Below are 114,496 nucleotides of genomic sequence, written 5' to 3' on the forward strand. Positions count from 1 at the left end.
TGACGGACTGTTTCCATCGGGAAGGAAGTAGGACGTAACCCGGAAGTCCTGGAACAGGCGATCGATTCGATCTGAGTCGATTACTTCAGACTTCAGACAATACAAACCTTTATTGAACAGCAACAAATAAACAACACAGGAATGTAAAACAGAGGCGCTGTAGACCTGTTTGAAGGGTTTAAAATGACTAAAAACTAAATGTAAATTTTTTCCTCTGTATTATGACTAAGATGTGGTCTTTTAACAGTGCTGTAAGTGTTATAGCGCTACATAGAGCAGCTTTGCTGGTTATAGACCTATTTGAAGAGTGAAAAAATAGATTTGAACTTTTTTTTTTCTAAACTAAGAGCTGTAGTATGATCGGTATGATCGCATTGCAGCTAGAAGGTTCTGGGTTCGATTCCCAGCCCGGGGTCTTTCTACAGGGAGTCTGCATGTTCTCCCAGAGCATGTATGGGTTCTCTCCGGGTACTCCAGCTTCCTCTCACAGTCCAAAAACATGACTGTTAGGTTAATTGGCTTCTCTAGATTCTCCCTGGGTGTGAGTGTGAATGGTTGTTTGTCCCGTTTGTCTCTGTGTTTCCCTGCGATGGACTGAAGACCTGTCCAGGGTGGACCCCGCCTCTCATCAAGAAACAGCTGGAGATAGACACCAGCACCCCTCACCATCCCACCAGGGTTAAGGCCCATTCATACCTCACGTAAAAGACGGATACGGATACGTGTGGAGTGTTTCATACGTTCTAACCGTCGATTTCGCCCGTACTTTGACACGAAAATTGGGAGCTTACGCTTACGGACGAAACGGATCAATACGGAGCAATACTACCGGAAACGGTGGGGGCGCTATTGAGTTTTTAGTACAAAATGTCAACAAAATCACAAAGAAGGTTAGAATGCAACAGAATCAGGTCTTGGACCATCGCCATGTTTTGATCAATGACGAATCATTGGCGCCCAGCACTGCCACCTAGAGGAAATACGGGTTATTGCGCACCTCAACGGACGGAGGTATGAAGGAGTCAACGGATAGAACGTACGGACAGAAATACGGACGTGCAGGCCAAACGTGAGGTATGTATAGGCCTATAGTGGTGAAGGAGATGGATGGATGGATGGATGGATGGGGTGTTTTAACTGTGGTGTAATTTTCATGGTTCTTTATTGCTATTTTAATACTTTTTTCATTGATATAAAATATTAGTTTAGGCATTATCGATTTATTGATATTTAATTGATGAGCAGCCAATTTATTTAAAAACCAACATTTCTCATGCGTCAAGAGGATCTTTTAAAGGTGAAGTCCATTCATATTCAGAATTCAACCTTCTGAAAGTATTTTAAATATGGAATGATTCCATCCTATTCAATACATGATCTGTGTTTTTAATTCAGATTAATTTTCATGTGAATGTGCTTTACTGGAGGCATCCATGTTTGTCAAAGAACACTACTGCCACCTACTGGTTAGTGACGTCACGGTGCGGTATCGGCTGTTGATCAAGTCCCAGTGCTGTATCTGGTGTTTGCCACAACGCGCTATTATCCAAGTCATCTTGAAAACATTCTTCTTCCAAATGTTGGCTACATATTACGGGTTTTTTCTCTGGCCAGAAGCTCGATGGCAAATCCTCCCTCTTCAAGTTGGCGATCCAACGACCAACCCGTCCGTGGAGGATCAGGAATCAGAAAGGTGGAATAACTCTTTATTTTCACTTTTCCCCGATGTATTCCAGCATCCAGCTGCCATGCACGTGGGCATTGTCAGTTTCACTATAGCTCTGGTGAATTTCAATGGTGAAGTCCTCTGGAAATCTTCAATAATTGTTGTTGATTGCAGATGTGTCTAGTAGTTCCCATTGATTTAGCTTGGAAAGCGGGGAGAATGGCGCTAGGCTTACCGCACCGTGATGTCACTGCTGGAAGATGGCAGGAGGGGTTACTATGTTTGGGCAAAAATGGCCGCACCCAGACTCAGTGATCGCGACAAAAAATATTCTTATTTTTTTACTGATTAAAGCTTAATTCATTAAATCACTGCAAACATATTAGTTTTAGATATAAATAATGATTAATTATTCCTCGCTGACCAGACTTTTCCTTTAAAAAAAGGGTTTAGCAAATTGTACTTGGGTTGTCCTCAGATGAAAGAAGGAAATTCTAGAAACCTCTTTGATCTGGGATTTAAATGACAGGTCCTGATCAAAAACAACACCAAGATTTTTTACTTTATTATCTGAAATCCGTTTAATCCCATCCAAATGAAGTGACTGACTAATCAGCTTCTTTTTCAGAGACTCTGGTCCAGAGACTATAACTTCTGTTTTGTCTGCATTCAGAAGCAGAAAGTTAAGAGTCATCCAGGTTTTTATGTCTTCAAGACATGCCTGTAATCTATGTAATGGGTTAGCTTCATCTGGATTTATAGACAGATATAGCTGGGTATCATCAGCATAACAGTGGAAATTAATATAAGTGGTGGGCATAGATACATTTTTTTCTATACAGATTTATCCACACATTTGTTTCTTATAGATACAACAGTTTAAAAACACTCTGGTAAAAGTTGAAGTATCAGCTGGACCTCTTTACTCAAATAAAAGTGAAAAAGTATGTGCTCCAAAAACTACTTAAAATATAAAGTATAAAATAACCTTTAAAAAAACAGCCAGATGCCACTGGATGACGACTATTTCTAAAACTTCTCTGAGATAGGGCCAAGGATGAGGGAGGTCTTGCTGGTCTCCATCTCCCGATACGCTCTCGCCTGTGTCCGACCTTTCAGACATTTCAACATCTTTTTCTGAATCCCACATTGTAGCATGGCATAGACAATTCACGTTTGCAGTTTGAAGAACACCTGCTTGCTTCTGATGATTTCCTTTAGCTAACCAATGAGTGTTTGCGTTATATGACTCATCCAATCACACTAGTTTCACTAGATGTGGATGGAGCCAATGATCTGCATTGGATGGAGCACATGACGGGAAATAAATATTTATAAACATTAAACCAGGGGTAACCAATTAACAATCAGCAGGGCCTGAATAAAGAAAACCAACCAGTAAAGGTCTGGAGACATTTTTAATGATCTGTTATTTAACACTGAAATAAAATGAGGTGTTTATGCGTCTATGTTGTACATTGAATTTTTAAATAATTAAAAAAATAGAAAAAGGTAATAGAATTTTTTTCCAAATTTTTCATTTAAAAATTTCCCGATTCCCATATTTTATAAAACACCTGAACTGAACTTTTTTCTCTTTCTTTTTCCTGTCTTAATGTTGGCAGTGGGCTTTAGGCTGCCCTGCAAGGCTTTAAACCTGGGTTTGAATGGAGACTAAGCCATTCTAAAGCACATACACTATATTGCCAAAAGTATTTGCTCACCCATCCAAATTATTGGAATCAGGTGTTCCAATCACTTCCATGGCCACAGGTGTATAAATTCAAGCACCTAGGCATGCAGACTGTTTTTACAAACATTTGTGAAAGAATGGGTCGCTCTCAGGAGCTCAGTGAATTCCAGCGTGGAACTGTGATAGGATGCCACCTGTGCAACAAATCCAGTCGTGAAATTTCCTCGCTCCTAAATATTCCACAGTCAACTGTCAGCTGTATTATAAGAAAATGGAAGTGTTTGGGAACGACAGCAACTCAGCCACGAAGTGGTAGGCCACGTAAACTGACGGAGCGGGGTCAGCGGATGCTGACGCGCATAGTGCGAAGAGGTCGCCAACTTTCTGCAGAGTCAATCACTACAGACCTCCAAACTTCATGTGGCCTTCAGATTAGCTCAAGAACAGTGCGCAGAGAGCTTCATGGAATGGGTTTCCATGGTCGAGCAGCTGCATCCAAGCCATACATCACCAAGTGCAATGCAAAGCGTCGGATGCGGTGGTGTAAAGCACGCCGCCACTGGACTCTAGAGCAGTGGAGACGCGTTCTCTGGAGTGACGAATCGCGCTTCTCCATCTGGCAATCTGATGGACGGGTCTGGGTTTGGCGGTTGCCAGGAGAACGGTACTTGTCTGACTGCATTGTGCCAAGTGTAAAGTTTGGTGGAGGGGGGATTATGGTGTGGGGTTGTTTTTCAGGAGCTGGGCTTGGCCCCTTAGTTCCAGTGAAAGGAACTCTGAATGCTTCAGCATACCAAGACATTTTGGACAATTCCATGCTCCCAACTTTGTGGGAACAGTTTGGAGCTGGCCCCTTCCTCTTCCAACATGACTGTGCACCAGTGCACAAAGCAAGGTCCATAAAGACATGGATGACAGAGTCTGGTGTGGATGAACTTGACTGGCCTGCACAGAGTCCTGACCTCAACCCGATAGAACACCTTTGGGATGAATTAGAGCGGAGACTGAGAGCCAGGCCTTCTCGTCCAACATCAGTGTGCGACCTCACAAATGCGCTTCTGGAAGAATGGTCAAAAATTCCCATAAACACACTCCTAAACCTTGTGGACAGCCTTCCCAGAAGAGTTGAAGCTGTTCTAGCTGCAAAGGGTGGACCGACGTCATATTGAACCCTATGGATTAGGAACGGGATGTCACTTAAGCTCATATGTGAGTCAAGGCAGGTGAGCAAATACTTTTGGCAATATAGTGTATCAAGGAGCTCATTTTGAGCCTGGATCCAGATTTATTGTTGATTCTGTTCATGGTGGAGAATCCTGCTTCACAGCAGCAGGTTGAGCCAAACATCCTCTAAATGTTCAGGCTCCGCTCAGGTCCGGTCAGGTCAAGATCTACTATTTCAATCGCACCAAACAGGAGACCCTGACCAGGAAGCTGATTTCTCATCTCCATCAGAAACCACACATATGCTGGATGCTGATGAGTTTTTTTTACATGTCATAATAAATTAAGCATTAATTTCTGAATGCTTTGCTCCTACATTTTTAATGATAATATTGCGCATGCTCTTCTCAAGCTCCAAGGATAAGTCAGAACGCAACAATACAGCAGGAACAGCGGAGGCTGTAGGGTTTGCTTTGCACAGGATGTCTGGAGCGCCGCAGGGCGGAGTGGAGACGGAGGATGAAGGATTTCAGTGGTAACAGGAGAAGCGATGCAAGTGAAGTTAGACACTGTTGTCAGACAACATGTGGTCATTTATAAATGTTTTAAATTAGGTTGGGTTCAGATCAGCCAGCAGGGCTAATCCGCTAAGGGGCCCTTGCTCAGGGACTACCCCGCTAAGGGGCCCTGGCTCAGGGACTGACCCGCTAAAGGGCCCTTGCTCAGGGACTGGCTTGCTAATGGGGCCCTGTCTCAGGGACTGGCCCGCTAAGGGGCCCTGGCTCGGAATCTGGCCCGCTAAGGGGCCCTGGCTCAGGATCTGGCCCACTGAGTGGCTGTGGTTCAGGATCTGGCCCAGTAAGGGACTCTGGCTCAGGATCTGGCCCGCTAAGGGGCCCTGGCTCAGGGACTGGCCCACTAAGGGGCCCTGGCTCAGGATCTGGCCCGCTAAGGGGCCCTTGCTCGAGATCTGGCCTACTAAGGGGCCCTGGCTCAGGGACTGGCCCACTAAGGGGCCCTGGCTCGGGATCTGGCCCGCTAAGGGGCCCTTGCTCGAGATCTGGCTCGCTAAGGGGCCCTGGCTCACGATCTGGCCTACTAAGGGGCCCTTGCTCAGGGACTGGCCCACTAAGGGGCCCTGGCTCGGGATCTGGCCCGCTAAGGGGCCCTTGCTCGAGATCTGGCTCGCTAAGGGGCCCTGGCTCAGGCACTGGCCCGCTAACGGGCCCTTGCTCAGGTTCCACCCCGCTAAGGGGCCCTGGCTCAGGGACTGACCCGCTAAGGGGCCCTTGCTCAGGGACTACCCCGCTAAGGGGCCCTGGCTCAGGGACCTCCCCGCTAAGGGGCTCTTGCTCAGGGACTATCCTGCTAAGGGGCCCTTGCTCAGGGACTGGCTCGCTAATGGGGCCCTGGCTCAGGGACTACCCCATTAAGGGGCCCTGGCTCAGGGACTACCCCATTAAGGGACCCTGGCTCAGGGACTGGCCTGCTAAGGGGCCCTTGCTCAGGTTCTACCCTGCTAAGGGGCCCTGGCTAAGGGACTGACCCGCATAGGGGCCCTTGCTCAGGGACTACCCCACTAAGGGGACCTGGCTCAGGGACTGACCCGCTAAAGGGCCCTTGCTCAGGGACTGGTTTGCTAATGGGGCCCTGTCTCAGGGACTGGCCCGCTAAGGGGCCCTGGCTCGGAATCTGGCCCGCTAAGGGGCCCTGGCTCAGGATCTGGCCCACTGAGTGGCTGTGGTTCAGGATCTGGCCCAGTAAGGGACTCTGGCTCAGGATCTGGCCCGCTAAGGGGCCGTTGCTCGAGATCTGGCCCACTAAGGGGCCCTGGCTCAGGATCTGGCCCAGTAAGGGGCTCTGGCTCAGGATCTGGCCAAATAAGGGTCCCGGCTCGGGATCTGGCCCGCTAGGGGGCCCTTGCTCGAGATCTGGCCTACTAAGGGGCCCTGGCTCAGGGACTGGCCCACTAAGGGGCCCTGGCTCGGGATCTCGCCCGCTAAGGGGCCCTTGCTCGAGATCTGGTCTACTAAGGGGCCCTGGCTCAGGGACTGGCCCACTAAGGGGCCCTGGCTCGGGATCTGGCCCGCTAAGGGGCCCTTGCTCGAGATCTGGCCTACTAAGGGGCCCTTGCTCAGGGACTGGCCCACTAAGGGGCCCTGGCTCGGGATCTGGCCCGCTAAGGGGCCCTTGCTCGAGATCTGGCTCGCTAAGGGGCCCTGGCTCAGGCACTGGCCCGCTAACGGGCCCTTGCTCAGGTTCCACCCCGCTAAGGGGCCCTGGCTCAGGGACTGACCCGCTAAGGGGCCCTTGCTCAGGGACTACCCCGCTAAGGGGCCCTGGCTCAGGGACCTCCCCGCTAAGGGGCTCTTGCTCAGGGACTATCCTGCTAAGGGGCCCTTGCTCAGGGACTGGCTCGCTAATGGGGCCCTGGCTCAGGGACTACCCCATTAAGGGGCCCTGGCTCAGGGACTACCCCATTAAGGGACCCTGGCTCAGGGACTGGCCTGCTAAGGGGCCCTTGCTCAGGTTCTACCCTGCTAAGGGGCCCTGGCTAAGGGACTGACCCGCATAGGGGCCCTTGCTCAGGGACTACCCCACTAAGGGGACCTGGCTCAGGGACTGACCCGCTAAAGGGCCCTTGCTCAGGGACTGGCTTGCTAATGGGGCCCTGTCTCAGGGACTGGCCCGCTAAGGGGCCCTGGCTCGGAATCTGGCCCGCTAAGGGGCCCTGGCTCAGGATCTGGCCCACTGAGTGGCTGTGGTTCAGGATCTGGCCCAGTAAGGGGCTCTGGCTCAGGATCTGGCCCGCTAAGGGGCCGTTGCTCGAGATCTGGCCCACTAAGGGGCCCTGGCTCAGGATCTGGCCCAGTAAGGGGCTCTGGCTCAGGATCTGGCCCACTAAGGGGCCCTTGCTCGAGATCTGGCCCACTAAGGGGTCCTGGCTCAGGATCTGGCCCAGTAAGGGGCCCTGGCTCAGGATCTGGCCCAGTAAGGGCTCTGGCTCAGGATCTGGCCCGCTAAGGGGCCCTTGCTCGAGATCTGGCCCGCTAAGGGGCACTTGCTCGAGATCTGGCCCACTAAGGGGCCCTGGCTCAGGATCTGGCCCAGTAAGGGGCTCTGGCTCAGGATCTGGCCCACTAAGGGGCCCTTGCTCGAGATCTGGCCCACTAAGGGGTCCTGGCTCAGGATCTGGCCCAGTAAGGGGCCCTGGCTCAGGATCTGGCCCAGTAAGGGGCTCTGGCTCAGGATCTGGCCAAATAAGGGTCCTGGCTCGGGATCTGGCCCGCTAAGGGGCCCTTGGTCGAGATCTAGCCCACTAAGGGGCCCTGGCTCAGGGACTGGCCCACTAAGGGGCCCTTGCTCGAGATCTGGCCCACTAAGGGGTCCTGGCTCAGGATCTGGCCCAGTAAGGGGCTCTGGCTCAGGATCTGGCCAAATAAGGGTCCCGGCTCGGGATCTGGCCCGCTAGGGGGCCCTTGCTCGAGATCTGGCCTACTAAGGGGCCCTGGCTCAGGGACTGGCCCACTAAGGGGCCCTGGCTCGAGATCTCGCCCGCTAAGGGGCCCTTGCTCGAGATCTGGTCTACTAAGGGGCCCTGGCTCAGGGACTGGCCCACTAAGGGGCCCTGGCTCGGGATCTGGCCCGCTAAGGGGCCCTTGCTCGAGATCTGGCCTACTAAGGGGCCCTTGCTCAGGGACTGGCCCACTAAGGGGCCCTGGCTCGGGATCTGGCCCGCTAAGGGGCCCTTGCTCGAGATCTGGCTCGCTAAGGGGCCCTGGCTCAGGGACTGGCCCACTAAGGGGCCCTGGCTCGGGATCTGGCCCGCTAAGGGGCCCTGGCTCAGGGACTACCCCGCTAAGGGGCCCTGGCTCAGGGACTGGCCCACTAAGGGGCCCTGGCTCAGGATCTGGCCCGCTAAGGGGCCCTTGCTCGAGATCTGGCCCACTAAGGGACTGGTTTAAATCATACTTACCTCATACTACAGGTTTACCTCTGGAGCACCACAGGGATCAGTGCTAGGATCAATTGTATTTACCATATATATATATATATATATATATATATATATATATATATATATATATATATATATATATTAGTGTTTGGCCGTTGTTGAGCGATAAAAAAAAGTATTGGAATTAATCAATTCTCACAGTTGTGTAGGGAGCGGGTCTATACTGATAATGACTTTCACCTCGATATGTTGGCACAGACGTATATCTGGTGCAAGCGTGTATCTGGGGGCTAGAGCAATCATACTTTCAACCGGTGTAGGCGTACTGTAAAATTACCACATATGAACAAACGTGAATGCAGCTATAAGCACAGCTCTATCAGGCAAGCGAATCAATCTCCTCGCACAATGGATTGCCACAGGCTGCTAACGTTCTTCAGTTGGCCACAGATGGGTCACCGCCTAATCACAGACACTCTGGTTTAACAGTTCAGTCATCTCCATAGAAAAAGGTGCGATGGTCTAATAACTGACAAGGCACGTCACCCAGAGTGTCCCCGCTGCTGCGGCCCCGGAGGACTTGAAGGAAACCAATCAGAGTCAGGGGAAGACATATCAGACAGGAACACTCAGATCAGACAGGGTCCAGGCTTGCAGGCATCCTAAGAGCTCCCAGGCAGGTTCAGAGTCTGACGGAGTCCAGAAGCGTGACCAGGTGGACATGGACAGAAGCAGATAAGCTCAGGTGCAGACGGGCTGGTTCAGTGGTTCAGGGTCACAGAGACAGGACGTTGAACTAGAACTTCCATCTTATATCAGAGATCTGATTGTTCCTTATGTCCCTAACAGAGCACTTCGCTCTCAATCTGCAGGTTTACTAGTGGTTCCTAGAATTTCTAAAAGTAGAATGGGAGGCAGATCTTTTAGTTATCAGGCTCCTCTCCTGTGGAACCAACTACCGGTTTTAGTCCGTGAGGCAGACACCCTGTCTACTTTTAAGGCTAGGCTTAAAACTTTCCTTTTTGATAAAGCTTATAGTTAGAGTGGCTCAGGTTATCCTGAACTATCTCTATAGTTATGCTGCTATAGGCTTAGACTGCTGGAGGACATAGGGACCCCTTTTTCATCATTCTGCTTCATTCTATCTCTATTCTTCCACTCTGCAGAATCTGTTAGTTCAATCTCTAACGTTCTGCTCTCTCTGCTTTTTCTCATAGTAGCTTCATCTGGTCTGTTCCTGTTTGGCTGTGACGCCATCCTGGAAAGAAACATCAGCTGTGCGGCTTCCATCAACACCCTTGTTTATAGATGTTGGAGATCTGCCTGTTTTTCAGTGTAGTCCTGTTTCTCTGACGGTGACTAACTGGATGTGCTCTCTTCATCCTCTGGCATGGGAGCTGGTTTGGAGCTCGTCTGCCTGGCTGTGTGTTTCCTGGATGGGGCCGCCTTTTACAGCTGCTTTTTGTGTCTCTGCTTCTGTCTCTTTGAACTCCAGTCGGCCTCAGCAGATGGCCGCTCACACTGAGCCTGTTTCTGCTGGAGGTTTCTTCCTGTTAAAAGGGAGTTTTTCCTCTCCACTGATGCTACAAGCATGCTTAGTGTGAGGGATTGTATTTGAGTCAATGAGTCGATGCAATCAACTGGTTTTCCTTAGATAGAAAACTTTGAATCAATTTGACCGGATGATCTGGTTGAACTGTAAAGTGCGTTGAGATGACATATGTTGTGAATTTGGCGCTATATAAATAAACTGAATTGAAATTGAATTGAATTGAACTTAATGCCGGAAACTTTAAACTGGTCTCCTCCTTGGAGCCAGGCTTACAGGAATAAAATCTGATCCCCACGTTCAGAGCCCTGAGGATGCCGGAGGGGAGGAAAAGTTGACGATCAAGAGAGGAAGCAGACACAAAACCCTCTTTCGGTGGCCCTGATGGGCCAGAACCGAATATAAGGCAAAGGAAACGGGTGAATGAATAAATGATAATTACAGCAGGGAGGGAAACGCCAGGTGAATGAAATAAACAATTAAAGGGGAACGCCATTGTTTTTTTACATTGGGCCCTTGATTTTACGTTATTCCATCATGTTCTACTCACCCATATGAGTTTTGTGTCATTTGGAGCTGTTCTGAAGATATTCTGTTAGGTTATGTTCATGTAACATCTTCCTATGGGCAACGACTTGAAGGCACAAATTAAACTGTTCATCATTTATTCTTTATGGTACACCAGCATTCATGACATGTAGGCCAATCACTGTCCCCCAGACATCCGCCGTTATATTTTTAGTATTTATATATTTTTAAACAAAGCAGAGTGTGTGTGAGGTCATCAGCGCGCCGGACTGGAGTTGTGACAGGCAGCCCAGGCCACAGGTGGCTACGCTCTACCCCTTCTATTCATTCTAGCTAATCTGAATCGTTCAATTCCATTTGTAGAGCGAGATCATCAGTGGTAGCAGCACTAGACATCTTCCAGGCATGTGAGGAAAACTAGCAGCAGTTCGGCGGACAGGATGAAGGAACGGTAGCCGGCGCGCAGCTCCTTCACAAGCAGCAAAATGTCAGGAACCGAGACAGATGGACCCAGTATTCAAGGCGAGACAGTCAGTAGGAAAGTTCAAACGTTTATTAAATAAAACAAAACAAAAGCGGAGCTGTGGCTCGCAGACACTGCAGGCGGGGGGGCGGGGCACCGCCCAATCTCAGACACTCTAGGGAGGAAACACAGGTAAGTGACCACGATAAACTGATATAAGATAATCTGTGTTGGTCACTTACCTGGTTTAACAGTCCAGACCACGAGTGTCCCCAGGGCTGCAGTCCCAGAGGTGATGCTGGAAGCCAATCCTGGTGAGGGATCCAGAACAGACAGAAACAGGCAGGATCCAGATCAGGCAGGAACAGAGACAGGTGGCAGGATCCAGACTTCCAGGCACCCACAGGCTTCCAGGAGGGTTCAGAGTCTGACTGGGACCAGAAGCATGACCAGGTGGTCACGCACAGGAGCAGACAGGACCAGGTGCAGACAGGCAGGCTAAGTGGAAGAGGGTAGCCGAGACAGGACGTAGGAACTGGAACTTGAAGCAGGACTTTAAACTGGTCTCCTCCCTGGAGCCAGGCTTACTGAGATAAAAACTGACCCCCCCCCCCCCCCATAATGAGCCAAAAACCCAGAGGACTCCGTGGGGGAGGAACAGTGGACGATCAGGAGACGAGACAAACACTAGTGATGTTATGAGATGGGCCGAGGCTTCGAGGCGTGTGACGAGTAATGGAGGGGGCGTTTCCCCGAATCGCGTGTCGAGGCGTGATTCATTTAGAGGAGGGGCCAAAATTGATGACGTCCGAGGCCTCGCTACTGTGAAACCACGTGACCGCTTCGGTAAGTGGTTCGGGAAGAATTTTGACAGGCATCTAAACAGCCTCAGTGTTCAGTCAAGATGTGGGAGATTAGAGGAGAGCTGCTGTCAGCTGGATAAAGTTTGGATAGATTCTAAGAATAGATTGGTTGTTTTTCCAACCAATCTAGTTGCTTAAAGCTAATTTGGTTTAAATAAACAATGTAATGATCAAAATCTGAGCAAACCACCAGACAAAGCCAGTTTTAATACATCAGTGTTAACAAGTATTTTCTCCCAGATCAGATCATCTACATGAGTGGCGTCCTCTGTAAGGGACAGACTCACATGCTAGAGGTTGATGGTTCAAGACCTGTCTCTCTCTTTTGAAAGTTGCGATTAAACTTAATTATTTTGGCTGATGAGACTAATTTGCATTATTTTGCCCGAGTAAAAATATAGATTGGGAAAATTAGGTCGGTTTAGTCAAAAGATTGGTTAAACACAACTTCCAACCTGATTAAAACCAAAAAAACATGGAAAAATATCATGTTTGAATAAAAATGACTAACACCTTTCATTTTGCTCATCATTGCCCAATTTGCACAAACACTTTCACTGTCTGCTTGAGTTTATTTCACTAAAATGGCAGAAAAACTGTGCATCTTAAATGATTGTTCTAAGAAATTTTACACTTTAAAAAAACATTTTATTATACACACCAACCATTAACAATTTCAAGGGAACTTAAAAGGGGGGAAAAAGAAAAACAATTGCAAAAGAAATCACAGATTTTATTACAAACTGTAGTTCTGCTGTCCACCAGTAGGTGGTGACATGTTCACATAAAGCCTCATGAACTGTGGGGATCGTTGAAGCAATTTGGCCAAATGGTTCAATGCCTCATGAGGCTTCATCTCACCATCACTAACAAACACTAAAACCCTCTTTCCACTGGCTGCTAGGATCCAGGACATGAACCAAATAAAACTGAACAGAAAGACAAGCAATGATCTGGCACTGAATGCTCAGGCTGAACTGAATATAAACCAGAGGAAACAGGTGAGAGGAATAAATGATAATTGAGGCAGGGAAGGAAAAGGGCAGGTGAGAGGAATTACTAATTAGGGAGGAGCAAACAGGCCAGATCATGACACAAAATCGAATTTAGAAATTTGTCCCATATGTTGTTGAAAGCCAAAGTCTATTATTGAACCTTGTATTTCAAAAAGCATTTATACACTGATTTTTATTATTTGTGCTTTAATTCTTGTAGGTTTCTTATACTTTCATTTTAAGTCTGTGTCCTGTGAGTCTGGTTGTCTCTGGGTTGCTGCACAGCTATTTCTCAGTCTCGTTGAACTACAAAAGACAAAATTATATGTTGAATTTTATTATAGCATTGCATATGTTTTCTTGTAAACTTGGAGATATATTTTATTGCATGTTGCATTTCCCAGTAAATCTGTTTCACCTTTAAATCTGCAGCTGTCCCTAATAGTGTCTCTGCTCTGCTTAAAAACAGATTTACGTACCTATAATGATGCCTGAGAAAATTATTTTCAGGATCTCTAGAAGCTCTGCAGTCTGATTCTCTGTTCAGTAAGAAAACAACAGATGGTTCAATTTTGAATTTAGAAAAATTTGTTATTTTCAAGGAAAATCTATCTCACATTCTGTTTTACTGAATAAGTAATTATGTAACTTTGCTGTGAGTACATTTGTTTTCTTATCTGGGGGTTTTAATGTATCACAATACAAAGAGCTCCTCCTTCAGTAAAAATACTAAACTGATATGACCATGTAGATATGAGAAATCTAAATCTTTCCTTATGATGTTATTGAACATTTGGTCTGCACCTCTTCTTCCTGAACATTATGTATTTTAAGATTGATTGACTTGATCCATCTAATAGCTTTCTTTGCAGTCTTCACTCGACGTAAACTAATAATGAGTCCTCCGAAGCCCAGATTTGTTGCCCAATTAGGTCATAGGTCTGTTTGGATTGCAAGACTCCTGGGGCCTGTTTCAATAAGGAAGTTCAACCAACTCTGAGTTAAAACTTGAACTCTGAGTTGACTTATCCTGAGATTGGAAACTCAGAGTTTTGGGTTTCAGAACAGCTGAAATGAGTTAGTTCAATCAACTCTAAATTGACTGACTCTGAGTTAAGCGCGTGCGCCACAACTATAAAAAGCCATTATCAATGGAGCACAGATATTACGAGTCACCATGGCAACAGCGTCAGACAAAAAATGGTGTGCATATTTCTCACCAGCAGAACTGGATGTGCTTATGCAAGCATATGCAGAATTTGAACATGTATTTTTTTTAAAAGCAACACGGCTGCAGCGGCGAAGGAGAGAGAGTTAGCTTGGGTGAAAATAGCTGCTCGATTCAATGTGTAAGTTTACATTTTAATTACTTTTATACAGTGTTGGGTGTAATGAATTAAGTTACTTAAGTCATATAAATACTGTAATTAAATTAAAGACTATAAAAAAATAGTGGATTTAATATCAAATTTTAAAAGGTATATTTTGATTTGAACTTCTTCCCTCTAGTTACACACTTTGGTCAATTTAAGATTAATTCATGCAATTGAATATTGTTTATTTGAAAGCATTAGACGTGCAGTTTCTTGTCTCTCATTGTATTGTTCAAGTGGTTGAGGTTGATTTGGGATTTAGAAAGTAATTAATAAGTAAGTAAAACAAATTAGTAAGTAGACCAATACTTTCTAGAGACAGTAATTATTACATTAATCTAATTAGACTTGTTGAAGATAAAATTTGTAGTTAGTAATTAAGAACTATTTTAGAGTAACTTACCCAACTGTTATAATATCAGAGGTGAAACTGGAAGAACAGTATTTTATTAAACCTAATTTAGTTTTCATGGATAGGTGCAATCCTGCAGGCATCAAAAGAACATGGCAGCAGCTGAAAATGAAATATAAAAACATACTTCAAGCAGGTAAGCCTTGAGCACATCATGGGAGTAGAGTAGCTACCTGGCTTTACAAACAGGATCATCCATAAAAGGACATGCCATTTCATTCCCTTTGATGCGCTCTACGTGACTGAAATGTGTGCAATGAATACTGTATGTCCCCAAAGAATCAATGAGGTGTTTAAACACCACTTCCTCTTTAAAAAAGGGGAGGAGACCAAAATAAACTCTGGATTTTCTGAAGAAAACCTGCTCCCGACCAGGTTAGGTTCACAGAGTAAATTGCCATGGTAACTGACTCTGAGTATAAGTTACCTCTCTTTCAGAAACGGGCTTGACTTACTCAGCTTTCTCAGGTTTAACTTACCTCCCTTTCTGAAACAGAAAACCCAGAGTTTCCCTCATTTCAGGGTTAACAAACACAGAGTTTTCACTTAACCTCCTTTCTGAAACAGGCCCCTGGTTATGCAGCCAACAAATGTGTCCTTCTTTTTGCCTGATTGGGATGGGTCCGCTGTAACCTCCGTGGCCTTGGGTATCCCATGACTCCGTCAGAATGATGGCGTAGCGGTTACATATCTTCTTCAAATCTCCACCACGTGCATATCTTCCTCTGTTATCTTCCACTGTTGTCATGTTGACATCTGTCCGTAGAACTCTGCAGCTTTTTAAACGGTCAAAAATGTCAGTATTTAAATCATTTTGTGAGCGTAGCTCCAGCAGGCGTTAGCCATCATAGGTGTGGGTTTGATGTCTCGTTTGTATCGTTTTAAGCTGCATATTCTGTGAAATTGTCGAGAGGAGCCGCTGGGTAACGCTGTGGAGCGCCACCATGGCAACGCTAAATGTTTTTAATCTGTTACTTTGTAAATGGGTTTTGCTTTAGTTTAAGGACAGATTCTAATACATCTGCAGTGTGGGGACTATAAATCTGATAGCATACTGCATTTGAAGCTCCTCCAAAATGTTATTAGCACCCAGAACAGCAGTGAGAAGTGATGGAGAGTTATTGTCACTGGAGGATTTAAATAATAAATATAATTCCTAATTCTCATCCCAGGAATATGGATTAATGATAAATTATATCTCAAAAACATGAATCAATCTATTGCAAGGTTGCCTCAGTAATATTCTAGTTCCTAAACTTAAAAATACATTTACTGAAGGAATCAATATAATAGACGAAAAATTAAAAAAAGAAAGGTGTCAACAGATATCTTACATCCTAATGCAAGATATAAAAGAATACAAAGAAAGATGTCTGTGCATTGAAAACCAAATATCTTAAATTGGATATTTCGCCCAAACATAAGGAGGTTAATTTTAAAACTTTAAATGACATTTATCCTTCCAACCAAATCACATGCTCCAAATCTAAATTCACTGTAGACAAATGTCATCTATGTGAACAAGAAATGGAATGAAATGAACACCTTTAGTAAAACCAAAACATTTTTATTCTCAGTTCATAACTGGTTACTCTCTAAATCCTTAAACTTAAATTTTCTCTCCCCCCTGAAAGAAATTGATAGAATTTATAATTCATATTTTTTTCATACACAAATGTCGTCTTACGAAAACCCTCTGTACAGATAACATTCAAAAAGAAAATAAATATAAACTTATTTACCTCATATATATATATATTATATCCAATCTTCCTTTCTTATCCAAAATTCTTGAGAAAGTAGTTGCCAAACAAGTTTGCGATCACTTACACCATAATGAACTTTTTGAAGAGTTTCAGTCTGGCTTTAGAGCTCATCATAGCACTGAAACAGCTCTGGTGAAAGTCACTAATGATATTCTCATGGCCTCAGATAATGGACTTGTATCTGTGCTCGTCCTGTTGGATCTTAGTGCTGCATTTGATACAGTTGATCATAATATTCTTTTAGAAAGACTTGAATATTTTGTTGGAATTAAAGGAACAGCACTAGACTGGTTTAAATCTGATCTATCTGATTGAATTCAGTTTGTTCATGTTAATGATAGATCTTCAACACGCTCAAAGGTTACCTGTGGAGTACCACAGGGATCAGTGCTAGGACCAATTCTCTTTACTTTATACATGCTCCCAATTGGTAGAATTATTAGACAGCATGGGATTAATTTCCACTGTTATGCTGATGATACCCAGCTATATCTGTCTATAATCCAGATGAAGCTAACCCATTACATAGATTACAGGCATGTCTGAAGACATAAAAACCTGGATGACTCTTAACTTTCTCCTTCTGAATGCAGACAGAACAGAAGTTATAGTCTTTGGATCAGAGTCTCTGAAAAATAAGCTGATTAGTCAGTCACTTCATTTGGATGGGATTAAACTGATTTCAGATAATAAAGTAAAAAATCTTGGTGTTATTTTTGATCTGGACCTGTCATTTAAATCCCATATCAAAGAGGTTTCTAGAATTTCCTTCTTTCATCTGAGGAATATTGCTTAAATGATAAATCTCCTGTCCAGGGGTGATGCTGAGAAACTAGTCCATGCATTTGTTACTTCAAGGCTGGACTATTGTAATTCTTTACTATCAGGAAGTCCACAAACTGTAGTTAAAAGCCTTCAGCTGATCCAAAATGCTGCAGCCAGAGTTCTGATGAAAATGAAAAAGAGAGATCATATCTCTCCTATCCTGGCTTCTCTCCATTGGCTTCCTGTTAAATCCAGAATAGAATTTAAAATTCTCCTTCTCACATATAAAGCCTTAAATGGCCAAGCTCCATCTGATATCAGAGATCTGATTGTTCCTTATGTTCCTAACAGAGCACTTCGCTCTCAATCTGAAGGTTCACTAGTGGTTCTTAGAATTTCTAAAAGTAGAATGGGAGGCAGATCTTTTAGTTATCAGGCTCCTCTCCTGTGGAACCAACTACCAGTTTTAGTCCGTGAGGCAGACACCCTGTCTACTTTTAAGGCTAGGCTTAAAACTTTCCTTTTTGATAAAGCTTCTAGTTAGAGTGGCTCAGGTTATCCTGAGCTATCTCTATAGTTATGCTGCTATAGGCTTAGACTGCTGGAGGACATAGGGACCCCATTTCATCATTCTGCTTCATTCTATCTCTATTCTCCTATTCTGCAGAATCTGTTAGTTCAATCTCTAACGTTCTGCTCTCTCTGCTTTTTCTCATAGTAGCTTCATCTGGTCTGTTCCTGTTTGGCTGTGACTCCATCCTGGAAAGAAACATCAGCTGTGCTGCTGCCATCCACACCCTTGTTTATAGATGTTGGAGATCGGCCTTTTTTCCAGTGTAGTCCTGTGACTGGGTGGATGTGCTCTCTTCATCCTCTGACATGGGAGCTGGCTCAGAGCTCGTCTGCCTGGCTGTGTGTTTCCTGGACGGGGCCGCCTTTTACAGCTGCTTTTTGTGTCTCTGCTTCTGTCTCCTTGAACCCCAGTCGGCCTCGGCAGATGGCCGCTCACACTGAGCCTGGTTCTGCTGGAGGTTTCTTCCTGTTTAAAGGGAGTTTTTCCTCTCCACTGTCGCTACAAGCATGCTTAGTGTGAGGGATTGTATTTGAGTCAATGAGTCGATGCAATTAACTGGTTTTCCTTAGATAGAAAACTTTGTATCAATTTGACTGTATGATCTGGTTGAACTGTAAAGTGCCTTGAGATGACATGTGTTGTGAATTTGGCGCTATATAAATAAACTGAATTGAATTGAATTATATATATATATGTATATATATATATATATATATATATATATATATATATATATATATATATATGTATATATATATGTATATGTATATATATATACTCAATGTGTAAGTTTACATTTTAATTACTTTTATACAGTGTTGGGTGTAATGAATTAAGTTACTTAAGTCATATAAATACTGCAATTAAATTAAAGACTATAAAACAATAGTGGATTTAATATCAAATTTTAAAAGGTATATTTTGATTTGAACTTCCTCCCTCTAGTTACACACTTTGGTCAATTTAAGATTAATTCATGCAATTGAATATTGGTTATTTGAAAGCATTAGACGTGCAGTTTCTTGTCTCTCCTTGTATTGTTCAAGTGGTTGAGGTTGATTTGGGATTTAGAAAGTAATTAATAAGTAAGTAAAACAAATTAGTAAGTAGACCAATACTTTGGGAGGAAGCAGGGTACTCCAGCTTCCTCCCACAGTGCAGAAACATGACTGCTATGTTAATTGGCTTCTCTAAATTCTCCTTAGGTGTGATTGTGTGTGAATGGTTGTTTGTCTCTGTGTCTCACCCCCCTGAATCCAACCATAATCACCCATAGGCTGCTGGCACCAGCACCCCTTGTAACCCCACTTGGGACAAGTGTGTTTGATGATGGATGGATAATCGTATAATATATTAAGAAAAAACTTTGTCAAAACAAAGTGAAATTAATATTTATTTCCAAAATGTGCAAATATCTCATCCAGTTTGATGAGATATGAAAAAAAGATGTTTACCCCAGAAATTTTGTCCACTACCTTTTATTTAGACAGCATGGATGTTTAAATATTTGCATCTATTTGTTAGCCAAGGCTGTAGGAAAGTATAGTTAGTCTTTATTTAGAAAATATGTTAGAACAGCGTAGATTAACCCTGAGGTTCTGGTTTCTATCCGCTTTCGGCCGCCCCTCAGTGTACATTGCTTATTGACTGGCCGCCCCTATAGAAATGTTCTGGCTATGCCTCTGAAGATACAGCACTGGGACTTGATCAACAGCCGATACTGCACCGTGACGTCACAAACAAGTAGGTGGCAGTAGTGTTCTTTGACAAACATGGATGCCTCCAGTAAAGCACATTCAAATGAAAATTACTCTGAATTAAAAACATTTATTATTTTTGTATTTAAAGTACTTTCACAAGTTTGAATTCTGAATATAACGGGACTTCTCCTTTAAACCTATGCATGGATTTACGTCTAGTTGAGCTGTGACGCAGTCACGTCGCGTTCGTAATGACGCACGGGTTGTACGCGCTGAAGTAGTGGGTGAAGATGGCGGACGAGGAGGCCGAGCAGGATTGTGGGCTTGTGAACAACACAATTAAAACTATCGAGGAACTCAGAACATTGCTGGAAGGATTACACGATGCTGTGGTCAGAGAAAGCGCCAAGTCAGCGAAGCAGGCGTCCTCTGACTACTGTCGGGGCTTCTGTAGGGTGAGTTTGCGCTGCACTGCCTGCTAAACAGGCCACAGAAACACGGAGCCTGCAGGAACGACGCTGGCTCCCTCCACTGTTAGCGCTTTAACGGCTCCTTTTACTCACGCTTTGTTTGCCTTATAGCCATTTATCATTTAGAACGTTGTGTTTACCTGCCAAACCTCATCTGTCTTCATGTGAGTTTGTAAGGATGACTGTTAGCATCGGCTAGCACAGAGCTCACTGGAAGGAGAAACGAAGAGCAATGAAGCAGACTTTCTAGAAGAGGCTTTTCCTTCCCGCTGTTTGCTGATGGCACCGCAGATCGCCTCTCTACCCGCTGCTTTAAGTCTCGCTGGTAAAGGTGTGCAGCTTGATTGTGATTCGGTGTTAGCCTGCTGCTAGCTCAGCGTTAGCTTCATCTGGAGCTGCAGGGTCGCGTGCAGGATGTGGATCTAGCTGCCTGTTTCCATCGGACTCTAGTTCCTTCATTATCTGCTGTTGATGCATTTTATGGAAATGTTGGCTGATTTAGGCCTGTCGAGGGGAAACGGGGGATCTGCTAGTTTTTGTCCTGAGTTTATGTGCCGGATAAAGAGAAAATAAGCAGTTTTATTTGTAGTTTTCCTTTCATTCTAGCGGATTATCTCCGCTGTGTGTTGGATGGAGGAGGTCAGCTGAACAGAAACACCGTTCACACACATATGGGGATAGATAATATCACACAAACTCTTTGGTCTTTTTTTGCTCCAAGCTCGATTATTACCCAGTAAACCGGAATTAAAAACATTTTGTTGGACCTAAACTCCGAGTAGAATCTCCGTTCAATTCACTGCATTTAAAAACAGATATAAATGTTTCAGCATAGGTATAATTCTATTAAGTTTATTTCTATAGCGCCAATTCACATCATGTCATCTCAAGGCTCTTTCCAGTTCACCAGATCATCCAGTCACATTGATTCAAAGTTTTCTATCTAAGGAAAACCAGTTGATTGCATCGACTCATTGACTCTTCAGCAATCCCTCAAACTAAGCATGCTTGTAGCGACAGTGGAGAGGAAAACTCCCTTTGAACAGGAAGAAACCTCCAGCAGAACCAGGCTCAGTGTGAGCGGCCATCTGCTGAGGCCCACTGGGGTTCAAGGAGACAGAAGAAGACATAGAAAAAGAACCATAGATACAAAAGGCAACTGTAATAGGCAGCCCGTCCAGGAAACACACAGCCAGGCAGACGAGCTCCAAGCCAGCTCCCATGTCAGGATGAAGAGAGCACATCCAGTTAATCACAGTCAGAGAAACAGGACTACACTGGAGAAAAAGGCCGATCTCCAACATCTAGAAACAAAGGTGTTGATGGCAGCAGCACAGCTGATATTTCTCTCCAGGATGGAGTTGCAGCCAAACAGGAACAGACCAGATTTTAAGAGTCTTAATTTCGGTCCATGCAGTGTATATATCCAGGGTTTTTGCAAGTCATTAAAAATCATTTAAAGTCATTAAATTATAATTTTTTTAAATAAGGCCTTAATTGGCATTAAAATTAATTAAATTTGATAATCGTGGAATTAAAATGTTTTGGAAGAGAAGCTTAAGGCAGAGAAAAGGCTAGAGAATGGGGGGAAAAATGCAAATTTGTACCAAAGTGGCAGGGAACCGAGGAACTCGTCATGGGTACTTGTTGATGGCATTAAGAACATTTCTAAGAGCATTAAAAAAGAGTTACTCATTCATGTATAAACCCTTATATCAATCTTGATTATGGGTGGATTCAGGCCAAATGTTTAGAATTTAGACAAAATATTTCAGAATCCCCAGGATACATTATTTATTGTACACAACAAAATGCAGAACATTGTTACAAGAGTGATTAATCTGACCAATAATGCCAGTAAGGGTAGTGGATGTTTTTCATATTTAAAAATATTTTTCTTGTTTCAAATAGTGTTTTAATTGTGCCTTTTTAAGGTAGTAATTTTTATATCTATTTTTATTGTTCTTTTTATTGTTTATTATGTTTTTAATATGGACCCCAGGAAGACTAGCTGTTTGTCATGGCAACAGCTTATGAGGATCTCTAATGAAAATTACAAAAATGATCAATTATGTCTTTATATCTTAACTATAAATAACCTAAAATATCTAGTTATTTACGTATTTATAGGCACGTATCTTACTTTAAGCCAGCTTTAAAAGTGCCAACTTTATCATAGTTCTTTTTGTCTTATAACTGACTTTTTTTCGCTTTACGTCCTGTTGCACTAAACACTAGTGAAAACCTGGATTGACAAGGACATAAAAAAGATCAACTTTATTGACATCATTGTAATATACTGGCATTGTCTGTTCAGTTATTTATCCATGATGCCATCAAACCATTTTAGGTTAAATCTGCTGCTTTGGTGTTTAGGATCACAGCTCTCTTTCAGATAATTTGACAATTGCTAGCAGGTCTTTACCAGTTTTCACTTTTAACATAACAAATTGGCTCAAATTTCATGAATGGATGGATGAATGAAAGTCGTGGTGGTTAAAAGTTTTTGGCTATTTGCAGATTCAGAATAAGGAACTGATCAATGAGATCTGGGAACCATCCACTCTGTTGCTTGTCTATCGCTGCCATGCCTTTAGATTGATGAGTAGCTTATCCATACCGAGAACAATCTCATTTGAACATTTTAAATAGTCATCAGTGCCCTTGTCTTCAGTTACTGCAATGATTAATGAATGAGACCAGTCAGGGGTCGGAATTTAGCCTGGTTTATGCTCACAAACCAGGTCATCCGTTTGTCGCAGTCGTTTTGCTGCATCTCCCCAAACTTGTAGGTGATCTCAGAAAGGAGGCCTCTGATTGGTCAAATCTACATCCCCTCTATACCATGCATATTTCCTGTTACCGGCGTGCACTAGCTCAGGCCAATTTAGCATGGGTGCACTTTCTCTTGTTTAACCCTTTATAAGGCAATTTAGCATTATTGATCACTTGCATACCCCTTACAAATGATGCCCCCCAGTCAGGTCTAGAAGCACTAAATCTATATCCAGCCTTTCAGCAAAGATACTGCTAGATGGCGGTTAGAGGTGTAAATCACATCCATCATGGCGAATCGATTCGGTATCGGTTTCCTGACCCAATGATTCCATTATTTTCGTTACTCAAGAATGCACCACGATACGATTCGATTAATTGGTTCATTTTATTTTTCTTTTACCTTACAGGCTAGACAATGTTTCAAATTTGAAATAAATCAATGAAAGCTGTCATATCGTTCTGCATTTTTTTTTTTTTTAGAAACAACAGCAAATAACAGAAGTAGAAAAGTTGTACTCCACCTATTCCTATTAAAACCTCATTCACTGAAAAATAATAATACCGCTGCGTTATAGATTCTGAAAGGTCTTGCATCAAAAAATACTTCACATAATCAGTGCAATGATTGCAATGCAATACCTCGGCTCCAGACGTCCCCGCCCCCTCCACAGACGCTCCGCTACACCTCTCTCAAATTGTAGCTGAGCGCAGACAGGAGGCCGGCTTGTTTTGTTTTTATGACTGAAATTGCGGAAAACAACTCGTGAAGTTTGACCCGCTAGAAGAGTGAGGTGTGCGAGAACAATGGGAGCCTTTTTCCACCTGGATCTCCGCTCTTTTTGGCCCTCATGTCCCTCCGTCGTCGGACTAAACTCGCCCCACTTCCTCGCCGCCTCGGCCGTATCTAGACCCACAGCGTGTAGCTCAGACCACGCTTCAATATTGAGCATAAATCGAAAATGTCTGTGTCAAGCTCGCTGCAACACACTGCTGTAAGAGTATAACCAGGAAGCGAGGTAGGAGGGCAAAATAGGTTTAGCGCCACCGCAGCACGGGAGGGAGAATTACGCCTAGGAGCAAATGGATAAAAATACACCGGAGGGAGAAAAAAGAATCAATTATCTTGCGGACGTATCGATGCATCGGATCGTCGGCTGTTAGATCGATGCATCGATACAAAACAATTATTATTTACACCCTTAATGGCTGTACATCTTATTTTGGCATCTAACTGATTAGATTAGCCCTTGAAAGATATATTACCTACTGTAAATTAAGTTGAAAAAAGTTAACAAGTCAATTTCCCACAGGATTTTAGGAGACTGTGGAGGGAGAGTCTCTGACCTCGGATTTGCATGTGTGCACATTTTTAAGTGTGGTGTATCCCACTTAAAGGGGAACGTCTTTTTTTCTTTTTTTTTTACTTTGGGCCCTTGATTTTATGTTATTACATCATGTTCTACTCACCCATATGAGTTTAGTGTCATTTGGAGCCGTTCTGAAGATATTCCGTTAGGTTATGTTCGTGTAACATCTTCCTATGGGCAACGAGTTGAAGGCACAAATTAAACTGTTTATAATTCATTCTTTATGGTACGCCAGCATTCAGAACATGTAGGCCAATCACTGCCCCCCAGACATCCGCGGTTATATTTTTTATATTTATATCTTTTAAAAACAAAGCAGAGCGTGTATGACGCCTTGTCCTGGATTCCAATAATATTATTTGCTTGAAATGTTGATTTTCAAAGTCTTTCTCCGAGTGCCCTATAAAGGGTTAAGGGTGCGATATGTTCTATGTTGACTGTAGTGTTGAGAATGGGAAGCTCGTCAGGTGAAGGTGTAGAAATGTATTTTTGAAATATACAATTGAAAAAACATCTGCATAGAAAAACGCAGACCTCTACAGGAACAAAGCAAAGCTACAGGTGGATTCTAGCACATTACATCCGTTAGGTTGGGATGTCTGGATCAGATACTTGGTATCAGCATCCATCGCTGATGAAGCTAATTTTAGAACATTGGAAATTATCAGGAATTCATCATAAGATGCAGTTTTATGCATCATCAAGCTTTACAGATGCTGTAAATCAGGGAGCAACATTATGCAAAGATGTCTCATGTGTTGCAATACTTTTACTTTGGAAGCAACTTAGGATCTGACACAATGTCTTAAATGTATTACATTTCCATATTTAAATTTAATACTATAAGTCTATAAAAGTATGGAATTTGATCCCATGGGTTTAAACGCTTAGTTTCCCTCAGCGTGTTTAAAGGAATAGTACACCCAAAACATGATTAGCCTTCATTTTCTACTCACCCCCATGCTGAACAACACCGTGGAGTACTTTTTTGATATCTCAAATGCATCTGGAGATCTGGGAGGCTTCTTGCTGTCTGACATTCAAATAATGGAGGTCTATGGCGCCCGAGGCAGAAAGGTCCATAAAAGTCCACAAAAAACGTGTCAATATTCCTCCATACTGCTCTTCCAATGTATTCCAAGTGTCCTGAGTGGGTAGCATCCAGAATTTACTCGAAACGAAGTCATTTAGAATGTTTTTAGAGCATAAACAGTAGTGTATAGGATTTCCTGAAAGCGTGCACATGCGCGATCACGACGCTACAGAAGCCGGCAGACAAACCAGATGAAAGTGCGCATTCAGCGTCTGCTCTTCCAATAATGCAAGCGTAGAACAAGAAATGCGCCGTTTACCTGTGCAAAGAAAGAAACAACGAAAGAAAAATGTCTGAGGACTTCAGTATTGAGGAAGAGCATGAGTTCTTTGCCGAGCTGAATGCGCTGGTTTGGTCTGCCGGCTTCCGTAGCGTCGTGATCGCGCAAGTGCACGCTTTCAGGAAATCCTATACACTACTGTTTATGCTCTAAAAACCTTCTAAATGACTTCGTTTCGAGTAAATTCTGGATGCTACCCACTCAGGACACTTGGAATACATTGGAAGAGCAGTATGGAGGAATATTGACACGTTTTTTGTGGACTTTTATGGACCTTTCTGTCTCGGGCGCCATAGACCTCCATTATTTGAATGTCAGCAGACAGCAAGAAGCCTCCCAGATCTCCAGATGCATTTGAGATATCAAAAAAGTACTCCAGAGTGTTGTTCAGCATGGGGGTGAGTAGAAAATAAAGGCTAATCATGTTTTGGGTGTACTATTCCTTTAAGTCTAGCGAACCGACAGGCTAAGTTCTGGGTTGTTTATTTGAAAGGAATCGCTTTAGCAGTGGTATCAAAGTATTATTTTATTTATTATTTTGGTTTTTTGGCGAACAACAAGTTGGAACAGCACCGAGTCCAACCACCAATAAATTGATTTAATTGAAATGAAAAACGGTAAAGAGTAGAAAGTAGTTAGAGCTGCAAAAATAATGTAAGGATTAGAAGTAAAAAGTTTCATAACAAATAATTACGCCCGTTAAGTATAGACGGCCTAAATTTCTACTAAAAGATATTGTGGATGATTTTAGTTTTTTTTTTTTTTTTTAAAGACCCATCCTCTCCGTTGAAGAAAGAAGAAAATGCACATGTACTACCCTGTACCCGCTCCAGAGAGGGAACGCCTGTGAAATGCCTGCAAGAGCGTGCATGAGCCCACTTCTCCTCGTGCACGCTCTGTTTAAAAGTTGCTGTTCCCATAGCTCATCCAAGCTTATATTAGTGAGCTCAGCTAACTGACCGTTCAGACGGATGATCACTTCCCTGTCGGTCCATTGTTATTAGTTGCTGCTGTTGGGTAGAGCTAGCCTTTTTTATTGTTGAGCTTTTTAAGCCAATTGTTCTGAATCTGCTACCCCAGCAGATGATGGAGGAAAGAGACCATACTCTCTACAACAGACTGATGGAGGATCTGAAGCATCTGGCTGCAAACACTGAAGGACCTAAGCTTCCTTAGGAAGTAAAATCTGCTTTGTCCTTCTCATAGACAGCTTCACAGTTTCCACGTCTCCAGTCTAGATCAAGTACAGCTGTATATATTCATCTAGTTAAAAACAATACATTTTTTGATTGCCGGTGTGCTAGGGGAAGGAGAGGAGCAAGGTGTGTGCAATGTCAGGAAAAACATGTAGGAAGAAAATAAACGGATGGTTGCAACTCAATCAGCAGTAATTAAGCTGACAAGGAAAAAAGCGTCCATTCAGTTTATATGTCTATATTATCAAAGTTATGGAATAGCTCCATGTAATATGCTTTCCAGAAGCACATATACGCTTAACAGATCAGGGGACTTCTGTTTAAACAAGATCTATTTTTAGCTTTTCCTAGTTCTATGCATGCGTTACTACTGGCTTTATTTCACAATACAAGGAGGAGAAGTAGAGAGAGGAGACACACAGCGCCACCAAACCAAAGGACATCGATCTGTCTTTAGACCACTGCTCTTATTCAGTCAAAGCTGTTCTAGTTCCCACTCAGTGTGGCTAACAAAGAGCCGTTAATTAACAATGGTTCAAAAGCTTTACATGTTTGGAATATTCTTCTAAAAATGCTGCTTTCTGCTTCGCTTCTCAGGTCTTTGGCTAAAGTCACAGAAATGAAGCATTAGTTGATGATGGAATCAGTAATTAGCAAGTTTAAAAAATGTAGAAAATGTATATAGAAAACAGTGAAATTAATCATGCATAGCCAGACAGCTCTGTGGGTGCTCAGCACCCCTAAACCTCCCATTCTAGAATCACCCCTCACTTCACTCTGCACAGATCTGTACACATAGCAAAGCTAAGGACTGTAGGACCAGAAAAGATGAAGTTACTATAAGGAAAAAAAATCAGAGAATTTTAAACATTTAGATCAGGGGTCTTCCCAAACTGATGGTAAGATGGAGCGGGGACCCCCTAATTATATATATACTGTATGCAATAGTGTTTTATCAAACTGGTCCTATAGTCACTTTAATAATCCCAGGGCCAAATTACTGTAGTTACATTACGCCATCTGTAATAAAGTATTTCTGATTCCTGGTTGATGGGACAGGTGTTGTGAATGAAACGGTGTCCAGCTTAAAAGAGCTCCTGTGTGTCGCTGAATGTGAGCATTGATGACTGGAAGACATCTTCTGCCTCCTTTATCTGTTTACTACAGTCTGTTGAATTCATGTTAATGTGGATTTAAAGACATTTCAATTAGTGGGGAAAAAACCTTCGTAACCCCCATGCAGTACCTCTGTGGAGCCCCTAGGGGTCGCAGACCCCCTGTTGAAGAGCTCTTGATTTAGACAGTTGTTTTTCTCCTAGATATTGTTGGAGTCCGTGGGCCGCTGGAAGACGGATGAAGAGCCTTTACCTCTTGTTCAAATGTACTTGGTCGCCCTGCTGAGTTTTGCCAAGGCGTCCTCATACCTCTCTCTGCAGTGTGAAAATGTTCCTCTTGTGATCGAGAGACTTTCGCTGTAAGTAACATTTAAAATGTTTCCATATAAAAAAAACTCCTGATCAAAATCTTACGACCTTATTAAAATAATAAATAAATGTTTAGATTATGGGTGGTGTGAATCATGGTTGAATAGCTGTTATTTTTATTCTGATATATTCTTAAAGATTGGAGAATTTCTCCTATTTCTGTATTTTTGTGCTGTGCTGCATTATTTACCTCATTTAAGCTTTCTAAGCTATAGACATGACTCTAGTAATCTAAAATGAGTAAGTTCCCCATCTGTCAACAGATAAAAAACCCTCTGAAAGTTAAATTGTTTTATTTAATAAATTGCCTCATCAAAGAATATGTCTCCTGCTTCCAAATGTTTTAAAGCAAAGGAAGCTCTACTTAGAACTCTCTCTAGATCTAATTGATCAAAATGCAAATTCTTTTCATTCTTTGGCTGGTTTTTAAAATGCCCGCCTGGCGTGCACAATGTAAAATGTGCACGGTTTTTGTTTTATTTTTTGTTTGTTTTTATTAGATCAGTCTTGTGATGTCTTATGCCCCTGTCACACCCTGCTGATTTATCCAGCGTATGCCTGACGTCCCACAATCTCCTAAAACGCTTCTTTCTGTTTTTCTAGGTAGGATTTATACATGGATTATTGATAACGAGTCCAGAGCTTATGTCAAATAACAACCTAACGTATCCATAACACACGGCAGCGTAATGACCATGAAATGATGCACAAGCATCATTTCATGGTCAGCAATGCTTCCAGCTACTGTATAACAGTAGCTGGAAGTTAGAAACACGTTCAGCCCTCGTCTGGAACACGTCAGATACCTTGATATGCTTGGAGAGAAGTTCTGGATAAGTTATGCAGAAGTTACTCAAAGGTTTAGGATAAGCTAGACGACACGACTGATGAGGAACTGACACTGAACGGATGACAACCATCAGATAACCGACCTGGAACGGATGGCAGACGCTGGAATACAACGTACTCGACATGTGGATGTGTTTCAGCGTGCTTCATCATGTTTCAGCGTGCTTCATCATGTTTCAGCATGCTCATGACTTAAACTAAACGTGCCCATAACTTATCTGACGTATGCCAGGGTTGTTGCCAGATTTTTTGTACGTCGGGCATACGCTGGTCTAACTGGTCATACGCAGGGCTTTACCAGTTAAAATGACATCAGATATGTTTGTTAATTTGTGCTTGTGTTTTGACAGGAGCTTTTTGGAGCACCTGCTCTCTCTGAAGAACATTCCACATGATGTATGGCAGTGTTTCAAGTCTTCTGTGCAGGTAATGTTGGAAAGAGAATGATAGTATTTTCAGAAAGGGCTATTTGTTAAACCTAAAATAATAATGCAGGAACAGAAACCACAATAAAAATCCCGTATGGCACATGTTTATAATTAATAGTATACCCTACCAAATGTATAATAATTATAATATTATATAATGATAACTATAATTTATAATAAAAAACTTTCAACACCCAACATGACCAAAGGGCCATATACAAACTGCATGAATGGTGTTGATATTCTTTGAGGAAGGAATTTTAAAAACATTTCCAGTTCCTCCTTGTCATCAGTACCACAGCTTTAACACAAAACCTACTGAAAAAACAGTTGTGATTATATATAATGAATTCAGCAACTGTCAGTATTGATAGTAGCCTCAGCATCTGTGGTCATATCAGAAACCTCCACTGTCAGAGCTACGTAGGGCATCCCTATTAGGTGGAAGCACCGCTAGAGATTTGTTTTCCTTTTAAAACATAAAAAGCTTGAACCTTTTTGGTAAAATTGTGATAATAAAAAGCATGTGATTCTAAAAATTACAAATCCCATAACCAGAAAACATTTAATTGTCAGTATTGTTTCAATTTCTGTTTTGTATGTTTAGTATTGATATATTTACAGCAGGGATTAGTTTTGCTCTGAAAGTTCAACTGGATGTAAACAGTCCAAACCCAGAGACAGTGCTGTCAGATTAAGGAGTTTGCCCTGCAATTGAAGGGTTGACGGTTCAAGCCCCTGCCCCGGCTTTCAGTGTCATTGTGTTCTTAGGCGAGACACTTCACCCGCATTGCCTACTGCTGGGGTCAGAGTGTGTACAGTAGCCTCGCTTTTGTCAGTGAGCCCCTGGGCAGCTATTGCTACAATGTAGCTCGCCACCATCATTATGTGAGCGTGTGAATGACTGATTGTAGTGTAAAATGCTTTTAACAAGTCTCCTGACTTAAAAAAAAGTGCTACAGGCCATTTACCGTTAAACCTGGTTCAGGCTACCTCAAATGCTGCCTCACCTTCCAGAGATAAACCAATCGTAGGTAGAGTAGTGCTAATAATCTTATCTTTAATTAGATCAGTCTTATTTACAAAAAAAACATTTCTGCTAAGAGTAGGTGGAATGGATGGTTCAACAGAGCTATGGATGAGTTTGGCAACTGGATTAAAAATCTATCTAGGATTATTATTATTCTCCTCTATTAATGAGGAGAAATATGCTGCTCTTGCTTTACAGAGGCTCCGCCTATACAGCAGTAAACTATTTTTCCAGACTAGGTAGGATTCCTGTAGGCCCATGGAGTGCGATTTTCTCTCAAGTTTCCTAGAATTTTGCTTCAAAGTGCGCAGCTCTGCTTTAAACCTGGGAGGCAGCTTTCTATTTTTAAAGTTTTTCTTTTTCAAAGGAGCCGCATTGTCTAAGGCGGTACACAGAGCGGAACTAACAACCTAATCAACAAAATCATCAACCTGTGAAGGGGAATAAACTAAGCTTTTGTCCTCTACAGCACTGCTTAGCCACAAGAGAAAGTGAAACAGATTCTTGAAGATATACTGTTATTTCTTCACATTCTATGCCATATGTCTGCACAAGGTCCAATGTATGAAGATGAGAACGTGTGGGACATTCACATTTTGAACAAAGCCAATAGTCTGCAATTAAGCGAATTACCTTCAATAACACATAAGACACTAATTTCTGTTTTGTCTAAAATCAGAAACAGAAAGTTTAAAACTCAGTAAAAAAAAAAAAAAAAAACATTTGTTGGTTTTATTTTTACATGACATTATCTAAATGTTGTGTGTTTTGTTTTTTTTACTTAATGAAGCAGAAACATGATGGGGTTACTGTCTGCAGGTTTAGACTGTTTTGTGTGTGCATGTTAAAATATGTTTTCCGTTGTCTTTAGATTGCACAACAGAAACTCCAGAAGAATGGAACCTCCGAGCTGTCGCTGCTGTGTGTCCTGAGCCAGTATGGAGGCATTTGGAGCAACAAAGTTCTGCAAAGTATTCTGGCTAATGACAACGTTGCACCAGAACATGGTAAATCTTAGGGCTGCAAGACAATGGGGGTAGAAATGCAGTATTCTGTAATATTTAATCTTTTAGTAATAATAAGATCAACAAAACATCAAGTCTACATATTTTATAGAATATTTTAATTTTATTTGAAGGAGTCACTGTAGCATGTGATTGCAATGAGCAGAAGAATCTTGTGTTTAGGTGTGTTTTACAGTGAATCTGGATGCAGTAAATCATTTTCCATGTTGTTGAGATAGTTGGTTAATAAGATTTTTTTTCAAAATGTCCAAAAAGTTGACTTCTTTAGAGGGGAGACGCGGCCTAGTGGTTAGAGCTTGGAATCCTGAGGTTCTCGTTTCGAGTCCCACTCCCACAGACTACCACTCTGGGTCCATAAACCCCACACTGCTCCCCGGGCGCCGCACAATGGCAGCCAACCGCTCCCCAAAGGGATGGGTTAAAAGCAGAAAGGGAATTCCGTTGCTCTGTACTTGTGGCAGTGTAATGACAATAAAAAGCTAGAAAAAACTTCTACACGCACACAACCACTGGTGTAGACGCTTCAGGGTCCTTTCAGCTTCATCTTCCATCAAACCAAACCTTTGAAATGTTTTATGGTTGTGATTTATTGCCGATATATGCAATATATTCAATTGCTAGCTGAAGCACTGACTTAACATCACCGTTTAGAGTACTGCAACAAGGCAGCACCCTTACCAAAAAAATATAAAACAAACCTTTGGGCGGTTTTTTCTGTTATGTTTAGACTTTTAATTTCTTTTTTAAATATAAATATTGAAAATGGTAAGACACAAACTGCTGAATTGCTTTAGTTTGGTTGAATGTTTTGTTTCTGACATGACAGCTCTGGTTAGTCTAGGATGGGCCAGATGTTTGACTGGGAGAAAGAAGCTACAGGAACTTTTTAATAAACTGTATCTGTGGAAGAAAGGTTTTAAAGACTTTGCTTCCTTCCTCTCTCTGCTAGATGAGTTTTTTTAATCCCATAGAGAGAGACCAGTAAAGAACATTTCACCGTAGCATGGACTGGATTTCACCATCTGCTGTGGACAGCTACTTCTAACCCATCTCATTTCCTTTTTCTCAAATCTCTGTCTTCTCCCTGTCTTCTCTTTGACACATTTATATAAAAACATGTTTATGTATAATGTTTGTCGAAAAATAAAATATTAGAAACAAAATACTGTTCAGTTGCACAACAAAAACAAGAATACATTTTTATATACATTTCAACCAGAAAATAATTATTTTTAGAAATTAGCTGCAAGGCCAATTCTGCACCTATGAAATCATATACCAGTGGAAAAATCACCATTAGTCCTATAATAACCGTTAAACTGACTTTATTCCAGTCGGCTTCTGTGACTCCAGCTTACATGTAGCTCGGTTTGGATTCTGGCTGTAGCACATTTAATCAAAGGCCAGAGATTTGACTTTCCAAAGACTTTGTAATCTTGCATGGAGAGTAAAATGAAAACTCCTTTGATTTCTTTTTCAGTTGAAGAGTTCCTGCAGTTTGAAGGCCCTGTCTTGCTGCAGATGCGAGTAAAGCAGCTGATAAAGGAAAAGCAGTTAGAAAAGGCCGCACATCTGGCGAAGGTCTGTGCTGAACGCTCAGCCTTCCAAGCAAAGGGACATTTCAAGCAGATGCATCTCGTCTGCCTCTGTGGCATTTTAGAAAAAGATGAACTCATGGAGGAGGTAAGGTTTTACCAAGTAATAAGAATAATTGACCTTATATTACATGTTGTGTACTTGTTCATTTTATCAAGTTCTTCCATAAAGCATAAAAGAGAGCCCTTCAATAGTCATTTAAGAAATGACCGTCACAATAGACTAAAAGCACAAACTTTGAAGACCCGAACACAGCGGATGGTACGACTTGTTAACCTCAGATCCGATTTCTTTCCCCAGACGTACAGGTGCTGGTCATAAAATTAGAATATCATGAAAAAATAGATTGATTTCAGTAATTCCATTTAAAAAGTGAAACTTGTATATTATATTCATACATTACATACAAACTCATATATTTCAGATGTTTATTTTGTTTAATTTTGATGATTACAAATGACAACAAATGAAAATCTCAAATTCATCATATCAGAAAATTAGAATATTACTGAAGACCAATAAAAACAAAGGATTTATAGAAATGTTGGCCAACTGAAAAGTATGAACATGAAAAGTATGAGCATGTACAGCACTCAGTATTTAGTTGGGCCTCCTTTGGCCTGTATTACTGCAGCAATGCGGCGTGGCATGGAGTCGATCAGTCTGTGGCACTGCTCAGGTGTTATGATAGCCCAGGTTGCTCTAATAGTGGCTTTTAGCTCTCCTGAGTTGTTGGGTCTGGTGTATTGCATCTTCTTCTTCACAATACCCCATAGATTTTCTATGGGGTTAAGGTCAGGAGAGTTTGCTGGCCAATTAAGAACAGGGATACCATGGTCCTTCAACCAGGTACTGGTAGCTTTGGCACTGTGTGCAGGTGCCAAGTCCTGTTGGAAAATGAAATCTGCATCTCCAAAAAGTTGGTCAGCTGCAGGAAGCATGAAGTGCTCTAAAACTTCCTGGTATGTGGCTGCGTTGACCCTGGACCTCAGAAAACAAAATGGACCAACACCAGCAGATGACATGGCACCCCAAACCATCACTGACTGTGGAAACTTTACACTGGACTTCAAGCAACGTGGATGAAGTGCCTCTCTTCTTTTCCTCCAGACTCTGGGACCTTGATTTCCAAGGAAATGCAAAATTTACTTTCATCAGAGAACATGACTTTGGACCACTCACCAGCAGTCCAGTCCTGTTTCTCTTTAGCCCAGGCAAGACGCTTCTGACGCTGTCTGTGGTTCAAGAGTGGCTTGACACAAGGAATGCGACAGCAGAAACCCATGTCTTTCATACGTCTGTGTGTGGTGGTTCTTGAAGCACTCACTCCAGCTGCAGTCCACTCTTTGTGAATCTCCCCCACATTTTTGAATGGGTTTTGTTTCACAATCCTCTCCAGGGTGCGGTTATCTCTCTTGCTTGTACACTTTTTTCGACCACATCTTTTCCTTCCCTTCGCCTCTCTATTAATGTGCTTGGACACTGAGCTCTGTGAACAGCCAGCCTCTTTAGCGATGACCTTTTGTGTCTTGCCCTCCTTGTGCAAGGTGTCGATGGTCGTCTTTTGGACAACTGTCAAGTCAGCAGTCTTCCCCATGATTGTGTAGCCTATAGAACTAGACTGAAAGACCATTTAAAGGCTTTTGCAGGTGGTTTGAGTTAATTAGCTGATTAGAGTGTGGCACCAGGGGCCATCAATTTTGAACCTTTTCACAATATTCTAATTTTCTGATATGATGAATTTGAGATTTTCATTTGTTGTCATTTGTAATCATCAAAATTAAACAAAATAAACATCTGAAATATATGAGTTTGTATGTAATGTATGAATATAATATACAAGTTTCACTTTTTAAATGGAATTACTGAAATCAATCTACTTTTTCATGATATTCTAATTTTATGACCAGCACCTGTAAAAGCAAGCACAGCGTTCATTTATTTTTCACATCGGCTGTGAGATGGGCACGCATGGAGTCACAGATTGACAGTGATGGTGATGAGTGGGGAAAAAAACCACCTGGTCTCCTTACATTCACCTCCCTCAGCCACTCTTTCATCATCTCCTCAATGAGGTGGTCTGAAAAGTCCACAGTAACAACACACATAACGCACCAAAGAGCACGCCGCATATTTTGAGGGGAAAAAAAGACGTTTATATGCGCCTTATAGTCGTGAAAATATGGTATATATATTTCTGTGTGTGTGTGTGTGTGTGTGTATATATATATATTCTATTAAATTGTGAATGAATGTATAGTTAAGCTTGGATTATAAATCTGATCCTTTCCTCAGCTTTCAAAGGAGGATTGCCAGGAAGCTTTAGAGATGATTTGCAATCTGGAATCAGATGGAGAAGATGCTGCAGCCTTCACTTTATGTTCAGCCTTTCTAAACCATCAGCTCCTCAAAGGAGACACGTACTGCTCTTGGTAAGAATCAACCTCCTTATTATGGGCCTTGATCTAAAGATGCTTAGCAGGAGTTAGTGTTTATCTTTCTTTATTTATGCTGTTTCCTTTCTTCAAACAGGGAGCTCACCCTGTTTTGGAGCAAGCTGCTGAAGCGCCTGGATCCATCGGACCAGGCCTTTCTTGATAAATGCCGTCAAATGTCAGTCTTATGCAAATCCGTGTACCACATCCTGTTCCTCATCAAGGTCATACAGTCAGAGGTCAGTGGTTGGCCCTAAAGATTAGGGCCAAAATATTTTATTTATTCTGCTTTGTTAATCATGGAACAGCCTGATGTTGATCAATGTTGGTGAAGGAGCTTTTTCTTCCTTTCTAGATCAGCAACGCAGGCCTCCCAGTGTGCATTGAGCTGTGCATAAGGGCTCTACGGATTGCATCAGAGGATGACAAAGGAAAGGCTGCAGTGTGTAAAACCATTTTCTGTTTGCTTCCCACTGATCTGGAAGTCAAGAGAGCGTGTCAGCTAACAGAGTTCCTCCTGGAGCCCACGGCGGATTCATACTACGTCGTGGAGACGCTTTATAATGAACCAGATCAAAAACTAGAGGAGGAAAGTATGCCTATTCCTAACTCTCTACGTTGTGAGCTGCTCCTTGTTTTAAAGACCCAGTGGCCTTTTGACCCAGAGTTCTGGGACTGGAAAACTCTGAAACGTCACTGTCTGTCACTGATGGGTAAGGAGGCTTCCATCATTTTATCCATCGAATCTCTAAATAACTCTGAGAATGAAGAGGAAGAGTATGCAAGCCTAAAGGAGTTAAACAATATCCCAGACGACACAGTCAGCGGCACATTCGATCTTCAGGAGGGCACAGACAGAAAACAGAAAAACCGAGAGATGAAGAAACTGAGGGAGAAGGGCTTTGTATCGACTCGCTTCAGAAACTGGCAGGCCTACATGCAGTACTGTGTGCTCTGCGACAAAGAGTTCCTGGGTCACCGAATTGTGAGACACGCTCAGACTCATATCAGTAGTGGAGTATATACTTGCCCCATATGTGCTCAAACATTCCCATCAAAAGAGACATTGCTTCCTCATGTAACATCACATGTTAAACTTTCTTGCAAGGAAAGGCTGAGTGCGATGAACCCCAACAAAGCAGTAGTTCGTTCAAAAATCCCTGCCCCTCCCATCGCAGTATTAAAAACCAAAGCACACAATGAGCTGCAGAAACTCAACCGTTCCCTTCAACAGAATATGGCTGCAGTTCAAAGGGCTCAGCCGCAGGGGGAGCAGAATGCAGAAGTTAACGAAGACAACATGTGTCCCGTCGGAAAATGCAAGAAGAGCTTTAAGTTTTTCAAAAACCTAATAGCACACGTTAAAGGTCACGGCGACAATGAAGAAGCAAAAACGTTTCTGGAACTCCAGAACAACAAGGTGGTTTGCCACTACTGTCGACGACACTTCATTAGCGTCAACCATCTGAATGATCATCTACAGGTCCACTGTGGTGCTAAACCTTATATATGTATACAGTTGAACTGCAAGGCAAGTTTCCTGACCAACACTAAACTTCTCACACATAAGAAATTACACAGCGTTTTTAAGGCTAGATGCATGTTTCCAAATTGTGGGAAAATTTTCAACGCCCCTTTTAAACTCTATGACCATGAGGCACATCATTACAAAACTTTTACTTGTAAAGCCGCCGACTGTGGAAAGATATTTCATACTCAGCAACAGCTAGATTTGCATCTAGAAAACCATGCTATCCAGGATCAGGAAGCTGTAGCTTGTCCACAGTCCGCCGACAGCACACAGCCGGGTCCTTCACTCCATGAGCAAACGCTTTCCTCTCCGTCTCCTGTGAAACAAGAAGATTCCCTAAAAAAAATCAACTCTGAGGCTTCTGGTTTTACAAACCCTGAGAAACTTAGGAACATCCAGAGTTTGTTAGAAACTTCAGCAGAACATGTGAATGCCAAGGTTGGAGGCCAAATGAACCCAGAGGCTGCAGAATCGGTGGCTCCTCCCAGCAACTCGTACAGTTCTAATAATTCTCCCATTCGATCGGTGCATTCACATTCACATGATTCCAGCAAAAGTAGATACATGGTTTGTGACCAGCCGCTTGATTGTAACAGTCTGCCTCATAATTATCCAGCCCAGCAGTTTGAAAGTGGTGTAGGGCAACTTTTACCATGTCTGCCTAAATCGACTACCAGCAAAGTCATTTCAGATATACTGAGTAGCCAATCAGGCCATACCTTTATGTCACAAAGCATGCAAAAGCCAGTGTCTTCTAGGAATAATTTAGCAGAATCATTGCCCCACATTTTCCCAGATCCACCTATGTCACAACCACTTCCACCGAAAGTCAACCTCCAGCAACCGACTGAGAGCAACCGAGAACATTTAGCCACTTCCTCAAATACCCCAGGTCCCCTCCCAGAACCCAGAGAGAGGTTCCACTGTGCTTTTGGACCGTGTACAAAGAACTACAGTTCTTATCGAAGTGTTTCCAAGCACATGAAAGCAATTCACCCAGATTTCTACGAGCAATGGAAAGTTGCCCGATCTGAAATCCGAACGAGCTACATCCCAGCACAGAACACCTTGCTGGGGGCTTTGAGTTCTGGCTCTGCACTGCTGAAGAAACAGGCCAGTCGTCGAGTTCAGAGAAAAAATATTATTCAGCCCAATCCTTGCCTGAACATGAGTTCCAGCTCTCAGTACGCTGCTCCACATAACGTCCCTCCTTTCCCTCACAGCTCCACCAGTTCGCTGCTAATGGCCAATGTTTTAAACTCTATTGTGCTGTCTCAGTTGGAGAGCGGTCAAAACTCAGTAACGGCACACTCTCAGGTCCCAAGGGGTCAAAACCCTGACGGCGAGTTTGCTGCCAACTGTAATTCTTCCCAACTATTCTCCTGCGCCCAGCAAGTGATGCCAGACATGGATACTACTGCTGCCGCTTTCCCAGCTTGTAGTTCTTTGTGCTCTGCAATGGAATCAAAAATGAGCCAACCAAATCCCCTGCAGTCTCAGCTTGATAACAGTAGATGTGCTCAAAGATCGATGGAGGTGTCACAACAAATGACAGCCTCTCCATCCTGTACTTCACAGATGCAGAGCAGTTTAGTCTCATGTCCCAATAATCAAGACCAAACACAGCCAAGAGCGAATCAAGAGCTGCCGGAGCTTTCCCCTGCAGAGGACAAGCTGAATAGTGGAAGCCTCCAGCTCGCCATCTCTGGAAATGTTTCTGAGACTCTAACGCAACCCAGAAAGCACACCAGAACCAAGTGGCCCGCGATAATCAAGGATGGGAAATTTGTTTGTCGAAGATGTTTCAGACAATTTGATAATCCCAGATCTCTCGGCGGTCATTTATCCAAGCGAGCAGTTTGCAAACCGTACCAAGAGTCTGAAATCAACACAGATTTACCACAATCGTTTCTCGATCTTCTAAATTCAGATCAAACTGTCGCCACTTCTGAATTACAACCATTTTATAATGGTTCTGCCGGCTATCAGAAGCATGACAATACTTTGACTGGTTGCTCTTCAGCTATAAATCATTATCCTACTCCTCAATATCCTAAAGATAACCTGCAAACATTTGATAATAATCAGTCCAATAATGATATTCTCAAGCAGCTCATTCCAGAATCCAGTATGTTTGATCCGTTTGCCCCTCCCCCTCACTCTCATGCTTCTCATGCAGACAGTGAGCCCCTGCTCGGTACCTCAGTTATCCAGCATACAGAGACGGTTCAGCTGAAGCAGGGAGCCAATGCATACGGTCCAACACATTCTCTGGAGCCTAATGTCAAAAGGTTTCCTAGGAGTGAACTGTGTGACCCGCTTCTGTCAGAGATCCTCACAGAGACGACTTCTTCAGGTCTACTAGGCAATGCTTCCAAAATAACAAGAACTCCAGAGTTAATTTTCCATGAAAGTTTCCCGTCTAAGAGAAGCGTCTTGGTTCCAGGTCCAGCTTTAAACTCCATCAAGCCTGATTTTCACCTCGGTCAGGGAACTTCAGGTGATATTAAAACCTCGACTCCAGTAAAGAGTGCTGATCAGGAGATCAAAAAGCGGCTGCGTGAGCAGATTCTGGCGGGTGACTTTCACCGCAGAAACGTGTGTCCTCCTGGAAATGGGAGTCCAAAACCTTTAGGCTCAGTCTGTAATCCCTCCATTAATTCTGGGTTTCAGAACTTCTCTCACAATGCCACAAGTCATTTAGCAGCTCCAGGCCCCGTTCTGGAAAGAAACCCTCTGGCTGTTCCAGAATCTTCTGGTGAAATTGAAAGCCCCCTAAATACCAAAAGCTTCATTGGTTTTAGAGAGATGCCCAGAATGCACATGGAGCTACCGAGCCCCCCAGTTACTGCAGCCAATGACTTGGATTCTGGAACTTCAGAGTTAACACCGAGCCAACAGCAGTGGATGACAGACATTCAGAGTGCTTTAGAAAGGCTGGACTTGGTCAGAGAAATGTCTGATCAGTCAACCACTACTTTAAATCATCAGAATGCAAACAGAACGCCATTATCCTCTAAGGTCATTTCCAAAACTTCACTTCCATCCACTTTTCGCAGCATTAAACCGTTTTCTTGTGATGAACTAAATTGCCCATTTAGTTCCTTCTCCGGCGAGTCACTGTGGAAACATCTCTCCAAAGTGCACAACTATAACCTTGAAATGGTGAATGCGGTGAAAAGGAGGTTGGGGCAGTACGCTCCTTTTAAGTGTCAGAAATGTCCAAAATCGTTCACTCGTAACTCAAACCTTCGCGTTCATTATCGGACAGGTCACAAATTATCCAATAAAGAAATTGAAGAGCTGGATGAACGGCGAAGGCAGGCGAAAGCTGAAGCATCTACCTCTAGTCGTAAGAAGTGTCCCAATGCAGGTCTGGTTCCAGTGGTTCCTATACCCACTGATAGCCGTGTAGTTTCAGACAGCGGCTCCCCTATGGCTCCTCTCCAAGGTTCAGCCCAACAGCAAACACAGGTTCCTTCAGGTGACAAAAGTATCACTAATCATACATTTCAAGGTGACAATCACTGCTCAGTTATTCATAAAACTGCTCCCATACACAATCTGGAAGCAACCCTGCCTTCGATGGCTCAGATTTTCGCTAGTTTGCAGTCAGCACAAGCGGTGATATCTCCTGAACATGGCTCCAAAAGGCAAACACTCCTTCCTGATGTAGATAGTCAGCTTTTTCCTGTCAAATCTGAAGGTCTACCTCTAACTGAAAGCAATCCTGTCAGGATACCAACGGAGGCTAAACCCAATAAAAACGTTTTCCGAAGATCTAAAGGGAAGAAACAAAAATATGACGATGCAATGAGTCCATATAGGCCGTATCGCTGTGTGCATCAAGGCTGTGAGGCAGCCTTCACCATCCAGCACAATCTGATCCTCCACTACAAGGCTGTGCACCAGTCGGCTTTATCAGCTCTGCAAGACACTGAGGAGGAGGAGGACCAAACCGAGGAAGCAGGGGATCCAACAGACCCCGATAAAGATGAGCCTGAGGCCGAGTCGCCGCAGACCACCGAATTCAGATGTCAGGCCAAAGATTGCTGCTGCGTTTTTCAAGAAATTCCCAACCTCATCCAACATTATCTTACCTTACACGAATTCACAGACGATAAGGTGGATTCGCTGCTATCTGGTGTCGGCAGGTTTACTTGTGGTCACCAGGGCTGCACAGAAACTTTTACCACTTACAGAAAATATAAAAGTCACATAAAAGAACAACACAAAGACCTAAACTTTGTCAAAACGGAACAACTGCAAGTTTTATTCAAGTGTGAGATCGAAGGCTGCGATCGCTCATATGCCACAAAGTCTAACATGCTCAGGCACATGATGAAAAAACATCAGGAGCTTTACGAGCTCAAACTGCAAAACAAGCCGGTTAAAGAGGAAGAGGAGATGAAGAAAAACTCAACGTCTTCACAATATCAAATTACCAAAACTAGCAATGGGAAAGAAAACATTGAGAGCAATAAAAAGCTTCCCCTGAGAGTTCATGACAGGAAAAAAGTGGACAAGTCGAAGAGCAAACATTGGCTTAAATATGGAAAACCTTCCCTGAAGTCTAAGGTGGATGCAGCCGCACTGTGCACTTTGAAGTTTCCACTACAGTATCCTTGCATGATCAAAGGCTGCACATCAGTCATGAAATCTGAGAAGAGCATACTTAAGCATTATATTGTACACGGACTGTCGGAGAAGTACTTGGAACAGCACAGGAGTCATTTTATTTTCTGCAAAAAGTTCTCCAGGCATAAATGTCGTTCCGTCAGGAGCGACGACTCCAAATCTGAAAACACCTCTGAGCAGTCAGACGCCGAGAAGGCAACGGAGTCCATGACAGAGGAAGGGAGGTATGATTATTCAAAGCCGGTCCTACGCAGGAGGAGCCCGGCAGAAAGGCCCATTTCTAGGTTCAATTCAAAGTTAGCGAAAAAAAAGAAAAGTTCCGACGGACCTTTGGTACTTAAACGCAAACGAGGACGGCCGAAAAAACTGGCAGAGAATGTTGGTAAACCCAATAAAGTCATCCAGACGGCAAAGGCTGATGTGGCTCCCTGCAGAGAAGAAAAGCAGACCCCCCCAACGCTGGCAAAGATCCCAGAGGAGGCGGAGCAGTGCGCCCCCCTGTCCTCCTTCAAACCCATGGGATTTGAAATGTCTTTCCTAAAATTCCTGGAGCAGACTAACAAATCAGAGCCGGAGAGGTCAGCGAAGGCATCAGAGAGGGAGGAGGGCAAAAAGAGCAGCATCTGGTTCAGCAACCGTCAGAAGGTGAAGTCCCTCAGCAAGGTGAAGATCAAACTAGATCCAGCCTTTGCAGGATTCACCCAGCCCATGTTGAAACAGCTGCAGGACATGGACCCAGCTGTAGTGTTAGAAAAAATGTGACTGATTTTTTTTCTATTTTTTAATCTTAGAAATAGTCTGAGTTGATGGACTAAAGCCGTCAGTCTGTCCCACAGTTTGATCTCTACAGGTCTTTTTTTCATATTGTAAAATGTAAAGCATGTTGAAATGACAGCAGCCTGTGGTGTCTATGAATTATCCCTGTGGGAATCTGAGACAATAAGCTCTCCTCAGTGTGTAGTCTGTGAAGAAGTGGATCATTGTGTGCTGTATATATAGATTTAAATCACCCGCTGCCATCTTCAGCCTTTAAACTGTTTGTTTTTATTTTGCTTAGTAGATTTTGTTTTGTCTTTTATAAGATAACACAGCCCCTGAATATAATGTTGGAAGGTAAACACTTTAGAGCTGTTTTATGTTGACCTATATAATGAATTTGTTACATTTTTCTCAATTAAACTTCTTAAAATATGCAATGGTTTTCTTTCACTATGTTGTAAAGTAATCAAAGCTAGAGGTACAGGACGATATCATTGTATGGGTAATGAAGGTTGGCTAAGACATTTGATCTGATGGCGTTTTTATATTTTTATCTTAACTCTTATTATAGAGGTGATCTCATTGAGATTAGATCTATTATACAAGAGACTAATGACTCAATAAGCAGCAAAAAAAACAACTAAATATTCAACTTTGATAAGAGTTAACATGAATGTGAAGAGTTCAACAATTTTCTTGTGGGAGCATTACAATACAGAGGTAGTTACTTTCAGGGAACGCACAATGTTACTACCGCCACTCACAATTTTTGTACATAACTTTGAACAAACAGGGAAAGACAAAAAGCAGGAATAAATCATATACCAGGCGGTTTTGAAATAAAGTATGAGAGATATATTAATCCTTAGACGCCACAGAGCATAGATTAAATAACGGCATTGCATGGTCATCCAGTACTTCTGTTTGTTAAAGACCAGCATATTTAACCCGCTTGGCCCACCTCTTGGTGAATTTTTCTTTTTTAAGTCTGAGAAGGTGACCCTTTCCATCAGGTAAATGTCATTTCCGATGCTTATCCACTCTTGTACTGTGGGTGGGTCTGGGACCAGCCAACGTCATGCTTTCATAAACTAAATCAGAATTTCCTAAAATAATGTTGAAAACTGTAGAGGTAGATTAGTTTTAAACAAACCATTTAGTACCTTATGAAGCCCCTCCCAGAAGGGTGAAACCACTGAGCATTCCCTAAAGATATTCCACTGATGGGCTTCCTGGTGTCCACACTGCCTCCAACACACAGCCTCACCTCCAGTAAAATGTGTCTTTTATTTTGGTGATAAAGAAACGGATCAAAGCCTTCCAACCAAACTGTCGCCATGAATGAGAGCTGGTGCGTTTCCACTGGGATTAGCAAATGTGCATCCTATCCTCAGTTATCATCAGATTGCCCCCCCCCCCCCCCCACTTTTTCTGAGTCTATATTGTGGGACTTTGCAGATAACAGGCCTTTATAAGTTTTAGAGATGACACCCTTGTTAGATTTTCCTTGATAAGCATCAGTAAAGATTTTGGGGTCAAAGCGACGCACACCTGGAAGAATGTAAAATATGCAGTGCAGACCAGGTTCTAGTCTTCCTTCAACCTATCAAAGCTTTTAAGTTGTCCTTTTTCTGTAAGAATGTAAGTATGTCGTTATTCCTTTCAAAATCCACGATTTAAATCCTTTATCTGTTACATTAACCCTAAACTCAGGATTATAAGCACACCATTGGATTATTTGTAATCTGTCATTTAATTTGTATTCATCTTTTATCATGTTCCAAATTTTTAATTACGTTTTGATCCATGGATTCTGTACCTTATCTATGAGTCCTCCTAGATACTGGTGAGCTAGAACTGCTTGTATTGGGGGATCAGTTTGAGTTCTATATTTTTCCATCTAGCTTGGATCGGTTACACAGAGGGGTCTAATCTGAGCGGCACAAAAGTAATCTTTAAAATGAGGTAATGACATTCCTCCTTTCTCTTTAGGGAGTTGTAAAGTCTTAAGTCTAAGTTTTTTACCTGGCCAAATAAACCGTGAAATAATCTTATTTAGTTCAGAAAACTGTTTTTTGGGGAATTTCTACTGGGAGTGCCTGAAATGGGAGAATATTGATTCTCACAGAATCGATTCTTTGACCAAGACTAAGAAAAGAAATAGAATTCCACCTGTGTATATCGTCTTTAATATTCACCAGGAGGGGCCATCATTTATCTCTAATATTGAAATTATTTTTGGCAAGTTTATTACAAGATATTTGAATGACTTTAATCCCAATTAAAATTGAATTTCTCTCTAAGTTGCTTTGTGGGTTTATACAGGTGCTGGTCATAAAATTAGAATATCATGAAAAAGTAGATTGATTTCAGTAATTCCATTTAAAAAGTGAAACTTGTATATTATATTCATACATTACATACAAACTCATATATTTCAGATGTTTATTTTGTTTAATTTTGATGATTACAAATGACAACAAATGAAAATCTCAAATTCATCATATCAGAAAATTAGAATATTACTGAAGACCAATAAAAACAAAGGATTTATAGAAATGTTGGCCAACTGAAAAGTATGAACATGAAAAGTATGAGCATGTACAGCACTCAGTATTTAGTTGGGCCTCCTTTGGCCTGTATTACTGCAGCAATGCGGCGTGGCATGGAGTCGATCAGTCTGTGGCACTGCTCAGGTGTTATGATAGCCCAGGTTGCTCTAATAGTGGCTTTTAGCTCTTCTGAATTGTTGGGTCTGGTGTATTGCATCTTCTTCTTCACAATACCCCATAGATTTTCTATGGGGTTAAGGTCAGGAGAGTTTGCTGGCCAATTAAGAACAGGGATATCATGGTCCTTCAACCAGGTACTGGTAGCTTTGGCACTGTGTGCAGGTGCCAAGTCCTGTTGGAAAATGAAATCTGCATCTCCAAAAAGTTGGTCAGCTGCAGGAAGCATGAAGTGCTCTAAAACTTCCTGGTATGTGGCTGCGTTGACCCTGGACCTCAGAAAACACAATGGACCAACACCAGCAGATGACATGGCACCCCAAACCATCACTGACTGTGGAAACTTTACACTGGACTTCAAGCAACGTGGATGAAGTGCCTCTCTTCTTTTCCTCCAGACTCTGGGACCTTGATTTCCAAAGGAAATGCAAAATTTACTTTCATCAGAGAACATGACTTTGGACCACTCACCAGCAGTCCAGTCCTGTTTCTCTTTAGCCCAGGCAAGACGCTTCTGACGCTGTCTGTGGTTCAAGAGTGGCTTGACACAAGGAATGCGACAGCAGAAACCCATGTCTTTCATACGTCTGTGTGTGGTGGTTCTTGAAGCACTCACTCCAGCTGCAGTCCACTCTTTGTGAATCTCCCCCACATTTTTGAATGGGTTTTGTTTCACAATCCTCTCCAGGGTGCGGTTATCTCTCTTGCTTGTACACTTTTTTCGACCACATCTTTTCCTTCCCTTCGCCTCTCTATTAATGTGCTTGGACACTGAGCTCTGTGAACAGCCAGCCTCTTTAGCGATGACCTTTTGTGTCTTGCCCTCCTTGTGCAAGGTGTCGATGGTCGTCTTTTGGACAACTGTCAAGTCAGCAGTCTTCCCCATGATTGTGTAGCCTATAGAACTAGACTGAAAGACCATTTAAAGGCTTTTGCAGGTGGTTTGAGTTAATTAGCTGATTAGAGTGTGGCACCAGGGGCCATCAATTTTGAACCTTTTCACAATATTCTAATTTTCTGATATGATGAATTTGAGATTTTCATTTGTTGTCATTTGTAATCATCAAAATTAAACAAAATAAACATCTGAAATATATGAGTTTGTATGTAATGTATGAATATAATATACAAGTTTCACTTTTTAAATGGAATTACTGAAATCAATCTACTTTTTCATGATATTCTAATTTTATGACCAGCACCTGTAGTTAATGGTGAGAATTTGTCTTTTGTATGTTCAATTTATATCCAGAATAATTACCAAAGTTTTCTAAGGCGGTCAATAATTTGGGGAGCAATTCAGGGGGATTGCTTAAATGAACCAGCACGTCATCAGCATATAGCACCACCTTATGGTCCTCTCCATTAATGGAGATGCCTTTAATATTCTGAGTCTGTCTTGTCATTATGGCTAGGGGCTCTATATAGTGCAAACCATTCAGCCCTGTTAAACAATGGTTTGTTATATAATGTACCGACCTTTAATAAAATTACTATCCAGGCCAAATTTCTTCATGACTTTATATAAGAAAGGCCAACTTACCGAATCAAAGGCCTTCTCTGCATCTATAACTAAACAGGCTTGAATATTATTGTTTTGGATATGATGTAATCTATGTAAAGATGCCTAAAGTTGTGGTGAGTCTGTCTTTGTGAGATAAATCCAGCCCGATCGTTGTGTATAATCTGAGGGAGAACTTTGTCCAGTCTTCTTCTGGGGAGGATGGTTGCATAAAGTTTGTAGTCAACATTCGGCACCGAGATAGACCTGTAGGAACTACACTTTTATTTATATTTCCTTCTTTGGGGATGACAGAGATCACCGCCTCACTCCAAGAGGGAGGTATTTTAGCATCTGTTAATGTCGTATTACAGGCTCAGAGGAGGGTTGGCACTAGCTCGGCTTTAAATGTCTTGTACCTCTCTGAACAGAAGCCGTCTGGGCCTGGTGATTTGTTTCCTTTTAGGTTGGAAATGGCCTTGGATAGCTCTATCTCAGTAATAGGGGCTGTTAATATGTTGTTTTGTTATAGATGGTACATAGAGAGATTTAACAAATTATTCCATTTGCTGATCATCTTCCAATTAGGGTTGTGTATACAGGCGCTTGTAGTATTTTCTAAAGGTTCTTTGTATTTCATGTTGTTTGAACTGTATAGTTTTAGAGTCCATATTCCTTATTTTGTATATTGTGTTGTCTGTTCGTTGCTTTTGCACTTTTCTTGCCAGGATTTTAAGTGATTTTGTTCCAGACTCATAAGTTTGTCTTGTGAATATCATCTTTTTTTCAATTTCCTATATTAGATTTATCTCCTGTTTTTATTTTATTAAATATTTCTGGATTTTGTTCTTTTTTATGTTCCGTTTGAGGATTTTTTCAGTTCTTGATTAAGATCTATCAGTCTTAATAGTTTTTGTTTCTTTTCATGGGCAGAGAATTATATTTTTCTCCCTCTGAAAACTGCTTTTAAAGTATCCCATACTGTAGCTGAATCGCCTCGCTGTTGTTGTTTTCTTCGAGGAACCTTTTTATTTCCTCTTTCATTTGGGTCATGAATCTTGGATTATTTAAAATACCTGTATTTAACTTCCATAAAGTTCTACCTGGGTTATCAATAATATCTACAGTGCAGGAGAGGGGGGGCATGATCCGATAGATCAATGCTTCTAATATCACAGCCATGAATTTGATGGCAGTCTCTCTTCAATATAAAAAAGGTAATCTATCCTGGAATAAACATCATGTGGGTGTGAATAAAAAGTATCGTCAAGGCTGGATGGGTAGAAATCTCTCTACAAATCTAGAATAGCAAGTTCTGTCACTAAGGCATTAATTTTCTTATGCAATAGCGTAGTAACTAGGCTTTTGGATGAATCTGTCATGATGGGTTTACTGAGAGGCCCACGATGCAGAACACAACGGACTCAGGGGAAAAGTTAACAAGTTTATTGTTACACAAGCACGTAGTAAATGTACAATTTGCTGGTTCAGGCCTGGCGACTGGTTCACTGGAGTCTGTGAGGGAGACAGTTCAGTTAGCGTTGGCTTGGTTGGAATTGATCTTGAGAGTTTCTGGTTTGTACCTTGAGATGCGTAGAAGAGACTTTGGGAGAGGAACTGTTGGGTCCGGAGATGGTTTGGTTCAGCAGAGTCCGATAACTGTTTCAGCGTCTTACTTCTAGTGAGGGTGTTGACCTTGGTTTGAGTTCCCAGCTCTAAATCCAGAGCTACTTGGAAATCCAGAAGAGAGTCTTCAGGTTTGGCTCAGAGGGCAGGCTCGGCAGGTTAAGCTCTTCCAGAGCTTCACAGGAGAAAAACAAGTAACCTGGAAGCAGAGACAAAAGGTTAGAATCCAAACTGGACTCAGAGATAGCAAAGTTCTCAGGAGGTTCTAGGCTTAGGTGCTAACCAAACTGATTAAACACTGCGGCGTCGAGGCAAGGTCTGAAGACAGCTTAAGTACTGTGGTCCTCCTGATGAGATGATCAGTCACAGGTTTTGTTAATATCTGTCTCCTTTTAGCTGGATTTAATTACCCCATTCACGTTAATTGAAATTACTTTAAGTGTTTGCCTGTTCATGTTATATTACTGTAGTTTACACTTATCATTACACACCCAGGACTATCTCCTGGGAAACCTGGACCTAGTATATTAAATCTATCTTTCCCGATGAACACAAACAGAGAACTATATAGAACCGTCAAAAACAGAACATCATCAGAGCAGCTCAGAACCGTTGCTTCCGATGCGGGGGCTCTCCTCTCCTCCTGGTGAGTTCGATTTACATGGATAAACCAGATTGGAATCACCCGGTTCAGTGGCTGGGTAGAACAAAAACATGACATAGAAGTGACTTGTTGACTCCAGATCCTCCAACTCTGGTGTGAGGGACTCCCTTCCAGTAAATGAGTCGATGCAATTAGCTGGTTTTCCTTAGATAGAAAACTTTGAATCAATCTGACTGGATGATCTGGTGAACTGGAAAGTGCCTTGAGATGAAGTGATGTGAATTGGAAATAAATTTAACTGAATTGAATTTATGTGACAAGCTAAAATAATTAAATAATAATTGAAAAATAATAAATTCAGGGCCCCGCTTTAATGAGCTCACTGCCTTTGAGGTTTATATAATGATGTACTGAATTCATATCTAAACCTAAAGAAATCCTTGTAATTCTCCTTTGGTAGATCGCGGTCAATGCCACTCAGATCCTGCAGGTGGCGGCATGGCGTTAGTCTGCATCAGGGCAGTCCGCAGAAGAAGAAGGAGGCAGCCATTCCCAAGTAAACAAATGTCATTCAGACCGCCGTCTGATAGCTGAGCGGCCCTTCTGTCGTTGTTATGGCTCATGTGGATGGGCTGTAAGGAGTTTTAAAGCGAAAAGATGGAAAAAGAAGAAAATAAGAAGATTTCCGAGGAGCGAGGCTTCCGGACGCCCGGCCTGAGAGGAGCCCAGACCACCACCCTGTTCAGGGCTGTTAACCCTGAACTGTTCATTAAACCTGTGAGATTTAACACTATTTATACTAAGGCAGCATGACATGGCAGACAGCTTACAGTAGATTAGACAGGACATAGTACTAGAGCGCCAGTTCACAACACATGTCAAACTAGTTCACCCGATCATCCAGTCAGATTGATTCAAAGTTTTCTATCTAAGGAAAACCAGCTGATTGCATCGACTCATTGACTCTTCAGCAATCCCTCACACTAAGCATGCTTGTAGCGACAGTGGAGAGGAAAAACTCCCTTTGAACAGGAAGAAACCTCCAGCAGAACCAGGCTCAGTGTGAGCGGCCATCTGCTGAGGCCCACTGGGGTTCAAGGAGACAGAAGCAGACATAGAAAAAGAAGCATAGATACAAAAAGCAGCTGTAAAAGGCGGCCCGTCCAGGAAACACACAGCCAGGCAGACCTCGGTGAGGTCTAGAAGCACTAGATCTATATCCAGCCATTCAGCAAAGATACATGGCTGTACATCTTATTTTGGCATTTGACCAATTAGATAAGCCCTGAATGATATATTAACTACTGTATATTAGGTTGGGGGGAAAAGTTAAGTCAAGAAAAAAAGGTAAAAAGCTGATTGAAAAGTTAAAAAGTAGATTTAAAAAGTTACTAAATTACATTGATATTCATTTTTCTTCCACTCTGAAACGATCCAGCCTAAGGTTGTAAACCGAGTTTTCAGTTTGATAAAAGCTGCTTCCACTCAGAATGTGAAAAGCCATCATCAGTGGAGCACAGATACATGAGTCACCATGGCAACAGGAAGTGCCTATTTCACCCCACTGGAACTAGAGATTTTAATGCAGAAATAAAATAAAAATACATAAATGGAGAATGTGTTTAAAGGACAGAGAAACAAAGCAACAGCTGCAAAAGGAGAGGAAGATGGTGACAGAGAAGACTGTTGCTCAAGATAATGTGTTTATATGTAGTCCTGTATGGCAGGCCGTTTTTATTAACTGCAGTCTCTATGATGTTCCATTTGTAGATCACTAAAGCATAAAAAATATCTATTCCTAGTTAGAATCAGATTGATTATGTATTAATAATATAGAAAATATGTTTCTTTCTGATCAAAATAATACAAATTACAAACAGTAACAATTTGGAGACCTAAAATTAATCCAGAAAGTTTATTCTAGATGTGAAGAATGTCATCTTGTTAGAAATGTTTTTTTTTTCCCAGATATGTGAAAATATCTCTCAAACTAATGCATAGAAATAAAAAGGACATAAAACACCTATATTTTGATGTTTTTTTTCTGTTCAGTCCTCTAACATAGCTGTGTTGTTTTCCAGAATAAACCAGTGATGCTATTTGGACTGGCGGCCATCACTCTGTGCGTGGGTTACCTGGGCTATCTGCACGCTGTGAAAGAAAATGACCAGCAGCTTTATGAAGCCATAGACAGCGAAGGAGAGCGATACATGAAGAGGAAGACTTCTAAATGGGACTGACAGCAATGCACCATCTGACTGAGAATAAATCATGTTCTTTTAGACTAAAACAACAAAATAAAATAAAGACACATCCAACCAGTCTAAGGTCTAATGGCGTTCCAACTAAAGATGAACAGGGAAGCACCTGTATCAAGAAGAATTAAGTCTTTTTTCAATCACAATAATGAGGTTTGGCTGGAAGACCAGCTCAAAATGCACATATGTTTTTCCGTAAAAGTTAAAAAAAATATCCACTGGACTTGGTTTCCAAGATTTGAAGACATTTCGCCACCTCTCCAGGAAGCTTTCTGAATTCAAATATATATATATATATATATATATATGTTTATACAGATTCAAAAGTCAATTTTTAATCCTAAAGGGGGATTAAATGTTGCAGTAACTAATTTTTTATCCAGGTGTTGATGCTGTAGGCAGGAAGGATCTCCTGTAGAGGTCTGACTTCCACCGGATCTGTAGAACCCTCTGACTGAAGACACTCTGTGGTCATTGTTCTCCATAATCTTCTTCACTTTATGCAGAATTCTTTTCTGTGAAATCATCTGCAGAGGTTCTAGAGGAGTTTCTAGAGCAGAGCCGTCCTTCTTTCTCAGCTGGTTGAGCTTCTTTCAGTCATTACTTCTGATGCTGTTACCCCAGCAGATGATGGAGGAAGAGATCAGAATCTCCATAACAGACTGATAGAAGATCTGCAGCATCTTGCTGCAAACAGAAAGACCTATGCTTCCTCTATTAGTCCAGTCTGTTCTGTCCTTCCTGTAGACGGCTTCCAGTTGTGTCTCCAGTCCAGTCTGTTGTCCAGGTGAACACTAAGGGATTTCTACTCCTCCACTTCTTCTCCCAGGATGTTAACAGGATTCAACTTGTTCCTGTTTCTTCTGAAATCTCCAATCATCATCTTGTTTTGTTGACCTTCAGGATCAAATGATTGTTTCCACAGCATGCCACAAAGCGCTACATCAGCTCTCAGCTTCTGCTCCATCTTTGATGCTCCACACGGCTGCAGAGTATTTAACCTTTCCTGTTGATTATTTAACTGGCTTGTAGCAGAGCCTGGAGCAGCTTTATGTTCATCCATAGTCTCAACAGATAGATGCGTACCAAATGGTTATTAATCTGAACCGTAAAGAGCTTTCAGAGTGCGGTGAATTCCTCACCAGTATTGGTATTTAAAGTTGGGCATTAAAAGAGTGCATGACATGGTCAGCCTCTAATGATCCACAGTTTCTCCAACATCCAGTGTTAAGATTTTTGCATTTACTTGAAGGGGTGTTTATCATGTTTTCCAGCAATCCCCCACTTCCAGTTATAAATATCCTATTTCATCTGATAATATTCTGACTACTGGCTGTTCGTTAGCAACAAATGAAAGAGTGATTCGAGCAGTAATCACAGTCAAACAGATAATTCTGCACATATATGGAATAAATTCACCACAACTTCTGTTCAAAATATAAGAGTTTATTAACAAAATCATTCAGCTTCAAGTCAAACATATTTCAGTTAAAACTCTTTACTACTTTTAAGGTTTGTTGCAGCCAGTGACGTCTTTGAGAGGAAACTGGACATGATTTATATTCTACGTCTTTCCATTTAGGGTTCATATCTGGGTTCTGCCATTGTTACAAAGGAATAACCTGCGTAATAATGTTCTAAACATGGGATCATTGCACCTCCTTTTCCTTAAGTACAGAGTGTCGATTCTGGGATCAGATTTTAATAGCAGTGCAGGTGGGTCATTATTATGGGATGGAGATGTTGTTAGTGACAGTTATAGTATTTTAAGGAGTCTGATTTCCAGTTAAGTTGGAACTATGTGTTCTGTGTTTCAGGGGAATCACTTGTGTTTCTGTTTAGTTTATAGCCAGATCATTTCCCCACATCAATGAAGAGAGACATTAGCTTCCCAAATGATTCCTCTGGTTCTCTAGTGATGTTAATGAGGCATCTGGAAGCCAAACTATTGATACTGTCTCACAGAATACTGACACCTGCTGGACATTTAAAGCCACTACAGGCAGCTGATTGGAATAAACTGAATGGATTTGATGACCTAGAACAATTATATCATTGAAATTATTAGAGGTTATATTGTATTATTTTATATCTATGTTAAAATTGAAAATGTCTTTGATATTTTTAGATGCAGCCAATAAATAATGTAAACATATAAGGTGAAATTTAGGGAGAAATGTGAATGAGGATGCTTGTGGATTTTAAATCATATTTCTAAAACATAACTACAGTGAAAACAGTAAATTAATTAAGAGTCAGTTTGAAATTAACTTAAATTGAGATAGTTGAGTGAAAACTGAGAGGAAAAGGATGACACAATGAGGAAATTAAACTTGAAACGTTACTATTCCTTTTAGGCTCCAAAATTCTGGATCATTTAAACGATAAATCGCAAAAGATGAGACATTTTTTTTAGCAGATGCATCACTGTTACAGATTGTTTTGGTTCCTATGGGCTCCATGCATGCAGCGACACATCAGGGTTAAAGGACACATCACTAGTTCCCTTAGAGACCAGAAGGTCATCCACTAACAGTGCCAGCTGTAGTTCCTCTCTACCCACCACAATACCTTCAGTCTCTTTAGTCTGTCTTAATATTTGGAAAGAGTGAATACCAGGGGAGAGATCAGAACACCAGGGTCTACTAAAGCAGAACTTTGTAGAGGATAAGCCATCTAACACTCAAAGGCCTCATCAAGTCCAACCAGTAGAGCCTTTGTCCTGTTAGGATTATTATTATGAATGAAGTGCGAGTCTGTTAAACCTAATAATCCCTGCCTGTTGCATGTCAGACCTAATGTCCAAACTAGTTGATCTAATTAGGACAGTTCCTCTGTTAGGATGAAACGTCATCTCATTATGTATGCAGCAAAGATTAGATGCGGCAGACTGGAGATGTATAAAATACTTTTCTAACTGTGACTCACGTCCACTTCCTGAGAAGTGAGCCCGGAGGGAAAGCAGCTGCCTTCTGTAACTCTAAGCAACCTCTCTGATCTGACTAAGATTATAATTTCTATCAGAATCTGTTGTCATGTCTCCTGGTTATTTAATACATACACATTATGAAGTGTTATTCAAAGAGTGTGTCCTGAGTGATCTGTTCTTAGGAAAAAGAACCGGAGAGAGAGAGTTTCAAGGTGGAAACACAGTTTCCTTAAACAGTCCCATTCCTGTTCTAATCCATGGAGTGATTGTCTGATGTGATCTAGGTTCTCCACATCAGAGCTGGTAGATAGATATGGAGTCTGCATGCTATTACTGCTGTGTAATAGTAATCTAAGTTTAGTACGCTGATTGGTGTGGAACTGCCAGGTTATTCTGTTCCTGCCCTTCCAGAGGAGTCTTCACCAGCAGGATCAGGCACCCCATCTTTACATGGGGGGGGGGGGTATTTAGCAATTTCTCATAATCCAGTTAAATGTGTTTGCAAAGATCAGAGACAATTCTTTAAAATCTTGTAGCATTCTGGCATACAGCCCTCAGGCCCATGGGTTTCCCTGTTTTGAGTTTGGAATTTGCCAAGTGGATTTCTTTGTTATTGGCTGCATTCATTTTTGCAGCCCCGTCATTTTTGATAGGTTCAAAGATGAAAGAAACTTATCAATTTTGACTCAGCTTTTTATTGTGATTATACTGTCAGAAGTACAGAGCAACAAAATGAACTCTGTGTTTAACCCATCCCTTGGAGAGCAGTGGGCTAACATTGTGCAGCACCCAGGGAGCAGAACTCAGGATTCCAAGCTCTATGCCCAAACCACCAGGACGCCACTCTACATGTTGGTAGTTGAGAGTAGAAGTTTCAATAGAATTCTTGCTGCCATCATTTTCCTCTCTGGCAAAAGAGCTGAGAGAAAAGCAGCCGACTTTGTTAATGTATCGAAGAAGGGATGATATTAAATTGTAAAGTGTTAAAGAATCTCTGCTTCTTTTTCTATGTCTGCTTCTGTCTCCTTGAACCCCAGTGGGCCTCAGCAGATGGCCGCTCACACTGAGCCTGGTTCTGCTGGAGGTTTCTTCCTGTTCAAAGGGAGTTTTCCTCTCCACTGTCGCTACAAGCATGCTTAGTGTGAGGGATTGCTGAAGAGTCAATGAGTCGATGCAATCAGCTGGTTTTCCTTAAATAGAAACCTTTGAATCAATCTGACTGGATGATCTGGTAAACTGGAAAGTGCCTTGAGATGACATGATGTGAATTGTTGCTATAGAAATAAACTGAATAGAACACTGTAGGCAGTTCTGTGCAGAATAGCAACATGTTTTTAAAGTAAGCAGTGTTTTTAGATGCCAGGGAAGAAAGAGGAAAACACAGACAGTATTTCTATGAGCTTTTATTCTGTTAGCTAAAAGCTAAGTATCCTTTATCTCCACTCAGTAACTTAAACTGCTGAATCATCATATCTGGAAAAGCATAAGAAAAAACGGTTCCGAGGATGGTATTCCAACTGAAGTTCCCTGAGCAGAAAAGTAGACGCTTCAACGTCTTGATTTCTCCTCCTGCAGAAAGGAAGAAAAACAAAAGATGTTAAAACCAGAAAGGTTGCAGCAGCGTCTGGCTAGCGGGGCCATCGTGACTCATTTCACCTTGATGACATCAGCCAGCTCCTGCAGGATCTCCTCATAGCGGGCTTCCATCCCCTTTAGACTCTCCGGTTTAATGATCTGCTTCTGGATCCCGGGACTTCCTGCATCCTTCACCATCTGAAGGAAAATGGTTTCCTGAGGGTGGGAGCAGAAATCCAGGTGGGTTTGGTTCTTTCTTTGAGGCGTTTATTAGAAAGGAGACAATAACTAAAACGCTCCTTCAAACTAAAACAATCAAAGCACTGATGCTAGATTGGTATTTAATGAAAAAAAACACAAGTTGCTTTTTCACTAAAAAGTTTCCACTTCTAAACTGGTTCTTCCATAAAATAACAGGTTTTCTTTTTTCATCTGGAGTCACTTTTTACCTTCACCTTGCTTTATTCTGTTTAAGGGAAACACATTCATCTTATTTATCCTAGTTTTATCAAAACTAGACGTGATAATGTCCAGATGTGAGTAAAGTTTGTCCTTAAGAACAGAATTACCTGAACACCTTTACTGAAGTCAGTGCAGAAGGAAGCAGTTTAAAGTCATTCCTAACCTTGTAAAATAAAAATGAGTGTTTAATACCGGCTAAAGGCTTTTCAGAGCACAGCGTTTAGCGGATATTTAACCCACAGCACAGGGCCCAACTCACACCTGCTCATGTTTATCTATTTATAGAAATGGGCGAAGCACAGTCACATGGTGTTTCATCCACACGCCTTTCAAATGGGGCTTTAACATTTCTTAAACAGGTTTCAAAATATTTCTTTCACAAATACTTTGTGTTTTATAGCTGTGTAAACAAATAAAATTAGATTTAACAAAATTTAAATAAAATGTGACTCTGTGGGAGTAATGCAACAGCAGGTATTCATTTTAGCACCGCCCCCTAATGGCCGCCATCATTGGCAACTAGAGGCTCAGACCTTTCCAAGGAGGGGTCAGAGGTCATTGTGCGACCGTTTCAGGTGATGTAACCGGCACGCGTTACATAAGCTTGCATCTATTCTATATTTCTATTCAGTTTGGTTTTATTATTGGTCAATTTCAATGAACTAACGGCTATATCTAAGGAGCAAAGACTTTGTCTCATGCAGAATGTCTCCAATATTGGAAATCAGCATATTTGTCTGAACAGATTCCCTTTTATGAGTGGAAAATATGCATTTTTGCACTTTTTGCACCACTGTGCCAAAATCCCATTTCTGGAACAAACATGCTTCAACTCATTCAGTCCAAATTAGCTTGAGTTATAGTCAAGATGTAGATCTATAAAGTCTATAAAGTCTGAGGGTTCATCCACAGTTTAAAATGGAAACAAAATTTGGCTAGGCTAAAAAATTTTTCATTCTTTAATCCCCTATAAATCAGACATGGTGACATTTAAAATAATGCTTCCACCTGAAAAATATTCCTCAACGCCTTCTGTTACACAGATACAAACTTGTATTTCCAGTTTATAGTTTGGGAGCTGAACTTGCTCTAATTCACAGATGTATTTCAGGTGGAATTTGCTCCCTGTGGGCTTAAAGGAATAATACCAGATGGCCCAGAGCTTCAGCTCATGGAGAAAATGAGGCTCCAGAACATAAAGTGAACATGTGAGGCTGGAGAACTGCAGGTTAAAACATGTTTCTATCTTCATTCAGTCTGCTGAGCCTTTAAAACCGTACAGAAGTAAAATTATCAAACTAACTAGTTAAAACTCACCCTGCATAATAAACACCTTAAATGAATAAGGAAGATGCAGCATGGGTAACCACTAGTGATGGCTCCATTAACAGCGATGCGCGGAGCCCATAGAGCTAAACTCTGCATCGGTGAGCGTGTCGTTTCCAGAAGGTCATGTGATCGATCCAGGAGTTGTTTCTAACTGACTGACTCAATAAACTGCATCTGAAAATATCAAAGATATTTTGTACAATCACAGAAACCTGATGTTTGCCATTTTCCATAAATGACTTCATGTTCCAGTGGTACAGTAAATGGTAAATGTGCAATAACAAAGCTGTCAGCTGCACATCTATGGTTTTTCACGTCTTTAGCGACATGCTGGAAAGCTGATAACCGATTTTAAAAACGTTTTTCTACTTGTTTGGTCATAAACCATGATAATAGTAATGTTTATGTTTTATCTTAATGGTCACTGGGGTAGAGGGAGCTCTGGAGCTCCTTTCAAAAATGGAATGGAATTGAAATTTCCCAGCATGCCCTGTGGGGGACACTGTAAACGCTCTCTGTGATCATAGTTCAGAGTTGGCCTGTGGGCAAAGTGGAGCAGAAACCATTTTCATTAGCGGTCACTGGAGACATGCTAGTCAGCTTGAAAGCCTTCACCATCATCAGAAAATGGTCCACAGAGTACCTGGAGAGAACCCGCACATGCTCAGGGAGAACATGCACCATGGACCACTGAGCATGTTATAAAAATAAAAGAAACAGCGCAGCTACAGAGCAAAGCCCCACCTAACGAGTCTGTGCAACATCTCTTAAACCAGAACAGAGAATTTTTTAAAACCCATCCATAAACGGCGTGGGGCGGTTTCCATGGTGACAGAGGCAGAGGGGTCATTCTCAGAGAGAGATCTGGGAGGTTTATCTGAGTTTTTTTTGTTTTTTATTTCATTAAGAGGTGAGAGAGATGAGCTGCTTTGCTGCTCCATCCGCCCCTCACTGGTTGGTTTCTGTGAGGCTCAAAGAGGATCACTACTGCATCCATTTCCTGTCCTCCTGAGCTCCTATTATAGGTCCACTATTCTGCTTTTTAAAATCTTTCATTGATTGTTTCTGTCCAGTCTGTCCTTCCTGCTATATTCGCTCTGTGTGACTCCAAACTGATTAACAGATTTGATTTAGTATTTTCCCCAAAGTGTTTTACTTTGTAACGGCGTCTCTCTTCCTGTCAGACCCAGGGAATTGCTGCTGAATGGTTGCATAGTCTGACTACAATAGACCTGGACTCTATCTCAGTCAGAGCTAACCAAGCCTCCTGGAGTAAATCCTGTCAGGTCCGACTCAATCTCAGAATCGATGTTTATTTTCTGACCAGTGAACTTACCTGAACTCTCAGCAGAAAGGTGAAGGCCAGTCCAGACTTTCCAGCCCTCGCTGTCCTTCCAACCCTACATGATGAACCATGGAAACCATGAAATCATGTTACTAATAGAGAAAATGGAGAGATTTCTAATTTAGAGACTGCACTGCTAACCTGTGTACGTAGGTCCTTATGTACTGCGGGGCGTCATAATTGAGAACACATTTGACCCCGTTTATATCGATCCCTCTGGCAGCTGCATCTGTGCTGATCAACCTGAAGTAGATCAGGAGAAAAACATCAGATCAGACTTTTAGAGAGCGACATGCAGCTGGATAGAATAACAGGAGCTTTAGCTAATGGCTCAGGATGAACATCAGCGCTTTGAATGAAGGTCAGGGAGAATGAATGAGGAGAATCAGGTGCAGGAAGAGACTCACAGCTGGATCTTCCCCTGTTCAAAGTCCTTCAGGGTGCTTTTCCTCTCACCAGGAGAGAGTCGTGAGGAGAACTCGGCTACATGAACTCCACCAAACAGCTGCACCAAGCGGTGGAGTCTGAACACAGAGGGATGCAGAGGAGTCAGACAGCACACATCAACAGGCCTGAAGGGAGAGTTAGACCTTCAAACCTGTTCCTTATGTTCCTAACAGAGCACTTCACCCTCCATCTAGACTGGTTCCTAGAAATTCTAAAAGTAGAATGGGAGGCAGATCTTTTAGTTATCAGGCTCCTCTCCTGTGGAACCAACTACCAGTTTTAGTCCGTGAGGCAGACACCCTGTCTACTTTTAAGGCTAGGCTTAAAACTTTCCTTTTTGATAAAGCTTATAGTTAGAGTGGCTCAGGTTATCCTGAGCTATCTCTATAGTTATGCTGCTATAGGCTTAGACTGCTGGAGGACATAGGGACCCCTTTTTCATCATTCTATCTCTATTCTCCCACTCTGCAGAATCTGTTAGTTCAATCTCTAACGTTCTGCTCTCTCTGCTTTTTCTCATAGTAGCTTCATCTGGTCTGTTCCTGTTTGGCTGTGACTCCATCCTGGAGAGAAATATCAGGTGTGATGCTTCCATCAACACCTTTGTTTATAGATGTTGGAGATCGGCCTGTTTTTCAGTGTAGTCCTGTTTCTCTGACCGTGACTAACTGGGTGTGCTCTCTTTACATATCCTGGAGCTGGTTGACAGTTGCCTTTTGTATCTATGCTTCTTTTTCTATGTCTGCTTCTGTCTCCTTGAACCCCAGTGGGCCTCAGCAGATGGCCGCTCACACTGAGCCTGGTTCTGCTGGAGGTTTCTTCCTGTTCAAAGGGAGTTTTTCCTCTCCACTGTCGCTATAAGCATGCTTAGTGTGAGGGATTGCTGAAGAGTCAATGAGTCGATGCAATCAGCTGGTTTTCCTTAGAAAGAAAACTTTGAATCAATCTAACTGGATGATCTGGTGAACTGTTAAGTTCCTTAAGATTACATGTTGTGAATTGGCGCTATAGAAATAAACTGAATAGAATTCAAACCTGTGAGCCGTCTCTCTGGAGTTGGTGAAACAGAGGATGGGGAAAAGCTTTAAATACAGGATGAAGTGAAGGACGAGCAGAGGCTTCCTGTTCATGGTACAGGGAACATAATACTCCTGCAGATAAAAGGGACCAGAGCGTCAGGCTGTTTTCATCAACTTCCAGTTTGTTGTGAAGAGCAAGACGTCCACCTACCGTCAGGCCCTGGGGGAAGTCAAAGCCGTCGGCTCTCTGGGTGGGGTCTGATGTGATGCTGGAGGGGCTGTGAGCAGAGCTGAAGAGCTGGGGCTGGTGGAGGCCCAGCTGCTGGAGCTTCTCTGGGTTCTGGGTGAGTGTGGCAGAAAAAAGCAGCTTCTGAAGCGGGATCTGAGCAGGAGACAGGCTGAGACAGGGACAAAGGCAGGGGGGAGGTTACTATTAGGCAATACCAGGCAGTTTCAGGGCCCTAAGTTCCTGGGGAAAACTCTGTTTACATGTATGGTTAATACAACTATTCCTTATTTGTGCACATTATGTTTTTGATAATCGCTAAAATGCCATCAGAATGCTTCTTATACAGTGATTATAGAAAAAAAATAAATTCTGAGCCTGAACTTTTGACACAGGCAAGAAACTATATACTGTATATATATATATATATATATATATATATATATATATATACATATAAATATGCGTTTGTGTGTATTTTCAAGCCATGGGGAGTGTGGGGGCATGGGATCAGAGATTGCATTAATGATTGAAGACTAAATATGACTTTTGACCAAAAATGGCCAGAAGAAGGCCAAAGTACATCTATATCTGCTACTTGCATGAACCACATTTCTTTTGATATCCGGTTTTGCTGCTAAGCGTTGTGTTTGGGAAGTAAAACACACCTTTATTTCTACCTCGCATACACGGTCAGTTATTGACTCTGGTAAATCAGCTGTTGCCGTAGCTCCAAGCAAACATGTTACGTGCGGGAACAGCAGCTGGATGAGCAGGGTCTAACTCATGGGTGTGTAGCAGCTTTTTGCTGCTGGATGCCTAAATGATCGCTCCTGGAGCACAGCGTGCAGAAGCAAGCGCCTGGTTCATCTAATGTCCTGCAGCGGCTCCTAAATATCTCGCCATCTCACCCCGTCTCCTCCAGCCATGCCCAGCGCCTTTTATGTTTGACACCTTTATCTATGGTGGTGACATCTTCCCCGGAGTTCATGTTCTGCATTGTTCTGTTCTCTCCATCGTCCTTCTCTCCAAACTCAAAGTTTGAATTTATTTATTTTTTGACTTTTTTACATGTCATATTTCTCTAAAACGCCATCAGAACACTTATAATATTAAGTGGTTACCCACTGAGAGAGAGCAGCTTCACTGATCTAAGATAAATCAGATATCTGAGCGTTTATCTGATCACCCAGTGATCAGGCTCACTTTTAATCACAACAGTTTTTAATCGATGCTCTGCTATTACTCTTTTTTTCTTATTAAATAATTCTCATTGTTGGTTATTATGATGTAGGGAACAGAGATCATTAGATCACTGACACACAGCAAAGGCTTAATATCAGTCTGTCCTTCACTGAAGGACATAAATACTTTCAGAAAACAAATGTAAACTGATGAACATTAAATCATGTGTCTCTGCAATCACTCCTGGCTGTATGGATCGGTAAACTTTATTGGATTCCCTGCAGAAAAGCAGCCATCAGTGAGGGACCCACCTGGCTGCTGTGATGCAGGCTGGGTTTGTTCTCCTGAAGATGGCTCTGCCTTGGCTTCCAGGTGGCGAGCGGTGCACCGCGCTCACCACCTGGCTGAGCCACGACTGGTGCATGCTGTCCATCATCCTGTCCGCCTCGTCGATTATCTGACAGGAAAACGTGAATGTCAGATAAAGGAGTGCTGCCTTTTCACATCGATGGTAACAGCTTTAGTGGCTTACCAGAAAGCGTAGATGATCCAAACATAATCCTGAGCTTTTGTTGATGAGATCGACCAGTCTACCAGGAGTAGCAACAACTATGTCTGCCGTAGCGCGCCTGACACTCCCTCTGAAACATAACATGGATCCATCACTGCAGGGAATCCAGCTAAAGCCATTCCTACAACTCTTATTAAAAGCAACCTGACTGATCACACATAACCATTTTTAAAACGTCAAAATGGTCGTTATATGAAAGCAGTGGAGAGTCTGAGCTCTGCCTCCGTCATCTGATGGGGTAAGAGCATCGGAGCGAATGACTGAAAGAAGCTCAACCAGCTGATAAAGAAGGAACTCCTCTAGATGGAGGTGATTTCACAGAGAAGAATTCTGCATAAAGTGAATTAGATGATGGGCAACAGTGATCAACCTCATTACCAGACTGGCAAACAACAAAACGATCTAGAAATAAGCAGAAATGTCTTAAATTTAGTGTATTTACCCTTCATTTCAGTAGATTAATTAGATGATCTGACAATGGAATGAGTGTTTTTTCTCTTAAAATATGACAATTAAATAATATTCATTTGAAAAAAGACAATTAAATTATTTATAATTACTTATAATTATAAGTGTCTCATTTTTTTGCTCAATTCAAGAACAAATGACTTTTGCCCCGCCTCTCATCTATAGACTGCTGGAGAAACGGCCCCTAAGGACTAAATGGGAGCTAGGTGGATGGATGATGGATGGATGGATGGATGGATGGATGGATGGATGGATGGATGGATGGATGGATGGATGGATGGATGGATGGATGGATGGATGGATGGATGGATGGATGGATGGATGGAGTGTGGAAGGCTTCTCCAAAGATAGAGCCCTATAGATCCTTCTCCTTAATATCTATGATCTATAGCAGTACATTGGGAAGTGAATGAAATGAGCTTCACAGCTTAGAGATGGTTTCTTTTCTCTGAGCTGCTGCCTTTGTTCTTCCTCACCTTTGCTCTGACAGTGATGCGCTCTCTGCAGCCAGTGACCTCTGACCCACCAGCAGCGCCACCCTGAGGGGCGTTCCTTCAGCATACGATGCAAACACTCTGTAAACCTGAAGCAGACAATAATAATTACAGGAATCTTTTGTCCCTGAGGTTGAATCTTCTGCACTGAACTCCTCCCTGCAGGATCCAGGGAAGCACACAGTCCTGTTCTGACCTGCTGGGCCAGCTCTTTGGTTGGAAGCACCGCCAGAGCCCGGATTTCACACACCACCCGCTCCATCAGCGCCTGTCAGAGAACAAACATGTCACTGGCAGAGCTGCAGCGGGTGAGGAAGACTTCCTCAGAGCATCACTCAGATGTCCGCTGCTCACCTGGATCACAGGTATGACAAATGAGAGCGTCTTGCCGCTGCCTGTGGGAGCGGACACACAGATATCCCTGGGTCTGTGACCTCCTCTACCCATCAGTAGGCCATGCTTAGCTCCGTCCAAGATGGCCGGGATCACCTCTGCCTGCACTGACATGGGAACAAAGCACCTATTTCACTTCAGGTGTATTCACCGCTTCATTTCACCCTCCTCTGTTACAGTATTTCAGATAATAGATCATCAAAGACTGCGCTGGCGAATTTAAATAAGATTATGATGTATTAGATAAACCAGTTAATGAATCCTTAAAGTCGCAGGCATCTTTTATTGATTCCAAAGAGTAAATTCTCCTGATTCCTGTCGCACTGGTAACATCATCAATGCTAACCGAGTGTGATGATGTCACCAGACACACAGTGGCGGGGGGCAGAGGCCATGCAGCAGCCAGCGAGGGGTTAGACCAGCTTTTATGATCCTGTTAGAAGGGAGCTAAATGCTGGTTGAAAGCGGATGGAGCCATATTTGAAACACATGTTAACCTGCTATGTTCAGTGGGAAAGAGGCTGCAGCTCGGTTCATTGATCTGTAATCATTTGGGCTTCATCCACACCAAGCTGTGGAGCTCTATCCCATAACCTAACATCTGTTACCATCTGCCTTTCTGGTAGTTCTGTGGTACTGCCAGCAGATGGCACTGTTTATGTCTGCTTATGTCGCCTGATGCTGGAATTCTGTTTCTATAAAACACGTGTTAACCTGCTATGTTCAGGTGGAAAGCAGCTTTAATAAAGCTGGGCTTTGAGTATGAATGATCCCTGCTCCCTGGGCCATGCTGCCCTGCAGGTCTTGGATGTTTCCCAGCTTTCACACACCTGATATTGATTTATAGCAGATGAACAGCTTGGTTGAACTGCTATCATCTAAATCAGGTGTGTTGAAGCAGAGAAACATCTAAAACAGCACGGGGTTAAAAAACACTGGTCAGGACGTGTCCCGTGTCCCTGTGCTCTGACGCCAAGCAGCAGCACAGAGCTCTAAAAACATCCTTTAGACCCTTTAGCAGGAAGTTTGAAGCCCTCTGAAGCTAAGGCTACGTTCGCACCACAGGCCTGATGCTCAATTCTGAATTTAGTAAAATCCAATTTTATTGCGTTGCCGTTCACCTTTTCAAATATACGTGGCTTGTTTGTGATCTGCTGTGTGAACCACATTCATACAACCTAAGTGTCCCGCAGGCGCGTTACTACCATCCATGTTTACTGACGTAAGCATGGTTGGTAGCGCTGGAGAGCATATAGCGATCTTTCCCAACCATAAAAACTCAATCATTTCAAGATGGTTAAACATAAATACTGCTCTACATGCAGCGGCATTATCGTCCGCCATGGTTGTTTTTGCCATTCAGGTCGGATGAATGCGACCTGGCCGCTCAGACACAGGTCACTTTTTAAAGATCGGATTCAGGACCACAGAGCCAAGTGGCCTGGGTCGCATTGGAAAAAATCAGATCTGTGTTGTTCAGACAGTCATGAAAAGATCAGATCCTGATCACATGTAGGCAAAAAAAAAAAAAAAAAATCAGATTTGGGTGGCTTCAGGCTGCTGGGTGAACGTAGCCTTAGAGCAGCACCCCTATCAGATGCTGAGATCCTGCTGTCAGTTAGCTCATGTCTATCATCATTCTTTAGTCTCCTGATACAGCGGCTAGAGAAGAGCTCAAACATGGAGGAGGAATACGTGCTGAACTGGATCTGCTAACAGAGCAGCTGGAGCTAAACCTGCAGGGTGAGGGTGGATCAGTGGGAACCGGCCCAAACACTGCCTCCCCTCTCCACCCTGAACGGGGTTTGAACTGTGGACCGGTTCCCAGGATCCAGGCTCTCTGGTATCCTGAGGTGGTCCTCACATAGACCGGACCTCCTGCTGCACCTCAGGCTTCACAGGAGCTGTAGGCCATCTTCATTTAGTCTGCTTGGTGCACATCTATCTCTGTGAGGTTTGGCTCAGCTAGAAAACAGCGATGAGCAATAAAATGAGCAGAGAGGCCCATCATTCCCTCCATTCACAACCTGAACAAGTTTAGGGACAAAAACCAGCAGCTAACATCTCTGCTGAGTCCACACATTCTGATCAGGAGCTCTTTAGCCTTCAGGTCAGCGCTGCAGACGGAAAAAGACAGATGAACCCCCCCCCCCCCCCCCCCCCCCCCCCCCCCTACCCCCCCCCCACACACACACACTAGCCTTGTCTTTTCTGGAATCTTTCTTACAATGTGAGTCAAACACAATAATCTGGCCCATAGAGATGATCCTGATTGATTCCTCAGACTGATGCTCCTCATACCTGGAAAGAAGCTCTGAATTCCATTGGCCTCCAGTTTGTTGAGGAGCTGAGCAGAAAGTCCAGAAAGGGCAGAAATGGGGAGCAGGTTGCATCTGATGTCTCTGTCAATCACATCTGGCTCAGCCAGCCACTGAGGTAGGACCCTCTTCACCTGTGAAAGGAGACAACAGATGGAAGGAGTCCTTATGTAACGGCTGCCATGCTGCTGTTGGTATCTCATCATACCTTATGAACGGTTCTGCTCTCATAACCACCAAGAACAGGGAACCCTGCTTGGCCAGATGAGCCCTTCTTCACTTCCAGCTCCATTTGCTTCTCCTCTTCGTTTTCAGGAGAAACAGCCTCCAATGCCTGGCCTGTCATTAGAGACAGCACAAAATCAACCTTCAGCCTTGGACAAGCTGGAAAAACAGTCAGTGCAGCATCTCTAAAACCAGAACACATCGAGACATTTTATAGGCCTGAATTAAAGATGGAAAAGAGAAGGAAGGACACCGATAAAGGATGAGGGCCGGTTAATATGCAGAGGTGAGTAACAGGCAGAGAGGGGGGAATTTGCAATGTTTATGTTTTTTTTAAAGAAAGCAAAGTGATGAGTAATAAATTCCTTTTCTGGCCTCCTGAAGTTTTCCAAAATTTTTTTTTTTTTTTAGGAGAGTGATAAGCTGCTCTTTACATTCTATTTAAATTCTATTCAGTTTATTTCTATAGCTCCAATTCACAATATGTAATCTTAAGGAACTTTCCAGTTCACCAGATCATCCAGTCACATTGATTCAAAGTTTTCTATCTAAGGAAAACCACTTGATTGCATCGACTCATTGACTCTTCAGCAATCCCTCACACTAAGCATGCTTGTAGTGACAGTGGAGAGGAAAAACTCCCTTTTAACAGGAAGAAACCTCCAGCAGAACCAGGCTCAGTGTGAGCGGCCATCTGCTGAGGCCCACTGGGGTTCAAGGAGACAGAAGCAGACATAGAAAAAGAAGCATAGATACAAAAGGCAACTGTCAACCAGCTCCACAGGCGGCCCCGTCCAGGAAACACACAGCCAGGCAGACGAGCTCCGAGCCAGCTCCCATGTCAGAGGATGAAGAGAGCACATCCAGTTAGTCACAGTCAGAGAAACAGGACTACACTGGAAAACAGGCCGATCTCCAACATCTATAAACAAAGGTGTTGATGGCAGCAGCACAGCTGATATTTCTCTCCAGGATGGAGTCACAGCCAAACAGGAACAGACCAGATGAAGCTACTATGAGAAAAGCAGAGAGAGCAGAACGTTAGAGATTGAACTAACAGATTCTGCAGAGTGGGAGAATAGAGATAGAATGAAGCAGAATGATGAAATGGGGGTCCCTATGTCCTCCAGCAGTCTAAGCCTATAGCAGCATAACTATAGAGATAGCTCAGGATAACCTGAGCCACTCTAACTAGAAGCTTTATCAAAAAGGAAAGTTTTAAGCCTAGCCTTAAAAGTAGACAGGGTGTCTGCCTCACGGACTAAAACTGGTAGTCTCTCTGCTGTCCCTCCTTATTTTTAAAGGAGGGTCACTACTTTATCCATTTTCTACCCTCCAAACCAGAACAGAGAATTTTTACAGGCCTGTATTAAAACCATAACAAGATCTACATCTAAAGAAAATAAAAACCCATCAATAATGGGTTGCAGCAGCCAGCGAGGGGTTAGAGCAGCTTTCATTATCCTGTGTGAAGACAGCTAAATGCGGATTGTAAGCGGATGGAGCCATATTTGAAACACACGAGTTAACCTGCTACTTTCACTGGGAAAGAGGCTGAAGGTCGGTTCATTGATCTCTTCATTGATAATGGGACGGTTTCCATGGTGACAGAGGCAGAGGGGTCATTCTCAGAGATCCGGGAAGTTTATCTGAGGATTTTGTTTTTTATTTCATTAGGAGGTGAGAGAGATGAGCTGCTTTGCTGCTCCATCCGCCCCTCATTGGTTGGTTTCAGTGAGGCTCAAAGAGGATCACTACTGCATCCATTTCCTGTCCTCCTGAGCTCCTATTATAGGTCCACTATTCTGCTTTTTAAAATCTTTCATTGATTGTTTCTGTCCAGTCTGTCCTTCCTGCTATATTCGCTCTGTGTGACTCCAAACTGATTAACAGATTTTATTTAGTATTTTCCTCCAAAGTACTACCTCACCAGGTGTTATGGACAAAAGAAAAAACTATCTAATTACTTCCTTTTTGGTGTTTTTTGAAGTGTATGGGTGTCTGACCTTAAATTGTTTTTTTTTGTACATGACTGAAGGGAAACACGCCCGGTGAGGTAGTTTAAGTTCTATTTTTCCTACAAAACTAAAGGGATAAAGGCAAATGTGTCGTGTTGCGTATTGACTACAGGTATGCTGGTCTGACAGAACACTGGTGTTCTCCAACCATTTCCTGAGCTCAGAACAAAGTCTGACCTTCTGCTGTCTGAGGGAGTCATCTCCATCTTTTGGGAACCGTGACAAAAAATAAAATAAATGAAAAAGATTGCATGTCCACTGAGAGAAAAACTCAGTGAAAACGCTGCAGGTCTAGTTTACATGCATCATTTTATAAATAGTGGTTTATTAGTCAGTGTAGGACACAGATGTTAAATAGGCCTAACGTGCCTCAGTCCCATTCGAACGTAATGCAGATCTCTACAGTCACTAGTTTGTCAGCTCTGAGCTGCCGTAGCACAAAGATGTCTGCCTCCATAAATACATGACCTTCTCCAATGTGAGAATAAATAGCAATTCCTAAGAAAAACATTCCTAAGGAAACATAAAGACTTACTGTAATAATAACAAGTAATTACTGTAAACCTGTAATTATTACACACTGCAGCTTTAATGCAGGTAATGAATGATTGGAATATAAAGTCTAGAAACAGCACAGCATTTAAACCTTATAGTGATTATTTAAAGAGCAGAAGCTCACCTGACTGTTGACTCTTCTGCTTCCTATTAGCATCTTTTTTTCTCTTTTTTCCAACAGAATCACACAAAGCTGCATCTTGTGTTTTCCTCTTGTTGTCGCGTCGATGCTCCTTTGGTCTCTCATCTTTGCTGGTTTCTTCCTGATGCTCCTTGGTTTCTTCAATAATCCCGTGTCTTTGTTCTGTTAAACTCTGTCTCTGCTTCTGCTTCACCTTCTGCTGCAGTTTGTTTAACAACTGCTGTGAATGGGACTCCTTGGATGTGACATCATCCTCCTCGTCTCCAAGATACCTGTGATAATAAACACAGTGACGTCACAAGCACAGAAAAGCACAATCAGTTTTCTCATGAAGGGTTTATGAAGTTAAGAATTCTAGATCCATGACTTTCCCATTGCTGACCAGCAGTGATGGGTCCATTAACCCTGATGCATCGCTGCATGCATGAAGCCCACAGAGCTAAACACCGTGTTTAAAAAGGGATCTGTCACCATGATGCATCTGCTAAAAAAAATGATGATAATTGAAACAATCCAGAATTTTGGAGCCTAAAAGGCATAGAAACCTTTTAGCCACTGTATTTTTATTTCCTCGTTGTGTCATCCTTTTCCTCTGAGGTATCACTCAACTATCTGAATTTAAGTTCATTTCAAACTGACTCTTAGTTTATTTACTATTTTCACTGTAGTTATTGTTTTAAAATTATGATTTAAAATCTTAGTCCACAATCATCCTCATTCACATTTCCCCCTAAATGTTCACCTTATGATTAATGTTTACATTATTTATTGGCTGCATCTATAAATATCAAAGATATATTTTAAATTTTAACATATATATGAAATAATACAATATAACATCCAATAACTTCAATGATTTAATTGTTCTAGGTCATCAAACCCATTCAGTTTATTCCAATCAGCTGTCTGTAGTGCCTTTAAATGTCCAGCAGGTGTCAGTATTCTGTTAGACAGTATCAATGCAGCATCAATAGTTTGGCTTCCAGATGCCTCATTAACATCACTACTGACCACTTTTTACTATCTATTCAAAAGCAGACCAAAAACGTATGTGTTGAATGACAAACGGCTGGAGGAGTCATTCGCTATTTTAACGGTATTTAATAAAAGTCAGCGCATTTGGACACAAGATCCGATCAAACTGTGGTTCCTACCTGTTCACCAGAAACAGAGACATTTCTACTGGTTTCTATTAGAGCCTTTAAACAACAACCCGAACAGGTCTTCAAACAGCCCCTCTTCTATTTACTGACAAAACACTCCATTCTGTTACATGTGGATCAGTCGCTGGATTACTACGTCTCCAAGGCTACTTCTTCTTCTTCTGTTTTTTATTGGCGAATGGCACCAACTGAAGGTGCATTTACCGCCACCTACCGGACTGGAGTGAGGTCATCAATGATGTCAGAGTTAATCCCTCTATGGTTTGTATGAATCTGCACACACACTCACATTAATGATTTAATCAATTAAATGTTTTTTAATAATCTAATTAATCCTGTTTTCTCTCTATTCAGTATTGACTTAGAGGGCTGACTTTCCTCTGAATATTTACTATATTGTAATAATACCTGTTCTAATGTTTCCATCTGATCAGAGTGATTATAAGTCCCTGTTTCATGTTTCCTTATGCTGAAAAGAGAACTAGAACTAGAGTCCATTATGACCAATTCTAAGAGATATGACTTCCTCTTAGTACTATTACCTCCCACAGTCTTTTGATTTTATATAGATCTCTACCAGAGGCCATGATTATCACATTTTTCCTGCCAAATCTTACAGATTTCCTTCTGAATTATAGATTTACCCTCACTTTTACTTAAATTAATGCTAAAGTTCATATATTCCCTTTAACAATTTCTAATCTCTTCAAACTAAACATCTCATAATATTTAATATCTTTTTACATTTATCTCGTTTTTTCAATATGCACTTTCCATGTTAGTCCTTCATGGTTATTACTTTGGCCTTTTTGGAAACACAGGAAGGAGCAATCAGCTAAGTGAGCTTAGTGCTTGGAAAAAATCTTTCATTCCTTTAGAGACAGCATGAAAAGTCAGCTGAGTACAAAACATAGAGAGGAAAACAAGAAGAAGAGAGGGACACAACCTAGAACAGATAATGGATGTCTATTCTATTAACATTTCTCTATCTGGATAATGGGTCTGTTTTATGCGTTGTCTCCCCTTTTAAAGGGCCCCCTGCCTTTCTTTGCCAAGGGCCCCACACTTCCTGATCCACCCCTGGATGCAATCAACCCAAAACATTTTGGAATTGCTCTGAAAGATGGATCAAATCCAACATTGCGCTTCCTAAATCTATCTCTAGAGATACAGTAACTTTTGGAATACCGTTGAAAAACAAAACAATAGAACTCTGCCGTAACATAATGTTGCGTTTAGAAAAATTCATTATTCGTGAACAGAGTGCTGAGATCATCCCCAGTCTTTAACATATTTTTAAAATCAAATTATATTTGAAATCTCTTAAATGCATCAAATCTGATGAATACTTGACTGAAATACTGATGGGTTTCCCCACCGATGTTCATCAATCCTAACGTAAATCCCCTTGTTGCCATGTTAATTATTGTTTCATTGTTATCATTAATTTATTCTTTTTTGTTCCTTATCAATGTTATATTTCCATTTTGAAATCTGCCTTCCACGGACTTGTACTGTTGTTTTTGCCTTACTTGTTTGTATTTATTTTGTTTAAATAAACTTCATTAAAACGGATCCCATAATCAATCTGTTCCCAACTTAAAATTCTGGACAAATTAATTCTGTAGATCTGTAATATAAGATCTGCAATAAATGCATGTCTATGTGTATATATAGCTACCACTCCTAAACACCTTTGTTTATAAGTTTGTTTGTCTTTCCTCCTGACTGCAGGTGTTTATTGTGATTATATAATTAAACCCCCTGGCAGATTTGTTTGTTTATCTCTATATCTTATATGTTATTGTTGACATTAAGTGAAATAAAAACTTTCCTCGCTCAATAAAAAAAAAAAAAAAACGTCACGGAGTGAGTCGCACATGATTCGTCATATGACGCAGCCATGTAGTAGAATGAATTATATAACTGTTGGTTATTGTATAACTGTTAAATATAAGTTCATAGATTAAGATATGTATCATTAAAACAAAACTATTGATATAAAATAATAATCATAGCCAAATAGTAAATTATCCATCATATCGGCCTCTCTATTGGTTCCCCACCGCCATGGCTGCGTCACTTTGCGTGATGACGTTGACCAATCAGATTTAAGCTTTATGATTCAAACTGTTTAGTTTTCCCTGAAGGTGGAAGAATGTTGTAAAAGAAGACGCGGTTCTCTAGTTAGTCCAGTTTTCTCTTCAGGTCTCCTTTTTCCACAGCGGAGAACATGGCGGCGGAATCCGTTAAAGTGTGTGTCCGGGTCCGGCCTGTTGTTGAGAGGTTAGTTCTCCCGGACCAGCCGCCGCCCCGACGGTTAGCGGACGGTTCGGCATCATCCAGCTTTAATATTCTACCGTAGCCGATTAATGCTAGCTGGCCATCTGGTCCTCCAAAAACACAGGTTTCAGGTAATGGCGGTGAACTCCTCCTGCTGTGTCTGGCTCTAAGCAGCCATGTTCTTAATGGACCGTGGATCCATTAAGAACATGGCTATAGTGATCTATTGGAGGACAGGGATCTATAGGGGGACATTATGCAGCATTCAATCCTTACTGATGTGGACCTAAAAACCTGGTAGAACCTGCGATACTGTCAGTTAGAGTACAATGGTGAGGCTTAAACAGGATGCTTGTGTGTGAGCTGAATAGGAAATATTGAGCAGCAATTATACCAAGATTGTAAAAAAAAAAAAGCATAACGAGAGAAGAATGATGAAATGGGGTCCCTATGTCCTCCAGCAGTCTAAGCCTATAGCAGCATAACTACAGAGATAGCTCAGGATAACCTGAGCCACTCTAACTATAAGCTTTATCAAAAAGGAAAGTTTTAAGCCTAGCCTTAAAAGTAGACAGGGTGTCTGCCTCACGGACTAAAACTGGTAGTTGGTTCCACAGGAGAGGAGCCTGAGAACTAAAAGATCTGCCTCCCATTCTACTTTTAGAAATTCTAGGAACCACTCTAGATGGAGAGCGAAGTGCTCTGTTAGGAACATAAGGAACAGGTTTGAAGGTTCTGCCCTCAGGCCTGTTGATGTGTGCTGTCTGACTCCTCTGCATCCCTCTGTGTTCAGGAGTTCATGTAGCCGAGTTCTCCTCATGACTCTCTCCTGGTGACAGGAGATTTCTGTTGTTTGCAATATTCCGCAGATGCAAGTAGGAAATTCAAGAAACCTCTTTGATATGGGAATTAAATGACAGGTCTTGATCAAAAAACACCAAGATTTTTTACTTTATTATCTGAAATCAGTTTAATCCCATCCAAATGAAGTGACTGGCTAATCAGCTTCTTTTTCAAAGACTCTGGTCCAAAGACTATAATAATACAGCATTTAAGCATTTATAAACAGATGAATCAATTTACAAACTAATTGTTAGTTGCAGCCCTGCTTCAAAGTACTCCGCCCAGCAGAGAGGGCAGAGTATTCATAAAGATGATCCAAACACACTGAAATACCTAAAATAGCCAACATGTTCATCTATCTAATAGCATAGGCAGCTATGTTACAGAGGAATAGGGGAGCCAGACACTAAACCTGCAGGATCTCATTTACTTCAAATGAGCAAAGGAAGCTCTTGAGTGGCAGAAAACAGCTGTGGGGATGTTGCATCCCTCCTCTGTGGGGTTATTGCTTTATCTCACTAGACTATTCCCACCCTGAGAAAGTGCTGGTGAAGATTCTCAGTCATCCAGGTCATAGTCATTCCACAAAAGTAAAAAAAAAAAACAACCCATCGGACTTTGTTTCCAAGTTTGAAGACGTTTCTCTTCCATCCAGGAAGCTTTTTCAATTCAAAATGTTAGAAATAGCGTTGAGTTCGAGGCTTTACAGAGTGGACCAAAAACAAAGCCTTGTTTTTGCTTAGAAAACATGCAAATTGAAACTGATGGAACGAGTCCATCCCTTTGTTGGGGTCGTTAGAGGGAATTGTTATTCAGCAAGGCCACCAATTCCCTCTAGCGACTCTTGTTACAGAGACATAGACAGGTATGGGGCATTACAAAGAAGCCAAACGACCCCCATTCCAAAGGGGTGGACCCGTTTGTCTGTTTCAATTTGCATGTTTTCTAAACATAAACCAGGCTTTGTTGGGCTGCTGGATAAAACCTGGAACTCAACAATATTTCTGACATTTTTAATTGAAAAAGCTTCCCGGATGAAAGGGAAACTTCTTCAAACTTGGAAACAAAGTCCAGTGGACTTGAACTTTTTTGGAATCATCTGGAGAAAGAACTTCTTTGGGAGAATAATTACACGTCCTTTCCACTGATCTAAATGTGAATATTTAGAGATTGTATGCATACCGAATGGATCAGCCGCAGTGCAGACTGTGGATGTCATTTGTGTGAGCAGTATTCCCTCTGGTCTCCTTGCATCTAGCAATGGCTGAACAGTTGAAGCGATCTGCAGGAATGCTGGAGCTACTGACTCAGTGTCACATCTTGCCAGTTGTGTTTCAGGTCCTGCTGGTCAGACCTTTTGAGCCCTAAAGGCTCCTAAGATTGAGCATTGATTGATTGAGCATCTCCTCCCTACTTAAAAGTTGCACAAGAATATTCACAGCTGGGTTGAGTCAAAGTATGCTACCGTCTTCAAGAGTGAAATTCTACGTATGCAAACTCTTCAGGATGTTCCTGTATGTGCATGTTTACCTTCTTTGATCTTTCTTCTATATCACCACTCATTTCTCAGGGAAGAAACAGCTGCTTCAGAAAACGGACAGCCTGTCCAGCTGTTTTGGAAAACAGATAAGAAATCAGTTTGTCAGATTGATGATGGAAATTCCAGCAAGTGCTTCAGCTTTGGTAAGTTTTCCACTGGATGTTAATGGTGTGTGTGTGTGGAGCCAGTGAGATAACTTTATGGTCTAATTCTGTTGTCTACAGACAGAGTGTTTACAGCTAAAGAATCCACCAGCCAGCTTTACCAGGAGATCGCAAAGCCCCTGGTTGTTTCCACTGTTCAAGGTTACAATGGTATGGAACGGGAAGCGACATGTTATGGTTGGATTAATGGTTTTGGGAATTTACTCAGACGTTTGGTTGATTTGTGGTCCTGCTGTAGAGTGATTGTTTTGTTTGTTTTAAGCCTGGCTGCAGGACCAATGTTTCTAAAGCTCCTGTCACACTTTGACGATTTAGACCAGCGTCTGCCTGACATATAAAAAATCTGGCAAAAACTCTGGCATACGTTGGATAAGTTATGGTTACGTTTATAAGTTATGAACATGCTGAAGTACGTTGAAACACATCAATATAGAGAATGAGAAATTTTTAGCGAGGTATTCTGTCGTCTGCCATCCGTGGGCCATCAGTTCCAGGTCAGGTATCTGATGGTCGTCATCCGTTCAGTGTCAGTTCCTCATCAGTCGTGGCGTCTAGCTGATCCTAAACCTCTGAGTAACTTATCCAGAACTTCTCTCCAACGCATATCAACATATCTGACGTGTTCCAGACGAGCGCTGAACGTGTTTCTAACTTCCAGCTACTGTATAATGGCGTATTGGCAGCGTTTTGGTATAAAGGGGGTTCACAGGAGGAAACCGTCAGTTCTCCTCCAGACTTCATCCCCATCATAGGGTGAGCCAGAAGGTGAGTGATGGATCCTCCCTGCGTTCACGCCCACCACCAACACACATCCTAGCAGACATGACGCTCATGACGCCCCTCAGGACACTGGGTTGTGCATCATTTCATGGGCATTAGCTGGCGTGCGTTATGCAGAAGTTAGGCTTTCGTTGGACAGAAGTTCTGGAGTCGTCATGAATACTCTATCTATACGCCCAGAATAGAAAATAATCCATGGAAAGTTCAGCGTATGGCAGCGTTTTAGGAGATTCTGGGACGTCAGGCAGACCCTGGATAAATCAGCACGGTGTGACAGGAGCCTAAAGAGCTGATCCTGTACATTTAGACCAGGCATGTCCAAAGTCGGTCCTGTAGGGGCCGCTGTTCTGCAGGCTTTAGAGGTTTCTCTGCTTCGACGCGGCTGATTGGGATTATTACAGTTCAGCATAAGTCTGTTGATCAGCCGTCAATGGAAACCAGCTGTGCTGAAAAAAGGAAAACCTTTGGACATGCCTGGTTTAGGCAGAACAGTAGCATCTCTCTTCTGTGTGGCTTGTAGTGAAATATCTCTTTCATTTGCTGGACAGGAACCATATTTGCGTACGGTCAGACCTCTTCAGGGAAGACCTTCACCATGATGGGCTGTGATAGCAATCCTGGAGTCATTCCTTTGGCTGTAGATGATGTCTTCCAAACTATTAAAAATGTAAGTAGTGTGTATCTCAGTGGAACCCTCCCTCATGTGATCGTATGTTTTGCCCTGATGGGCCACATTACTAATTAAAATTATGGATTTACTGTTCAGTCCTAATGGATTTCCTTCTTCTTTCAAGTTTCCCAAAAAAGAGTTCCTTCTGCGAGTGTCTTACATGGAGATCTACAATGAAACTGTGACTGATCTGCTGGTGGATAGCCGGAAGAGAAAGCCTTTGGAAGTTCGGGAAACAATCAATGTAAGTCAGCGTCAGCTTTACTTATAAAGCCTTCTACTAGCAAAAGGAGCAGAACAACAGAATATTAGTTTTATCCCATTGCTCCTTCAATGTTTGAGAATTAAAAAAAATATTAAAAGGCTTGAAAGCTTTGTTCAGTGCTGCTTATTGAGGTTTGATAGCAAACACCTGCTCTCCTGCTCCTGTTTAAGGTTTTCAAAGTATCCGATGAGAACATTGGAGCTCAACTGTAGCTCACCAGAGACACTAAATCTAAATATTGGGTTTATTTGATATGAATTTGGTGATAAACACTAGAAATGCAGTCGTGTGAACAAACTATTCAACTATAGAGTCAAGTTAAATAAACAGGGATCTATGGATTTCACTCCGTCGACATTTTTGCCAAGTAAAAAGAGAAGAAGCTGACCACTACAGCCCTCTCAGTATAATGTTTAGATCTACACGGTGTTCATCTGTTAATGATTACAACCCTGACTCTGATGGCGTCCACATATCGTTAGCCAGACCAATGCAGGCATTGAAATGGACGCAATGCTCAGAAATAGTGCTGCACGATTTGATGAAAATGTGCGATTGCTATTATTGTGGACTACATTGCGACTTGCAGTTCCTATATTAGAACTAAATGGTGTCATGGGTAGTCCTTCTTGAATAACTGGGGCAGGACAGTGAATTTAGCCTCTCTTTGCTTCCAGCTACGGGAAAAGCTGCACAGACGCTCCCTGCATGCTCCAATAGCCCTGTGGCTTCAATGAGCCTCACATTTGACAGCATTTCCTGTCATATTGCTGTGTTTTAATGGTTTTACTGGACATATTGTTTCATGTTGCATTTTGTCAAATTTGTATATTGTCTAACTTCTTACTGATCAGCCAGCCAAACCTTTTTTACCTCCTTTTTCTTTTTTCCCAGCACGGTTTGAGTCCCCGATGTTGGCTGATCTGGTTCAATGCTCCACTTTTAATATTTTTATTAGTGAGATATTCTTATTTAAAAAGAGTTAAGCCTCTAAGCTACATGTAGAGTTTACCTTAGAGGCTTATAGTAAATTGTATGTTGTTTTATATTATGGACTATATCCTGGAATATAAATGAACACTGCAGGGTGACAACATGAATGAGAAATCAAGAAGGGAACAAACACTTCCTCACTATTATTTGACTTTTAACATTAGCAACTGAGTTTGAATTTGTTATATTTGATTTCTTCCTTTATATTATGTTCTTTTTTTTACATGTTTTAGGCTGCAGCTGTGTGCAACACTCTGTTTCAGCTGTTTTTTATTTTTATTTTAAAGCCCTGTATTGATAAAGTGATTTAATGGTGGCCCTGTAGAGATCAGTGCGGGTTTGTGTTGATTGTGCAGAAAACCATCTACGTGGCCGACCTGACGGAGGAGCTGGTTACTACTTCAAAGCAAGCCCTGGCCTGGATCAAGAAAGGAGAGAGTAGGAGCTCATGTTTGCTGCATTGCTGCTCAGGCAGCCTGTGCTGCTAACGGCGTGTTAGCACAGCCTTATTCTGCATCATGTGTCTCTGCAGAGAACCGCCATTATGGGAAGACTAAGATGAACCAGCGCAGCAGTCGCTCACACACCATATTCCGTATGGTGAGGATCAGCTCCATATGTAATGAAACATGGAGAGTTTGGGACTGATTTCTGACTTTCTAACTCATTCATCTAGATATTGGAGAGCAGGGAAAGGAGTGATCCGGCGTCAGGGGAAAACGCTGATGGAGCCATTATCGTTTCCCATCTAGTAAGCTGTTGTTTTCCTTTTCTCTTTCTGAGGTCTTTAAAGTTGGTAAAGCAGAGTTAAATTTGTCTTTTAGAACTTGGTGGATCTAGCTGGATCAGAAAGAGCCAGCCAAACGGAGACGGAAGGTAGAGCACCAGCTTTAGCCTCACATTCCACCATTAAACACATATTGGGAGTTTACTCCTTTAAAACTGTATTTATTCCATAGGTACTCGTTTTAAAGAAGGCTGTAACATCAATCTGAGTTTGTTCACACTTGGACAGGTGATCAAGAAACTCACAGATGAAAGCCAGAAGTGAGTAACGGTGAATGTTCAGAGAAAAAGAAACAAACTCTAAACTCACTATAAACCAGCTAATTCATCATCTTTGCAGAATTAGGCTTTAGTTTTCTTTATTTTTAGTTAATATATATCAAATTATAGGAAGAAAACGGTTCAGATTTTTGTATTTTTAGATTAGTAGAAAAAATGTATTTCAAATACAGTAAGGTAGATAAATTGAGCAGAGTTCTGCTTTAGAGTTAAATACAATCATAACTGTTTCCTTTTCTCAGTCATCAGACATTAAATTCTTGAGTGAACTGATTGACTTGTTTTGCTGAATGTCTTCCAGGGGTTTTACCAACTACAGAGATAGCAAACTGACCCGCATCCTACAGAACTCATTAGGAGGCAACGCTAAAACCGTCATCATCAGCACCATCACTCCTGTGTGTCTAGATGAGACCCTCAGCACCCTGCAGGTTAGTTATGCTGGACGTCTTTATCTACCTGCTGGAGGCGCCGCTCCCTCTCTGGTCATATCTGTCCACCATCGGTTGTCCACGGGACAGTTCAATACAGCCTTCTGACACAAACAGTTAAACTTTTTATAGTTAAACTAAAGCGATCAATAAAGGTTTCAATCAACTGCTCCTGAGTTAGAGGAGAGTCTGCAGCCGCTTTCATTCCATCCAGCCCTCCAATATTATATCAATTTCAACCAGTTCCACTCAAATCATCTTTTAGTTTTTCATCCTTGGTGCGTTCTCTCTCACAGCCTGCTTTAAAGATTAAAAACTCTCATTTTATCATCAATCATATTTCTGGGAGATGCGTGACCTGGGGGCCCATTTGGTGCTGTGTGTGTTGAGCCCATTGAGTTGTTTTTATCACCACCTTTTTAACTGTGTCTCTTTGTCATCCAAAACTGAAGTTTTAAGTTTTTTTTTTTTTTTTTAAGGTTATTTTATTATTTTTGTTAGGTCTACCCAATGTCAGATGTTCTGTTTTTTTTCTCTATTAACTAAATGGGTCCATCAATTTTTCGTCATGCGGGGTGGTGAGGGGTGCTGGTGTATCTCCAGCTGTCTACGGGTGAGAGGCGGGGTCCACACTGGACTCCATCCAGTCCATCGCAGGGCGACATAGAGACAAACAAAAACACACAGGACAGTGGGGAGTCTTCAGTTAGCAGAGGCCTGCTGAATGAGACCAATGAAGTGCCGTCTGCTCCAGGAAACTGACGGGAGGTTTGATGTTCGTTCCTCAAAGGCTACGTTTACGCTGCTGGTCTGTTCACGTGACCTGCAGGCAGAAAAACAATAACGAAACGTCAGAAGTCGGTGTGTCTGGGTGGATTTAAAGCTTCAGAAAAGGAGACTGAGTGCTGAACTATTAATGGCGGCTTTTGGAGGAGCAGGCGCAGTGAAATGCATTTCTCTGAGGAAATGAGTGGCTGCCACTTCAGTCAACTGAATTGTTTTAGTGAGACCCCTGAAGACTCTGCTGGGTCGCTGTATCCACTCAAATACTTAACTCCAAAATCTCATTGTCTATCCACTGTGCTCCTCCAACCACGCCGTCATCCATGTGACATCATCGCCACACAAATTCCTTATTGGGGTCACTTTGCCGTTCAAACCGCAGTCTGATCCAAAAGGTCCAACTGGTATCAGCTTAAAACCACTTACTAATGTGACCCAGATGGGGTTTGAAAAAGTCAGATTCTTGGTCTGGTCTCACAGTCAGGACAGAATCTCAGCTGAAGCACTTCAGGCCCAATAAATCGGATTTAGGCCACATTGGTCTGCAGTCTGAACGGGACCAAGATTAAAGGAGCTGATTAATTGGAAAATATGTAGGGTTCCTTTTTATGTCTTCTGAAGTGCTTCAAACCTTACTCTGATGCCTGTTCATGCAGTTGGTCTGTTTTTTTTTATTAAAAGTGTTCTTTGCTGACTCTGTGCATAGATCTAGGAATCCTAGAAATGTCCTATGACATGTCCATAACATTTTATTTAACCCACTTAGTTTTTAGACTCTTTTTAAAGGAGATATTCATTCAGCCCTACAATGAGTTTTCTAACAAGTTATAAATGTGTTTTAATAGTTTGCCAGCACTGCCAAGAAAATGAAGAATGATCCTCATGTGACGGAGGTATCAGACGATGGGGCGTTGCTCAAGAGGTACCGCAATGAGATCGTAGACCTTAAACGTCGACTCCATGAGGTGAGTGTTGGGCTGACAGAACCAGGAACTCTGGGTTTGACCTCTATGGAGCCATGGAGGGGTCAAAATGTTTAACGTCTAAATCTTAGTTAAAACAGAAAAAAGAGAAGTTGATATTTAATGTATTTGAGAAACTAAAAAAGCAAACGTAAGATAAAAATTGAATCTAAATTCTGTTTAGTATTTTAATTAAGCTTTTTCTTTTTATTTATCATCTTTTTTGAAGTTGTAGATTTTATATTTTCAGATTCAAATCCATTTTTTTCCATTTCTATTTTTTTTTTTTTTACTTTCAAACTCCCTTTTCAGTTTCAGGAGTTTCTTTCAAGCTGAGGGGAAGAATGTAGATTACATTCTTATTATTTTATGTTTGCTTTTTAGTTTCTCAGATTATAAGATAAAAATTTGACATTAATTATCAGTTTCAACTTTAGATGTATACGTTTGCAAACCTTTTTGACCCCTTTCTGACTCCATACTTGTAATTTCTTCCAGGTGTCTTCAGTCACTCAGACCACAGCAACAGAGAAAGAGGTTCTGTCTCAGTTGCTCCAAGAAAAAGAGCAGCTCCAGAGAGAACAAGAAGATCGAATCAGAAACCTAACTGAGCTGCTGGTCACCGGTTCCAAACTGGTCTATTTACCAAAGGTAACGCTCCCCCCCCCCCTCTGGGCAGATTAGCCTGCATGTCCACTTCCCCATCTATAGGGAGGGATCAGAGCCAGGTTTAGTTTTTTCCCCCTAATTGTTTTATTACACATAGAGTGTATTAACCCTAGTGCTCACCTCTATCAGTTAGAACTGAGAAAGCCTCTAGGATGAGAGGAGTCAATTCTATTCAGTTTATTTCTATAGGGCCAATTCACAACATCTCATCTCAAGGCACTTTACAGATCATCCAGTCACATTGATTCAGAGTTTTCTATCTAAGGAAAACCAGCTGATTAAATCGACTCGAAGGTTTGCTTTTAGTGACAGTGGAGAGGAAACACTCCCTTTTAACAGGAAGAAACCCCCAGCAGAACCAGGCTCAGCCAGGCAGACGAGCTCTGAGGCAGCTCCCATGTCAGAGGATGAAGAGAGCACATCCAGTTAGTCACAGTCAGAGAAACAGGACTACACTGGAAAACAGGCCGATCTCCAACATCTATAAACAAAGGTGTTGATGGCAGCAGCACAGCTGATATTTCTCTCCAGGATGGAGTCACAGCCAAACAGGAACAGACCAGATGAAGCTACTATGAGAAAAAGCAGAGAGAGCAGAACGTTAGAGATTGAACTAACAGATTCTGCAGAGTGGGAGAATAGAGATAGAATGATGAAATAGGGGTCCCTATGTCCTCCAGCAGTCTAAGCCTATAGCAGCATAACTATAGAGATAGCTCAGGATAACCTGAGCCACTCTAACTATAAACTTTATCAAAAAGGAGAGTTTTAAGCCTAGCCTTAAAAGTAGACAGGGTGAGGAGAAAGGTTTTCTAGAAAACTCCACCTCCAGTTGCCTAAACATTGAAGTTTTCACCAGGAGAAGCTTCAGAGACCTTTCCCCTTTGTTCTGTGCTTAGCTCCCTAAACGCAGGATGACCTGGGGAGGAAAGATGCTCAAACTTGCCAATCCCTCTGCCTGTGATGATGACGAGGATGACGACGGCCCGTCTCACATGAACATGAGCTTAAGCCGCAAGAGGAAAGCTGATCGCCTCTCTTCCCTGAATCAATGTAAAGCCACTGAGAAGTAAGACACTCCTATGATTTGTGAATCATTTTTTAATGGTTTGCTCTTCTGTAGCATCGGATGAGGACTTCTTTTCCCACTCTGAGATTCCTGAGGAGCCATCAGAGGAAATGGAGATGAGTCAGAGCTCTGTGACTGTTCGCAGCTCTGGAGGAAGGTCTGTTTCAGGGGTTTTCTTTAAGTCGGGTCACAAAGCTGCCTCTCATAACCACACACCTTTTATCTTTGCTTTTCAGCGACAGATTCCCACAGTCCTCTGATCAAACATGTCAGCTTTCAGCCAAAATCTCTAATCTGGAGTTGCAACTTGAAATTGAAAGTCAACAGAGAGAGGAGGCCGTAAGAAAGGCAGAAATGATGGAAGGCCGAGAAGCAGAGCTGCAGCTGCAGACCCAGTCAGAGGCTTTGCAGAAACAACAGGCTGTAGAGAAAATGCAGGCAACAGAACTGAGGCTATCTGAAGTGGAGTCGCTGCTGCAGAATGAAGTCCGAGAGAAGCAAGAGGCTTTGGAGAAGATGCAGACACTGGAGCAGCAGTTTGAAGAGCTGAAAACGCAGCTGCAAAGTGAAACGGAGCAAAAGATGGACGCCTTGTGGAAACTGGAAGCATCAGAGCAGAATGTTGCTGAGCTGAAGAAGGCTCTGGAAACGGAAGCTGAGAAGAAACTGGAAACCAGTGTCAACATGGACTCCAGCGGTTCAGACCTTAGCAGCGAGCAGCAGACTTCTGAATTACAGCAGGTAGCCTCACTTCTCCTCTTAGATGGTTGGCTGGAAACAGACAGCAGACAATAAAGCCCCATTTACTCTACCGTTTGAAACCGTGGTGAGATTGGTCCGAGCATGGTAACCATGGTAACTGTTGAGTGTAAATGGCACACACAACTGAACCGGACCGTGCCAGACACAACCGAGCCGCTCTAAACTGGTACTAGTTCATCAGTAGGGCTCAGCCTGGTTCAGTTCTGGATCAGTTCTCTGATAACAAAGAGCGCATGAGCTGATCGCCTCATCTCCTTACAGTCAGCCTCTGTAATCCGGACATTTCAGACATTCATAGAAATCCTAGCTTCCTACTGTGCCACATGATTTCCAATAATGCTTAGCAGTGTGATGAACCTCAACATCTGTTGTTGTTTCCTGCGTCTGGAAGCCCTGATTAGACTATAGTTTGTCGTATCCACTTCCCAAAAGCTGATTCTGTCAAGTAAATTCACCAAAGGCTGCCTTCTTCTCCTGACTCTCAGTAGTACCGTAGATCGCCACTAGGAGGCGAGGAACTGCTAGCGCGGTGTGTAAACGGTTGTAGGGAACCAAGCTCAGCACGGTTAACTGATCCAAGCTGGGTCAGAACTCGGCACGGATCGGTAGTGGAAATGGGGCTTAATAGTTTTGTTTCTATAAATGTAGAGTTTTCTCTTCACTGCATATGCCCTGTCTTCCAGATGAGGAAAGACTTTGCAGAGAGCCTTCAGCTGTGTGAAAGCTTGGCCCTAGAGAAGGTAAGAGTTGCTGCTGGGGGGTAACTTTCCATTTTAGAAAAACAGCACAAAACCAGAGAGCTGCTATTAACTAAGACATTAGTTCCTCCTGTGGAAGTTTGACAATTGATCCAACTGCTCCCATAGATGATGTTGATAGTGCCTGCCCCTCTTCACATTTTCTATTTGCTTACAAGTGACTACAGTGTTTGGTTAGGAGAGGAAATGCTGGATCTATGAAAGCTTTCCCAGGACAGACCAGGAGGCCACCTCTCTGGCCGCATTAGAAAGATTTCCCTATCAGGAAACGGGTGTGATGCTGTAGCTACTGTGGGTCCAATCCTAGACAGATGCTGTTTAGTCATTTGATGTAAAATGAAAAAGTTTATTCCAACATTTCCAATGACTTCAAACGTGTGTTCCCCAGGAAAAAGTGATTGCTGAGCGAGACTATCTGAAGAAGGAGCTGGGGATGTTCCTGGAGCACACTGAGAGTTTAGAAAAGGAGAAGTCTGCTCTCTGTCAGGAGCTGAAAGAGAAGAAGGAGATGGATGAGTTCCTCAGTCTGGAAGATAAATTCACAAAGGAACATGAGGTACATTTATTTTTACTGCTTTTACGTCAAGCAAGCGAGGAAAACCTTCCTCCCAGCTGGCTCTGTTTGAAGAAAAGATTCCTTCTAATAAAAAGTTTCTATTTTTACTGCTTATTTGCAGAATGAATTAAAAAAAGAAATATCTGCTTTAAAGAGGGAAATTGAATCCTATGAACATCGATGCCTGGATCTGCAGGTAATGTTTGTTTTTTCTTTATTTTTGAGGTGTCACCTTAAAGCAGGTAGAGAGTTATCCGCTAAATTTCATGTTAATCTAATAGCAGCTGTGTGATTACTAGAAGTTTCCTATATGAGAAACATCAAGAACATCACTTCCTGCTGTTTGGGTAAAATCTAGGACTGAAACGATTAATCGTGATTAATCAATCATTCAAAAAATAATCATCAGCTAATTTAGTAATAGATTAAAAGTTAACTGGAATATAGAGATTGGATTTGCTCGGCATATCCATCTGGAAACCTTCCGTTGAAGTAATTTTGGGAAGGGGCGAAAATACTGGTTAGCTGATTGGCCTATGTTGGTGATAGACGGGCCAAATAAACCAATCAGATCAACGAAGCATATGACGTACTAACAGAGCGACGACGAAGAGGAGCCAATTGATAGATCAAACTCTTGCCGAAACCAGTGGGGAGAAGAGCAAAAACATCTTTTCCTCTGAGAAAAGCCTCCAGAGCAGTGTTTTGCTCTTCTTTCAGTGAAGAAATAATTCCGATAAAACTTGCTCGATAGCCACGCTAATGCTAGTTTCATCGGCTGAAGCCGCCATGTTCTTTAGACTGAACTGTCGCGCTTCTCGTTGCGTCACACCTCAACCCGCCTCAAAGCCAACGCTGATTGGACGTTTGTTTGGTGAACGGCTCCAAATTTTCTTTAACGGAGAGTCTCCAGACTGATCTGCGAGTGAAACCTTGAAAGCTCACGAGATCAGGATGAGGCTAACATCCATCCCACCTCGTTCAGGTTGTAGAGCATTCCAATAACAGACAGAGCTGTTTGATTCTAAGCTGATTGATGTTACAGTGGAAATTTTATTGTAATCCAAAGGGGGGCCCAGAAGAAAATCTTTGGGAACCACTGCTTTAGCTGATGGCTAGAAGGCCGACAGTCACTAACCTGGGCAGAGAAGAAGGCATTGCAAAAACCATTGAGACATAAAGTAAAAATGTCTAAAATAAAGTGTATTTAGCCTAATTTCTGTAGGTAAATAAGATGATCTGCCAGTGGAATGAGTAGTTTTAATCTTAAAGTTGTAGGGAAGTCATATTTGAATGTCAAATCATTCTGGCTCAAACATGTGTATAAATGTACCCAATTGTCCATTCAATTCAATTTCTATTCAGTTTATTTATAAAGTGCCAATTCACAACACATGTCATCTCAAGGCACTTTACAGTTCACCAGATCATATCAATATCAGACCATATTGTCCTAAAATTGAGAACATTTTTATATTTAAAAAAAATTTTTTTTTTTCTTCTTTTTTTTCCATTATCTTCTGCAGGCCAGTTAGTTCTACGTCAGCCTGAACACCTACATTCGGCCAATCATATATCAACGGTCATCTGTCAATTTTTTTCGGTCATAGCATCTTGATTCATATGTTGCAGCTAATATACGCAACAGCTGAAATCAGAATCCTTTCCTTTCCCATTGAGTTGCGTCCCAGTGTTCACGGGGATTGACGTCTGTGTCTTCAGCAGGCATAGAGCTAACAGAACTGGCAGCGTTGCGAGGCAAGAGCTCAAACCTGTACGGCTGGAAGCCTTCTACACCAAACCAAGCTTCTGCCGCCCTGGCGTCCTCTTTCACAACATCTTCATCCCCGCTTTCCTCCTCTAAATAAAAAATGGATGACGGAGGAGACTCATCCACGACCTCCGACACTAAACTCTCCTCCTCTTGCATGTTTCCGCTGTCCATAGCGTTCCTTGACAGCGTCGTTTCTAAGTCACCAATTTAGTGCTACTTGGTCCCAATGGAATTTCCCATTGGGACCAAGTAGCACTAAGTTGCTAACTGGTTAGCTAGATGCTAAGAGAAACCGGCCACAACCAAACTTGCTGAATCTTCCGCTACAACAATCCCGCCCCCTTGATAATTGACCAATCACATTCACTTTATTCACTCGTGTAAAGTCGAGCACTTTGGAAATGCAGCGGTTGGAACAGCCGTTTCCCTACGACTTTAAATAAGATCATTAGAAAACATACACTTGAAATAAGACAATGCAATTGTTTGTTTCTTATATTAAATGTAAATTGTCTTGTTCCATTGGCTAAGTGTCTCACTTAGCTCCTCAAAAGCACATATTTTAAAGAGAAATTACTTTAGATTTCATTTTTTTGCAGTGTTTTATGTAGTTATTGAAATCTCTCCAGGTGACACTGACTGCCACCAAAGAGAGGTTGGAAGCTAAGGTTAATGACCTGCATGTGGAGCTGGAGAAGGAAAGGTCCCGCGATGCAAAGATTGATAACAGTCTATCAGAAGAGCCCAGTGATGCAGTGGATGATGGAAACCTCGCTGCTCTTCATGATGCCACAGTCCCAACAAGTAACCTATAACCTGGATGTAGGTAGGGCTCCATGTGACTCCATGCAACCTCTGAGCTGTGGTGTTTCTTCAGGGATCTTGGAAAGTGTGGAACTGGACCGGAGCGTGAGCAGCCTGAAGACGGAGCTGGCTGTGTCTCAGGAAGCAGAGGAAACACTTCAGGATTCAGTTCAGACTCTGAAAGCTCAGCTGGAAAGCTTGACTCAACAGGTGAATCCTATCAACCTCCTGGAAGGGGGTTCCCCCCCCAGAGCTGCATCAGACTAACATGCTAACCCTGTTTCAGATGGCTGAGCTGACTGAGCAGCTGCAGGCTGTGAGAAAGGAAAGAGACGACCTTCAGTCAGGAAAGGCTCAGACTGAACAAGAGGCCGAGCAGCTCAGAGACCTGCTTCAAGCATTGAAGACAGAAAATGTGGAAATTCAGGCAGAACTTGGAAGCAGAGCTCAGAAGGAGAAGGAATTGAGCCAGCGATGTTCTGATGTAACACAGCTGCTGAACACACTGCAGGCAGAGCAGAAGGAATCCCAGTCTGAAAGGAGTCGGCTTTTAGCGTCTCTAGAAGAAAAGGACTCAGAGGTGAGCTAAAAACAACCGTTCAGTGTGGTGATGTTGCCTCCAGGCTGTTTGAATCTGCTTTTGCACAGTACAATGATGCTGTTAGCATAAAGAGATGCCTAACGCTTGTAATATGAATGTGATGCGTTCAAAGCTGAAAGAGATGGTTGCAGCCCTCCAGTGTGCAGCAGCAGAGAAGGAGGCCCTGCTGCAGGCACAGAGCGCTGGTGCTGAGGTCACTGTGAAGGATGATGATGATGAAGCAGCTGCAGTTCTTCTAAGGAGCGTTCAGGAAGAGCTTAGAGAACAGAAGCAGATGAACGATGACCTGATGCAAACCTCTGTTCAGAAAGAGGCTGAGGTAAAGGAATCAGTGAGTAAATGATGGAGCCTGCTCTCCCCTCGTTCCCTGCCGGCTCAGAGACCCCAACGCTTCTTCTGACCGCACACAGATGCTGAGGCTGTCCCAGGAGCTGCAAGCGGAGCGAGAGCAGAGAGCGGCTTACCAAGGCGCCGTCACTCAGAGCTCCTCAGAGGAGGTGCAGAGGCTGCTCGCTGAGGTCGCCTCTCTTACTGCGGAGAGAGATCAGCTCAAAGAGGACCTGCAGGAAAACGTAGAGATGGTAACAAACAGGTTATCATTCTAAACATTACATCTGCTGTTTGGTTAGTTGAATCGCAGTGACAGAGAGCTGCCTCTTCAACAGATGATAGAGAACCAGGAGCAGCTGAGGACGGTCCTGGAGAAGAACCGCGAGCTGGTGAAGGAGATCAAACGTCTTCAGTCTGAAAGAATCAGTAAGCAGGAAGAGCTTCCCAGTGACATGGGCTCACAGCTGGAGGAATTACAAAGAAACGTGAGTTCACTGAATCTGGTTCCAAATTCTATAGATACGAGTTATCAGATAGCTGTCCTCTTTCTGATGGTTCTGAGAGATTTAGAGAAGTTTCTGATGATTAAATATGAAGAAATGTTTTTAGATCAAGTCTGTAACTGAGGAGCTGCAGAGCGTGAGAGAGGAGAAAGACCGGGTGCTCTCAGAGAAGGAGTCCCACTGCCAGAAGCTTCAGCTGGAGGTGATGGCCTTCAGGGAGGAGGGAAAACAGCTGCACGAGGAGCTGAGAGAGGAGAATAAGAAACTCCACACAGAGCTGGAGGAGCTGAAGGAGGAGAATACAAAACTCCCCACAGAGCTGGAGGAGCTGAGGGAGGAGAATAGGAAACTCCACACAGAGCTGGAGGAGCTAAAGGAGGAGAATACAAAACTCCCCACAGAGCTGGAGGAGCTGAGGGAGGAGAATAGGAAACTCCACACAGAGCTGGAGGAGCTAAAGGAGGAGAATACAAAACTCCCCACAGAGCTGGAGGAGCTGAGGGAGAAGAATACAAAACTCCCCACAGAGCTGGAGGAGCTGAGGGAGAAGAATAGGAAACTCCACACAGAGCTGGAGGAGCTGAAGGAGGAGAATACAAAACTCCCCACAGAGCTGGAGGAGCTGAGGGAGGAGAAGACGAAACTCCACACAGAACTGGAGGAGCTAAAGGAGGAGAATAGGAAACTCCACACAGAGCTGGAGGAGCTGAAGGAGGAGAATACAAAACTCCACACAGAGCTGGAGGAGCTGAGGGAGGAGAAGATGAAACTCCACACAGAACTGGAGGAGCTGAAGGAGGAGAATAAGAAACTCCACACAGAGCTGGAGGAGCTGAGGGAGGAGAAGATGAAACTCCACACAGAACTGGAGGAGCTGAAGGAGGAGAATAAGAAACTCCACACAGAGCTGGAGGAGCTGAGGGAGGAGAAGATGAAACTCCACACAGAACTGGAGGAGCTGAAGGAGGAGAATAAGAAACTCCACACAGAGCTGGAGGAGCTGAGGGAGGAGAAGATGAAACTCCACACAGAACTGGAGGAGCTGAAGGAGGAGAATAAGAAACTCCACACCAAACAGGAAGAGAATATGAAACTCCACACCGAACCGGAGGAGCTGAAGGAGGAGAATCAGAAACTCCACACCGAACCGGAGGAGCTGAAGGAGGAGAATCAGAAACTCCACACCGAACTGGAGGAGCTAAAGGAGGAGAGGATGAAACTCCACACAGAGCTGGAGGAGCTGAAGGAGGAGAATCAGAAACTTCACACAGAGCTGGAGGACACAATCCAAATGGTTTGTTTTTGTTTTTATCCACATATTTTCTCATAAAGTTCAGTCAAACAAAAACTAGATGTTTGCAATCAGGAAAGTTTCTTTCAGTCATTTTAACAGTTGATGAAATGAGCTGAATGATGTGCAAACAGACTTAAAGCTGCTAATGATTGTGCCCTGGATTATAAAGCTGCATATGGAGACCATGTTCTTATGGTTTCTGAGCATAATGACCTGATTAGCACCCAGCTAGCATCACTTCTTCTCCCTCTGATGCGCCTCTCTGGTCAAATTAGATATTTCTATGTAGATCCAGGTTATTCAAAAAGACTTCTCTACATCTTTACTAAAGTGATGTAGTTCTGTTTCCCACCACCAAGGGTAGAAATTATCCAAGAGGAGACCCTTTATGTTGCAGCTATGCCTAGTATTGGCTTTTATGGACACTAGCTGGTATTTCAGCCTGGCTTAATTCTGGCTGGAAACGTAGCTAGCTTTAGCTCAGAGCGTTACCAGGGTTACCACATGTCCTGTCACAATCAGCTTTCATTCATTGGTTTGTTATCACGCATGTGTGTAGTATGAGAAGCTCTCTCTGGCGTTGCTTATGTAGACTCTGAGCTGTTGGACCTTGGTACAGTAGCAGCTCTTCCCTGTCAAACACCAGCCCAATGGCAGCCTTCCCTGCAACTCCCAGCTAAATCCCCTCCACCTTCCAGCTGTCGGCCTTCTTCTTTATTCTGACTCCACCCTTTCACTGAATCACAGGCTCTGACCAGGACGCTTCTCTTTAGATTTTAATGTCCACAAATCATGACAGAATATTTTACTACAAAGATTGATGTTTAAAAAGGAATCTTAGGGAACCAGCCAGGAACCCATGAAGGAAAGTGGGGAAATCTTGAATGGCTACTATTGGTAGCTTTGTCTTTTTAGGGTCACTCTCTACTCTATCAGTACCATCAGCGATGGCAAAAAGATATTGATCCAGGTCGCCATAAATAATATAATTATGGTACTTAGAGTAGTTATTTCTATCCTTAAATCACTAAATAATGCTAATACACATCTTAAACCCTTTAAAGCCCGATCCAAGAATAAAACAAAACAGAAAACTACTTTTTTGGGTTTGAAGTCCTTATTTGGCCTTTTAACAAAATATGTAAAAAGAAAAAACAGAAATACATTTTTGATATTAATAATTTATTACTATGCGATAAGTCAAGATTATTTTTTGTGTAGTCAGGTACGGTATATCTGATTGTGTACAATAGGACTTTGAGCAAAGTTTTTACCATTAAATTATGCAAAAGGCGTCAGACGCAAAACATTTCAGAAACTGTATGTATCAAATATGATACATTTGGCATTACAGGGTTAAAACATTTGTATTGCTTTTCTTAGAGAATTCAATGCTTTTTACATTTTCCCTGTTAAACTGCTTCTCTGACATCATCATGGGATATGCTCAGAGCAGTCTGGCAAAATATGATTAAACCATGTTTATCTGTATTTTAGTCGCTTCTTTAGTTAGATTACGCACTATATACAATATAATATATATATTATATATAATGTTAACAGGAAAGGGAAACATAAAACTCAAAAAGAGTAGATTTATGTTTAAGTTAATGTAGTGGCACAGATTGGGCACAGATGAGGGAGGAAACAACATTTAAATACATTTATTTATAGTGATGCACGATATTGGGATTTTGGCCGATATCCGATATGGCGATATTTTAAAACTCATGTAGCCGATAACCGATATCGATACCGGTGTTAAAGCTGGACAAAAATAAGTAGTCATTGAAAATAGCAGTTTTGTTATCCATTTCTGACACTTTGAAAAATAATATACTCAAATATATTTTCATATGCTGATATCGAATTGATTTTTAAAAACGCGGTATCGATCTCTTTTACTTTCAAAATCTCGACAAATTTCATCGTTCTGTTACAAACTCTGGTGATATTTTGCAAATTCTTGTGAGATTTTGTTAGTAAAATAGATCGATACCGCGTCAATATATCAACATATAAAAATATGGCAACATTTTGTGAATTTTCGGGGGATTTCGTAGCATAACGATGACATATAGCAATATTTCATTAGTAAAAGAGATTGATATGGTCTTTTTAAATGGCAATATATCAGCATATGAAGATATTGGGATATTTTAATGTATAAATATTTTTTCCCTCGTCTTTAGAAGTTTTTAAGTCTGTAAAAAAGAAGTTTTTGAGGAAGAAGAAGTAGTAGTATTTTTTTTTTTTTAAACTTAGAAACTCAGAAGCTGATCGAATATCGGGTTAAATACCGATAGGGGGCCGATTATATCGTGCATCCCAATTTATTTATACAGGAAATATATCATTAACCTTTAACACATAATAGTTTAGTTTGCTTAAAACTCACTTTAGGTCTTCCTTACAAAGTAAAATCGGGTGCGACCCAGATTTCTTTACGTATAGCTCTCTCAGAAAGGGCCTGTAGGATAGATCTGTATGTTCGATGTAATAGATAAATAGACTGACTCACAAACTACTGTTTAAGGTGTGTTTCTGATGCCCTGATTGGTTTTGCAGAGACAGAATCACAGCAGTCAGTCTGAGGCTGTGATTAGGAGGGTTTATTAAAAACCAGCTGATTTTGTTTCCGTTTGAAACAGGCGAGCGTCTCGAACGAGGAGCTTGTTCTCACACGAGCAGAAAGAGACCGTCTGCTGAGCGTGAGCGCCGGCCATCAGTCCTTCACAGAGGAACGTGGAGCCCTGCAGAGCCGCCTGGCCGCTCTCACTGAGGAGCGAGATCAGCTCCAGGAGATAGTGGAGGGGCTGAGGGAGGAGAAGAAGGAGCTCCGGGCACAGCTGGAGGAAAAGATTGAAATGGTAAAAGCAGCAGCAGCAGTATTATTATTGGATGTTCCTCACCTGCTCCTCAGAAGAACAACCAATTAGAACTGAAGTGTTTATGCAGAATGAAGCTTATTTGAACCTGCAGGTCTAAATGGACAGATTAGATTTTCTGTTTAAAGATCTGACGAGGTGGTAGCTCCTAAAGTGTTGCCAGAATCTTAGCCAGGCTTTTCACAGGTCATGTGTTGCTTTCTAGATGCAGTGTGATTTCCAGCAGCAGCAGCTCTTCTCAGGAGCGGATCCTCTGAAAGACCAGCAGGTTCTAATGAAACACTTCATCTTTTTATTTGAGTCTTGTTCTTCTGACCCCAAACAAAGTAGTTACCTGTCTGCTGTGCTATAGATCCAGCAGCTGGAGGTGGCTGAGGAGGAGAGCAACCAGATCAGGTCTCTACTTCAGGTGAAAGAAGAGCTGGTAAGCTGCTATTCAGACATTTTGCTTATTTCTACTGAAATACTAAATCTTCTTTGGTCTTTGTGAGAAGAGAATGAACCAATTCTATTCAGTTTATTTCTATAGCTCCAATTCACAGCATGTCATCTCAAGGCACTTTCCAGTTCACCAGATCATCCAGTCAGATTGATTCAAAGTTTTCTATCTAAGGAAAACCAGCTGATTGCATCGACTCACTGACTCTTCAGCAATCCCTCACACTAAGCATGCTTGTAGCGACAGTGGAGAGGAAAAACTCCCTTTGAACAGGAAGAAACCTCCAGCAGAACCAGGCTCAGTGTGAGCGGCCATCTGCTGAGGCCCACTGGGGTTCAAGGAGACAGAAGCAGACATAGAAAAAGAAGCAGAGATACAAAAGGCAACTGTCAACCAGCTCCACAGGCGGCCCCTTCCAGGAAACACACAGCCAAGCAGACGAGCTCCGAGCCAGCTCCCATGTCAGAGGATGAAGAGAGCACATCCAGTTAGTCACAGTCAGAGAAACAGGACTACACTGAAAAACAGACCAAGCTCCAACATCTAGAAACAAAGGTGTTGATGGCAGCAGCACAGCTGATATTTCTCTCCAGGATGGAGTCACAGCCAAACAGGAACAGACCAGATGAAGCTACTATGAGAAAAAGCAGAGAGAGCAGAACGTTAGAGATTGAACTAACAGATTCTGCAGAGTGGGAGGATAGAGATAGAATGATGAAAAGGGGTCCCTATGTCCTCCAGCATTTTAAGCCTATAGCAGCATAAGCTATAAGCTTTTATCAAAAAGGAAAGTTTTAAGCCTAGCCTTAAAAGTAGACAGGGTGTCTGCCTCACGGACTAAAACTAGAATCATAAATGGAAAGGCAGTTCCTTTCATGGTAACCAGGCCTCGGACACAGTGTCCCGGTCGTGGGGAAAAAAAGGATTCAACTACACCCCAGTTAAATAAACGGAGATCAATGGATTTCACTCAGTCTGCGCTTTATTTTATCTTTGCATAGAGAGAACAGTTCATCATACGGCCCTCGCATGGTAATCAGCCCTGTTCTGCTGGGCAGCATTCATTCCACCTTACTTACAACAATGAAAAGTGGTCAGAGTTAAAAACAAATTACAAACACTTTGGTTAACAGTAACATGATATGAATAAACCTTGAGAAAGTATGTCTTGTCTACAAACACCCCTCACCCAGGCATTGTGTGGCCGTTCAGGTGAAACGGTCTGAGTAAGTAGCATAAATCAATGTATGACAAAAGGGAAATCTAAATTTTCGGACCACACTTCCTATTTATAATGTCTGTGCTTCGTCTTTCTCTGTTTTTGTATTCTTGGACAGGCAGGAAGCTGAGTTTCACCTTGAGATTGATAAAGTATTGAACTGTATATTTCCTTTGTTATAACATCATAATTAATATTTTCAGATCCTAAAGAAGCAGGAAGAGGTCAACATGTTAAGACGGAGCAGCCAACTAATGGAAGAGGAGATGATGGATCTAAAGAGTCAGATGTTGGAGCTGAAGAGCAGCAGAGACATGGAGAAGCAGGTATGCTGGGGAAGATTCTCAGTCATCCAGGTCAGAGTCATTCCAAAATAGTAAAAAAAACATCCACTGGACTTTGTTTCCAAGTTTAAAGACGTTTCTCTTCCATCCAGGAAGCTTTTTCAATTCAAAATGTCAGAAATAGCGTTGAGATCCAGGCTTTATACAGCAGCCCAACAAAGCCTGGTTTCAGTTTAGAAAACATGCTAATAGAAATGGATGAACGGGTCCACTCCTTTGGAATGGGGGTCGTTTGGCTTCATTGTTAGCCTGCAATGCCCCATACCTGTCTATGTCTCTGAAAGGGGGTCATTAGAGGGAATTGTTGGCCTGGCTGTTGGGCTACTGTATGAAGCCTCGACCTCAACACTATGGCTGCGTTCACACCACAGGCCTTGATGCTCAATTCCTTTTTTTTTTTGAAATCCAGTTTTTTTATTTTGCCTTGCTGTTCACATTTCCAAATATATGCGACCTGTATGTGATCTCCTGTGTGAACTGCAGTCATACAACACAAGTGTCCCGCATGCGCATTAGAGGACGCAATGACATCACAGGCCAGCGTGCTCTGTGTTTACGGAAGTAAACATGGATGGTAGTACCGGCGTCCAACTAATGGTCTTTTCCAACCATAAAAACTCAATCTTTTCAATATGGCTAAACATAAATACTGCTCTCCGCATCATTGTCCACCATGGTTGTTGTTTTTCTTGCTGCTTCTGCGTAGCAAGACGCAGAATAGTGACCTTTGTCGGTTACTAATGGCATTCAGGTCGGATGAATGCGACCTGGCCATTCACACACAGGTAGCATTTGAAAAGATCCAATTCGTATCGGTTTCAGGACCACAGAGCCAAGTGGCCTGGGTCGCACTGGAAAGAATTGGATCTGTGTTGTTCAGACTGCCATGAAAACATCAGATCCAGGTCGCATATGGGTAAAAAAAAAATCAGATTTGGGTGACTGCAGGCTGCAGTGTGAACTTAGCCCATTTCTGACCTTTTGAATTGAAAAAGCTCGCTGGAAGGGAAGCGAAACGTCTTCCAACTTGTAAACAAAGTCCAGAGGATTGTTTTTAAACTTACTTGGAAGGAGAAGTAGGTAGAACTGCATATATTTTCTGGAGGATTACTCTGATGGATGAGGATGTTTTATAGCAGCTCATGAACTAAATCCGTTTATCTATGAAGAAAGAAACACATGTTCTTCCTCTGCTCTTTTTAACGAAGGAGCTGGAGTGTCTGAAAGTGGAGAGAGAGCGTCTGGTGGCTGAGATGGCCGCTGTGACGGAGCAGCAGGAGACGCTGAAGGGCCGACTGACGGCTCTCAGTCAGGATCGGGATCAGTTGGAGGGACTGCTGAGTGAGAGCCAGGAGCGTGGAGCACAGCTGCAGAGACGAACTGAAGCATTGGAAGCTGAGGTTTGGAAGGATCAATATTAAATAATAGGATAAACGGTTTATAATCTTGTCCTTGGTTTTTTTCTAAAATCGGTGTCAGATTAGCTCTAGAAAAGATCACGCTCTGTTCTGGAGGTTTTTTGCTTCATCTTCTCATCTGATGACTAAAAACATTGATATTTAAGGCTACTCATGGTGCATGTAGACAACTTAACTCTGTAAAACGATGTCATTATTGTTTGGTTGACATATTTAATCTGCATGAGCAGATTGGGGAGCTGAACAGATCTGTACTGACCGTCACTGAGCAGAAGAGGCAGTTGGAGGAGGAGCTACAGCACCTGCTAGAAAAGGTGATTTCACCTGAATATGGAGTTAATTCTATAAATGACATTCTTTGCTTCTCTAGGTTTTATGATTGATTATTTTTCTTTAAGGCGTCATCTACAGAAGAGCTTCTGAAGGCAGCCAGAGACGACCTGGTTGAACAAATGAACCTAAACTCTGAGCTGAAGAACACCAGTGAAGAAAAGATTTGCTCTTTGGACCAAAAGGTTTCATTAGTTTTTTCTTTCTTCTCCGGAGATCTAAATCTCTGCTAAATATTATTCATTCATGTTGTTTTTTTTCTTCAGATAATGGATTTGGCTCAACAGTTAGAAATCATTGAAGCTCAGAGAAACTCTCTAGAGTCTGAAAAAGAGATTACTCTTCAGAAGCACAAAGAGGAGGTGGAGAAGCTGCAGTCTAGCCTGGCTGCTGTCCGTCAGGAAGGAGAGCAGCTGCAGGACGTCCTGCTGGAGCTGAGGGAGGAGAAGGAGCAGCTTGGAGCAAAGCTGCAGGAAAACATCCACATGGTACTAAAGCTACTGATCTAAGGACATCCATCAGAGAAAACCCAATAACTCAGTAGCTGCATCTGTTTGTAGATGTCAGCCGTCCAGGAGAAGCTCACCCAGCAGGAGCTGCTGACTGCGCAGAAGCAAACAGAGAAAGACCAACAAGAGGCCAGATTTCAGCAACAAGTAATTCAACCAGTTACTAGTTAACGCAGGAAATAAAAGCCACATCTGTACAGAAACAAACCCACAAAATTACTAATCTATGATCTTATAGTGAAACAAAGCTTGTTGATGTTTTTGTAGTTTGAATAGAAAAGAGGAATAAAGTATTGATTCTTCAGGGTAATAATGCTTCATGGCTGCGCTGACTCTCTTTCTGCTCTCAGTTGCAGTCCCTCCAGAAGGAGCTGCAGGAGCAGCAGGAGGGCAAAGCTGAAGCCTCCCAGCAGGTTGGTCCAACATCAAAAGAACTGATGAAATTATTTTTTTATTTTACTGCATGGTTAATTTCCACATAATACGAGTTGTAATTTTAATATATTTAAAAAAAATGTTTTCTGGGAACTTGATGGTGCAAATCTGTTAACTAGAAATGAAGCATGGCAGCATATCAGCTGTCAACCGCTTCTGTGGACCTTTTTTTAGTTGCTAAATGAGGCTGATGCTTCCCTCTCCTCCCTGAAACCGAAATCCCACATCCTCCACTCCGCCCCGCTGCGATCCAGACCGCCTGTGCAAAGCAAAGCCTACAGCCTCCGCTCTTCCTCCCGTCTTGCTCCGCTGTGACTTCCTCGGAGCTCGAGGAGAGGATGCGCTATATTATTGTTAAATTCATAGGAGCAAAACTTGCGGAAAGGAACACTTAATTTAATATGACATAAAAATTTTAAAAATCCCCATTGGCATCCAGCAGATGTTCAGTTTCTGCCCAAATATTTTCTTTTTGTTGTGGATTTTTATAACGTAGATAACTAGGATCATCCATGTTCTCTGCTCCCAAACTCAGCATCTCTTCATCCATGGAGAGAAGTTTGTTTGGAAGTTGTGAGATTCCCTCTTGGAAGTTGTTTTTACTGGATTTGATGAAACTTAAGCCTCTCGGTATGAAATAAATATTTTGATGAAGATGAGAAATCTGCTTCCTGGTTTGTTGAAGAACCAATAGTTTGCATCCAAACATTGAATTTAACGTCTCCGTTTTTAGGAATCTAGAAGAATTATGCTCTAATTTGTAGTTACCGATCCTTCTTTACCATAATTTAATTCGACAAACTGGATCTTCTCGACATTCTTTATCCTGTTTGGTGCGATTGCAATAGTGGATCTTGACCTGGCTGGAGCGGAGCAGAAAATAGCTCAGCTCGGTATTTTGATGGTGACAGAGGGAGAAGATGTATGTGGACGGTGACGTGCGAAAGGAGTAGTGCAGTCCTCTTTGATTAACATGACAGACAAGTACTCCGCATGGCGTGCGTGTTGGGGGGCGGGGCGCTAACGGAGGATGTGAAATCTGAAGGGTGAGAAAGCAGCTTAACGACTTGGAGCAGAGACCCACTGCAGTCAGGAGGACTCCAATAACTGCCTCTTTTTAAAGCACATTTTAATGTTATCCATTTAAAGCTGTACTACGCTTTGCTTCTTGGCATGAAACAGTCCTTTTTTATAACTTTGTCAAACCTTAATGTGTTTTAGGGATCCATTGGAACGTTTACAGAGACATGCTTGAAGTATGACTCTGAAGGCCTGGTGGAGGTTCTGAGGTCACATTGCTCCTTACAGTCTTACCTGAACAATGTGTCCAAATCTGCACTGGATTCCTACGGTGACGTTTGTCTGCTGGGATGTCAGACTTCTCACAGTTTCATCACCATTATGGTACATGTTCTATTTATTCTCCATCTTTGTTCTTTTTAGCCAAACTCTAAAGGTGACTGTAATCCTTCTGCTGGCAGGAACTCCTCAGAGCGCACGTGTCTGGCTATGTGAGTGTGCTTGGGGCAGTGGTGGACAAAGACCTGGACATTTTTGAGGAAAGACGGATTCATGACTTGCTGCTTTCCAAAGTTCATAATCCCAGAAACTCCGACAATTACGAGGAATTCCACCCGCTGTGGAACCAGAGACTCGCTGAGCTCCTGGAACGACATCAGCTCTACAAACAGGTACGGCCTGCTCCAAAGGTAGACTGTTTATGAAGCCCGAGGTGTTCTCTGTGACGGCCATTTCTGTCACAGACAGATTCATATCCAATTTATTTGAATTTTTTCCTATTTTATCTTTTTTTACCCTTTAACACACAACTTTAATGTTGAAAAAATTGTGATTGAATGTATCTATTTAGATAGAGATGCCAATAGTTAGACAGACGGGGGGAATTTTTTATTTTCAGCTCCTGCATTGAGCTTTGATTAACAGCATTATGCAGCTTGGCTTTTTAAATCAGATCAGTTTCTGGGATTCTTTCCTCTCTAGACTCCTTAGGATGGTCAGAAAGAGGGAACGCCCTCTTGGAAATTTCAGCAGAGGAAATGAGTAAAAACACTAGATAGGCAAACAGATGTGTTCCAGTATAGACGAGGCGGGAGGTGAACTCATCTGGATTCATCTTTAATGTTCAGGATTGAGGCTGAAAGAAAAATGGTCTAGATAGATCAACATATTTAAAGGAGAAGTCCGGTCATCAAGGAATTATCAATGGATCATTAATTATACCGAAAACTGATACGTTTGAGGGGATTTAATACATTTAGCGTTAATAAGTAAAAAAAAGTGACGTCACAAACCAGTAGGTGGCAGTAGTGTTCTTTGACAGACATGGATGCCTCCAGTAAAACACATTCACATGAAAATTACTCTGAAAACACTGATCATTTATTGAACAGGATGGAATAATTTCATATTTAAAGAACTTTCAGAAGTTTAAATTCTGAATATGAGCGGACTTTTCCTTTACCTAATATAGACGGCAGTCTTCGGTTGAAGAATAACGAGTTAATCAAAACTCTGCATCTTTTCCTCCCTTCTTTTTAGAAAATGGCGAGTATTTCTGAGGCGCTCTGGGCCAAGCTGACCTCATTTCTCTCGGTGCTGAGCGCTGAAACCCAGGAGAGGATCAGATTTAATGAGGCGCTTCAGGCGGCCGTCACTCCGCCTGTTCTCAGTGAGCTGGAGCGTGTTCTCATCCAGGAAGCTGAACGTAGACGCTCCAGTCACCAAAACGTCAAGATGCTTCTACAGGTGCACTTTATGAATGACTTGGATGCAAATCTGTCCTGCAGTTAGCATTCTGTAATGTGAATAAGTTTGTCAGCAGTTTTTAAAGTTTTCTTCTTTCTTTCTCTGGTAGTCCATCAGTGATGAGCAGAATCAGAACCTAACAGAGCTGAAGCAGCTGGATGCAGAGAGGGATGTTCAGCTTAGAGAAGAGGGAGAGAGAAATTCAGCTCTGCTGAAGGAGCTGCACCAAACCAACACCAGGTCCCTGATAACACAGCTGTCCACAGTAAGTCACATTTATTAGCCGCTAGCTGCTCCTGTCTACTACCGCCTCATTCTTTTAATGTCAGTCACTCCCCGATCCATCCTATCAGATAGACATCAGCAACGCACCTGATTTTACTTTGTAAAGATAACCTAAATTAAGCTTTTTCTCTCTAAAAATAGTAAGTGTACTAAGCTAGAATGTGTGAAATATGGCTGGACGATATAGAAAAAAAGCTTATTGATAAAAAAAATGCATATTGATCGATATCGATAATTATTGAAAAGATTTGAAACCATATTTTATGTGCAGCTCTGCCTGGACTTTTTATGATATTGCTAAATGATTTAATTTTAATAAAGAACACAAACAAAGACTTCCAATTAAATATTTATTTAACCAACTTTTTTAACCATAACAGAATTGTTTTAAACTTAAGAGACCTGAGTTATGTTATTAAATACTGACAAAGAATAAACTAAAGTGACCAGAAAAGTGACCAAAATAAATATAACAAATAAATAAATAGAATACCCTATTTGGGTGGGAATAGTCCACCACCAGCTTGTGGTAATTAAAAGATTGTAGGACTAGGCTACCATGGAAACTCCACTCAACAACAGCAGTAGCTGTAGGCATGTCCCCTAGGATTGATCTTTAAACATCAGTATTTGTACTAAAATATTCTTTCTGTCATGATTTGTGGACATTAAGATCTAAAGAGAAGGGCCATCTCCAGGTCAGAGCCTGTAATTCAGTGAGAGGGTGGAGTCAGAGTGAAAACATATGCTAGAGGGGATCATTCCACTGGCTGAAAGCTGGCTGCCATTCGGCTGGTGTTTGACTGGGAAGCCATATTGAATAGCTGCTACTGTATCAACACCTGAATTAAAAAATAATTCTGATTTACTGTAATGTTTTTAGAATAATAAAGTATTTTTAGAATTGAATGAATGGCTGTGTTGCAGGATGACTTAATAAGTATTTTTAATTGAGTTGCCATCATTCTGCTTTTCAGGCTCTTCCTGAACAAGTGGGAAAGCTGGAGGAAGAGTCTAACACTAAACCCAGAAACACTGAGTCCAACCAGAAACAGGCCATTCAGCTCCTACAGACTGAACTGCAGGACACCCGGGCAGCTTTACTGGAAAAGGAAAACACAATCCTGAAGCTAAAGGACAAACTACAAGAGTCTGAAGTATGTCTCTAAACTAAATAGACCTCTTTAATATATTCTATAGGTTTGCTTTGCTAAAAGTGTCGGTTGTCCTCCTTGTTTAGAAGAAAGCGTCGCCCAGTGCAGCTGAGCTGGAGAACCTGCGGAGCAAGCTGTTTGACATGGAGCTGAAGATGGCCTCAGCCACTGAAGAACACCAGCAAGAGTACGTATTTAACTACTGATCGCCTCGCTTCTTTTCATTGGCTAGTCTTCAATCAATTAATAATTATATAGCAAGAGACTCTAATGAAAATAAACCAGGTGAAACTAAAACTTTTCCACTTTAGGATTTCTGGATAGAGCAGATTGACAGACAGAAATGTTATTTTTTATCTTAAATTCAAAATGTTTATTTTTTACACCCTTGGTATAATTGCTGCTCTAAGTGAGTGGCTCTGTTAGCTGAAGGCATGTTTTACAGTTAATGATTAATTTCTGAATGAGTTGATTATTTTACTGAATGATTAATCGCTTCAGTTCTGGTTTAAAACTTCTAATTGGCTTCTTGGAACTTTGTCTATAGCAGGAAACAAAAGTTCTGGTTCTTTGAATCCTAGATGAAAGCAGAGGCTGAATGTTCCCTTAGAGCCTACACTGTTGTTGCGGTTAAACGTCTGTGACTCCCTGGATGACCACTAGGTTCACTACGTCATCCAAGGCTCAGTTCCTACACAATCTTCCTGTCCAAGCAAGAGTCTGGTTGGAGGAGAATCTCAGGAGGTCATTTATCTTTTTCATCTGTCAAGCTGCTCTATAATCCAGGACACCTCAAGTGGAAAAGTTTTTTAGTTTAGTTTAGTTAAAAAAAGCTTCCTTTTGCTATCTAATTAATAATCGATTAATGGAAAAAATAATCAACAAATGAATCAATTTCCAAAGTAATGGTTAGTTGCAGCCCCAATGTTGTCTGGACTTATCAGAGATTGCTGTCTTTCAGGTTACAGAAGATGCAGGTGGTGCTGAAAGTAAAGGAAGAGTCTCTGAGGAAGCTAAAGCAGGACCTGAGATCACAGCAGCAGGGCGACGAGTCCTGTAAGTTCCCCTGGTTATCAGTGACCACACACCAGATGATAATTGGAGCGCGTTGCTCTTATAGGGCGGTCTGTAGGGGGCCTTGCTCTTATAGGGCGGTCTATAGAGGGCCTTGCTCTTATAGGGCGGTCTATAGAGGGCCTTGCTCTTATAGCGCGGTCTATATAGGGCGGTGTACAGAGGGCGTTGCTCTTATAGGGCAGTCTATAGAGGGCGATGCTCTTATAGGGCAGTCTGTAGAGGGCGTTGCTCTTATAGGGCGGTCTGTAGGGGGCCTTGCTCTTATAGGGCGGTCTATAGAGGGCCTTGCTCTTATAGCGCGGTCTATATAGGGCGGTGTACAGAGGGCGTTGCTCTTATAGGGCAGTCTATAGAGGGCGATGCTCTTATAGGGCAGTCTGTAGAGGGCCTTGCTCTTATAGGGCGGTCTGTAGGGGGCCTTGCTCTTATAGGGCGGTCTATAGAGGGCCTTGCTCTTATAGCGCGGTCTATATAGGGCGGTGTACAGAGGGCGTTGCTCTTATAGGGCAGTCTATAGAGGGCGATGCTCTTATAGGGCAGTCTGTAGAGGGCGTTGCTCTTATAGGGCAGTCTGTAGAGGGCGATGCTCTTATAGGGCGGTCTGTAGAAGGCGTTGCTCTTATAGGGCGGTCTATAGAGGGCGTTGCTCTTATAGTGCGGTCTATAGATTTCATTGTTCTTACAGGGTGGTCTATATAGGGCGTTGCTCTTATAGGGCGGTCTGTAGAGGGCGTTGCTCTTATAGGGTGGTCTGTAGAGGGCGATGCTCTTATAGGGCGGTCTATAGATTTCATTGCTCTTACAGGGTGGTCTATATAGGGCGTTGCTCTTATAGGGCGGTCTGTAGAGGGCGTTGCTCTTATAGGGCGGTCTGTAGAGGGCGTTGCTCTTATAGTGCGGTCTATAGATTTCATTGTTCTTACAGGGTGGTCTATATAGGGCGTTGCTCTTATAGGGCGGTCTGTAGAGGGCGTTGCTCTTATAGGGTGGTCTGTAGAGGGCGATGCTCTTATAGGGCGGTCTATAGATTTCATTGCTCTTACAGGGTGGTCTATATAGGGCGTTGCTCTTATAGGGCGGTCTGTAGAGGGCGTTGCTCTTATAGGGCGGTCTGTAGAGGGCGATGCTCTTATAGGGCGGTCTGTAGAGGGCGATGCTCTTATAGGGCAGTCTGTAGAGGGCGTTGCTCTTATAGGGCAGTCTATAGAGGGCGATGCTCTTATAGGGCAGTCTATAGAGGGCGATGCTCTTATAGGGCAGTCTATAGAGGGCGATGCTCTTATAGGGCAGTCTATAGAGGGCGATGCTCTTATAGGGCGGTCTGTAGAAGGCGTTGCTCTTATAGGGCGGTCTATAGAGGGCGTTGCTCTTATAGCGTGGTCTGTAGATTTAATTGCTCTTATAGGGAGGTCTATAGAGGGCGTTGCTCTTATAGGGCAGTCTGTAGAGGGCGTTGCTCTTATAGGGCGGTCTGTAGAGGGCGTTGCTCTTATAGGGCGGTCTGTAGAGGGCGTTGCTCTTATAGCGCGGTCTATAGATTTAATTGCTCTTATAGCGCGGTCTATAGATTTAATTGCTCTTATAGGGAGGTCTATAGAGGGCGTTGCTCTTATAGGGCGGTCTGTAGAGGGCGTTGCTCTTATAAGGCGGTCTGTAGAGGGCGTTGCTCTTATAGGGCGGTCTATAGAGGGCGTTGCTCTTATAGGGCGGTCTGTAGAGGGCGTTGCTCTTATAGGGCGGTCTATAGAGGGCGTTCCTCTTATAGGGCGGTCTGTAGAGGGCGTTGCTCTTATAGGGCGGTCTGTAGAGGGCGTTGCTCTTATAGGGCAGTCTGTAGAGGGCCTTGCTCTTATAGCGCGGTCTATATAGGGCGTTGCTCTTATAGTGCGGTCTATAGAGGGCGTTGCTCTTATAGTGCGATCTATAGATTTAATTGCTCTTACAGGGTGGTCTATATAGGGCGTTGCTCTTATAGGGCGGTCTGTACAGGGCGTTGCTCTTATAGGGCAGTCTGTAGAGGGCCTTGCTCTTATAGCGCGGTCTATATAGGGCGGTGTACAGAGGGCGTTGCTCTTATAGGGCGGTCTATAGAGGGCGTTGCTCTTATAGTGCGATCTATAGATTTAATTGCTCTTACAGGGTGGTCTATATAGGGCGTTGCTCTTATAGGGCGGTCTGTACAGGGCGTTGCTCTTATAGGGCGGTCTGTAGAGGGCTTTGCTCTTATAGGGCGGTCTATAGAGGCCGTTGTCTTATAGGGCGTGCTACAGAGGGTGTTGCTCTAATAGTGCGTTCTATAGAGATCATTGCTCTTATAGGGCGGTCTATAGATGGTGCTGCTCTTATAGGGCGGCCTATAGACGTTGTTGCTTTTAAAGGGTGGTCTACAGAGGGCATTACTCTTAGTGGGCGGTCGATAGAGGGCCTTGCTTTGATGGAGCGTCTATCTTGCAACCCTTACATAATTTAATTAGAAAAAACTGGGATGGAGCTCCATTTCTAAGTGAGCTTTGCTGTGTTTAGTAGCAGCTGTTAGCGACGTCCTGGTGGTCTGAGTTTTTCCTTCATTAGTTCTTAGCTTTAAAAACCTAAATCTATAAAAAAAAAAAAAGAGGACAACATTTTTCACATAGCCCCACATAGACCTTTTCTTATCATTTATAACACACAATAAGTTTATCTTGACCTGCAGAATAATTTCACTGAGTTCTTGTTGACATTGAAGCAGACCTTCCATCCTTCCGTTCACGTTAACAGTCTCTGGTTTCCATGTGAAGTCCTGACAGGTAAGGAGCTTCATGCTCGGCTCACCAACCCCAGAGGAACCATGATCCACAGCAGCATTCTGCTGGAAAAGACCAAGCTGGAAGAAGACGTCAAACGGCTTCAGCTGAGGATCCCAGAGCTGGAAAGGTAGATTCATTCAGACTTCATTCTGAAAACATGCTTTGATAAAGCCGGCATACACTACCATTTGTTTTTTTGGGCCTGTTTTGGGCCGACTCTCCGGTGGTGCGAGAATTTTTCGATTGGGCCGACTTTTAGCCTGATGGTGCGTGGTGTAGTTTACAGGGGGTAACGAAGCGACCACCTCCCCATCAGGATTTGTAAGGTCAGGAGAAAATCTCTCACTGGGCAAACGGGGATTCTTCTTCCTCTCAGATGTAAACCCAGCAGCATGGCGGGGGTGCAATGAGGGAAATGGAGTTCTTTCTGTAAAATCTACAGACCGTAGTAGCCACGTTTGCTCAGCCATGTCTTTGTCCAAATACGTGGTCACCTTTTCTTTTTAGGGCTTTCAGCACAAAATTGCACAAATTGCCAAGGCAGCGCGTTTCACTCTAGTGAGCTTCATGTTCCTCTTCTACTCGTTTGGCTTCTGGATAGACGAGTCAGAGTAGCTCCATCTCACTGCGGAGCTGAGTCCACCTGGTTATTAGACGTGCAGTGGGAGCAGGTAGATCGTATCAGAGCGTCGGGTCGCACAGTGTGAGAACAAACACTGAGCTGTGAACTTTTAATCCCTGTGGTTTCATGGTACAGTGTGAGCTGTAGCTGAGTGCTACAACTAAAACCTTAGGCCCCGTCCACACGAAGTCAAACCCTGGCCTAAACGCACACATTTTTCACCAAACCAGCCTCTCATCCATACAAAGCCGGTGTTTCAGGGTCTGTAAACGATCTTTTTTTTTATTCAGCCTTCAGAGTGGGAAGATTTTGAAACGCCGTTGTCGCGTTTCCATCTTTAAGCTCTGACCGCATTTTTTTTTTTTACACGCATGCGTCATAGCGTCGCCTCTAAACACGCATGCGCGACACAGTATCAAAACAACAATGGCGCCGTACTGTGTTGAATGGTTGCTGCTCATGCTACTCACCCTGCTGTCGGGCTTACAACAGAATCTTCTTCTTCTGGAATATCTCCAGGAAGAACAGAGCAATATCCACGACATAGTTCAGCACCTGCGGGTCCATTTTTGTGGTTTTCCGGTTTGGTTGTTGTATAAATATTACTGCGCATGCCCAACATTTCGTTGCCTGTTTTCGCCTATTTTTGCTTTGGCACCCCAGCGCCACTTACAGGCCTGGCATACATTTTGCAGTGTTTTCATGCATTCGTGTTTAATTTACATCTCCGTCTTTACTACAAACGTTCTGGAAAATATCAGCGTTTTGTGTTCGTTTTGACTTCGTGTGGACGGGGGCCTTAGTGTTTGCCCGGCTTTATTCAATGCCAAAACATACCCAGTTTCTGTTCTGTGATTGAAATGTGTTCTGTTGAAGGATGACATCAGATTTTGGAATTAAGTAAATCGGCTTATTTTATATAAATTCCTTGATGTAATTTGACACCATCTGAGCTGAACTCTAAGATAATACTGTGTAGTTTCTGTTAGTGGGAAAGTTCAGGCCTGTGTTTTCTCTCATCAGCTTGGTTTGCAGCCTGCAGGCTGAGACTAATAAGTGGAAGAACAGAGCCATCAGTCTCAAAGGGAAGAGTAAAGCGGAGCCAGACAAGCAACCCTCCACCTGTACCCCTAAGAAGAGGGACCTCCCTACGACCACAGACTCTGCCTTGGTTTTTAGCTCACCTAAGAAAAGTTGTCTTCCTGCCAAGAAATTTCTGGACTTGCCTCTGAAGGCAGTGGGGTCTCCAGGGAAAGCTCCGCTGCTGCCTTCAAACGTGCTGCTGGATTCTCCAAAAAGCAGCTTCTTTGACGGAAGTGGAACCACAGAGCTGCTGTCTAAAACCTGCCCAAAGCAGTTCTTTGACAACTCTGACCTGGGAATCCAGCCAGGTATGTTACACCTTGTGGCCGGTCTGCAGCTGCTGCTCAACTCCTGAACCTCCTAACATGCATGTGGGCTGTTTGTTTTATCAGAATCCCCCCAGGTTCCTACCGAGAGCGATGAAGGTAAAGCTGCAGTAATGTTTGCTGGGGAGTCACACTTTGTCACTTTCACTGTGTGGTGCAGAAAAATGGATGCTTCTGCTTTCTTTAACCCTGCACCACTTTATTTGGATGAGCACACACACACACACACATATATATATATATTAGGAATGGAACGGTTTATGCGAACCGTTCAGTTCGACTGTCTCGGTTCGGTTCGCGTGTGTTGCGTTCAGTTCATGCGCTGCTCTTTTTCTCATAGGCGAAGTGTTTACACTCCAGAGCAGAAGGTGGCGGTACTGCGACCAAAGCCAACCACCAGTAGTAAACAAGAAGAAGAAGAAGCGAAGCAGCGTTGCCGGGTGTAGCAGAAAAAAATCAGTAGTTGTGGAGAATTGTGTTGGAATGGCGAGTGGGAAAGAACAGGAGTTGGAAGACGCGCCAGCAGCACTTTATAGGTCTGCTGTATGGGACCACTTTGCATTTAGACCTACGATGACAGCGGAAAGAAAGCTGTGCATAAAAGTGCAACAGTGTGCAAGCATTGTGCAACACGTTTTGTTTATGCTAACAGCAACACGACCAACATGTCAGGCTAACCCTGAAATCCCACATACTGCGTCATCGCTCCAGACCGGCTGCACAAAGCAAAGCATACAGCCTCCACTGAGGCTCCCGTCCGCTCCGCTCTGAGTTCCTTGGAAATGGTAGAGGGCATGCGCAAGATGATTAAATTCAAAGCAGCAAAACATGTGGAAATGATCCAGGGTTTCCGCGGATCATTAAAAATAATTACAATTCATTATTCTTTTTGGATTTTTTCATAAATTTCATAAATTTTTATGGGATTTCGGTGTAACAGTTAACATATACTGAACCGAACTGAAAACTGTGACCATGAAACCGTGAACTGAACTGAACCGAACCGTGGATTTTGTGAACCGTTCCACCCCTGATATATAAATATATATATATGCACACACGCAGTGGTAGTGGTTTAAAAGTTCCCCTTCAGGCCAAAAGCCAGCCCTGCCCCCCCCACCTCCTGCTGGGAGTGTCTATTCTTACTATAACTTCACCCATAGGCATTGCAGCTGCTTTACACTAAAGCTCCTGTCACACCTTGACGATTTAGACCAGCATATGCCTGATGTATGAAAATCTGCCAATAAAGCTGGAATACGCTGGTAAACACGTCGACATGTCGTATACCAGCGTAACCCATACATGGGCATTCAGTTCCAGGTCAGTTATCTGATGGTCGTCATCCGTTCAGTGTCAGTTCCTCATCAGTCGTGGCGTCTAGCTGATCCTAAACCTCTGAGTAACTTATCCAGAACTTCTCTCCAAGCATATCAAGGTATCTGACGTGTTCCAGACGAGCGCTGATCGTGTTTCTAACTTCCAGCTGCTGTATAATGGCGTATTGGCAGCATTTTGGTATAAAGGGGGTTCACAGGAGGAAACCGTCAGTTCTCCTCCAGACTTCATCCCCATCATAGGGTGAGCCAGAAGGGGAGGGTGATGGATCCTCCCTACGTTCACGCCCACCACCAGCATCTTTATTTAAATTTTTTCTTCTTTTTTTTTTTTTGGCGGCCAGTAAACAGCAGCTAGGTTAATACTGAGATCAAATAAGTTTTTTTTCTCCGGGTGCATGGCTGCCCCCCTCAGGAGTCAGGACACTGGCTTGTGCATCATTTCATGGTCGTTATGCTGAAGTTAGGCTGTCGTTGGACAGGAGTTCTGGACTCATTATAAATACTCCATGTATACGCCCTAAATAGAAAAAATCCATGGAAAGTTCAGCGTATGGCAGCGTTTTAGGAGATTCTGGGACATCAGACAGACGCTGGATAAATCAGCACGGTGTGACAGGAACCTTAATGGGAACCAATCAAGGACCCATCATGAAACCAGGGGAACTTTTGTTCATTGAATGTTGGGACTTCCATTGCTTTCTGTTTGCTGGGATTTTCTATGAGGCAGATTAAGCTTTGATCTGCAGGAAACTGCTGACTTGACAGAATCCACCCGACTCTTTGAAACTCATGTTAAACAAAAGTCAGTTCTGGAAATCAACACCACAGATCCTGGAAAAGCTGCATAAAGTCCTGTGTGACGTTTCCAGTCTGCTGCCTGTTGATCCACTTTGTTTTATCAACTCCAAAGAGGAAACACTCTGCAATAGTTTAGATGTAGTGAAGCTAAAGGTTTTATATGTTCTATCTAAAACCCAGGAATTTCCCCTGATTTCTTTTTAAATGAGATTGTATTATAAAATGTTGACATTCTATGCAGACTGGTCTACTGAATGAAGGTTAGAACATCTGTCTGGGATTGTTGGATGGATTTGGGGGTTTGCTGTTTTCTTTAACCTTCAGTGACGTCTACGGTTCAATCACGTGAAAGTATTTTCTCCATCTTTGCAGATGCAGGAGCTGAAACCGATTCATGGCGCTACAAACTCAAGGAGGAAGACTACTGCGGGGTGCAGTAGTCAGTCTAAAACTACACTTCCTAATGTCTTTTAATGTTTAATTGTTAATAAAAATGCTAACTAGCAGCTTTGAGTCATTTCTGAAAACCCAGCCTTAAGGAAGAATGATCCGCTGTGACTAAGCAGCCATACTTGTTCAGTTCAGTAGAAAACGTGTTCATAGTTCCACCAATTCAACAGTTTAAGTTTAGTTTTTTTTTGCAGTTTTAAAATTTAGTCTCAAAATTAGACGACATCATGGAGAAAATCTGGGATCTTGTTCTACAGAAATGATTTCTATGGCCTAGATGTTATAAATGGCTCCGTTTCTTTTCCGCTTTGTGTCTTATCCCAGCTCAGGCTGCCATTACGTTTTTACTATTCTTAGCAATAAAGAGAACTTTTGTTTAAGTGCTTATCCACTGCTGCTATGTGCTCTGCAACAAGCGACTGCAGCAAGTCGCTCACTAGATGCAGTCTGCTCACTTTATTTAGACCTTTCTTACCCAGTTTAAACAATACAACTAATTTCATGCTTAGTTTTATTACTGAGACCTGCTTTGAATTTATGCAACAGTTTGAATCAGTTTTTGAGTCTCTTGAAGAGCATATGAATAAATTAAATTGAAACTCCATGGTCTCCTTTTTGACAGTTTGATAATTAAATAGAAAAATGTGTGAAAAAGGATCAGGTTTAACTATTTCATTAGGTAAATGAGGATTTTCTTGAAATTTGAAAAGACACGCCCTCTCTAAAAAAATGCAGAAGCCTAGAGGGAACACCTATTAAATGCGTGTGAGCGTGCACAAGCCTATTTCTCCTTGTGTACAATCTGTTTAAAAGTTTCTATTTGCATCCCTCATACAAGCTAACTTATAGAAAGATGATTAGCTGTTTTTCCACTATGTCAGACTCACCACCTGTAAGAAATAATGGAGATGAGCACGAAGGATGTCGCCATATCACCAGAATGGTTGACAGGGGGACGACAGATTTTGATGATCCATGTGGAAAAACATCCTGAACTTTACCTTTAGTTAGAAAAACAGATCAATGCAGGCCTAAAAGCTGTATTGAATACTTACAGCTTAAATGAGTAAAGATTGCAATACACATCCAATAAAATGGGTTAAGATTAAACTTAGGTTACATCATTCAACGTCAAATTAAAGCTACAGTGTGTTATAATTACAGGGATATACAGTCAGAAATGTAATATATTATACATAACTATGTTATTTATCATCATCTACGAGCTCAGCCTCTTAACCTTAATATTTGCGTTGCCTTAGAATTCGTTATTTATAATTACATAGGAGCGGGTCTCGCAGCCATGGAGGCAGACATCTTTGCGCTACGGCAGCGCAGAGCCAACAAACTAGCGATTGCGAGATCGCCCATTACGCTCGAAAGTAACTACGGCAAGTTGAGACAGATGAACTGAGACGGTACTGAACACACAGACTAATGAAATACTATCTGTAAAATTATCTATGTAAACAAACCTCATCACTTGAGAAGGTAGGTGATGAGGACGTCGGGGAAGACATTTTGTCCCGTAACGCTCGTCGTACTGTTGGGGGGAGAAGCGGTGGGGGGGAGATGTTCATGTTGCTGCGGTCTGCAGTCTGGACGTTAGATGTCGCTGAAAATTACACACTGTAGCTTTAACCTAAAATAATATGCATGGTCTGGTTGTTGCATGTCAGGCACACCGGTCATTGACTTTGACAGTCATATCATCCCTGGACTGGCATGGCTATCACTTCCCCTACATATTTTATATATATATATATATATATATATATATATATATTATTCTGTGGGTCAAAGGGCACAATTTGCACATTTGGATAGGTTTGGAGACGCTGGTGACACCAAAAGTTCAAAGTCCCACAGCTCTGGAACTGTTGTAGGTAGAAGTCTGAAAGTTTCTGCATTTGTGGTTGACATGATGTAGAACAAACGTAAAACAATGAGACATGTCTATTCACAAGCACGTCTTAATTACTGCTGATCAAAAAAGACCTATAACTTTAGAGAATGAAAAACAAGTTTAAGTCATGTTTGAACTGATTCAGCTTAAACTGCGCCTTTGTCACACTATTTTCATTAATGTTTCAACTAACATAGAAAGTGTTAGCTTTTAAATGATGTATCAGTCATGTTAGTTGGGCTTACCTACTTGCTTTGGGATTACTTAAGTCAGGTAGGTTTTAAGAGGTTAAAGACATATCATTCCAGCGCTGCGTGTCCCGAGCCTGTGACATCATCAATGACCCCTCACCCCCCCACCATGGACTGTTCTCCCTGCTGCCCTCTGGGAAGAGACTTCACAGCATTCAATGCAGGACCAGCAGGTTCAGAAACAGCTTATTGCAAACAAAGAACTTACAAGAACATAATTTACACACAGATGCCACATCAAAGGGCTTTACAGAATATAGAGCAATTATTTTATAATATCAAATTCAAATCTGTGTTCGAGGGTTGCAGTTCTTTAAGGACTCTATATAGATATTAACAGAAGATGATCAAATCTGGAAATGTGTTTTTTGTTATAAATATTTGGAGGTGTGAATTTATTTACCATAAATAATAAAAACAAATTTTATACAGTATACATGTCAGATTAAATAATACTACTTATACTCCAGCGATAGTATCTAGGTGTTACTTTATTGTATCTCCTATACTATGTCCGTTGGTTGTACTGTTCTTTTCACATCTCTTTGCAGGTGATGAAGCAGACTGAAGATGTTTGTCACGGGTTCGTTTGCCGGGCAGCGCACTCACGTGGGAGGGCTTTCTCCCCCGTGCGCGCGCTCCTGGCACCGCGCTCCCCTGGGCCAGAGGAAGCACGGATACTTAGAGTCTGGGATGGACGCTTAGTGGCGCTCCATCACAATGTTTTATCGTTATCTCCCTTTTATCTCCTCTTTCTTTCATCTTTTCTGTTTTTCCTTTCCTGTTCTACTTACATTGCAGTGTCCATATAATCTGTAATACTTCTGCATGAATTATAATAAAGCTATTTATATGCATAAATCAAGCGGAACACTATGGCGATAGCCGTACTGCTCCACTTGTGAAAGCAAAACCTGTTGGGCTCTTTTTGGCATCAAGACAATTATTCTTATTGCCATATTGTTCCTTATGTTCCTAACAGAGCACTTCGCTCTCAATCTGCAGGTTTACTAGTGGTTCCTAGAATTTCTAAAAGTAGAATGGGAAGCAGATCTTTTAGTTCTCAGGCTCCTCTCCTGTGGAACCAACTACCAGTTTTAGTCCGTGAGGCAGACACCCTGTCTACTTTTAAGGCTAGGCTTAAAACTTTCCTTTTTGATAAAGCTTCTAGTTAGAGTGGCTCAGGTTATCCTGAGCTATCTCTATAGTTATGCTGCTATAGGCTTAGACTGCTGGAGGACATAGGGACCCCTTTTTCATCATTCTATCTCTATTCTCCCACTCTGCAGAATCTGTTAGTTCAATCTCTAACATTCTGCTCTCTCTGCTTTTTCTCATAGTAGCTTCATCTGGTCTGTTCCTGTTTGGCTGTGACTCCATCCTGGAGAGAAATATCAGCTGCGCTGCTGCCATCAACACCTTTGTTTCTAGATGTTGGAGATCGGCCTGTTTTCCAGTGTAGTCCTGTTTCTCTGACTGTGACTAACTGGATGTGCTCTCTTCATCCTCTGGCATGGGAGCTGGCTCAGAGCTCGTCTGCCTGGCTGTGTGTTTCCTGGACGGGGCCGCCTTTTACAGTTGCCTTTTGTATCTATGCTTCTTTTTCTATGTCTGCTTCTGTCTCCTTGAACCCCAGTGGGCCTCAGCAGATGGCCGCTCACACTGAGCCTGGTTCTGCTGGAGGTTTCTTCCTGTTCAAAGGGAGTTTTTCCTCTCCACTGTTGCTACAAGCATGCTTAGTGTGAGGGATTGCTTTAGATTGACATGTGTTGGGAATTGGCGCTATAGAAATAAATAAACTGAATTGCCAGACAGGACTCTTGTCATCCCAACCTTTATCTCCAGAGATGATGTCACTTTTGGTCTAATATTGCAAAGTATGGCTGATGAGCTCTGCACTAATACAATTGTATGTCTAGCAGCGTTTTTCATTCATAAATATAGAATTGCTAAATCATCTTCCAAACTTGTTTTTTAAAATGACTTTAAGCTTTATATAAAATCATTAAAGATTCTGAAAAATCCTAAAGCATTAAAAATATATATCCTAAAACACGTTCCAGCAGAAGTAAACAGCTAAACAAAGACTGAATTCTGTCCTCATGTTACACTTTCTTATAATTTTATTTAATATAATTGTTTTCATTTTATAATTATTCTT

General features: G+C 42.4%; 5 protein-coding genes across 7 annotated transcripts in view; 3 read left to right on the forward strand and 2 right to left on the reverse strand.

Moving 5' to 3' along the window:
- gopc (golgi-associated PDZ and coiled-coil motif containing) overlaps window positions 1-66 on the reverse strand; it is a 14,525-nt gene extending 14,459 nt beyond the window's left edge. Inside the window, exon 1 of one of the 2 annotated variants that reach the window (XM_038270525.1) lies at window positions 1-66. This exon is cut by the window's left edge and continues 386 nt beyond it. The gene's annotated coding sequence lies outside the window, so the exon portion shown is untranslated. The other variant, XM_038270526.1, reaches the window with a different exon arrangement.
- A 19,659-nt stretch (window positions 67-19,725) lies between these two features.
- On the forward strand, window positions 19,726-42,865 carry znf292b (zinc finger protein 292b). Its single transcript, XM_038270540.1, has 8 exons — window positions 19,726-19,924; window positions 27,973-28,127; window positions 29,337-29,412; window positions 31,316-31,451; window positions 32,950-33,152; window positions 35,361-35,497; window positions 35,598-35,739; window positions 35,856-42,865. The coding sequence occupies exons 1-8, from the start codon at window positions 19,760-19,762 to the stop codon at window positions 42,429-42,431; spliced, it is 7,590 nt and encodes a 2,529-aa protein (XP_038126468.1). The 5' UTR covers window positions 19,726-19,759; the 3' UTR covers window positions 42,432-42,865.
- A 6,543-nt stretch (window positions 42,866-49,408) lies between these two features.
- Window positions 49,409-51,211, forward strand: smim8 (small integral membrane protein 8). Its single transcript, XM_038270530.1, has 2 exons — window positions 49,409-49,665; window positions 50,970-51,211. Exons 1-2 carry the CDS (start codon window positions 49,546-49,548, stop codon window positions 51,126-51,128), a joined length of 279 nt encoding a protein of 92 aa, XP_038126458.1. The 5' UTR covers window positions 49,409-49,545; the 3' UTR covers window positions 51,129-51,211.
- A 4,249-nt stretch (window positions 51,212-55,460) lies between these two features.
- ddx51 (DEAD (Asp-Glu-Ala-Asp) box polypeptide 51) lies at window positions 55,461-70,161 on the reverse strand. The gene is made up of 16 exons (XM_038270508.1): window positions 70,002-70,161; window positions 68,830-69,119; window positions 66,116-66,246; window positions 65,891-66,041; window positions 63,551-63,696; window positions 63,393-63,464; window positions 63,179-63,285; window positions 62,196-62,304; window positions 61,975-62,120; window positions 60,464-60,650; window positions 60,269-60,384; window positions 59,194-59,310; window positions 58,928-59,029; window positions 58,778-58,841; window positions 55,732-55,866; window positions 55,461-55,644 (listed from the first exon to the last, which is right to left on the reverse strand). The coding sequence occupies exons 1-16, from the start codon at window positions 70,022-70,024 to the stop codon at window positions 55,624-55,626; spliced, it is 1,917 nt and encodes a 638-aa protein (XP_038126436.1). The 5' UTR covers window positions 70,025-70,161; the 3' UTR covers window positions 55,461-55,623.
- A 1,956-nt stretch (window positions 70,162-72,117) lies between these two features.
- cenpe (centromere protein E) lies at window positions 72,118-110,234 on the forward strand. 2 transcript variants are annotated; one of them, XM_038270519.1, is made up of 48 exons: window positions 72,118-72,296; window positions 74,707-74,819; window positions 74,901-74,990; window positions 76,169-76,287; window positions 76,415-76,534; window positions 77,905-77,986; window positions 78,081-78,148; window positions 78,225-78,299; window positions 78,373-78,424; window positions 78,508-78,595; window positions 78,915-79,044; window positions 80,673-80,792; window positions 81,288-81,440; window positions 82,358-82,511; window positions 82,582-82,684; window positions 82,764-83,268; window positions 83,973-84,029; window positions 84,436-84,603; window positions 84,725-84,799; window positions 87,007-87,181; window positions 87,255-87,391; window positions 87,468-87,761; window positions 87,895-88,101; window positions 88,193-88,363; window positions 88,448-88,597; window positions 88,722-89,296; window positions 89,675-89,726; window positions 89,769-89,909; window positions 92,561-92,779; window positions 93,003-93,065; window positions 93,150-93,221; window positions 94,659-94,781; window positions 96,008-96,199; window positions 96,448-96,531; window positions 96,616-96,732; window positions 96,814-97,035; window positions 97,108-97,203; window positions 97,407-97,469; window positions 98,713-98,895; window positions 98,973-99,182; window positions 100,051-100,257; window positions 100,367-100,522; window positions 101,520-101,699; window positions 101,783-101,883; window positions 102,658-102,752; window positions 105,551-105,686; window positions 107,205-107,572; window positions 110,101-110,234. In XM_038270519.1, the coding sequence occupies exons 1-48, from the start codon at window positions 72,244-72,246 to the stop codon at window positions 110,166-110,168; spliced, it is 7,182 nt and encodes a 2,393-aa protein (XP_038126447.1). In that variant the 5' UTR covers window positions 72,118-72,243; the 3' UTR covers window positions 110,169-110,234. The 2 variants fall into 2 exon arrangements, with proteins under 2 accessions (XP_038126447.1, XP_038126446.1); XM_038270518.1 differs by having other exon boundaries at window positions 89,675-89,909.
- The last annotated feature ends 4,262 nt before the right edge of the window (window positions 110,235-114,496 follow it).

The sequence above is a fragment of the Cyprinodon tularosa genome, unplaced genomic scaffold, assembly GCF_016077235.1.
Source record: "Cyprinodon tularosa strain WSP-4 unplaced genomic scaffold, ASM1607723v1 ctg764, whole genome shotgun sequence".
Taxonomy (NCBI): domain Eukaryota; kingdom Metazoa; phylum Chordata; class Actinopteri; order Cyprinodontiformes; family Cyprinodontidae; genus Cyprinodon; species Cyprinodon tularosa.

What these genes read in the sequence shown, in the direction of transcription:
- znf292b (XM_038270540.1), top strand. Translation starts at nt 19,760, where the DNA reads ATGGCGGACGAGGAGGCCGAGCAGGATTGTGGGCTTGTGAACAACACA. An exon ending in ACTGTCGGGGCTTCTGTAGG is followed by an intron (nt 19,925 to 27,972) that starts GTGAGTTTGCGC and finishes TTTTTCTCCTAG; the next exon opens with ATATTGTTGGAGTCCGTGGG. An exon ending in TCAAGGTCATACAGTCAGAG is followed by an intron (nt 35,740 to 35,855) that starts GTCAGTGGTTGG and finishes CTTCCTTTCTAG; the next exon opens with ATCAGCAACGCAGGCCTCCC.
- smim8 (XM_038270530.1), top strand. Translation starts at nt 49,546, where the DNA reads ATGGAAAAAGAAGAAAATAAGAAGATTTCCGAGGAGCGAGGCTTCCGG. An exon ending in CTGAACTGTTCATTAAACCT is followed by an intron (nt 49,666 to 50,969) that starts GTGAGATTTAAC and finishes GTTGTTTTCCAG; the next exon opens with AATAAACCAGTGATGCTATT.
- ddx51 (XM_038270508.1), bottom strand. Translation starts at nt 70,024, where the DNA reads ATGTCTCTGTTTCTGGTGAACAG. An exon ending in TTGTCATACCTGTGATCCAG is followed by an intron (nt 63,465 to 63,550) that starts GTGAGCAGCGGA and finishes GTTCTCTGACAG; the next exon opens with GCGCTGATGGAGCGGGTGGT. An exon ending in CCAAAGAGCTGGCCCAGCAG is followed by an intron (nt 63,286 to 63,392) that starts GTCAGAACAGGA and finishes TGTCTGCTTCAG; the next exon opens with GTTTACAGAGTGTTTGCATC.
- cenpe (XM_038270518.1), top strand. Translation starts at nt 72,244, where the DNA reads ATGGCGGCGGAATCCGTTAAAGTGTGTGTCCGGGTCCGGCCTGTTGTT. An exon ending in AAGCTGAAGCCTCCCAGCAG is followed by an intron (nt 97,470 to 98,712) that starts GTTGGTCCAACA and finishes AATGTGTTTTAG; the next exon opens with GGATCCATTGGAACGTTTAC. An exon ending in GCAGCAGGGCGACGAGTCCT is followed by an intron (nt 102,753 to 105,550) that starts GTAAGTTCCCCT and finishes TTCCATGTGAAG; the next exon opens with TCCTGACAGGTAAGGAGCTT.